The 143,253-nt window shown below is 48.0% G+C and overlaps 3 protein-coding genes across 4 annotated transcripts; 2 read left to right on the forward strand and 1 right to left on the reverse strand.

Moving 5' to 3' along the window:
- The first annotated feature begins 2,467 nt into the window (after positions 1-2,467).
- mbtd1 (mbt domain containing 1) lies at positions 2,468-43,566 on the forward strand. 2 transcript variants are annotated; one of them, XM_039739331.1, is made up of 15 exons: positions 2,468-2,675; positions 2,903-3,036; positions 3,956-4,070; positions 4,960-5,042; positions 6,733-6,850; positions 14,104-14,238; positions 14,353-14,441; positions 15,831-16,065; positions 16,167-16,222; positions 18,865-18,969; positions 20,544-20,691; positions 21,810-21,892; positions 23,351-23,585; positions 27,305-27,376; positions 41,152-43,566. In XM_039739331.1, the coding sequence occupies exons 1-15, from the start codon at positions 2,522-2,524 to the stop codon at positions 41,268-41,270; spliced, it is 1,881 nt and encodes a 626-aa protein (XP_039595265.1). In that variant the 5' UTR covers positions 2,468-2,521; the 3' UTR covers positions 41,271-43,566. The 2 variants fall into 2 exon arrangements, with proteins under 2 accessions (XP_039595265.1, XP_039595264.1); XM_039739330.1 differs by lacking the exon at positions 41,152-43,566 and adding an exon at positions 39,254-39,686.
- Positions 43,567-48,665: 5,099 nt separating this feature from the next.
- Positions 48,666-53,928, reverse strand: LOC120517171 (nucleoside diphosphate kinase A 2). The gene is made up of 5 exons (XM_039739333.1): positions 53,797-53,928; positions 52,524-52,656; positions 50,830-50,931; positions 50,617-50,729; positions 48,666-48,906 (listed from the first exon to the last, which is right to left on the reverse strand). The coding sequence occupies exons 2-5, from the start codon at positions 52,650-52,652 to the stop codon at positions 48,789-48,791; spliced, it is 462 nt and encodes a 153-aa protein (XP_039595267.1). The 5' UTR covers positions 52,653-52,656; positions 53,797-53,928; the 3' UTR covers positions 48,666-48,788.
- Positions 53,929-56,333: 2,405 nt separating this feature from the next.
- On the forward strand, positions 56,334-86,962 carry utp18 (UTP18 small subunit processome component). Its single transcript, XM_039739332.1, has 14 exons — positions 56,334-56,727; positions 61,013-61,146; positions 61,578-61,673; positions 62,353-62,435; positions 62,607-62,695; positions 65,973-66,098; positions 67,754-67,928; positions 72,583-72,683; positions 74,588-74,678; positions 75,296-75,419; positions 81,797-81,971; positions 83,307-83,449; positions 84,371-84,407; positions 86,743-86,962. Exons 1-13 carry the CDS (start codon positions 56,527-56,529, stop codon positions 84,393-84,395), a joined length of 1,563 nt encoding a protein of 520 aa, XP_039595266.1. The 5' UTR covers positions 56,334-56,526; the 3' UTR covers positions 84,396-84,407; positions 86,743-86,962.
- The last annotated feature ends 56,291 nt before the right edge of the window (positions 86,963-143,253 follow it).

The following is a 143,253-nucleotide window of genomic DNA, read 5'->3' on the forward strand; positions in this document are numbered from 1 at the left end:
GCAGGTGGCGGGGATGTCATTTTGCTGCACACCAATACCCAGTTTAAGCAGAATTTGGAAGTTTGTAGTTAATTCTTAATAAACTGAAGATTCAGTACACCGTGGATCACGGAGCTTTTCTTGTACTTCTCTTTTTAAAGTCACCTTCCTGGGGAAAAGCAATGAAAGCCCCTTGAGGCAGGTCAGACAAGCTGGCATTAGTGGTGGTGGTTGAGGCCTGAAACTCGGCCACACACTGTTGTCAAGAATGCCATGAAATACTCTGCTGCCCTTTAAGCCATCCTGGGATGGGGACAGTGCCTGAAGAAAGCGCCAGTGGGAAAATAATTTATCTAAAAAAAAACAACGCAACAAGTTTGTCTGTGAGTGGGCCGCGCTGCCCCGTTGTTCAGGATTGTGACGTGTTAGCTTCTGCTTCTAGGGCCGAGTGGTGGCTCTGAGGCTGGGGATCTGCACTGGCAATCGGAAGGTTGTCGGTTCGAATCCCGTAAATGCCAAAAGGGACTCTGCTCTGTTGGGCGGCCCTTAACCTGCAATTGCTCAACGCTCGGAGTAGTGAGAAAGGCGCTATCGAAATGCAAAGAATTATTATTACTATTATTATTATTGCTTCCGGAGTCTGACACATTCATTTATGATGAGGACCCCCCAAAAATGTGTTTATTTTTTTGAAATGCAGACGTATTTGAACTACGCCTATGTGCTGAAAATTTTGCAGACGCACTTAAGGGGCATACGCTGTACCTTTTAAAGTATGTATTTAAAAATGACTAGCGTTACGTGGTACTGTCGTGTGTGAGAGAATAATCTGTTCATCTAAGGACTCCCGTAGTTATTTAGGGGAAGTTTCTTTCTTTATTTCACGGTATGTTCCAATGTGTTTCTAACACAGAAGTTATGGAAAAGCCCCCAACTCCGCTTGTACTTTTGCCAGTGCACACAAGGCAGGTGTTTCTACGTCTAATAGGCGCTCTTTGATAATCCTACAAATGGCGTACTGCTGCTCGGGACTTGTTTAGGCCAGTAAGCTTAATGGGCATCACAGGAAAATTAATGGAAGGAATTATTAAGGCCCTGTGGTGGGCTGGCGCCCTGCCCAGGGTTTGTTTCCTGCCTTGTGCCCTGTGTTGGCTGGGATTGGCTCCAGCAGACCCCCGTGACCCTGTAGTTAGGATATAGCTGGTTGGACAATGGATGGATGGAATTATTAAGGATAAAATTGAGCAACACGAGGCAAAGACAGGAGTTATTAGGAACAGTCAGCTTGGGGTCAGAAGAGGGAGGTCGTGTTTAATTAACAGGCTGGAATTCCATGAGGAGCAACAAAAGGAGACGACCAGAGTGGAGCAGATGAGATGATTGAGGTGGACTTTCAGAAAGCATTTGATGAGGTGCCACACGAGAGGGTGGGCATCAAACTAAAAGAAGTGGCAGTTCAGGGTGATGTGTTTAGATGGGTGCAGAATTGGCTCAGACTCAGGAAGCAGAGGGTGAAGGTGCGAGGAACTTCATCAGAACTGGCCGATGTTAAGAGTGGTGACCAGCAGGGGGCAGTGCTGGGGCCGCTGCTTTTTTGGATATCTATAAATGATTTAGGTAGGAATATAAGGAACAAGCTGGTGAAGTTGGCAGATGATACCAAGATAGGTGGATTGGCAGATAATCTGGAATCCGTTAAATCATCACAGAAGGACTTGGACAGCAGACAGGCTTCAGCAGATTTGTGGACGATGAAATTTAATGTCAGTAAATGTAAAGAATGACACACAGGAAGTCAAAATGCGAGGTTTGAACACATGACAGGTGGTCAGAAAATCGAGAGTCCACCTTATGAGACGGATTTAGGAGTCATAGTGGACTTCCAGTCAGTGTTCAGAGGCCATTAAGAAGGCTAACAGAGTGTCAGGTTATATAGCGCCTTGACGTGTGGAGTACAAGTCACAGAAGGTTCTGCTCAGGCTTTATAACAAACTGGTGAGGCCTCATCTGGAGTCCTGGGTGCAGTTTGGGTCTCCATAAAGACATAGCAGCACAAGAGGTGGTCCAGAGAAGAGCGACCAGGCTGATTGAGGGCTACAGGAGAGGAGTTATGAAGGAAAGATGAAAAGAGCTGAGCCTTTACAGTTTAAACAAAAGAAGGTGAAGAGGTGACCTGACTGGAGTGTTTAAAATAATGAAGGGAATGAGTGCAGTGGATCGAGACGGTGACTTTAAAATGAGGTCATCAAGAACACGGGGACACAGCCTGAAACGTGTGAAGGGTGAATTTCTCACAAACATCAGGAGGTTTCTCTTTACACAAAGAACGACAGACACTTGGAATAAGCGAGCAGGTAGGGTGGTGGACAGGAGGACGTTAGGGACTTTCAAAACTCGACTTGATGTTAATAAGTGGGCAGGACTGGCGAGCTTTGGTGGGCTGAGTGGCCTGCTCTTGTCTAAAGTGTTCTAATGTTCATCTCTTTCTGTGCAGACTGAACACACACCTCGGTCAGAAAGGAAAAGAAGAGACTCCTTCGGGATGTTTGATGGCTACGACAGTTGCAGCGAGGACTCTAGCAGCAGTTCCAGCTCGGACGAGAGTGAAGAAGAAGTCACGTCTCTGCCAGCAAGCTTGCCTATCATCAAGAATAATGGACAAGTTTACACGTACCCTGATGGCAAGGCAGGGATGGGTCAGTGCACTAAAGTGTTGAACGAAGGCAGACCTCCAGACTCCCTGCAGTAGTCCTAGTTTTATTTTATCTTAATGGTTAAACCCTTCAGCTAAATATGGGGGGTGAACCTTATTTTAAATTACGGCCTATTTTAAGTGCTGCCCTTGCTTGTAGTGTAGTTTATAATTACTTTGTTGTCCTCCCATTTCCCTTATAATTTACATTTGTTTGCTCTTTATTAACAGCTACCTGTGAAATGTGTGGGATGGTTGGTGTAAGAGATGCGTTTTACTCGAAAACAAAGCGTTTCTGCAGTGTTTCGTGTTCAAGAAGTTATTCATCTAATTCGAAGAAAGCCAGCATTCTGGCCAGACTCCAGGTAAACACTGAATTCAGAGCTGTGGCCGATGTGAACCCTGAATACCATTAGGGGGCTGGGTGGTCTCGTGGCCCCCTGCAGATTTTATTTTTTATTTCTTTTCTCCAGCCGTCTGGAGTGTTTTTTGTTTGTTTTTTCTGTCCTCCCTGGCCATCGGCCCTTACTTTTATTCTATGTTAATTAGCGTTCCCTAATTCTGTTTTCTTATTTATTTTGTCTTTTTTCTCTTTCTTCTTCACCCTGTAAAGCACTTTGAGCTCATCATCTGTATGAAAATGTGCTCTAGAAATAAATGGTGGTGGTGTTGTCGCCACGTGGTGTCTGCACGCGTCACTAAAAACGTCCTGGCTGAGTATGTGCTTTAAGGACACCCCATTCTCTTAGTCTTGTTGTGTAAAGTGCACAGTTTATAATGTGTAAAAATGAGCTTTCAATTTCATAACACAAAGTACAGCAAGTCAAGAAATGCAGGGCAGCCATAGCAGTATTTGTGCTCAACATCTGTTTTCTGTTCCTCCTTTAAATCTCATGTGTGTGTAGTTTTTCCTGACCCTCTTGGTGGTAATAAACCAAAAACAGAAGAATATGTTTTGAAGTTATTCTGCCATTAAAGCCTTTGTTTGCTTTCATCTTTTGTTTGGATTTTTGTAGGCATCACTTGAGATCGTAAAACTAACTCGCCAGTAATTTCTTGATATTCAGTGAGGGTAGTCCAGTCTGGTTGAACAAGATTCTGAAAGTGGCAGAAAGTTGGGTATAATTATTAAGAGCGGGCCTGAATCTCGCAGTAACGCCCCACAGCACCTCTGCCTTTACAGATTTGTTAAGGGGTCCAATAGGCCTCCCCTCATTCTGATGTTTCAGTCAAGGGGATGCACTTCCTGTTCTGCTTTCTAAAGATGCGGCTTTACATTTGCAGGGCAAACCTCCAACAAAAAAAGCAAAAGTTTTACAGAAGCAACCTCTCGTAGCAAAACTGGCAGCATATGCTCAGTATCAAGCGAGTCAGCAGAATCAAGCAAAGGCAAAAACAGGTAACTTGTGTGTGTGTGTGTGTGTGTGTGCGTGTGTGTGTACGTCTGTCTGGGTGTGTCTGTCTGTCTGCGTGTGCGTCTCTCTGTCTGCCTGTCTGTGTGTGCGTCTCTCTGTCTGCCTGTGTGTGTACGTCTGTCTGGGTGTGTGCGTCTGTGTGTGTGTGCGCGTCTGTCTGTCTGTGTGTGCGTCTGTCTGTGTGTGTGTGCGTCTGTCTGGGTGTGTGCGTCTGTCCGTCTGTCTGTGTGCATCTCTCTGTCTGTGTGTACGTCTGTCTGTCTGTGTGTGTGTGCGTCTCTCTCTCTGTCTGTGTGTGTGTGCGTCTGTGTGTGTGCGCGTCTGTCTGTCTGTGTGTGTGTACGTCTGTCTTTGTGTGCGTCTGTCTGCCTGTCTGTGTGTGTGTGTGTGTGTGTGCGTGCGCGTCTGTGCGTCTGCCTGTGTGTGTACGTCTGTCTGGGTGTGTGCGTCTGTCTGCCTGTGTGTGTGTGTGCGCATCTGTCTGTGTGTGCGTCTGTGTGTTTATTTCTTAATTTATCTGTCTGTCTGTCTGTCTGTCATTGTCTCAAGGGTCACGTTAGCAAAATCAGTAAAGTCAGTGATGGCTTTATTCTGGACCCGTCTGAAACGTGTTTTATATCTCATGGACTAGTTCATTTCATCTTTATTATGGAAAGGTAATGCTGCATTTTGTACGTCTGTAGTAACAACTCCTTTGGCTTGAGTTGTATTCCAGGCGTTTGTAGGCCTACAGGTTTACCATCCTTTGATTCTTCAAAACGCACAATCCAATGACTTTATCACTAACTTGCATTTCATGTTGTACTGTGAATCAGGAAAGAAGAGAGAGTCGGTGTCACAATACAAATGGTGTCTGCCTCTTTTTGCTTACAGTTGTACCTGTTGAAGGCTTTGACTGGGGGCGTTATATTAATAGCAATAACTTTGTTGGAGCACCAGTTACCTGCTTTAAACATGTAAGTGCTTGTTTATTTTTATAAGTATTGTTTCTATAGCAAACGTTAGAATGTTGCTTCCAGAAATGAAAAAGACAAGTACAACAAGTACTGTAGGTCATTGTTCCAGATCCATGATCATCCACTTTGAACATTCAATTTGTGTTTTTGGTTCCAGACGTTGACAGTTGGCAGATACCTGCTGATGGCATTGTGTTTCAGGAACGTTCCACAGTCCCCTCTTGATACACATTTATGAAGGAATCAGGCAGCCAGATTTGTGCTGTCTGTCCTCGGGCCCCCAAATGCCAGCCTCCTAGTCGGGACAGTTCTGAACTCTGAGGACCATTAGTGGACAGCAAACCTGAAACAGAAACGCAGAACGCCAGATGACATTTTTTTATTATCATAGGAACAGAAAGATCATAAACGCATCAAGGTGTCCAGTAATGAGCAGGGCCTCTTTATTTTTCGTTCATACATTGGCACCTCTATACTGCCATGACCAGAATCTTCCATCGGCTTATTAAAGCGCCCGCTGGGTGGGACAGTACTACTCCGGTAGCAAAGCGTTCTTCTTTGGGCTGGTCTGTAGGCTTCTTTTCTTTAATTTTTGTTTTGTTTTTTAAACTGAAATGAATTGCCCAGTAATGCATTTTAGCTTTGGCTTAGTCCACTGACTATCGAAATGTGCCCTGTGATGGATTGGCGTCCAGTTCAGGGTTTGTTCCTGCCTTTTCGCCCTGTGCTACCTGGGATAGGCTCTCTGGCTCCTGACCCTGACCCTGGTCTGGATTAAGTGGGTTAGAAAATGACACAACATGACGTCGCTGTAGACATACAAGTCACAGTGCTCAGTATCACCTACCTGGAATTTAGTTTGGACATATCAGACGATAATAGTTTTGAGAATAGGAAATGGAAACGCTAAATGCATCAAGTCCGATACGCTTTGCATGGACCTCCATTACCTGTTTTATGTGTGGAAGTTTCAATCTATTCTTTCTACTTTTCTAATTTTACATCCTCTAAAAAGTTTATAAATGAAACAGAGGCGACATCTTTGTGTTCTCTGTCCTTTATGTTCTGAATATCCATCCATCATCCAACCCGCTATATCCTAACTACAGGGTCACGGGGGGTCTGCTGGAGCCATTCCCATCCAACACGGGGCACAAGGCAGAAAACAAAACCCGGGCAGGGCGCCAGCCCACCGCAAGGCACACACTAGGGACAATTTAGAATCGCCAATGCAACTAACCTGCTGTCTTTGGACTGTGAGAGGAAACCCACGCAGACACGGGGAGAACATGCACACTCCACACAGGGAGGACCCGGGAAGCAAATCCAGACGGGTCTCCTAACTGTGAGGCAGCAGCGCTACCACTGCACCACCATACCGCCTCCCTGTCCTTTATGTTCTGAATATTTGCTTTTTAAATGACTTCATTATTCTTTCTGGGACTGCCGTTTGATCCAATTTTCCTTACATCCCGAGTGTTTCGTGAATGAATCTGTGGCTCCTATGATACTTGTGTTGGCTGGTCCTTTGTAAGTAACAAACTGCTCACTTCCACCCACCCACCCATCTGTTAAGTAACTTCCTTGTCCAGTTCTGTGTTGTGAGGGGTATATAAGCATATCTCTAGAACTGTGTGTTTCTGATTTATGTGGACGTTGGTCACGGTGTAAATGTTGTATTTTTCAACAGGTACCTATATCAAAATGCTGGGGAGACATCGCAGAGGGTGTAAGAGTAGAAGTCCTAAATACAGACAATAATCTGCCCACCAAGGTGTACTGGATAGCTGGGATTGTCAAATTGTCAGGTAAACGACCCCACTGGCTTTGCACGAATACATTGGGCTGGAGTACCTGCTGGTGTCCTTTGAGGCAGAGACCCCCTGAACCGCTGCTTTGCCTGGTGCCAGTTCACCACCTTGGGAAGACTGAGTAGCCCCTCACATTATTTTATTAATAGTCTCATATTTGAGAGCCCAAAAACGGACAGAAATAGAATAATCGGTTAAATGAGTGCTACCCAACCTTTTGTTGGCCGTGCCCCACCTACTGTAGGCCTGTCTAAAATCACGATGACCCCCACTGTAACACATACCTGATTCTTATTAATACCCGTTCAAAACGTGAACTCCTACTCGCGTGGAGGAAGCCCAGAATGTCATTCATTTGGTCTAAACAAGCTAACAAAGAACATGGAAACAAAAGAAACCACTAAGAAATTATATGAAAATACAGCAAATACAGTTTTGAAAACATATAATAAGAGACGTGATATTCATATATATAAAATCACTTTAATGATAGCTTGTTCTGTAATAGTTTGATCATTTTATATTTTTGTTACATTGCAAAATTGTATAATCATTGTTACAATTTATATTATTTTAATGGTAAAAACAATTTCTAAGTAGAAAAACCCCAGCTGGTTGTAAAATCATAAATGAAAGGCTTCTTTACCGTCCCTTCTATGTTTATATAAACGTCCCTGTAAAAAATAAAAATGATTTGTTTATTTTTTTCTATCATTTTTCATTTTATAAACTAGGGGGCTTCGCTCGGCCACCCCCGGGTTTGGTTAACCGGATGTACAATTTAAAGAGATTGTTACATATGCATTATTTTCACTTTAAAACATTTGTAAAAACGATACTGAACTTGTCCTTTATTTCCGGCCTCGGGGCGTAGTTAAATCTCTTTCTCGCAGGACTTATAACGCTGCTCACGTTGTTTAGCGGCTGAACACACGCTAAGGAGATGCCATCAGATCATCTGCTGGCTCGTTGCTGCGTATTCTGCTTGTCGTGCTGCGCGTCGATCATTTCAAAGCCTGTACAGCAGCTGTCCTATTGCCACTCCGCGTCGGCGTTGTGAAGGGGCTGAACACACGCTAAGAAGAAGCGGTCGGCTCATCTGCTGGCTTGCTGCTGGCGAGCTGCGTGTTCTGCTTGTCGTTGTTTTAAGAGCTGGGAGCACATGAAGTGTGTCTGCCAAACGCATTCCAACAACTGCTGGGTTCGATGTCCGTGAACTTGTTTTAAATGTTGTTTTACTGCCTTGTCTTGCGTGACGTTAAAGTGTCTCTCGCGGGACGTCAAATTGTTTTCCGAGAAGATCACGTCTTAGCTCCCTTCCAAGATTTTTTTTTTATAATAGAGAGAGTTTTTAACGTACCTAAATTCTTGAATGTGCCACACGTTGGGAATCACCGGGTTAAATATTTTTACAGCGTCAGGTCTTTGGCCTTGGCAGTTGTTTTAAGTTTTGCACACGGTAAAGCTGTCACGGATTTTTGTGCCTCTTGTGTTCGTCTTTGCACAATTCTGCATATTCTCCATTAAAATCGCTACATGTTAGTAGCTGTTATGTAATTATTGCAATGCTGGTATTTTCATAATCCAAGTGCTATTTGTACAGCATATATGGTGTACTGCATGCTGTAATGCCAATAGTTGCAATTCTTTTTTTCATTGCATTTGTATAATTGCCCTGCCCGTAATTGTGCCACTTGTCACTGCAGCAGATAGCTGACATGGTAACACACTCTCACCACACAAGCAGACTAATTGAAATGTATCTCAATGTTCACAGTCTCCTCTTGGAAAGAGCAAAGGTAGATTGGGGACCAAACACACAATATGGTGAGAAAAAGAAAATGCACCCCTTTAGGCCTCCTTTTGTTTCACCGTAGAGGAACAACAAACACCTCCTTTTAAGCTGGCCTGGTCCATAATACCCCCTGGACTGTTAAATCTACGTGTAGAAGTATCCGCTAATTCACAGGAATGAACCCTCCATTAATTGTAGCACGACTGCTTTCAGCTGAAGGAAGGCTGTGGCCACCAGAAAACGGACATCGGCTTGTGTTATATACAGTAGAATAGTAGAAAACCTATGGTGTCAAGTACATGACTTTCAACAACAGCAGCAATGTTTACTTCTAGAGCTCAAAGTGCTTTACAAAATGAAGAAAGAAAAATGAAAAAATTAGGCAATACTAATTAACAAAGAATTAAATAAGGTCTGATGGCCAGGAGGACAGAAAAAAACAAAAAAAAAATTCTGCTGGAAACCACCCAGCCAGCCCCCTTCAGTGGCCTCAGTCAGTCCTCACGGTTTTCAGGCTTCACGTGGAAGAATTAGACGACGATGCTGGTCATACATAAAGCTGTGATTTCAGCAGTAAATTATTGTAGGCCGATATTTTGTTATGCGTACTCAAATGAAAGAACGTGTTAGGCCAGTTTCCACATGTGTGCTCATGTCTGTAGAACAAACTGGTCTGAGGCAGTGTTGGTCACGTGTAATAAGCACCTAGCCTTTGTCAAAGATAGTAATAGCGCGACGGAGTGAAGGTCTGCTTGTGCACAGTCTGTGTGTGGGACCTTCTTTATGTAAAAGTTCAAGCACCAAACGTTTGTGTGAAGCGTTTCCCATGTGTGGTTACAGTAACCCCACTCCCCAAAGTCAACCTAACAGAGACACCCCACTTGATTTCTGCTTAGGTTATGCCACAATAGCTCTGTGGGGTTGAGGTTGGGCCTTTCACTCTCTCGGGGTTTGCCTCGTTGTCGTTTTGCGTGAGCCGTTTTCAGTTCTGATGCCGCTGTTGGACAGATCTGGGTCCTGGCATAGGGAAGTGGCATCCGATCATCTGTTCAGAGCGTAATTCTCGACGAGTCTTGTGAGACACTGCATCTTTGCTTCACAAACTTAACCTGTCAGGCGTTGTTATTTTTGAAGAACTGAGGTTGACTTGAGCTTCTTTGAAAGAAACCGATTTTAAAGATCCTCTAGTCTAGATGTTGGGCTCATTGGTTTTGGCAACTACCGTAGCAGACATGATGACAGCAGATGCCTGTGATTTAACTTTTTTTTTTTTAATAACCAGAGGTGCTAACCGTAGCTTAGTCCATATTTCATTTCGTTATTTACAAAAGCCAGCAGAATGTTGATACAAATCTGCTGTACATGTGACAAAGTTTAAGATAAACCCTCACTGATTATTGTCGCCACATTTTCAGAAGTCTTTGTTCTGCCAGTAAATGCTTTTGTCATTCGTTAGAAATAAAACTAATGGCCAAAAGTGAGCGCGTATACTCTATGAACATTTCTTCTGTCAGTGACGTGTTTGCTTACTTGGCCCATTTCGTGCTGTCCTGTGTCTCGACTCACAACCTACATAGGTGCTCTCATACTACTGTAGAACATGAACTGAGGTTCTCATGAAGGAGTCTGGAGCAAAATACCAGCAAACCCATTCTGTAGATCACGGGTGTCAAACTCCGGTCCTCGAGGGCCCCAGTGGCTGCATGTTTTCATTCCAACCATCTTCTTCATTAGTGAGCCATTTTTAATGCCTTCATTTTCATTAACTTCACTCAGGCCCCTTAGTTGTCTCTTTTTCCTTAATTAGCAGCCAAACAATATTAAGACATCAAACAAGCAGCCACATGACCAGCTCACCTGTGCCCATCACACAATATCTGAAAATAGAGAAAGGTGAAGGTCTCAGTAAGGCTGATCTCTCAGCTCGCCAAAACATTTTGATGGTGTTCTTAGAAAAAACAGAAAAATTAACAGATTTGGAAATGTCTGCTGTGGCAGAATGAGAGCAGCAATGAGCCATTGAATTGAATAACGGGCTTAATTAACTGCAGGAATCGGCTTCTCATTAAGACACTGGTTGGAGTTTGAACTCCCAGTTTAGCTGGTTATCTGTTGGCTCGTTTCACATCATCATTTCTGTTTGGCTGTCATTTAATGAAGAAATAAATCAATTCAGAGGACTGAATCCTTAAAAACAGGGCTATTGAAATGAAGTGAAAAGAAGTTGATTAGCAGTGAAAACTACTCGCTGATTAGGAAAAGGGTGAGAATGAAAACTTGTAGCCACTGCGGCCCACCAGGCCCGGAGTTCGACACCCCTGCTGTAGATTGACAACCATCAAGAGTGGTCCTCATTTCTAGTGATCTGCCTTAATAGCAGACCTGCGCTCACACTCGTTTTGTTTGGTGGACCCTGCGAGACAAGGGTCTCCCCAACCCCACTAATATCATGGAGATCTGTTGATCTAGAAATGACGTGTCGCTTGTTGCTCTCATTTTCGTATACATATGGAATCGCTTCTGTATAATCGTCAGGTTACCGTTCTGTGCTGTGAGGCTTTTGATCCTCATTGCCCTCTTAAGTCTGATGGCAGATCTATTCAGGTTTTCATGTCCAAAGTGAAACTTTTCTTTGTGAGGGCTTAGACCTTTGGGCAGGCAGTGGGGTGTAGCGGTTAAGGCTTTAAAGTTCACAATCCCACTGCTGACACCACTGTGTGACCCTGAGCAAGTCACTTGGTAACGGCCGGCCACTACACTACCAAGACTATTCCTTGGGCCACCTGAGCCTTTTGATCTAAAAACAATCCGTACTCCTTACAAGTTGTACTTTATGTTGGACAGGAATGTCAAATCAAACACTGGTGAATTGTAAATGAAAAAGACAAACAAAAATTCAATGATGTAAATATGTGCGCACAAAAGAGCACTATCCCAGTGACACCGGTGACTAAATATTATATAAAACACGAATATACAAATATTTACAAAGAACCCTCCCTTGCCCTTAAACACTAAATTGAAACCCAAAACACAATTTAGTTAAACACGGCAGTTGAAATGTGGTGATAAATGAGTCCAAAATAAAGTCTGCCGGTATTAATACTGTCTGTAGTGTTATTGTGCTCCTTCCCGAAATCAAAACCACCTCATCATGAAAGTCCTGCCAGTGGCTGGGATGAATCCGAACCCTGGGGTTTCTTGGCACTGGCTGCCGTGATGATGAATCCGATGTTGAAAAAGCAAGTAGTGGCATGATGCAGTGAACGGCAGTGATGAGTTGGTAATTGAACGGCTCTCCTTTCTCCTCTCAATTTCTCTCTTCCCTCTTCTCTCTCTTGCCTTTCGCTCCTCTTTTTTAAGTACCGAATGTCCTGGGTGTATCTGGTGAGTTTAACCGGCACGTTCCGTCTCAGAGCTGCAGTCTCTCTCCATCATCCTTCCCCTTTTCACTTACGGGGACATTTCCTGACGCACGTACATACGGGACGGTAAACGGGACGATGAAAACAAAACGCAACTCAACACAAACCTAAAACAAATATTTATTATGTAGCCCCGCTAGAACTTGACCTGCCTGCGCTCAGATTGGATACCCAAAAGAAATGAAACCAATTGTATCATAAATGTCGTAAGTCGCTTTGGAGAAACATGTCTGCCAAATCAGTACATTTTTTATTTTTTGTATTTTTCTGCAGTGGCTTGTCGATTGCGGGAAGTCATTTTTAGTGCCTCCTAGTTTGAGGAGGTCTTATGACCTTTACTTGTACTTGCTACGGAGAACTGAACAAGGTCAGATACTTTGGTCTTTCTTGGGCCTTCTTTAAGTTGTCTTTCAGATTGACGGCACTTGAGTCGTCTGCTATAAATTACACATTACAGCAGTTTGTCTTCTTCATATTCTAGATTATCGGCTTTAGGCAAACACAAGTTATTTTATTTAGCACAAGTCAACGGTACAAAATTTGTGTCTAAATGTCTTCATTCAGCGCTCCGATGGTCTAAGTGACGCCCAGGGTCATGTGGCCAGGCCCGACCAGTTTGTGGGTTACAGTCGGCCTGCTGGAGGGAGATATTCGTCAATTTTGATTTTGCTGTAATTATCTGGAGCAGCAATGCAAGTCTTTGTTGTGAATCTTTTTCTTCATCTCTCATTTGAGAAGTGCGACTCCATTGACCGTACCTGCTCACTAAATGAGGTTCAAATATATCTTAGTATTGTGAAACGTTTTTGTTTTCCTCCAATGTCCCTAAAGGGTGCAAGTTCATTGACATTTCCAAGTTCCCCGCTGCCATAGAGTGACTGTGGAGGTGAGTGAGCTTTATAGTAGACCGGTGCCCCCGTTCAGGATGGCGCTTCTGCACAGCTGCCACTACTGGATTGGATTAGCAGCTTTAAGGGCATTATATCGTGTAGTAAGTGGTTATGTCGGTGTACTCGTTCACCTCACTGATGAATTTTAACAGCTTAGCTTGCTATTGAAAATATCCAAGTGTCTGTGCCGCCGTCTCCAGTTTCACGTCTTCCTTGCCTTCTTATCAGGGTTCAAAAAGCCGCACGTAAGTCGTGTCATTCACGTGCTCTCCTTTCCTATTTTAGACCCACACGCTGAGGTCATTACACTTCTGCCTTCTGATTCTAAGATTTTCTTGGGACTTCTTCTTATGGCGCCCTAAGGACAAGGACCTCCTTCCCACCTAGCAAACCCACTTAATTGCCAGGCCAAAATAATAATAATAATAATTCCTTGCATTTACAGTATATAGCGCTTTTCTCACTACTCAAAGTACTCAGCAATTGCAGGTTAAGGGCCCAACAGAGCAGAGTCCCTTTTGGCATTTACGGGATTCGAACTGGCAACCTTCCGATTTGCCAGTGCAGATCCCTCGCCTCAGAGCCACCACTCCGCCTTTCATAAGAAAATCCTGCAGTGCTGTCTGTTGAGCGTTAACAGGACCACAGGTCCACTTACCCTGTCTGGGTGCCCACGACGTGCCTAATGGAGTGCAGGAATGGGCAGTGTGACCAAGAGGAGTGCAGGGTCCCTCTCTACTGTTCATGGAGGTCAGTCACCTTCAAAGTCAAGAGGCCTCTGTGAACCGCTTCCCAAACGCTCTTGGTCTCCTTCAGTGATCTCTGCATCTTCTCCACTGCACTCGCGCTGTACTTGCTGGACATGGCCTGCAGCTTTGTGTAGGTTCTTCACCATATTTTCTGCCTCCTTTACTCTGCCCCAAGGCCATTGGACACAGCAGCCCACTCTCTTTGTCTGATTTAACCCATTTTTAAAAATTGGTGTACCGTGTTTTCAAATATTTACTTTAGAACAGCATTGTTGGGAAAGATGAAGGGTCCTAGAGGAAGTAAAGTTCTTCAGGAATGTTTGCATTTTCTTGGCCACACATGGGTTGATGTTGTCTCTCTTTTTGTTTTGTGTGTGTGTGTGTGTTGAAGGTTTTAAGGCATTACTTCGATATGAAGGCTTTGACAATGACGGCAGCCATGACTTCTGGTGCAACCTCTGTGACTCTGACGTTCATCCGGTTGGATGGTGCGCAACCAGCGGGAAGCCACTTGTTCCTCCAAGATGTAAGAACAAAAAACAACGTAAATGTAACTTATTTTAATATGTGCACAGTGAAATGTATTTGTGTGATTTAATGGTTTTGGTGGTTGTTGTTGTTTTTTTTTTTTTTTAAACAGCTATTCAACATAAGTACTCAAACTGGAAAGCATTTCTTGTGAAGAGATTAACTGGTGCCAAAACTCTTCCCCCAGATTTTGCTTCAAAGGTTTGTTGATTCCAGGAAGCCATGTTTTTTAGAATGTGCTGGTTAGAGGAAGTCGTGTGTGTTTTTAAAGTTTTCATTTACTGGTACACAAACCACAATAAGGTAGAATATTTGAGACTTGCCTCGTGTATCCTTTAGATATCATTTGAGAGTACGCAAGTGAATTACACGTTAGGGCGTATTGTAGAGTACTGGCTTTAGATAAACATCCGTGCTATGGTTGTGCCTGTGGTGCCAATTCAGCCGGGCACACGTTTAATTGGGACACGGCACACATAAGATTCAGGGCGAGTGCCCAAGAGCTGCCTGAATGGTGGCTGTCAAACGCCATTAACAGACACTTGGACATGAACCTGGCATATCCAGGCTTAAGCAGAAGAACCTCCACTTAATAAAAAAGGCTTTAAGACCTACACCCTCTAAACCCCAGCCTCCATATTGCCTTTGATTCCAGTGTGTCTAATCATTTTGCTAGGATGATGACACCTGGTAGGTGTTGAAAGCTCATGAATTGAAGACTTATTTAAAGATTTGTGATTCATTTTCTCCCTTTGTGGACTTCTTGCTCTAAATGAAATATTTTATATAGCATCGGGCCAAGATACTAAATTGTGTCTACATTTGGAGCTCTGATACTCTTTAAAAGTGACTCACACAGAGTCAAGCAGGTTCCTGGAAGGAGCTACTGGGCATTGGGGGACTCTTTCAGAAAAGAAATTCAGTCTCCCCTCAGGGGTGTGATGTGTGACAAGGGATCTCTGTGTGACATTTGACTTGTTACAGAAGCTCCTTAAATAAATACTATACATGTACCGCATGTACACAAACACACTATGATCTGAACACACAGCAGAAAAGACTTCTGGCTTGGCAGTGCCAGTCTCAGTGTGGCGCTATACAGTCGTATTGCCATTGGTATAAAGTCGCATTTCCTGGCACACTTGAACTGAATGACTCAGTGGCTGAAAGTTCTCCGTATCAGTGAGTCACAGAGAGGATGTGCAGCATTCTTCATAATGGTGCTCAGTTTTGACCCCAAACATCAAAGCCTTAATATTAAACAAAAACCTTAAGATTATAAATTATGACAAAAATTCAGGTGCTACATATGTGAGTTTGGGGTCTTCAGCCCTTTTCTATATTCTAAAGTCCTGCCGTTTTCTTGATTTATGGCACGTTTTGAGTAAGCTGATGTCTCACCATGGGTCTGCTTCCTAAAGTTTCATCCCCACATCCTTTAATCACAAAGCAGATGCACGCCTGTAACGCATTATACAGAGTCCATACAATCATGAGCTTTCATATGTCCCTGTCTGTCAGAAGTGTATATGCCACTATATCCGGAGTGAGTTGTCATTGTCATCGTTAGTGCTTTGGGTTTATTCACAGGTACAAGAATGCATGCAGTACCCTTTTAAACCATTGATGAGAGTGGAAGTGGTCGATAAAATGCACCTCTGTCGAACGCGGGTCGCCATTGTGGACAGCGTGATTGGAGGTCGTCTCCGCCTGATCTATGAAGAGAGCGAAGACGGCTCTGATGACTTCTGGTGTCACATGTACAGTCCGCTCATCCACCCAGTCGGGTGGTCACGAAGCATCGGGCACAGATTTAAACGTTCGGGTATGTTTGTTATTTGTGCAGGGCCCTTGCTTATTCTGTACAGATTGTCACTTCGCATCGGGAGCCTGCAGCACTAAATACCTGACATTTCTAAATTGCAGATGTTTCGAAGAAGCAGGAAGGAGTGTATGATGCACCTGCTGATTTATTTTTGAAGGTGAGTAAGTGATTGGATTGAAGTGTGCTGCGCCGACGTCCTTTTAGCTTTCTTTTGTGGTTTGTGTAAGTGTGCTGAATCACTGGAGAGCAAGCTCAGCCAAAATAAAAATAAAGCATTAAGATGTTGAATCCGTAATTTATTTTGAGAAATGACAACGTTTGACAGTAAAGTATTTGTGTCAGCATTCTGAGAGGTGGCTAGATGTATTCCACTAAACAGCAGCACTTCTCCGAATACCTTTTATGTGGAAGGCCTTTGTTTCCAAAGGATTGTCAGAAATATTGTTTGACTGTTTAAGGTCTAATGAGTAAAGGCTCGTTTATACTTCACGCTCAGAACTCGTACGCGCACGCATCATGGCTGCCACGCGTTCCCAGCGTTCATTTGACACGTCGTCGCAAATGAACGCGATGCGTGCGCGAGTCTCAGTACAGTGGGACCTCGGGTGACGACCGTCTCGGAACACGTACAAATCGGGTTGCGACCAAATAGTTTGCCAGACTTTTGGATCTGTTCACGACCACACACTCGGGTGACGAACAAGCCAATTTACCTTCTGGTTTGTACGCACCGATGATCTCCACACGTGTTCAGTCTCTCCCTGTACATTGTTCTCAGTCAGACGTGTGTGCTTGCAAGGTTAGTTTTCTTGGTTGTTGTTGGTTAGTTTTTCTATAATTAAGGAGTTTTCACATTTTCATTTTTTTCCCTGTGCTTAAAACTCATTAAAAAAAAAAAAGTGTTTCCAGCGAATGGTTCATAAGGCTGTAGCGTGAACTCCTGCAATGTTACTTTTCTCTGTTCATGTTTTCTTAGTGTTGTTCAATGTTTTTACATTTAGTTTACTATGAAACTGTGCATTCTATGGTGTAATTAACTATATTTGTGCATAAAAATATATTTACATACAGTTCGTACGGTCTGGAATGGATTAATTGTATTTACATACAATCCTATGGGGGGGAAATTAGTTCAGGTCGCGACCAGAGTTTTGGAACGAGTTACGGATGTGACCCGAAGTTCCACTGTACCAGCAAGTAGTCAGGGTGGCGCAGTGTGATCAAAGTCAGAGCGTGACGTCAGAGTCTCTGTTTACTATCCACATGTGACAGAACGCCACTTTGAGGAGCCTACGAGATCGGCGTGTGCGCTGCGATGTTTGATGAATGGCTCGATGTGGTGAAGCAAAATGGCGACATACAAATGCATTCGTGGTGCTTTTATTTTCAAGATGGTCTCGCACTCCATCTTCTTGTGCAGCTTCACAACAGCAACAGAATTCATGGCGGCGTATTTGAGCCACAGAGAAAAAAAAATGAAGAACACGGTGGAAATTTCGGCTTTAACCTCGAGATGTCCACTTTAACCTCGTAGTTTATCATTAAAGCTGACCGTCGTAAACATCATCCCAGTCGTTAATCGCTACGAGCTTCTGGGCCTTCCTCCTGACCCGACAGCAGCGGCAAACAGCAATAGATCACCACACAGAGCACATCACGTGTATGATATTCCAACGCTCTGCACATTTAGAATCCTTAGATTTATACTTGATATCACTTTCATGATGAAATGCATTAAAGTATGGATATTACATTTTACAGATGAGTCGTTAACTTCGCTTAAATAATGAATACTGTTAATAATTACACACATGGGGCGGCACGGTAGCACTGCTGTCTCGCAGGGAGTCACGTCGCTGGTACTCTCCACCTGGGGTTTGCGTGTTTTCCCCGCGGTGTTTCCACAGTGGGCTCCGGTTTCCTTCCAAAGATGTGCAGATTTGGTGACACTAACATGACGCCAGTGTATGCGTCTGCTTGTGTTCACCTTGTGATGAGCTAGGGATTGTTTCTGCCTCATGCCCAATGCTTGCTGGAATGGACACATCCCTGGATTGATGAACGTAATCATTAAACATCCTTTTCAGAGATATTGCGGTAAGGTGTCATGAGAATTTAATGGGATGTTCAAGGCAATTCACAGCGCAGCGAAGCTGAACCTGTTCACACCATGATGATATCTCACACTGCCACCTGGTGGGATCTTCCAGATTTACGTAATTAAGTATGCTTGTGAGTATAAACAGTACAACGCTTGCGTAGCAGGAGCGTCCGCTGGAGCAGGCGGCGCGTCGTGTGAAGTATAAACCCGGCCTAACACTCCCAGTGCAGGGCAGAGCGTTGTCCAGTTGTAGTACTTCATGGCCTGTCAGAATATATGAGGAAGGTTAGCAGTAAATGTGGACAGGAATTACAAATAAGACTTGAAAACAGACTTCAGTTGGGAGTTTTGAGGGCCAAATCTTCAAATGTCATCGGCGGCAATAAATAATAAAAGGCAGCACAAAAACAGCGGCCTGGCATCAGTTACGTTATGTGCCCTCAGGACCCCTAAATGGCCTCTTCTGATTGTCATTGCATCTCCAATGGGGATTCCTCTACTTTATCCAAATGAATGGCAGTCTTAAACAGTGAAGAAGCGCCGATTACGTTTCATTCGTCTCTGTAAGCAGCTGTAGCTTCTGAAGGAGGTTTTTTGGTAAATGGAGCTGTCGGCGTTTATTTCACTGATGTTTAAAGCTAATGGTTCTTAATCTTTAATAATGATAATGATGTTCTGTTGATTGTGCGTATGTTTAGGTGAAAGACGTTGACCAAACTGGGGAATGGTTCAAAGATGGAATGAAGCTCGAAGCAATCGATCCTCTGAATCTCTCCACGATATGTGTAGCTACTGTAAGAAAGGTGAGGGGCCTGATGTGCTTGGCTGATTGACGGGGTCGGTCTGTCTTAGAGTACAATATGGATTCATACAGATCATTACATGTAAATGTGCCTGCACTGAACATTCGCCTGTATTTTCAAACCCACTTGGCCCACTTAAGCATGGCAACTGGCTTAAACCGTTCATATTTGCTGTTATAGAGATACCTTTTACAAAAAATACAGAACTTTAATATTACATGTTAGAATTTGAACATTCCAAAGCACTTCTTACAAATTCTAAAAGGAGGAGGACTAAGTCAAGTCAAGTTGGAGAGCAGGCACTGGAACGGCGCTTTACCGTACCTACTACATGATGAAACAGCTCGGGATCCCGCTTGGCAACCCCCAGGCAGACACGTGGTCCAGTCCCACCCTTCAGAAATGACCCTGTATCTGCCGCAGCCAGGTGTTACGTGGGCGACCCCTTGGCCTGGTCCAACCACCAACAATGAGGGTCCTGTGAGCCAGATCACCCTCGGGTAATCGCACCACACGGCCGTAGTGCCGTAACTGACGCTCCCTCACAATGCAGGTCATGTGCCTCATTCGGGACTCCATCAAGTCAAATCAGCGGCCCCCCAGGGATTCTCCAAAGAGACACACATGAAGGAGTCCAGTCTTCATCTCAGGTCACTGGATAGCGTCCATGTCTCACAAACGGGAGGCACCAGGACTCTGAAGACTTGGACGTTTGTCCTTTTGCACCACACACCCCTTTCCAGCGACCCCCATGCTCTTCCAATCTGTCTACTGACTTCATAGGAAGAGTCACAAGAGACATGAATGTCACGGCCATGGTAGGAGGACTAGCAAGGCAAGCATATCAAAAAAAAGACTAAAAGGAGGTCTTGCTTGTAGATCTTGCGGATCTTTTCAGAGAAATACGTAAGAAACTGCTGAAGGGGATTTATATTGGGGGGGGTGTGGTTAGCTGGTTTGGACTGCTGCTGCTCAGCTGTGACGTTCTGTCCTTTTTATTCCTTTCCTCTCGGCTCGTAGTCTTGTTCATTGAGCCCCATACAGACCACAGCTTATTTTTTGTCTGATTTACTGTAAGACGACACCATACCCACAAAACTCGCGTCATTATCTTGTGCAGACGGCCTGTCTAAATTATTTTTAACGAACACATTTCACTCGGGTTAAAACAAAAACAAAAGACTAGCTCAAATGAGGATGTGATGGTGTTTGACTTTCTGCGGTCCTTTTTAATAATAATAATAATAATTCTTTACATTTGCGTGGTGCTTTTCTACATTTTGATAGGCTCGTAGCTGTTTATTCCACCCCTCCACTTTGTTTCCCAGTATAAATTTGTGGGACGATGCCAGAACCTTTCCCAGCAGGGGTCACCCTAAGGCTGGGTGCCCCTCCATCACATGGTGCCCACAGACACTTACTAAGAGTGGGGCAAATCGGAGCCACTAACTGACCAGCTGTGGTTTGTGGTCTGTGAGCTCCCATTAAAGACACTGGTGGCAATTTCATGTGCCTTGGAGTATCTTTACCTCATTATTTCTGTGTTGTGTTTGTTTGTTTATTTGTATTTTTAGGTACTCGCAGATGGATACTTAATGATCGGCATTGATGGCTCTGAAGCAGCCGATGGTTCTGACTGGTTTTGCTATCATGCCACCTCCCCGTCAATATTCCCCGTTGGCTTCTGTGAAATCAACATGATAGAGCTGACCCCACCCCGAGGTGCGTATCATTAGAGTCGTATTAAAGCGCCAGCCCTCCAGACAGACAGACGTGACCCTGGGGGTACTCCACTCTGATCCTGGAGGTCCACGGTGGGCTCAGGTTTTCATTCCAGCCAGTTTTGTAATTGGATGCCAGGCCTAGCAGATGACGAAACCCGCTGATTAATTCTATGGCTTTTATTCGGCCAAGACAAGTCTTTTATCACGTTGTAAATGTGTTGTTTGCTGTAAACCTCCTCCAAATGCTTTGTGGTCCCAAACAGATTGGCACCTCTTGGCCCTTCCCTTCTCTCTCATTTATTTGTGAGCCCTGCGTTAACACGGATACTTCACGATTCATGTGCACAGGTTTAAATGGAAGCACATTAGCTGGATTGCCGCTGGCCCCTTTGTCATTTGCACCTCATAATAAACTGATGGTAACAATTAAAACCAAAATGCAGCAGTTTAAAACTACAAGTGGTAATTAAAAGTTCTGAGTTAACTACAACTAAGGCCAAAAAAATAAAGCAGAAAATAAACAAACGGGTTCTGATTAAAAGTCTGGAAAAGCAAAAACGTGCAGCCAATGCGGACCTCACCTCCAGGATCAGAGGTGAGTACCCCGATGTCGCCTCAGGTTGGTCTGCTGCTGTTATTTCAAAATGATACTTTTATCTCTATCGAACATTTAAACCAGCGCAAGGTACTTTACAAGATGGCAAAAAAATAAAAGAATGAAGAAATGAAATGCCAAGCAAATTGATTAAGATTACATCGATATACACTAAAAAAATACAAGTAATAGATGACATATGTATGTAAGTAGTGATAAGTCCGATGCTAAAGTCAAATGGCCAGGAAAGACTGAAAAAAATAAAAAAGCCATTCTTGTTTGGTGCCTGACAATCTGCATATTGTGCCATAGCGTGCCAGTTTATAGCTGGCACGTGGCATACCTCTTGTACAGTTTGTTTTTAATCATTTCTTTGAAAAGACCTGAGATCTGTTCATATAAAGTCGTGTCCACTGCAGACCCCTTAGGCCGTCCTTCCCTTGTTAGAGTAGCCAGTGAGCAGGACTTTGTGGTTCTGCATGAACTGCTGACATCAACTCTGCTGTCCTCTACTTGCACAGGCTACACAAAGCTCCCATTTAAATGGTTTGACTACCTCAGGGAAACTGGATCAACAGCAGCACCCGTCAAACTGTTCAATAAGGTAAGAAGAGTCCGCCGTGAGAGCCGATTAATAAAGAAGTCACTCGTATTGTGTTGTCTCCTCATTGTCAATGGTGTATTTTAAATAGAAACCTGTGGTACTGGGGTGTCGTACCGTGTTAGCCATTGTGAATGCAACGAGAAGTCAAGCAAAGTGTCGCCTTTTATTGGCTAACTAAACAGATTACAGTATGCCAGCTCAGTGCCCCCCACCTGAAGAAGGGGCCTGAGCTGCCATTGAAATAGAGACCTGTAGTGTTGCTCTTCAGTTTAAGACACGTACGGTACACTCATGTTGAGGCAAATCCTAGGCCATGTTGAAACAGTCGGGGATCTTTATCACCTGGGATGTTTTCAGGTCGACGTCCTTGCCACGTATCACAAAGCATTGGACTTTGAGGTCAGAATATTTTCAATAGAACTGGGTGAGAGCGTTGGGCACAACGTGGAATCTGCTTTTTCTGTGCGTTTGGCTGGATATTTCTATTCATGTAGTTTATTCCAAGTGACTTGCAGATCTCCATGATATTTTTTTTTTTTAATAGTTGTGGTCCAAGTGTCATAAAGGGAGTTAGTGGGTGAGTTTGAAGGATCACCCACTGGTGCCACCAGGCCTGGCTCTCTGCTGTAGCTTTCACATTAATGGCGTCTCTGTTTTCAAACACAAGTTCTTTCTTTGGTTGCCGGGGTTGGCTGCAGCTCCCCTGTGACTCGGCTCACAATAAGCGGGCTTTAAAGAAGATCTTTACTTTGTATTTGCCGTTGTCTCGATTACCCCTGTGTGGTACAATTTGACTTTATGGTACTGCATCCTTGAATCTTTATTGGGGAAAATATACATGATGAAAGAATCGCACATCTGTACCCCCCCTTTAATTTACGCTTGTTGAAAGTTTTTATATTCTTTATGTAGGGTCACTCGGCTGATACTGACCTGTCCAGTCTGTTGTTCACTACAGCTGCTGACCGTTGTTTTTCGACTGTAACTTCATCTGCATTGTCATGTCCTGATAGTTTGCTTTTTATGTTGTCTTCTTCTGTGTGATCCTCGAGGGTCTCGGTGGGGCGGCGGTGGTGGCAGCTGCTTCTTGATGCAGCCAGTTGCTTTATTGTCTTTATACTCTTTGATTGTTTGCAGGCGAATGTCTTTGAAAACGCACGACTGAGTGTGCGCAGCTCGCAGTACCCAGTGTTAGGTTTTAATTAGAGGATTGCGCTTCTGCTTTTTTGTATTTGCTTATTTAAAGGGTGGGTGGCACCTGTAAGGTGAATCTTAAAAGACATCAGCAGGGTTTTTCCTCACTTCTAGGACTGTAGAGTTTCATTTTTTTCAGTCATTGTGGGATGAAGGTTGTAACCTTGCATGTCCCTGTGGTTCTGTTGTTGCTGCACAGCAGAGATGTTCACTTCCCTTTGTGTTGGTGGGCTTTGCTCATTTTTTTTTTTTTTTTTTTTTTAGGAGGTCCCAAACCACGGCTTTCAAAGTGGTATGAAGCTGGAGGCTGTGGATCTCATGGAGCCTCGACTGGTGTGTGTCGCCACAGTCACGCGGATTGTCCACCGTCTGCTGAGAATTCACTTTGACGGCTGGGAGGATGAGTATGATCAGTGGGTGGATTGCGAGTCTCCTGATCTTTACCCTGCAGGCTGGTGTGAGTTGACTAGCTATCAGCTACAGCCTCCAGCAGCACAGAGTAAGCTTCAGATTCCTACTTGGATTTGTGTTGTCACCTTCCTCGTTATGATCCAAGAGTGCAGCAAATTTATGATTATTATTATTAGTATTATTTCCTCAGCCGGAAAAGGGTGGAGTGCCCTCTCGAGATCCTGCCCCAAGTGGAGGAGTTCAAGTATCTCGGGGTCTTCTTCACGAGTGAGGGAAGAATGGAGCGTGAGATTGACAGGCGGATCGGTGTGGCGTCCACAGTGATGTGGGCTCTGCATTGGTCTGTCGTGGTGAAAAAAGAGCTGAGCTGTAAGGCAAAGCTCTCCATTTACCAGTTGATCTCCGTTTCTACCCTCACCTGTGGTCATGAGCTATGGGTGGTGACCAAAAGAACGAGATCGCGAATACAAGCAGCTGAAATGAGTTTCCTCGGCAGGGTGTCTGGGCTTTCCCTTAAAGATAGGGTGAGGAGCTCAGAGTAGAGCTGCTGCTCCTCCGCATCGAGACGAGTCAGATGAGGTGGCTCGGGCATCTGATCAGGATGCCTCCTGGACGCCTCCCTGGTGAGGTGATCCGGGCATGTCCAACCGGGAGGAGGCCCCGGGGAAGACCCAGGACACGCTGGAGGGACTATGTCTTCCAGCTGGCCTGGGAACACCTTGGGATTCTCCCGGAAGAGCTGGAAGAAGTGGCCGGGAGAGGGAAGTCTGGGCCCCTCTATATATATAAATCAGTTAGTTTTTGTTGCATTTCTCTGATGATACAGTTCACTTAACTTAAGAACTTAAGTTAACTTCAAATTATTTTTATCTAGTGCTTGCAATATTATAGCTCTCATTTTTTCATATACAATTTACAGTAGCAACAACAACTCCATGTGTTTCTAGAGCACGTTTTTATACAAATGCCGTAGCTTAAAGTGCTTTACATCCATCCATCCATTTTCTAACCCGCTGAATCCAAATACAGGGTCACGGGGGTCTGCCGGAGCCAATCCCAGCCAACACAGGGCACAAGGCAGGAACTAATCCTGGGCAGGGTGCCAACCCACCGCAGGACACACACAAACACACCCACACACCAAGCACACACTAGGGCCAATTTAGAATCGCCAATCCACCTAACCTGCATGTCTTTGGATTGTGGGAGGAAACCGGAGCGCCCGGAGGAAACCCACGCAGACACGGGGAGAACATGCAAACTCCACGCAGGGAGGACCCGGGAAGCGAATCATTAGGATCTCCTAACTGCGAGGCAGCAGCGCTACCACTGTGCCACCGTGCCGCCCCAAGTGCTTTACAAGATGAAGAAAAATAAAATTAGGCAATACTGATTAGCAAAGAATAAAGTAATTCTAATGGCCAGGGAGCACAGAAAAAAAACCAAAAAAAACACTCCAGAGGGCGGGAGAAAAAAACAAAACAAAATCTGCAGGGGTTCCAAGGCCACAAGACCACCTGGCCAGCCCCTCACTGTGCATTCTGCCTAACATCAATGATCTCCATCAGTCCTCATGGGTTTTCAGGCTTCACATGGAACAATTGGATGATGATGCTGGTCATGTGGACCATGTAGGGATGGCATGGTGCCCTGATCAGGTGCTGGTGGTGGGGATGCAGAAAATGAACAGCAGAGAAAGTAGGGGTTAGTACGGATTGTGGAGCCATGGAGAGAAAAAAAATAATTCAATGCATGTCTTATATAGAAATGTCTAAGTGTGGAAGTGTGTCTGTCTGTCCAGCCTGGAAGTGAGAGGTGGATTTGAGGTAAGGGCTCCACCTCCGAGGAAACAGAAACTTGCTTAGCTACTAATACACAGGCGAGGTGAGCACATCGGCAAAACAAAATCTCCTAGGAGAGAGACGCCCAGAGTCATTCCTTTCAATTACCAGACATCTCTACATTTCATTTTTTTTTTCCTCATGATTTCAATAGTTTCTAGGACCAGAGCTAGTACAGAATATCAGGGTTACACTAGAATGAAGCCATGAGAAGGCCGTGTTATAATAACGGGTTTTTAGCAGTTCTTTAGAGTGCTCCACCATATTAGCCTGGCGACTTTTCTATCGGTAATCTCGTATTCCTGATTTGAGGTGCATAACAGCAGAAGGCCGCCTCACCACTTCTTTTAAGTTTGGCTCTTGGAATTCTAAACTGAATTATAGCCCACCTTGTCGTTGATACCAAGGACACTGTATAATAATTTTACAAATAAGCTGCAGTCACATTAAGCGCCGACATTGTAAGCGTAGTGTGCAGTGGTGAGCCGTACTGCGTCTGGTACCCATGAGTACTTTGGTTTGGCTCTTGCAGTCCCTCAAGAAACGTGAAGTTTTTCAGGGCCGATTCCCGCCTTGGTGCTGAATAAGCTGCAGCTCCCTGTGACCCTGAATTGGTTTAAGCAGATAATGATAATGTAATAACAGTTTTAACAGCACAGACTTGTGCTCCTAAACTGCTTAAACTGTCCGGCCTAGTGTCCCATTTCTTAATTTGCGTGCCCACCTGTCCACCCAGTCCGTTTATGAAGTCCATCGGTGAGTCTGCACACTGATCTGTTAGAAGGGCCATGCACACTTGACCGTATCTGTTGAGGTTTTTACAATCGGCTGTGGGAGAAGATGAGGTCCGTGGAAGTCGTAGGAACGGGTGAGAAAAGGGCAGCACTGCATACAGCGGACACGCAGCCTGCCATCACACTGAGGTCTCGAGCACTGTGAGGCCCTGCGCTGTTGTAAAACAAAGTGCTCAGAGTGTTCAAGCATGAAGCATCTTCGCAGGGTTTTCTGTACTCTCCAAAAGTATTCATGGAGTGGTGGCTTCGAGGCTAGGGATCTGCACTGGCAATCTGAAGGTTGCCAGTTTGAATCCCGTAAATGCCAAAAAGGGACTCTGCTCTGATGGGCCCTTAACCTGCAACTGCTGAGCGTTTTGAGTGGTGAGAAAAGCGCTATATAAATGCAAAGAATTATTATTATTATTATTATTGTCATCCCTGAGTGACGTTTATATAAATGATGTGTGTTTGTGTGTCGTTTGTGATTGTCTTCAAGTTTGTACTCGCGTGTTCTGAGTTTGTGTCCTCTCCCTGCCATAAACTGAGAGCGTTTAGAGTGAATCTTCTGGATTTGGAGATGTTTGCTCCCAACAGTCAATACTTTAAAACAAATTGGTCTGAGCTGAATTTTTTTCCAGCTTTCATTCCATATGACCACGATTCGCAGTGACACTAAGCGACCTGCAATGACAATGCAATGTGACGTCACAGCTGTGACGACGAGACATGCAAAGAAATGTGAGTGAGGACCTCAGATTATCCACACTGGATTATTGTAACATTTTCCCAGCACACCGCCTTTCATGCTGTCTCTTGCTAATCCGCCTCACTTTAGTTCATGGTCTCCAGTGATGTTTGTCGGTGTGCCATCTTGACACCACGTCTTCTAGATTCGTGAGCTTGGGGCTGCAGAGATGAATCCTTCAGCCAGATGCTTTGTCAATCGGAGGAGTAGAATGTGCTGAAGGGTGAAGCAGCAGTAGAAAGGAGTTAAAGGGCAGGGGTTTCCATGAATTAGATAAGATCTGGCGACGGGTGCAGAAAATCCTTAACACAGAGAGTTGGAACACGATTTTCTGCAGATTATTTCTTAACAGCTTAGTCTACCTAACATTTTGACATCTTCTAATCACCAGAAAACAGCATTTTCATTCTTGTATTGTTTCTTTTCTTTCTCTTTCTCATTGTAGCTCCAAGAGACAATCAAATGAGTGTAACAAAGCCGAAGAAAAAGTCACAGCAGTACAAAGGACACAAGAAAAGTGGGTCTTTCATCATTTATTTAATATGTGTGTAAACTGTGTTTAAATACAATAGACTGTATGGATTTGATGTAACACTCACACTCACTCACACACACACGGTGCCCTCAAGTGTTGGTCCAGTAAATTCAATACAGCTAATGGTACTGTCTGTGTAGGCAGATCTCGTAAGACATCAAAACTGAACACGAGACAAGAGGCATGAGTGTTGTCGTCTTTAATGGCAGAGTATTTCTGCTCATTCATGTGTTTCACACTTTAATAATAATTCCTGTTTTTTCACCTTCCTCTGCTTTTTGAGCCCCCTGGCCGCCCGCTGCCTGACTGAGCTCTGTACGTGAGCTGTTGGTTTTCGTCTTTGCTCTTCCCTGTAGATTCAGTGAGCCTAAGCCAGCATGAAGACTGCAGCGAGAGAGAGAGATGTGTTTGGGGGGGGCGGGAAACGGACATAAATTAATTTGAGTCAAGCATATAAACTTATTACATAATCAATTATCAACCTGTTTTCATTGATTTTTATGAATCATTGCACATTAAAAAGAGATCACATTACATAGTAAATAATGCAAGGATACGTTCACCAAAAAGTGTTTTATTTATCCATGAGTAGCCGTCCCGTGTAGTAGTGAAACAGGACAAAATCAATCAACAAACGGGTATCGCTAGCTAAGCGGAGACGAGGTACGCACCAACGCAGGGCGAGAGGTAGAGCGACTTGAACAGAGGCTGGCGCGTGAGTGAGGAGGGCCTCGGCCCACTCTCGGATTCGCACAAGTGAATCGTTCCTGCAGGCGAACTCTGATACTCACCGTGATGAGAGAAGTCACAAAATCAACCGGAATGTTCAAGCAAATTGTTAAAAATAAAAACCCGGTAAAAGCAGACAGACAGACAGACAGACATTTTATAAATACAGAGGTAAGTGAAAGGTTTAGCCGTCTGAGAACTTTTTGTGAATTTTATTACGTTACTGTAGAGCACGTCCTGCATTTTTGCTTTGGAATGGGAGCGTATCGACGTGGTCAGAAGTCGGTCGCTCCACAGCCTACTAATTCAATTCAGTTTAGGTTACATTTGCTGCATGTAGCGCATTTCACGACTTGCAGACTTGAGTGCTCTGACAAGTTCACAAGTAAAATGCAATTAAAGACTTGAAATATCAGCCCTTATACAACGCATACATATAAAGATATTGATTGGCTTAAAGACACATTAATGGAACCTCACAATATCTGTCCTTTAGTATTATCGTTGAAATATGGCAGCACTGCTAGAGAAGTAAAGGTCTATTAAATACACTTCAGTTATAATAAACCTGCTTATGGTCGGAATTGCAGTTGACTACACTGATGTTCTTGAGGAGCTCCTTGCTTGTTAAATCTGCCCACGACTGCCACTTACAGTGTACAAGTGAAATGTGCGAGCAGGGTGCTGGTTCAGGACGAGGGTTAGGGCCGCACTGTCTTGTCTGCTGGTGTTGTTAACACCTGCCACCACTTTGTCTTCAAGTCCCAGTTTCTTCTGTGCAGGCCTGTCAGCTGAAACGCTGTCCGTTGTTAGCACAGTTCAAAAGTCAGATGTGCTCTCTTGGGTCTTCTCTATTAAAATTTGAATTCCTTTAAGGCTTGGCAGTGCCCCAGGGTGGGATGGGATACTCTGGTTGGCCACTGAGACCCTTTGATTGGTAACGTGTAGTCGTGTTTTTGTCGTTTTGTTTTGCTGGAGCTGCAGTCCCACCTTATGAGCGACGTGCTTGTGTGGTTTGTGGTACTCCATCGTAGATGTGCTGCTTTGGTATTTGAATACATTTTAACACCATTTGACGCCTCTTTGTTCTGAATGCTCCAAGCGACGTTTAGCCCACTTCATTCCCACTGAAGGCATTTACTCTGCTTCTCCGTATCAAATCAGCTCGTTTGTGTCAGGCATTGTAGTGCAGCCAGGCAGTTACATTTCCCATCACACATTTAAATGAATCGTAAAATCGGTAGACTTGTTTGATACAAACTCTTCACATAAGTTAGTCAAGCAATGGTTAATTATTGAATAATGAACAAAAAGAAGAACTCACTTAGAAGTACAGCACAGAAACAGATAACTTGGACTGTGCTCAAAATTAAGAAGACCAATGGAGTAGTTTACAAATGGCAGTAACAGCCACTTCAGACTGCGTCGTCAACAAGTGAAGGATAAAAGGGGAAAAGAAATAGAAATGGGCCGCAGTGCGTACAGTGAAGGGGAGAAGGCATCGCAAAACGTTGTTCAGAATTGTAAGAGAATGTCCGACTACATGCAAAATAATCTTTTATATATAAACGTCTGCGCATTGAAGTGTGTGTGTGTGTGTCTGAAGTGCGAAGCTACAAGCTACAAGCTCAAAGAAAGCGACTCTGTCGCCGAGAAAAGAGAGACTCTCTCTTACACAAGCGAGGCCAGCGCATCAGCAAAACTAACCCTCCGAGGAGAGAGACGCCCAGAGTCGTTCCTTTCAATTATCTGACATCTCTACATTTCAGGGTTTTTTTTTTCCTAATGATTTCAATAGTTTCTAGGACCCCCGGGCTTTTTACAGCACACGCTTACACAGCTAGTGGCATTATAATCCTTTGGGTGGCATTGGTTAATCCCGCTGCCTCCCAATTCCAGGTACCAGGATGACAATCTCAGACCGTATAGACCGCAGACCCCAGTGGATTTGCTTCTGCATCCCCAAAAGTGCCGTTTTGATGCATTGATGTCTCATTTCCCTGTTTGGCTGACACCTTTATCCAAGGCGACTTTTATGATACAACTGGTTACATTTGTTTTTGGTTTTTCCAATTGGATCACAGGCAGGTCAGGTGACTTGCTCAGGGTCACACAGTGGTGTCAGCAGTGGGATTTGAGCCCACAACCTCAGGGTTTAAAGTCCAAAGTCTGAACCACTGCACCACACTACCTGCTAGTTAGCGAGGCGCCCCAGGTACACTGCATTCATTTTTAATAATATCAATATTATTTTAATAATAATAAAAACGAATCTAGTAGTCAGAGCACAGAGTCAGCCATTATACAGCACCCTGGAGCAGTTTTTGGGTTAAGGATCTGGCTCAAAAGCCCAACAGATTAGGATCCCTTCTCGCAGTAACAGGATCAGAACGAGCAACCCTTCCGGTTACCAGGGCAGAACCTTCGCCTCAGCGCCACCTCTCCGGCTCATTGTGCGGTGGTAGCGACTGTACCCTGCAGTGCGGACTCTTCTTTGTACATCAAGCTGCCACTTAGCTTCCCGTGATCCAGTGTTGTGTTTTGAAAATGAATAACTGAACTCCCACAAAGGACAGAGGTGAGCCCGTGCAGTTCTGCCACAAAGTGCAGTAGGCAGATGAACCAACGATAAATCCTGCTGGAACAACAACACCATTTATTTATATAGCACATTTTCATACAACTACTGTAATGTAGCTCAAAGTGCTTGGCGCGGCCTGCTTTGTTAGCCATACAGGCTCAGTACTGAGACAAGGCTTGATGGTGCGTGTGGTTACCTGCCTCTGAACAGATATGTGCAACTAGTGGCCGTGAACAAGTTACAGGTACGCCTTCTCGTTCTGTTCACAAGAAGCTGCCTCCATGTTCATTATTGAATACCTCAGTGTGCCGAAACTGCATTTCCAAAAGCTGTAAGAGTCGGCCTCCAGGTTCCAGCATAACAAACGTGGAACAAAGAGATGCTAAGAATGACCCGATTTGTATTTCCTGTCCTGTATTTGACCACACGCTTGTTTAACTTACCGACATAGAAGTTCAGCACTCTCTGCACACGCGACAATACAGATGTATGTTAATCAGGATTCCGTCTCAAAAGAAGGAACAAATCGAGAGTTTGGGGGTATCGGCAGTGGGGCTGGCTTGATTTACTTATTCCTTTAAAATTTTTATCCCAATGTCAATCACTTCTGCTTACATGACGTTAAAACTGTTGAAAACCAATGTGTTTTTGGAAGGCGACTGCTTCACTTTTGTCTCATATTCAGCTTTTCATGCCAAATCCAGATTAGGATGTATAAATCAGAAATAGGAATGGGGACTTTACTGTTTATATAATCCTCTTAAGATTGGAATTCTATAAAGTTAGCATGGAATTTGATTGTGCATGAGCTTTTGGGGCAGTTGGTGAAGACGCCATAAAAACAGAGTGTGCTGGGTCCTCCATTTAAGACAGTGAGCTCACCAGCAATGTGAGGCCTACAAAACTGTGGAAAAAGTGTGGCATGGAGCAGTGCGGTGCGCTAAAGATGGGACTTGAGCTGCTGTGTGCATTAAACAGACAGACAGACAGACAGACAAATCACAAGGTGTGCTGTCTCCTATTAAAAAGAATCTAGTGCCAGAGACTTCACTCCCACGCCTCCTTAATCCAATTCCAGGTCGCGGGGCACTGGCATCTATCCTGGCAGCACCGGGTCATGGAAGAATTGAATTTAGAGACAATGGGTTTAAATGATGTAGACGAGGGCAAGACTGAAGATCACACGTTAAAGACTGCAGAGATTGTTAAATATTCCTGCAGTTCACAATCGGGGAAATCCGCACCCGATTCCTCTGACGCTTCTTTTCAGTATCTTGAAGATTCACTCCAGCGGCCACTTTATTAGGTCCACCTCTGTTGCTCCAAATTGAAGCCCAGTTTGTCTCCAGAACTGAATTCTTTGAGGAGTAAATTCATTGATGTGCTGCAGGTCCTTAATCGGGATTGTGGTCTATGCTGGCACAGTTTTAAGCTGCAAATCTTCTACGCCACCTCCTCCCAGTGCCCTCTGGTGGGCTGTGATCCTGGGGCCATGCAGGGCATTACACTGAAGTAGCCGTCGTGTTTGTGTAACCATCTTGAGATGATGCATGCTCTGTGACAGAAACGGATGCACTGTGGCATTCCGATTATACGCAGTTGGCATTAAGAGGCCTAGTGGGTGCCAAGACACATACCCCACACCATTTCATGACACTTATTAGCCTGTATTGTTGATACTGGGCAGGATGGATCCATGGGTTGAGCTGAATACTTTTTAGACCAAATTTGCTGATCATGTACCCAGTGGTGCCCATTTGCCCCAAGGCCCAACATGTTGTGTATTTGTAGATGAATCTGTTATAACGTTTTTATGTGTATTTATGTGTTTGCGTCCTTTCTGTTAGTTCGGACAAGTCTGGCTTGTTCCCCTCTGACTTTTCTCATGAAGAAAGCTTTTTTTTTTTTACCCACAATTCCACTGCTCAGTGCTGTTTTTTGTTTATTGCACTATTTCCCAGTAAGCGTTATACAGACTTGAGAACGGGGAAATCCCAGGAGGGCAGCTACAATCATTACGTCTGGCACTAACAATCCATGGTCTGGCACCGTGGCTTAAGCCAGTTAGGTTATGCGTAATGTTTGCTCAAACTAGACCCCCTGCCCATGTCTGCACGCCATAGAGTTTGAGTTGCAGCCCTATTGTGTGCACCTAATAAAGTGGCAGCCGAGTGTATTATTTTTATTATTATTATTATTATTATATATTCTCGGGGTAGTGCATTGAAGCCCACAAATCCGATCAAAATGCTGTTTGTAGTCGTACCATTAAATGTGGTGGGAGGGCAGAGGAGTCCATTCGGAAAGCACATCAGGGTCTCTTAATTGTCTGCGGTCGCAGCTTTTAAGGTAAGTGCGGAATTCATTGTACAGGGGGTAGTAACTGTTTGTTTGTTTCTGAGAGCAGCATGAGCAATGTATTTGTTACTTGAAATGAGGAAAAAGCAGCGCTCTGACAGACATGCATACTTTGTTGCACTTAATCCCTCAAAAATGTGGGTGAAAAAATTGTACAGATGGGTAGCTAACTGATTATTACCGTGGACTTGAAGGGCTATAATCAAACGCAGCTCCACGTATGAGACAAGTGCCTCGTGCAACGCTTAAAAGTTCTGGGGTAATGTATGAGGGTTGATCAGCAGGTTCTGCCCCGACATAAAGTAATGGCCAAAGGCCCCCCAATTGCTATCAGTCTCTGACATGAATGCACTTTTCCGGTTGCTGCTCCCAAGATTCAGTTGACACATTAAAGAGATCGACTGACTTCTCCTGCCACCTGCCTCCACCGCATCCGTAACCTGAGAATCGCTGGTGGGGCTTCTCCGCCGTGGGTGTCTCTTTAGACTTGTGAATGAATGCTGGTCACTGGTGGACCAGGTCAGGAGAATAGAGTGGGCCGCCAACCTTTGATTTCAGGATGCTGACGTCTGCCGACTATTTGAGCATTGTCGTGGTGAAAGAGGATCCTATGGGTCGGCTTTCTTGTCCCTCTTTAGTATTGATGGCACTCCATACAAAACCAAAAAAACATTGAGACCATCAGAGGGCCTGACAATGCTAGCGTTTGGTTCACAGAGTTGTTCAATTCTTGATAAATTGTAGGTGCATTTGCTTATAATGTGAAAAGCACCTACTGTTGTTGTCATGTCTGTGTGGCGCTCCATTTGTCATCAAGAAACGGCTCGACTTCCCACGGACCGATTCTGTTCATGTCTGACGCAGTTGTACTGCAAGGACATTGGTCAGGAAAGTCCAATTTTCAGGTGAGATACCTTGGGTGGAGTGCACTGTTGGCGCCACTTCAGACTCTTCAGTATTAAAACTGAAAAACATTTAGTGAGACTTGGAATGAAGGGTTCATTTACTGTGTCAGGTTGTACACTTTGTACATTTTAGTCTCTTACTTGTCCGGCAGACAATTTCTGATGACAAAGCAGGGCAATGCCAGCAGATTGGTGGGCACTCTAGTGTCTTCCACTTGCACAGACCTCTCTGCCTCAGCAGCTCACTTCAAATAGCAGCATGTACAGTGGGTATAAGAAAGAATCCCCCCTTTGAAATATTCCTTTTTTTTGCTTTACAACAACAACAACAACAACATTTATTTCTATAGCACATTTTCATACAAACAGTAGCTCAAAGTGCTTTACATAATGAAGAATAGAAAAATGAAAGACACAATTATAAAACAAAATAAATCAACATTAATTAACATCGAATAAGAGTAAGGTTCAATGGCCAGGGGGGACAGAAAAAACAAAAAAACTCCAGACGGCTGGAGAAAAAATAAAATCTGTAGGGATTCCAGACCATGAGACCACCTGACCAGTCCCCTCTGGGCATTCTACCTAACATAAATGAAACAGTCCTCTTTGGATTTAGGGTTCTCACGGAAGGGCTTGATGATGATGATGATGGTCACGTAGACTTCTGCCTTTTAATCCATCCATCATTGTTGGAGCATCATGAAGCTTTGAGTAGGTGGAGGTGGCGCAGGCCACCACCACAAAGAAACCGGAAAAAGAAACAGAAAAGAGAGTTGGGGTCAGTACGGATTTTAGAGCCACCATGAGTAGTTATTATGAAGAATTGAACATACAGAGTATCAGGATTAAGTTAAATTACGATTAAAATGAAGTTATAAAAAGGCCATGTTACAGTAATGTGTTTTCAGCCGTGTTTTAAAGTGCTCTACTGTATCAGCCTGGTGAATTCCTATTGGCAGGCTATTCCAGATTTTAGGTGCATAGCAGCAGAAGGCCGCCTGCCCGCCTCACCACTTCTTTTAAGTTTTGTTCTTGGAATTCTAAGGAGACACTCATTTGAAGATCTGAGGTTACGATTTGGAATATAAGGTGTCAGACATTCCGATATATAAGATGAGGCGAGATTATTTAAGGCTTTATAAACCATAAGCAGAATTTTAAAGTCAATTCTGAATGACACAGGTAACCAGTGTAGTGACGCTAAGACTGGTGTGATGTGTTCTGATTTTCTTTTCCTAGTTAGGATTCTAGCAGCTCCATTCTGCACTCGTTGCAAACGATTTGTATCTTTTTTAGGTAGTCCAGAGAGGAGTGCGTTACAGTAATCTAGTCGACTGAAAACAAACGCGTGAACTAATTTCTCAGCATCTTTCAGTGATATAAGAGGTCTAACTTTACTTATGTTTCTTAAGTGAAAAAATGCTGTCCTAATGATCTGATTAATATGTGATTTAAAATTCAGATTACAGTCAACAATCACCCCTAAGCTTTTTACCTCCGTCTTGACTTTTAATCCTAATGTATCCAGTTTATTTCTAATAGCCTCATTGTATCCATTATTGCTTAATTTACAGCCGTAAATGAAAAGACACAAACCAATATTTCTACCCAGCTTTACTTACTCAATGCCATCCCTAACATCCAAGTGAAAGACATCACAGCTACACTTCAGAAGAATATTAAAAAACAAGATGTACTGAGATTAATAAAGGGTCACCCTCCCATGTCATTTTGGTGACCCCCCTTTGCTTTAATGCCAGCCTTGAGTCTGTTGATTCTTCTCCATCAGCTTTGCACACCTGGACTGAGCCCCCCACTCTTCTTTACAGTTTAACTGTTCAAGTTCGGTCACATTGGTGGTCTGCGATCTTCTGATCTCTCCACAGATTTTCACTATGATTTACAGTAGGTCTGGGCTCTGACTGGCCACACCAAGACGTTCAGCCACTGGCTGGTCAGTTTTGCTGTGTGCTTTGGGTCGTCATCGTGTTAAAAGGTGAACATTCTGCCCATCTTCAGGGTAGCAGGTTTTCCTCATGAATTGGATTTTGCCCCCTCCATGTTTCCTTCTAACCTTCCGAGAGCCCCAGGCCCCCCACCACAGGATGCTGCCCGCTCCATGCTTTACTGTCGGTATGGTGTGTTGTGGATGGTGAGCTGCATTGCTGGACCGTTTGATTTTGGTCTCGTCTGACCAGAAGACCTTTTCTACTTGGCACCAGAATCTTCAAGGTGCATTCTGGGAAAACTCAAACGAGCCTTCATGTGGCCTTTCTTGGGAAGTGCGACCCTCCTGAACAAGCCACAATGGTGGAGCGCTTGTGAAATCGTTGTCCTATGCACACCACTAAATGACCAGTCTGTGCCATCAAATCCTGGAACTCCTTCAAAGTGGCCATTGGCCTCTTGGTGGTCTCTCTTCCCAGTGTCCTCCTTGCTCCTCCATCCAGTTTGGAAGGTCCTAGTAGTGCCAAACACTTCCTTATGATGGACTTTACTGAGCTCCTTGGGATTGAGAAAGCCTCTGAGATCTCCTGCCTTACGTCTGCCCTCCACTCTATCCTGAGATCTTCTGAAAGTGGCCTGCTACCCACAGTCAGGTGTTTGCTGTCAGTTGCTCAACCAAGCAAGGGAATGAATGGACCAGGAACAGCTTCACTAATCCCACTCAGTACAAGTGAGCACAGCCAGTAACCGCAATGGGAATGGTGGGCACCGACACCTGAGTGAGTTTGGGGGGTCCTTTATTCATCTCAGTACGTCTTGTTTTTGATTTTTTTATCATTCTTCTGAACTGTAGCTGTGATGTCTTTCACTTGGATGTTAGAGATGGCATTGAGTAAGTAAAGCTGGAAAAAATATTAGTGTCTGTGTGTGTGTTGAGGGTATAAAGCAAAGAAAAGGGAATATTTCAAAGGGGGGGTCTTTTCTATACCCCCTGTAGGTGACGCGGTGTTTATGATTGTAAAAGTCACAAAATACAATCAGCTTAACGTAGGTAGACGTGAATGGAAGAGGACGCACGCTCCCTAGCTATGGCTTGCTAACACGTCATGCATACTGTGACATTAAAAATCAGGTGACGGTGACACTGACTCGTCATGTACAGATCTCGATGATTCGCATGTCTCCAACACACTCTGCTCTCTGTGAAAGCTGCCAGCCTGCCTGTTGTAGTGTAAGACTGGCTCCCCCGCCATGTTCGGCTCTCATGCCTTTTGACCAGTCCTGTTTCGGCACAGCTTAGTGTTGGTCACACTTGGGTCCCCTAGTTCTTAGTTTATTCTGGATCTGACGTGGTATTCCATGCAAATAACAGATTACAAGAAATGTTATTCTTCTGGCCGGTACATGCTTGACGGTTACAAAGCTACGCGTCTTGATATTCTGTGCAAAACAAGTAAGCACATCACACCAACAATTCCTTTTAAAGTCCATCCTCATGTCCGCCTGTTACAGGAGCAGTCACTCAACATGGTGTTCAGTAGGCAGGAACATCGGAGTCCTGGATTTTGCTGACGGCTGCCTTGACTGATGTCTTGGCCTTCCCAAATTTGGTGACAAAGGAGCTCATAAACTTGGGTAGCAAGTGAGCTGTGGGCTCTGAATTTAACTTCTCCACAGTGGAGACAAGAGTCTGTGAGATGACGGCCGTTTCGAGGTCAGGTAGTCCTGCTGGCCAGTCGTGGTGTTGCACTTTGATTCATTTCACTGGACCTACGAGAGGGGGACCCAGAAACGTTATTATATGACTTTCAGGGGTTGTCTCTCTTAGTCTCCCATCAAAATTCTACTCTTGAGATGCAATCCCAGTGCTGCTTTTATTCCTGTACTCCACTTTTGTTACAGGGTCTCAAGCCACAGTAGCGCCTCCCCTTCAGTCTCAGTTTTTCTTTTGGGAACAGAATGAGTTGACAGGTGAAATTTGGGGGTGCAAAGCAACTACCAAATTGTTTTTGGTCAAAAGCGTGACCGTGAGCAAGTCCGCTGTCCTGGTGTGATGTCCACATTTCCCCGCCAATGCCTCGGCAGTTCAGTGTAATGTTGCTGATTAACAGTCTTTCCAGAGAAAACTCTGTTTTATTAAGAAGTCCATCAACGTTCAAAAAACGGGATCGTCCTCGCTTTGGAGTTTGACTTGACCTGACACGCTTGCTTTGACTTGAAGAAATGGTAAAAATGGTAAATGGCCTGTATTTGATATAGCGCCTAACTAGAGTTCAAGAACCCCCCTAGGCGCTTTACAACACAACAGTCATTCACCCATTCACACACACATTCATACGCTGGTGATGATAAGCTACTATGTAGCCACAGCTGCCCTGGGGCACACTGACAGAAGTGAGGCTGCCGAACACTGGCGCCACCAATCCTTCCGACCACCACCAGCAGGCAAGGTAGGTTAAGTGTCTTGCCCAAGGACACAACAGCTGCATTCTCATGCACGCTCACAATTACGTTACGCTCTCGGTCAAAAGTGGCTTGCTCAAATAGACTGTGGGCATGCGGTACCCAGAGACACAGCTGGTGACGACCCGATAGTAGAGTTCAGACACTAGAGGACGATGCCACCGTTTCCAGATATTTCAGGTAAGGACGACTACTCACTTAATTGTGGCAGCAGAAAGTGGAGGTGTGTTGCATGTTGATTAGGACATCCTCACTGGATTCTGTGGACGTGACCGGGACGCATGTCGGGGCAGAGCCTGCTGATCAACCCTCGTATGTCTTTGTCGTCGCGGAGAGTCCCGTGTTTTCTAAATTAACCGAAGGTACCTCAGAATGGCCGTCCACCCCACCACCAAGTGAACGAGCGCATGGCAGGGTATGCTTGTCTTTGATGGCGATGCTTCTGGCTGCTCCCACACTGGTTCGTATTTTTTATTTTTTTTTTTAATTCCTAAGCAGAGCTGACCCATCAGCTGTTCTCGGAGTTGAACGAGAGGTGCCTTTTGTTATTTTTCTTCTTCTTCTTCTTCTTCTATACAAAGACACAGAAAGAAGTCTATGTTGGTCTCTACTGAGCCACATAGGTGTTTGCTTCCCCTGAGGTGCAGCAGAGAACTATACAGATATTGGTATGTGATTCCTTTCTGATCAGATTTCCTGGATGGAGACCTCCATGCTTAAAGCGAGGGTCTTTTTTGAATACAGACTCAGCAGTGCCGCTCAAACCTCTATGTGTCTCTCTCTATACTTTTGATGATTTGAATGAGTTAAAAGAGAAAGAGCACTCGGGAGCACTCGACCCAATAGCTCACTGTAGTTTGACTTGGTGTTTAGAAAGGAAGATGCCAGTTGGGAAGAAGCCTGTCAGTTTGTCGAGCCTGCCCATAACCGGCATGGTGCGGAGGAGTTTCTCTGGTGACGAAGAGCTGACTCCCCCTCCATACCGAACCCTTCCTGCACAGACAGCCCCAGAGGCCCTCCAGCCTCCCAGCACTAGCCAAGAATTCAGTCCCAGCCTCAAAACAGGTAATCATCCGCCAACCTCCAAGTCACTCTTTTCATGTGGGCATTCACAGCAAAGGGGACCGAGAGCCACGCCAGGAACCAAAGCGCCTTTCTAGCCCAGCATTGATTTATTTCTTCATTTACTTCTCTTTTTTTTTTCCCTTTTTTCTGTGTACTGTCCATTCATTAATATAAAAGAACGCAATCTAGACGGCCATTTCTTCATCCCAGAATGCCAGTCAAATCAGATTTTTCTTTTTTAAATGGGTCACTTTTGTCTCTTTTAACGATTGTTTATTTGAATCATTGAATGCACATAAACACGAGGCTGAAGTGGTGTCTGAATGAAGATGGCTGCTCCTCCAGCTAAAAGACGCTGCGGTTTTGGGTGTGAGCGTTCACATTTCTTCACATCGGTGGTGCCAGATTACCTGGGTGCTCCTCGTCCATTTGATTCGCATGCTGCACGTCTGTGAATGCTTTTGTTTGACCAGAGGAGCTGCTGACGTTGTGTTTGGATTGGAGCCGCGTTCGCTTTTCATTGAATCTCTTAAAACGCAGAACGAGTCGCCGCTGTTAGTCGTGGATGGCTTAGTGAGCAGGCTGCAAACCCCCGGTCACGTTCTGCTGCTTGTGTGATGGGAGCCATTGAGCACAGGGCTTGTGGTTAATGTCCAAATCCAAACCCCAAGATTTTAGGAGGAGGAGTTTGCTTGCGGCTTAAACAAGAGGAGAGGCACAGCTTTCCATTCTGATGTGGGCACGAGACGAGGATTCGCAGGCAGTTAGCGACGCTGCAGCAGGCGGTTATTACGGAGTCACTTGTAGAAACGGGTGCTGGCGCTGACTCGCTAGGCTGCACCGTGCCTGCCTGGCACACAGTTCTCCAGAAGATCTTTCAGGACATGTCGCTAAATGTGGCGCGGCCATTGTTCTGGAACGTGTCCGGGAGCAGGGTGACCGTGCGGCGTTGTGCTTGTGAGTGTTCAGGTTATAAAAGCGACCTCGAGAGTCATAAAAAGCTTTGGGGCGGCCACCTGTATAACATTCCCTGGCTGCAAAGGGGTAAATTGTTGGCACTGATGTGCTCTGAACGGAGTCCAATACAGAACTGATCAGGTCAGTCAAATATGGCGGCTTTAAAGGTCCTCTTCCATAGGCTCAGACCTGGACGTGACATCATCCAAGGGTCCGGGACCGGAAGTGACGTCATCGGGGCCAGGAGGAATTTCCCGTGAACGGTCGGCAGGAAAGTGAGAACAAAGGTCCGCGCACTCCGCCACCCTCTGGTCTGGCGTGGAATTACTCTCGTTTAGACCCTTTAGCTGCCTTTCATGCACACGTGTGTGACGGCGGGTACGTGAATTACTCGAAGACGAGATCTGAATGCTAGGGAGTGCCTCGGCTAAGGTCGGAGTGTTTGGGGTGTATCTTAGCTGTGTGGGTCACAGACGAGCCCTGAACGTTAGGGGGTATCTTGGCCCACCAGATATGAATGCGCGGGGCTATCTCAGATGAGATGGGACTTGGCGCCGTCGTTTCACATTAGGGAGGTGAGCGGGGAGGCCGTTGGGCTCAGAGTCTTTGGTCAATCTGGTACCATTGGGGTTGGTTGACCCTGAAAACATGTCATAGCACCAGAGATGTTTCTCCTAATGTTGGGGTGAATGTGAAGGGTGCTGAAGCCTTGAGACCCTTTTTGACTGTTGTTCCATTTTATTTTGTAGCAACTACACAGCAGCTAAAGGAAGAGCTACTGGAAGGCGACGACTTTACCTTCTTGCAAGGCGTCTCTGATCAGGAGAGCAATGGTTCAGGCAGCTACTACATTAAACAAGAACCATAAGACAGCTAAAGGACTTTTGACAAAGCAAAAGCCTTAATTTCACCTGTGGTGGTGAGCACTTTGTTTGTTTGTTTGTTTGTTTTGTTCTTCATTTTTGAACTGTCTTCAGTTAGACACACCTGTTGATTGCAAAAAGAGATTTGAATTATTGTGAGAAACAAACGAAACGTTCTGCTTGATCTGAAATTGAATATTTTGCAGGAAATGTTTTGTCGACAATTTGCCAGATGGACTTGTTCATTGTACTTGAAAAATGTCAGTCTAAGTCGTTAAGAGAGCCGTCTCCATTGACCATCAGCGTACATGAACCGATGACGGAGGTGACCTCGTAGGTGGAACTGTTTGCAAATGACACTATGCTGCACACTGGCTTTGGATCAATGGCACAAACACACACACACACACACACACACACTCACTCGCACACTCACTCTCGGTGTCTCTCCTGATGCTCACGTATGCCGGCGAACTCTCCACCTCTTCAGAGACTCGCCTTTCTTTACCAGATGTAGATCTGCTAGGTCTTTTTGTGAAGAAGGACAATTTAATGTGAATTTTTTTACATAAATTATAAATGAACATTGTAGCTAAGATAAGAAATTATAAATGCAAAGTGTAGATAACCGATCTTTACTGAAATATATTACACTTATCCAAAAAAGAATTATTTGTATGGTTTCGCGCAATACTGAATCCACAAAGATTTATCGTATTCAAAGTCTTTATACCACATTTCTCGATGTTTTTTCTTGTTTTTTGTTTTTTTCTTTTCAGTAAATCTTAACCTATGAAATTCTCAGGAAGTCATTTTTATTTTTGTTGAAGATATACAGATACAGATATAGAATTTGAGCCTGCATCCTACTGCTTTGCGAGGTGTGCCAGTATTCACGGTTATGCATAGCACATCCGAAGTCAAGAAAATATCAAAAGTTATTTAAGAGTGTTGACTACAAAAGTATTATAAAGAGAAGCGTTTTATATTTTCAGAATAAGTGTGATTTATTACAGTGCAGGAGGAGGTGCCGGCGTGAAGGACTGTTAGAACAAAGCGACAGAGTACGGTGACGCGACACGGGAATCGATTTAAAACCAGCAATTCTGTTTTGGGGCATCCGAGCCTTTGGGGGGTCTCTGTGGGGTCGTAGCTCGTTTGTTTGCTTGTTTGTTTGTTTGTTATTTTGCGTTTTAAAGGACAGAAGATGGAGGCCTGGCAGTCGAGGCTCCTTCTGCGTGTCCGGCACCACACTATTGGGGAGAGGAGGCTCGCAAACCCGCGGCGTACGGAACAGGAAGAGTTTTTCTATTTCAACGTGTATGCTTTTGCATTTTTCTTTTATTTTTAGAAGGAAGAGCAATAAATACATATAAATATATACATATATAGATATATATAGATATACTTTTTTAAAGAGAAGAGCTGTTGAGTGGACAGACCAGTTTTTGCTCCGATGATCTTACACATTCAGCCGTTGTCTTGCTGTTTCGATGTTCCTTTAATGTTGAATACGACTTTTTCTATTTGATGTTTCCTTAACTGAAAGCGATGGTGTCATTTTCTTTTCTTTTCTTTTCATTTTTTTTGGTGTTTGTTTGGCTTTTGTTGTGTTTTTTTTTTTTTGTTCTCTTGCCCATTTCTACCTGACGGTGGACGGCTGAAGGGCGCAGCTTCTGTTTTCCTGTCCGTGTCCGTTTTTCTGCTTTCCTTTCTCGTTCCTCTCCCTCCCCGCGCGACACTTCTTTGACATTTGTTTGGTTTGAGAAGAAGATCCAATTAAACGTTAACACTATTTTGCTGAACCAAATGTTGTAAATAAAGAAAAAGGAAAACAGAAGAGAAGAGAGACCAAGCAGCTTGAACGAGCCCACTGTCCAGGAGGCCGATTTCGCTTGTTTTTTGGATACTAACACGGGTTCTTGCTTATTTTTCTTATGTGGAATCCCCTCTGCCCTCAGTCTTTGTATTATGGTGCTATATATTTGATATACTGATGATCCTTTATAACTGGGGAATTACTTTGAGAAACTGTGATATGGGGAAATGGACGTTTTCTTCCATACTCTTGTATTTTGAATACAAACCTTCTAGCGGTCCTTTGTTTAAAAAAGAAAAAGAAAAAAAAAAAAACAAAAACACACACATACAGAAGTTAAAAATGTAAAAAAAATTTGGGGTGGGGGGTGCGTGCCGAGGCGCTTGTACTTTTTTTTGTCACCATGGTACTGTGTACAGGGGGAAGTACGATGTATAGGGTTTCTACATTCTTTTCTGTAACCATTTTGATATTCGCACAGACGGTGCACAGACACACCCTGTCTCCGCTCCTTTTTAACTGGCATTGTAGTTTGTGCAGTGAATGATGGGAATCCTTCCTCGAGTGTACAGAAACAAGTGAAAAAGCTTTTGGTTTTTTGGTTTTTTAAATTGCAAAAAAATAATTTCAGCATGGGCGTGGAAAAGCATTAAACTGTTAACTGTGTACATGAGAAATTCTGTTTTTTTGGTTTTTCTTTTGTTTTTGTTTTTTTTTTACGGTGAATAAGTCAATTAAACAAATGAAGTCTTGACTACACTCGTCTGCTCTCTTCATTTCTTCCAGGACTTGACCCGTCGGAGTGCAGTGTCTGCTCACGTGGCGTACTTGACTTACCGCCCGGTTATCACCGACACGCGTATCACGTGAAGAGACCACAATCCACTTTCTTTATGTAGAACCCAAAATCACACAAGGAGACCCTGCCTTTTGATAGCCCCCCAGCCTTGACTCTCTACGATGACAAGGAAAAAAAAAACTTTGGGAAAGTCCGTTCAAAGAGAGACCCCTCACCAGGTAGGCCGTATAAACCCGCGTTTAGGTCGGGACTTGATTTTAACGTATAATTTCCGGTATTTTAAAATGTCGAATGCGGATGACGATATGCTAAGGACGCCAGATGACGATATGCTAAGGACGCCAGCCTTCTAAGGAAGCATAGTCGGCTCTGTCCTCTTCATGCAATAGAAATATTACAAGTACAGCAGGAAATGACATCCCATAATACGATTTGGAGCCATCAAGCTGCCTCCCCCCTATTGGCCAATCACTTCTCACGCGTGTCACTGCGATTGTCAGACACACTTCCTGCAATCTCGGCTCCAAGTGGGGTCGGAAGTAAAAGACAAAGAGTAGAAGACAATGTAGAACGTCATAAAGAATTCAAACACGTCGGCGCGGTAAACACATGAGAGCAGGTTAGAGATGATGGGAGTACGAAAATTCAAAAGTCTCCAAAAACATGAGAGCAAAGATCGCAAACAAGCGGAAATTATTACTCGGTGAAATAACGGAACAGCGAAAATGATTGAATATATTGTTCGGATTTCAACTTCGTGTTGCCATCAGGTAATGAAAAGTCGTGTTTCTTCCCAATAAGGAGGCGTAACCGTGAGAGTTAAAAGATTGGTGGTTTGGTGAAAGTGAAATCCCGCGAGACGAGACTTTATGCAAAGAAAAGCCCCGCCCACATCAAAAACATGTACCACCACGCCCACGGCTCAATGATCTCTCATTGGTGTGAATGCTATTGTCAGACACAAGAAAGAAACGATATTCACTCACGGGCAGATAAACGTTGCGGTGTCACGATGGAATTCCAAACGTGGAATGAAAATTCAGTGCGATAGACGAGAAGGTGAAAACGAAAAGAGATCGACTACGTGGACATCGGTGATATGACAGAGGTGTGTCGATATTGTTTGGCTTTAAACTGTAAGTCGGAGACTCGTAGATCGTCTGATTCGTGTGGCCATCGGGGTAAAGTCGTGTTTCTTCCTCATGAAGAGGCGTATCCGTGAGCAGCGGGCAAGGCCCCCCAAGTTACTTCTGTCCACCCAGTTAATCAGCAGCTCTAGTCAGGGTGTGCTAAACTGAAGTGGTGAGTCGTCAGGACTCCTCAATGCCACTCCTGATTGGTGCTTAGCGGGGCGCAGCCCTTCACCCAAATGAATGAATGAATGAAGATGTCACGTTTACAGCACTGGAGTCGAAGGGCCTTTGACGTTTGTGCCGTTTATGTGCGCCGAAAATGAGACAAACGCGAGGAGCCCCGTCTGGTCGCCGGTAGGCGTATTCTGAGGCCGTGCTGCAGCCTTCTGTCGAGATCTCTAAGGAGCACTCCGGCCGGGCGCCACGGCCTCCGAGTACAACACGGCACACAAACACTCGACCAATTTGGAGAAAGCAAAGCTGAACTTTCGTCTCCGTCGGTTGTACCAAATAAAAAGATCTCACCTGGTCGAGCAAAAGTCCCGCCGTTGGGAGCAAAACAAAGCGCTAAGTGGCGACTACGCTTGCTGTGCTCTCATTGTCGTCACACACACGCCACTCAGAGTCACACTGGCGAGGGACGCCGATTTATTGATTGATTTTTTTAGTGGGGATTCCAGGGATGCCCCCAGCTTTGGTCCACTCGCAGAGACACAAAGCCAACGAGCAATGAGAACCACAATCCCACCGCAGCGCCCCTCACGGCGATTATACAGAAAACACAACAAAGCACCCAGTAAAGCAGAGGTGACGTGAAGATAATCCTGAAATGGGCACAACGGGTCGATGGTCCAGCAGCGCCCCTTTACCTCACTGGATGGCCATAAATCCTCCGACAGACGACCGAGGACAGAAACGAGAAGGCACAGGAACACCAACCACAAACCACTCTTACTGGCACCCGGGTTAGAAAAAAAAGTGCCAGTTTGCTGAAGACGTGTCACGTGGCACTGAAAAAATGAGAAACGTCTGAAAAGCAAAAGGCCTCATCGAGAAATCCTAAATGTTTATCGCTTGTGCCACGATTGTCAGAAGTGAACGTGAACCAGTGGAACTGCAGTGGGTTTCCCATTTAAATCAGACCTCGTTAAGATGAGCGCAGCGTAGAGGACGTTTCCAGCTGAAATCAACGACTTGCCAACTAACTGGCATACAGAGGCAGATCTCCTTAGCCAGCCGTCATCATGGCACACACAAACGAGCGAGAAGTGTGCTGCCCTTCATAACTCGGGGAATGGCTACAAATAAACAGCCACTCGCCTGGAGATGCCCACTTCTACAATTAGGGTGCGATAATAAAGTGGACATCAACGGAAACTGGAAGGAGGACCCCCACGTGTGGTGAGCAGGAGCGTAAGAGGAACTGCAAGGAAAAGTCACCTCCAGGCTCATCAAGTCTCCAGAACCCCATCAGACATGGGCATCTCCATGGCAACAGATTACCTGGAAGGTGTGCCAGAAAGAAGCCTTTTCTGCCAGTTCTTCACAAACGCAGGTGCCTGGAGTTGGTAAAACGGGACGACGACTTTGACTGGAATTCTGTTCTAAGGTCTGATGAAACAAAACCTGAGCTTTTTTTGGCCACACAAACGCAAAGTAGGTCTGACGTAAAAAGGACGGCGGCTGTGATGGAAAGCTGCGAGATACGGTGGAGGCTCTGTGATGCCCAGAAACATTGTGAGGGTACGTGGCAGCATGGATTCCATGAGTTACCAGGAGATTTGAAATCAAAACCTGGCAGCCTCCGCTCCGCCAGGAAACTAAAACTGGGGTGGCATGGGACCTTCCAGCAGGATAATAAACCGAAACCCAGCGATGGGCAACTGGCACACAAAATCAAGTTCTGCCAGGGCCATCTCAGTCTACGGACCTGAACCCCACTGAAAACCAGTGGAGCGGGCAGAGGACCCCTGGGATGATCTGGAGAGGTTAGGGAAAGAAGAAGAATGGGGGGCTCAGATGCCAGCCTCCGTGTCCTCCAACCTTATAAAAGGTTACAAGAGAAGACTCTGTGCTGTCATATTGGCAATGGATTCAATGCCAGGGTGCTAACATTTGTGGCACTAGTGTTGTTGTTACAAATATTCATTTCTTTTTTTTCTTTGAATTTGTTTCAATTGAATGTCCGATGTTTTTCATTTTTTCAGTGCCACATGATGAGTCTTCAGCAAACTGGCACTTTTTTTTTCCCCCCTAACCCTTCTAATTTTTACCAGGGGTGCCCATAATAGTAGAGGGCACTTTAGTTATTCTTTGGTCTCACCACCTCCTTTTGAATGCCACGCTGGCCACCTTGAACCTGGCAGAAGACCAATCAGAACCACTGCAGGGAGTTGTAGTTTCAAGCCCCCGTAGCACTGCCACACACACACGGGCACACAGGTCGTTGGTCTTAAAATATCAAGAATGACAGATGGGCGACTTTCTGAATCCACTGGACATTTAGGGGGTAGAGACAGGGGTCTCACCACCCCACCATACCCGTCTTCTATCAAGAACTATGGATGACAAGATGGCAGCAGCAAAGAGCATCGTCGTCATCATCAACCACCTGGAGATCTCCAAATCTACCAAGAACAGAAGCAAAGCAACACAAATGGGGCAAACCCACCCAGGATGAGTGGCAGCTCACCATGCTAGGAGTCAAGACCCTCCAATATGAGGAATATCCAGGTGGGTGGTCTCAGGATACAAATGTCACTGAAAAGTTGGCCAAAGGCTACAAAAGAAAAGGCCCGTTTGGCATTCAGCAGATGGTGTGGCACTACACGGTCGCCATTTCTGTCCTGTGCAGGGTGACATCCTTAAAGGCCACCACTTTAGATGGCATTGAGGGGCACCGTCTTTACAGGACTGTGCTGGGTTTGTTATCAAGAATCAGCAGTAATGGCAGCCCCTACTGGGCGACAATGGGGCATCCCCACCCAAGTAAAACTGGCACTGTCTGAAGGTTTTAAAAATCGGTGGAGATGTGCAGTTTCATTTACCAGCCAGTACCAGCGGGCACAGCTCCTTCACATGCCCATTTACTTTCACTTGGATGATCTTTGAAGTTTGACTTTCCAAACAGATTATAAAGTGGGTCACGTTCACCCCAGCCGGCCCTGTGTTTCCTGATCCACACGAGACGCCATCTTTGAGGTTCTGTTGTAAAGCGTGTTGAATGTTTCACTGCCATGCGGGTCACTTTGTACTGGAAGGCTCGCCATGTAACGGTGCGGGTTGTGCCAATGCTATCTATAGCAAAGTCCACAAGAAATAGCCGCTCAAGCTTCTTACCAGTAATCTCTCCACCTTCACTGTCCTGCCAAAGATCACAGAGTCCTCGTGTGAACCTCTAAGTGTGCCCGCCCGCCCGCTTCTATCCCAATTACGCGGAGCGCAGCCTAAAGTGCCAAGGAGGGGCGTATGGCAGGACCTGATGATGCGTCTCTCCCGACTCCGTTAGTCATTCCTTACCTGCAACTACAAACTTTAGTCAGACACCCCGCTGCCACATCCTGCTTAGTTTGGTCTGCCACCACCCAGATGGCACTGCTTCACCTTTGAACAGCCCCCCTCAAAAGCTGCACACACCGGGTACCCAGAAGAATAATAATACTTCAGCTTTATTGCAAAGTGCTTCATTGATTGATCCATCCATTGATTAACCATTAAAAACCAGACGCTCTTCTGTTCCCCGGGTTGACATCTTTTGGAATGATGGCGGGCGTCACTCGTAGATCCAGGCTGTGGCACAGCTCTTGTACTCCACCAGTTCTTCAGGTTTAAACCACAAGCCGATCTCCTTCTTGGCACTTTCCACAGAGTCGCTGCCGTGGATGATGTTCCTGCGGGACACAGCAATGGAATCGTTAAAAACGCCACAGGGCTCGGACAGGACAGCCGTGAAGTCAAAGGTCAGGGTTCTGAATGAAAACCCAATCAGGCCGGGGGGGCGCAGGTTGGTAAATTTCACTTAAGGTCGCCCACCCTCAACGTCCCCGACTTCAGAAAACCAAAGAACGGCGAGTTCTGCAATGGGATTGGCGCTCAGACGGCAGGACTAAGGCAAGCGTGGCTAAAATATTTCAACTTGTGTTTTACTTCCTCGTACACAAAGGATTAGGAAAAATTCAAATCATCGGCCAGAGACTCGCCGTCGAGATTTTGATAAATCTTCACAGTTTAGACCTCAGACTCCAAACATGACTAGAATCCTGTACGTCCGCCTGTCTGTCTGTCTGTGCTCTGCCAAATTCTACGAGGGTGTCGTGCCACGCTAGCCGTTATGAACATAGTGACAAGTCAAGCGAAGCGGCGCCTCCCACTGGCTCACTAAAGAGATTCCAAGATGGCAGCTTGGGAGGCGACTCGGCCCTTCAGGCGAGATGGAAGGTCGGGTACAAAGCGCACGTTTCCACCACCGTTTGGCTTCTTTCTGCTAACCTGAAGAGCTGCGTCACCTTCTATTCAAGCCGCTGCACAGTGCGACTTCAGCTTTACTTTTATGATAATCGTTCTTTATTATACACAACATATAAAAGCAGTCATCGTCCTCTGGTTTGCTGCTCGAATATCCAACGCCACACCCGAGTATTCGAGAGTCACAGGGACAGTCCTGCCCGAAAAGGCCCGCACTCCTGGTACTTCAGTCAGTGACGTCGCTGGTCTATCGGTGGCTAAGCGAGTTTCTCGAGTGACCGAGTCGCTTTCTTGGAGCTTCATGCTGCCCCTCGCACTGCCAGCCAGCCAGACGTTTTCTTTTCGTTTCTTCAGCGCACGACTGCTCTGCACTTATAGGCCGGATTTCCTGAAAGGCCAAGCCAATTTCTAGATGGCGCTGCCACATTTCAGCCACCTGGGGAGTGGAGTCGCAGCAGCGGGCCATTCAACCCAATGGAAGGACAAACGACAGACCCTCATCATCATCCTCCTCAATCGCAGACCTGGAGGGCCGCAGGTTTTAGTAACACTGCTGCTTCACTTTAGTGGTCTCGCTCGTTAAGATTTCGGGCCTAAACAGCCGTATTCTTGGTTTTTAATGACCGTGCAGAGGACTAAAGAGAGCAGCCATTCCTCCACTTCCACTGCTGTGTGTTCATCAGGCACGACTGGGCTCAATGAAATACTTGGAAGGAAAGCGAAGGCCCCAGAATTCCTCCTCCACTTTAGCCTTCAAATCATTTGGATGAGAAAAGGGAAGAAAATCGAAGATACGAGAGAGCGGACATGGCAGAGTTAAAGCCATGAAATTAAATGACCTGCAGCCACTGCAGCCCTCCAGACAGGATGGCATGAGAGCGGGGGGGTCCGCGTACACCTGTATGCATTCAGCATGTCGTATCGGGCTTACTAATCTGCTTCAGGGCACAAATGCCAACAGAACAGGAACGCCTCAAGTGACCCAGCATGGCAAAGTGAGCTTAAAACCAGAAAAGGTTCAGTTACTGCCAAGGATTGGCTTCTAATTAAGAAACATGGCTGGTCCAAACTCAGCCCACCAGGACCCCAAATTCAGCTTTGCAGATTTAAAAATATTCCCATAAATCCTCACTGACCTGCCAACTTGGATGCAGAAATCCCCACGGATGGTACCAGGCTTTGAGTCTGCTGGATTGGTCTCGCCCAACATGACTCTGCCAGTCTTGACTACATTCAGGCCTTCCCATACCTATGAAGTGAAGAAAGCACAAAGTATGAAGCTTGTGCCCACGTGCAGGCAACCTAACTGGCATTTAAAATGAATGAATCAATCAAGCCATTGAAATGACCATTGCCAGAACGGGCCCGGAGTGCATGTACTTGACCAGGCCGCTGTAGAAGGGTCGCTCTCGCAGGTCGATGTAGTGCTCCTTCAGCAGGTCTTCAGAGGCCTGGGGGTTACAAGAGAACAGCAGTTTGTGGGCAGGCAGGATGAGAAGTCCTTTAACACGCACTGAACTGGTCACCATCAGGCAGACGGGCGGGCGGGCTGGTCAAGGCTTTGGACTTCAAGCCCCGAGGTTGCGGGTTCACAGCAGGTCACGTCACCCTGCCTTTACTCCGATTGGGAAGACAAACAAAATGGAACCGACGGCACCTCAAATGGCACGAGTCACCTCGGACGAGGAGGAGGTCGGCTTCACTGCAGCCTCCGTGCCAGCTAGCTGGAGTACAGACAGAACCTCCGCCAGTCCCGACAATGCAGGCCATTCAAGATGGCCGGCGGCGCGTCCCGAGCCCCCATCACGCTGCACAACTTCCAAACGTCACTTCTGTAATCCTAAGCAAGTCGGGGCCAGCGGATATCGTAACACACCCCAGTGTGCGACCCACGACACTCTAAAGACTCGATGTAAGGGGGCCTCGTGTGTGTGTGTGTGTGTGAAATGAGACCCCCAAAAGCACACTCAGCCAGAGGTACAAGGAGCCCCAAGAAGCCAAAGACCGAACATCAGTCAGTGTATCGGACCACAAAAACCACAAGACTCGCCGGCTGGAGCCGCCATACCTGCAAATTCTCTCAAGACCCAGCTGTGCCGGTTGGCAACTGGCGGTCAAAATGTGGTAACCTGAAACCCTGCCAGGAAGTCACGTAACCCATCATCCTCCGAGATTCCTATTTGTGGAAACCCGACAGCCTTACTTGGAGCGGCTACAGCTGTCCGATCACAGGGATCATCAACTTCAGGCAAGTCTTCGAGTCACACTTGCAGAAAACTGAAAGGTTAACAATCCAAGAAAGTGAACCATGCCCAAGTTTTCCTGGGCACCTGCGCTCTCCCTGCTCTACGCTGAACATCTCTATCCGGACTCAAAGGGCACCTTCTCCAAGACTTGTCCAGAACTGAAAACCAGGAAGCGGCTGAACTTCCCATTTCAGCACTGGAGGCCCTTGAAATGAGGCAGACGCCCAAAATGCCACCCAGCCAGGCAGGCAGGCAGCAATATGCTTTTATGTGCCATGGCAAGTTGCCCCATGACGTTTGAGGCCTCGCGCCTAGAAAGGCTGGATACGCGGTGCCCGTGTAACGTATACACAAAGCAGACTCCACTGTGGTCCTGAGCCCACTAATGGTGCCAAAAGGGAAGCCTCCAGCAGTCAGATGGCCACCTGATGGCCACCCTGTCACCAGAGACTGGAGTTCAGCAGAAGCAGGACAACCGAGAGGGCCAAATCACTGCAACTGCCCCTTCAACCAAACCCGTCTTTCAGTGTCGAGCCCCCAAACTATGGGATTCTTTACTAAAACACATCTCGTCTTCCCCAGTCCGCTGTGTTCTCGTCTCCAGACTGGAAGTCCAAGCCCGACTAGTCCTGCATTTTTAATCCCGTCTTTGGTGACTCGCCGTCTGATTATTTCTGTGAACACACCCAGCGTTTGGGAAAGGCGCTGCCCAGTAAATGTGCACCACACACACCACACACACACACACACATCCCAGCCCATGCCAGCCGCAGTGCCCGCCGCGCGCCCACACCTACGTGCATGAACTTCATGGCCACCAGGCGGAAGCCCTTCTGCTCGAAGCGCTTGATGATCTCGCCCATCAGTCCCCTCTGGACCCCGTCTGGCTTGACCGCGATGAAAGTGCGCTCCTCGGTTCCGGGCATGGCTCTAGAAAAAACAAAAAAATAATAAAAAACCAAAGAAAGGGTGAGTGGAGATGAGAAAGAGAAGGCGCGGAGCCCACGGAACGTTAGAGGGCGGCAGGGCTTCCCCAACGGAGCGTCGCTGCGCAGGACTCGAACTTGAAACGGCGACACCGTCCCCATGTAGGCCGCCCGGCTTTCGGTCCACTGCTCCGCTACATAACGCCGGGGAAAGCGAAGCACCCGGCAGCACCTGTAATTAAGCTAATCGGCGCCTCATTCAATGACAAAGGGGGCTGCGCCATTGGGGCGGGGAATCCCGGCGCTCGAACTGCCGCCGGCCACTCGTCACATTCCGACACGCGAGCGGGAGGGACGCCGGGCTTTTGTTTAAGGCTTTGCGGGTTCTGCACCGTCTTTTCCGGCAGATCGTCTTACATCTCATTAAGGCACGTCGAGGACATTTAAACACGGAAGAACTCGGCAACGTGACGTTAAAAGTACAGCACCACAACTGGCGCCGTGTCAAAAATGGCTTCCCCGGGTACGAACTAACGAGCTCCAGTAGGAGACAATGCATACAACAGTGCTTGGCACACACAAAACACGCACCCACGTCCAGAACGAACTAAATGCGAAGACAAAGAGTTCGTAACGATCAAAAACGAAATGCTTAGGAAACTCTGCGAGGCCCTGCCCGGGGGCCTAACGCCGCGCGCTCGCAATGCCACTTAAAGCCAACGTGAAGTGTCCGAGGGCCCGCCGAGATCTGCCGCCACTCCGCCCCAAAAAACGAATCGAGACGAACGTCTGGTTTTAGTTTGCGGCCGGCCACCAGAGCAGCTCTACAGCCGCATGCACCCGCCATGCCGCGCGCCCCCTTTTAGGGAAGCCTCTATTTTAACGAGGTCCGGCCCTACAGGTTAGCAGCTTGTGTCACATAAACTAAATGGTGAACTTGAAGGAGAGTCACGCTGGACCTCAAGCCACCGGCTTCACTTCGATGGGCTTTCTTGTGCTCCGTGGCACCGCTCAAGTTGAACAATGTGCACCCTATTCGGCTCTTCCTTCAGCGGCATTCCTGCTGACTCAACGGGCACGTCGCCGCTGGAAGCAGTGAGGTAGGATTGTTAAAAGTACACCCCACCGACATGGTGGAATTTACCTGATATTAAAGGAAGCCTTGCAAGACTGGCCAGTGAATCAAAAACTGCCGAACACTTCGGTGTCTGTCAGGCAACAGGAAAGACGGAGCGGGCCGGGGAGGGTTAAATAGACGTGATGGGCGGGCTCGTGACGTCTCACCCGCCATTTGGGCTCCCACGCAGACCGCCTTGAAGAGCCAACATGGCGGCTCAAGACCTCCTCGCATAGCTGCTCAGACTATAGGAAAGCGTGTTTCGGAATTGTGCATTTCAAAGTGATGTAGTATATACGGGAGCGCGTCATTAAAAAATGATTAACAACGAGACGCTTACAGAGAAGCACGACATGACCGCAGCGTTAGCTCACAGCCGCCTAAATACAATTCAGCAGCATCGGGGGGCAAAGCGTAGATGGGGCGCCACTCCATCACAGGCAAGAAAATGAAAGTTGTATTCCAGTTACCCCTAGATGAACGTGTTCACGGTCACGTCTCACGTTACACTTTGTTCTGTCACAGCGCTAGTAGTTGCACTTGCTTTCTTTTAATATTTGTGGGGTGATCATTTCTGTTTGTTCCAGGAACGGGAGAATTTGATGAACGTTTCAATGTCAACTTTTATTTGCTAGAATTGAAAATTAGCAGAAAACAATAAAGTGCCACCAAGAGGAATTCTGTGCTGTGGTTTAGTTATCTGTGTATTGAAATACAAAAATCCAACAGAAGAGGTCGTCGGTGTCGACTTGTTGTCACCTGCATTGCTATAAAGTGTCCAGGTGACACATCTGGCCAGTCAGGTCACACCTGGCATATCACCGGGTGCTCTTCATAGAGTTTGATACGAGACCCCGAGGCGCTGCCCCCAGCTGTGTGGCAGGTGTGAGGCCGAGGGGGCTGGCGGTGTGGACCTGGCCTGGCCCCGCCCCCTTCCTGCTCAGCCACCCCAATGCCAGCGCCTGCCATCTACAGGCCTTCTGAGACGACTCCGCCATTGGAGCACAGGAGGCTTGTGGAGCGCCAGGCCTGCAGTGTGCCAAGGAGCCCGTGTGACCGGGCACCATCCAGGGCAGAACACAGAAGTGGCGCACATCTACAGGTACCAGCAAACTGGACTGGTCAGAAGGGCCAGAGCAGGCTGGACTTGCCGAAGTCGATGTGGGTGAGCGATGAGATTCTGTGCCAGTCTCAGGACTTGTCTGTGTGATGCCCGGAGCAGAACCGCGTCTCACCCACGTGAATATGACTCGTAGCCTACGGCTTACATACTGTCACCTGGATTTAGTTGGTAAATAAAAATGGAGAGAAGCGTCTGGTGTGCCTGAATGGGGGAGCCGTTGGCCCTTTGGTGAATTTTGTATAAAGTTTCATTCTCCTCTCAACCACAAACAACACGATAAGCGTATGAGGAGCACGGCGGCCCGCTGAATTGTGACGATTCCACACACGGCAGCTAATTGAGACGCCTTCACTAACTGAGGACTGAGATTTGAGCACATAAAGTCATTTGTCATCCCTGCCTTTCATCCTGAGTCAGCCTGTTAGTAAGAAGCTGCAGGTCCATTAAGAAGGATTTAGTGAGGATCTGAATATCCAGCGGAACGACTCGGTGGACATCGGAACAAACTACGGACCTGCGGCTCTTTATCTCGTGCCGTTATAGGAATACCGTGTGAATGATTCCCTCATCCCTCTCTCCCATTTTACTGGAAATGACGCTGCAGGGTCCTGGTGGTCCAGTTTGTGAGACCTGAGATGGACCCCTGCATTGTGAGGGGGGCTTCAGTTACGGCCACGTGGCGTGATTACCCGAGGGACCCTCAGTGTGGCCGGACCGGACCAAGGGGAGGCTCATTTCCACAGGGTGGGACTGGGGGGTCCCGAGCTCTTTCATCATGTGGTGGGTGTGTGTGTGCCAGTGCAGGCTCCAGTGCAGACTCCCCAACCTCACCTGACCTGACGTAATCTTTGGGATTCTACAAGAAACGTTAGCCTTTGTTGAATGTCCTCCTTATTTTAGAGAAATTCTTTATTCACAAGTGTAAATAATCTCCAACTAAACCTTCACTGGTGTTTTATTTATCAAAGATTTAAATTAAACTCTAAGTCATTAAAATATATGGAAAGGAAATCAGGGGAAAAAATGGCTAAATGTTATTAATCATTTTAAATTATATGAAGAGACCTCTTAATTCTTTCTTTTCTTATTTCTCTTTTTTATGTGCTCGGTTTTAATTACAAAATTGTTTAAATTGGAGAATTATTTTTTGCTGCATTCTTGTGTATATGTTTTGTTGCATTATGTATTTAATATATGTATTGTACTTTTGAAATGCATAAAAAAAAGTTAACCAAAACGGAAACAACTCTGACGCGTGATGTTTGCTCCGGAAGTAAATGCCGTTTCGTCGCGAGCCTTTTCTTTTTTTTTTGCTCGTTTTTTTTTAATAATCCGCGTCATCACATCGATTACATCGCCAGCCCACGGTGCCTGTTACCACCTAAGCCGTTTCGTGGGCGTTACTGACAATCCCCTCAACGTAAACGTCAAAGGTGAAAGGTCGGAGGTGAATGGTGGACCCACGTGCTTCCACACGAATCCGCGCCCGTTCAGTTTCACGGTGTGTTTTACTCGCGAGTTCGTGCGGCTCTGATGTTTGCTGTAGCCGACATTAACAGAAAGACGACGAGCATTGTGAACATTCGTGGAAAATCTCAGTTAAAGCGCGTTTAGAACAGAATCTCGCCGGCGCAATGGAGGGCTTGCAGTCAGCGGCGAAGTCGAAGAGAGGAGTAGCCCAGAAAAGAGGCGAGCAGGCCGCGGATCGGGAAGCCAAGGTGCGCCGCCGACACATCAAGGCGCTCGGGGAGAAGGACGAGAGCGAGCGGTACCTGGAAGGGCTGGTGTTCGGGGCCGAAGACGAACTCATCGGAAGACTGTGCGGAGCCGACAAGGTGAGTGAGCCTCGCCGCCTCCGTCCCCTGCTGTCCGGCGGTCCGTGAAACTCGACTAGCGAGCAGAGCAGAGCAGAGCGCAGCGGCAGCCGTCAACACAACTGGACGTTTAACTCGTTAGCGCAGTCTGAAGAAAGCGGCGGTAAAGGCTTTGGACCCCGAAGTTGTTCGTATTACTGCCACTGTGTGCCAATCAGCAAGTCGCTTCACCTGCCTGGGACCTGTTGGCCCTCTCAGATATTGTAAGTCGCTTTGGACACGTAAATGTAAGTAAGGCCAGCGAGTGACGTTTACGATAAGCGGCCGAGAGAGTTTGTGTAGAGGTGGGCGGAAAATCCGGCGGACCTGCCAAGAAAAGACTCGCAGTAGTTGTGTCTTTGGCTGTAAAGGTTGCTTTGCTTTTCACGTCAGGTTATCTGCCATGAAGTGTGTGGTGCCGCGTCTCCTCAGAACAGTCGATAACGGCAGTAGTAATCTGTCTGTGTCTGTGTGGGGGGCGTAAAGATGAAGTCTGACGGCACTGGCATTATATTCAAGGGGGCACCACAGAGGTCCGGGTCCCTGGCAAGGCTTCACATCGGGCCGACCGGCGCAGTAACACTGAAGAGGCGCCGATGATGATGATGATGCTGATGAGTTTCAGTTCCGGGCCGTCCATCTGCTCCTGAATGCTCGACACCTTTTAGCGGTGCTTGTAGAAGTCATTTGATTTGTTCCAAAGGGAAATGTAGCTTTTATGGAAAGGCTGAGACAAGAGAGGAACTGAGATCTATATACGCTATATGATTAGTAATTTATATGAATTAGTTTTAGATTATACGCTGTGTTGTTAGAAGTTAGAATAGTTATTATTATTCGATTACACACCATATCGCCAAAAGTATCGGGACGCCAGCCTTTACACCCACATGAGCTTTAATGACATCCCATTCTTAATACGGAGGCTGTACTATGGAGGTGGCCCACCCTTTGCAGCTCTAACAGCTCCAGTTCTTCTGGGAAGGCTTTCCACAAGGTGTAGGAGTGTGTTGATGGGAATTTGGGATCAGGAGATCTCTTGGTAGGTCAGGCATTCATGTCGGCTTGCAGTCTCCACTCCAATTCATCCCAAAGGTGTCCGTTCTGTCAGGTTGAGACCAGGGCTCTGTGCAGCCACACCAGACTCGCTCCTCTGTTTCTTTGCAGACCTTGCTTTGTGCCCAGACTGGTGTGTGCCCAGTCATGTTGGAACGGGAAGGGGCCATCCCACAAAGCTCGGAGCATGAAGCTGTCCAAAATGGCTTTGTATGCTGAAGCAGTGAGAGTTCCTTTGACTGGACCGAAGGGGCCGATGCCAACCCCACACCATACTTTACACTTGGCACAGTGCAGTCAGGCGAGTCCCGTTGTCCAGGCCAGAATGGTCCGTTGGATTCGTCACTCCAGAGGACACGTCTGCACGGCTCTCGAGTCCGGCGGTGGGCTTTACACCACTGTGATGTCAGGCTTGGCTGCAGCTGCTCCCCATGGAGACCCCGTTCACTCCATGAAGTTCTCGGTCTGTAGCTACGGCCTCTGCACAAAGTTGGCGACTTCTGCCCACCTCCGCATGCGCCGTCCCCGCTCTGTGATTTCACGTGGCCTACCACATTGCGGCTGAGTTGCTGTTGTTCCCAGTCACTTCCGCTTTGCTCCGATACCACAAACAGTGGAATATTTAGTAGTGAGGACACTTCACAGGTGGACTTCTGGCACAGGTGGCATCCTATCACGGTGCCACGCTTGAATTCACTGAGCTCCTGAAAGCGACCCATTCCAGTCGTAGGTGCTCGCTGTTATAAACCTGTGGCCGTGGAAGGGATTGGAACACCTGAAGTCAATGATTTGGGGGGTCCCAGTAAGTTGGGCAGTATGGTGTATATTGGGTGCGTTCATTTTGACATCGAGGACTTGACCGTGGCAGTCTGCTCTTCAAACATCTACTGACGACATGGCAGATTCAGCCATTGACTTTGCTTTACGTGAAATAGAAATACGGTGGGGTGATGTGGGGAGCAAAACGCAATTCAGTCCCCAGCCAGAAGAGCGAGAAAAAGAAGAAAACGTAAAACCATCGGGGACATCAGCCAGTCGGTCACAGGCCTTACTCTAGAGTTCTTGTGCGATCGAAGAGACACTTTGGTTTGTCTAATTTGAGAGAATCTCGCGTGCCCATTGAGTTGCAGCGGATGAATGTCATTTAGAAGTGTGTTTGCCCACTGGCACTGCCCTGTTTGCCCACTGGCACTGCCCTGTTACCGTCGGCCACGGGCTGGCTTGCTTGCTTCATTCTGGTTGTCAGAATATTTCTTGGGATTCTGTCAAAAGCGACTGTTCCACCTTGGGATGAGTGAACTGTCTGTGATATAGCGCCTTTCACATCTCTTTATTAATTCACAGACTCCTGTAGCAGCAGCACACTGATAAAGAACAATATTCAATTAAAGAGAGATAACAATGCAGTAGAACAGACAGATAATAACTTTGTATAATGTTAACGTTTACCCCCCGAGTCGCGTAGTGTGGGGTCTCCTCAGTCTGTCGCTGAAGCTGCTCCTCTGTCTGGAGATGATCCTGTTCAGTGGATTCTCCATGATTGGCACTCGCCTGCTCAGCGCCCGTCGCTCTGCCACGGATGTCAAACTGTCCAGCTCCATGCCTACAGTAGAGCCTGCCCTCCTCACCAGTTTGTCCCTCTTCTTTATGCTGCCTCCCCAGCACACCACCCGTGTAGAAGAGGCGCCGCCAACCGTCTGGTAGAACATCTACAGCATCTTATTGCAGATGTTGAAGGACGCCAGTCTTCTAAGTCAGTATAGTCGGCTCTGTCCTCTCTGGCACAGATCATCAGTGTTGGCAGTCCAGTCCAGTTTATCATCCAGCTGCACTCCCAGTATTTAAAGGTCTGTACCCTCTGCACAGTCACCTCTGATGATCACGGGGTCCATGAGGGGCCTGGTCCTCCTAAAGTCCACCACCAGCTCCTTGGTCTTACTGGTGTTCAGGTGCAGGTGGTTTGAGTCGCACCATTTAACAAAGTCCTTGATTAGCTTCCTGTACTCGTCCTCCTGCCCACCATAGCAGTGGCGTCACGTGGCAGGACTCCGAGTTGTACTGGAAGTCTGATGTATGTTGGCTGAACAGGACCAGTGAAAGTCCAGTCCTCTGTGGCGCTCCTGTGCTGCTGACCTGCAGTGCCCGAGACGCACATACTGAGGTCTGTCTGTGAGAGAGTCCACGATGCACCGATGCCACCAGGTGTGAATCTACGGCCATCTCTGCCCGCTTGTCCCTGAGGAGCAGACGTTGGATGACGTTGAAGGTGTTTATCTGTGTAGGACTTGGAGCCTGACGTCTGCACCAAACCTTTATGAAGACACAGCTGTGGAGTTGCTCTGCCAGCGCTTTATTATAATAATAACTGGGGGCTTCGCTCGCCCACCCTGGTTTGGTTTACCAGATATACGGTTTAAAGAGCCTGTTACTTTCATGGCAGTTGTTACATCTGCGTTCTTTCCACTTTTACTTTTGTAAAAACAATCCTCATCCTTTATTTCCGTCACTTTCTGGCAGCTCGCGTTGTGAAGGCTGGGTGGCAGCTGAACGCCCGCTGAGGAGATGCCGTCGGATCGTCTGCTGTCTTTCTTCTGCTTGTCGCGCTGCCCGTCGGTCATTTCAAAGCCTGGACAGCGGCTGTCGTTTTGCCACTTCGTGTCTCTGCCGCTCGCATTGTAAAGCTGTGGGGTGGCGCAGGTGGTTCGGGTGGCTGAACGCACGCCAAGGCGAAGCGGTCGATCATCTGCCTGCTTTCTGCTGCTGGCGAGCTGCGTGTTTTGCTTGTCGCTGTTTTAAGAGCTTTGAGCAAGTGAAAGCGTCTCTCGCGGGACCCCAGATTGTCTTCTGAGAAGCGGACGTCTCGTCTCCGTCGCTAATCGCGAGGTAATAATAATAATACTAATACTACTGTGTTTGTCACAATGCCCCCGTGACCCCGCGTTAGGGTATAGCAGGCTGGATGATGGGTGCCAGAAAGCCTTTGATCACTCGGCCATTAAGAGTTGTCCCAGTTGCTGCTCTTCTTCGGTGTGGCCTGGAAATCGTAATGCTGGGAAAATTCAGGAAAAGCGGCCAGAAATGTCCAAAGAAGTGGAAGGTAAGACGATTGTCGCAGCGGGGAGGCAGAGGAGAAGCCGAGAGAGGATCTTCATCGTGCTCGCACTGCTGTCCCGTACGCTGTGTCACATGTCTGGCTCATTTGTGTTTGCAGGCACATGACACCACGACCGGTGATCTGCTGGCCGAGGACTCGAGTGACGCCGAGGTGGAAGATGAGTCGCGCCTTCAAGTTCCTTCTGCTAAGAGGGCCGCCTGGGTGGATGAGGATGACGAGGCAGATGAGATGTGAGTGCAGTGGAATTACTGAGAACGATAAGCTGGGCTGGGCTCATCGTTTCTGGTTGGGTGGGGATGCCCCATCTAAACAGCTTGCTGTGGGTGGCACTGCATGGCAGCAAAGTGTTAAAGGGTTAAAACTCCGCATCTGCCCGTTCATTTGAGTCTGTGATGCGCTGGGAACTTGTGACTGATGTCCTCACTCGGTTGGTGCTTTTCTAGTGTAGTGTGACACAACTGACGGACGTTTGTCACATGACATGGAAATCTGTGGCACCCTTTTTTTTTTTTCCTAAGGAAGTCCTGCAGTTCCTCCGTCAAGGCGCTGGGTTGAGGTGAATGTCGCCTAAAAATATTCAAAAGCAGGCTGCAAGTCTGTGGAGTGCCTGTGCCCTGATGCCCGTCTTAATGCTTCATTTCTGTTTCTTTCATTTTGACAGCATCGATATGACCCATCGATATCGGAAGGACCTGCTGAAGAGCGATGCGGAGAAGTTACTTCCAAAGCAGAAGTTTAAGCTGAGACTGAAGGAACAGTACGTGAGACGCTCTTGTCTGCTCTTTTTGTTCTTTCTTTGGGCAGCTTCGCTCCTGGAGCCCACCAGCGTGGTGTGTCATTTTGAGGCTCAAATTCTTAATCCACCCCTGCCCTCCACGTTGGCACTGTTTCTCATGGCAGAAAGCGCTGCTATATAGCCGTTTGTGGCATGGTGGATTTGGGGTTTGACTCTTTTGTAGCTGTTTGCACGTTCTCTCCGTGTACAGTGTGGGTCACGTCATGGCACTCTTGTCCTCTGTCCATTGGGCTGACGTATGGCATGTCCCAGGGTGGTACTCCTGTCGAGGCCTTGCGCCGTGAATAGTTTTTAGACTTTAGACACACCCAGTCCAGCAGATCCTCAAAATGGCAGAAGGTGCTTCAAATTACTGCCAGACTTCGGTGGCTCACTTGGCTGACCGCTCACAAAGTCGTTCTGATCTAATAATGGAGGGTTCTGGGACACAAGTCAGGCCGTGTCGGGTATTGCAGTAGTAGCTGTCATGTGTGAGTTTATGGCTCCTATTGGCTAGCATTGGGGGTCTTCACTGTCGGGTGGTCCTGTGTCTTGAGGTGTAGTGGCGCCCGCATTACCTTCACCTTCACCTTCAGCCCGTCCTCTCAGTTTCGTGTGGCTTCAGAGTCTCAGCTTTTCAGTTTGCCGTTTCATTTTCAAGGTTTCAGAAAGCAATGGGAGGAACGCCAGCCTGGGCAGAGAGCAACCTGAAGAAGAAAACGAAGAAGACGACGAAGGGCGAGGGTGAGAAAGCGAAGGCACTTTGACGGATTTTTGAAACTGTTTGGTGGCGCTGGGGTGCCTGTAGAATTTTGCGTTTATCTTTTTGTTCAACCAATCAAGCCTTTTTTTTTTTATTTTTAAGTCTCCTATGATGTTTGCCAAATGTTACAGACTCGTTTTAAATTATTCCAGAGGACAGTGATGAAGATGAAGATAATTTACTACAAAGGACAGGAAACTATGTGGCAGCTTCGGATTCCCTTCCCAGAGGCATCATTGAGGTGACTTGTTTGTTTCCTTCATGTCTTCTCAGATTTTATAATCCGCCGTTGTGAAGAGCCAGCTGCCCACGACTGTCGCCGCACTCACAGGGCGTGTTGAGGGCGGGCGCTGAGCGTAAGTAAAGCTGTGGCTCTCCGTCTCGGCCGTGGGGACGCCGTGTGGCCGCAGGTTTTTGTTCCAAACTACTTCTCTTTTATTTGGACTCCGAGCCTAATTAAGAAAACTTATTTCTCAGTTTCTGTTTTGGAGTCGATGAAGTACGAGGGTGTTGTACCGTGTGAGCCGTTCTGAGTGTCGTGAAAGTCAAGCGAAATGAACCCCCCTTTTATTGGCTAACTGAAAAGATTACAATATGTAAGGTTTCGAGGAAACTAGGGGGTTCATGCAAGATGTAGAAATTCCTAAATGAGAGTTTGATTCTACCGAGCATGTATGTGTTAGCGTCGTGTTTTTTACTCGGCTTTTTAAGGAGCTGCTTCTTGTTCTTCTTTCGGCTGCTCCCGTTAGGGGTTGCCACAGCAGATCATCTTCTTCCATCTCCTCCTGTCCTCGTCATCTTCCTATGTCACACCCGTCGCCTGCATGTCCCCTCTCACCACATCCATAAACCTCCTCTTAGGCCTTCCTCTTCCCTGCCAGCTCTATCCTTAGCATCCTTTTCCCAGTATACCTCTCGTCTCTCCTCAGCACATCTCCAAACCAACGCCATCTCGCCTCTCTGACTTTGTCTCCTACCCGTCCAACCTGAGCTGACCCTCTGATGTCCTCATTTCTAATCCTGTCCATCCTCGTCACCCCCAATGCAAATCTTAGCATCTTTAACTCTGCCACCTCCAGCTCTGTCTCCTGTGGCACCGTCTCCTGCCCATATACCACAACTGGTCTCACTACCATCCTGTAGACCTTCCCTTTCACTCTTGCTGATACCCGTTGGTCACAAATCACTCCTGTCATCAACAAACATCACAGTCCATGGGGACTCCTGTCTAATCTCGTCTGTCAGCCTGTCATCACCATTATAAATAAGAAAGGGCTCAGAGCCGATCCCTCCGCACGGTCACACTTCATATCCTGTGCCACTCTTACGTACTTCTCTGCCACTCCCGACTTCCTCATACAATACCACAGCTCCTCTCAGTCACCCTGTCAGATCCTTTCTCCAGGTCCACAAAGACACAATGTAACTCCTCCTGTTCTTCTCTAATCTTCTCCATCAACATCCTCGGAGCAAACATCTCATCCGTGGTGCTCATTCTTGGCATGACCGCACACTGCTGCTCACTAATCATCACCTCCCTTCTTAACTACTCTTTCCCATAACTTCACTCTGTGGCTCATCAGTTGTATCCCCCTGTAGTTACTGCAGTCCTGCACATCCCCCTTGTTCTTAAATATCGGCCCACCAGTCCACTTCTTCTCCACTCCTCATCATCCTCTCTCTTTCCAAGATTCCATTAAACACTCTGGTTAAAAACTCCACTGCCATCTTTCCTGAACACCTCCATGCTTCCACAGGTATGTCATCTGGACCAGCGGCCTTTCCATTCTTCATCCTCTTCATCGCTGTCCTCACTTCCTCCTTGCTAATCCATTGCACTTCCTTATTCACTATCTCCACATCATCCTATCTCTCATTCTCTCATTCTCTTCATTCATCAGCCTCTCAAAGTCCTCTTTCCATCTGCTCATCACACTCTTCCTCACATGTTTCCATCTTTATCACCCTAACCTGCTGCTCATCTTTCCCTGCTCGGACCCTCTCTGTAGCCCACCGGTCCTTCTCTCCCTCCTTAGTGTCCATACAACTCATCATTCGCCTTGTCTTTAGCCTTCTCCACCTCTCTCTTCACCTTACGTCTTATCTCCTTGTACTCTTGTCGACTTTCTGTATCTCTCTGACTGCCCCACTTCTTCTTTGCCATCCTCTTCCTCTGTATACTCTCCTGTATTTCCTCATTCCTCTGTCCTGATGTCACGCCAAGCACCCCCTTATTACATCTGCTGTAGTTTCCCAGCTGTCTGGTGACTCTTCACTGCCACCCAGTGCCAGTCTCGCCTCCTCCCTAAACTCAACCTTGCAGTCTTCCTTTTTCAAATTCCACCATTTGGTCCTTGGCTCTGCCCTCACTCTCCTCCTCTTCATCCTACAGACCACCATCCTGTGCTGTTTAACTGCACTTTCCCCTGCCACCAGTTTGCAGTCTCCTTCAGATCGACTCTTCTTCATGGTGTGCTCATCCTGATTCACATTTTTCTTTTTCCAGGTGTTTTGGCTATTTAACTCCTTATTGACTAGCTAATAATAATAATATTAATAATAATGATAATACGTTTTATTTATACAAGGCGCATTTCTCAGCACTCAAGGACACTGACCATACAATAAATAAAAAAGCAAAACCTCAGACAATGCAGAAAATATAACATTAAAACCAAACCGAGCCAATGTAATCCTAAACACGCCAGTGGGCCTGACATTGAAGTGACTCCCACCTTCAGTGTCCTTTGCCCTCTTGTCTGCTGTGCCAGTTGTTAGTTGAAGGATATCATTAAGGGGCAAACCTTAGGAGGGTCGAGCTGGCACTCTTGCAACTGCCGTGCTGTTCTGAATGCAAAATAAGTGAAGAGAGGAAAACCAGCACCGTGCTGAGCTAATCGGATCAGTTAGAGGCAAAGGGGCTGTGAAAACCTGAAACCCCAAAGGTCACCAGGACTGAGTCTGAGAGCCGTTGGCGTGAAGTGGGCTGGGAGTCTCTTTAATGAAGGATGTAATTGTCTGCTGACTGGAGATCAGCTTCTTTACTATCGAAGTTCTAGTTGGTTTCCTCTTTCACCCTAAAAAACTCTGAGATGGTGGAGAACAAAGACGAATGGGCACAGACTATTCACCCCGAATGCTGGCTCCATGAAGCAGGGGCAGGTGCCACTCTGCTTTTGCTAGATGGATGGCATTTGAACGACTGTCAGTAGGATGTTGAATTATTTGTGTTTGGTCTGTAAGGTGCATTGTGGGCCGTAGACGGTGTTCCTACTACACCCTTACACCTGTTTAACAGAAACTACGTTGTGTAAAATAAAAACTGAAGAATTAGTTGGCACAAAGTACTGAACGAGTCGCGCACTCGCGCAATCTCAGAAATGGAGCATGTTGGCGTTCACGTTTAATGCAGAATAAAGGGGCAGGTGACCAGCACTGTGTGCATTCTTTTTTTTTTCTGCCACAAACAATGCCTACCGATTACTTCCAAATAAACTTCCCATTTAATATCTCCCTAGATGAAAAAATGCCTCAATGCCAACAATGAACGCCCGTCGGATGCCAAGCTGACCACAGTGAAGTTTCATCCTGCCGCACAAGTCATAATGACGGCTGGTTTTGACCAGTCTATTTCACTCTTTCAGGTAGGTGTCTGTGCAGTAATGCCCGGTGTGTTAGCTGGTGCCCTTGCTGTCTTGCTGGATTAACAGGTGTGTGTGGCACGTGTGTGGCACGTGTGTGTGTGTATTTCACACTCCTAAGGTTTGTGCTATGCAAGGCTTTGTTACTTGTCAAAGAAAGGTGACATGTAAAGGGAGCACACGCGGAGTGTGACAGGAAACACCCAGGCAGTGACGGCATTGACAAATGCTGGACATTACGTTAGTGCTGGTGGACCAGGGCCGTCAGATTAGCCCAAAATGAAGGTCTGAATGTTCATATTGAAAGTATTTGTTAACACAGGCTCGCAGTTGTAGGGGCTGTGTTGTCGACTCTATGTACCGTACGTGTATTTATATTTACAGGTGGGCTGCCAGGGTAGGCGAGTGCTGACGGGCGATTGGAGGATAATGGGCTGTGCAGGGCTCGACGTTCCTTCTTGGGCGGAGATGTCCCGTTTGTAGAAGCTGCCCAGGGTTTGTGGTGTTTAAGCCGAATTCGGTCTGTCTGACAGTTCCATATTTGGGGTCCACGTCCCCTGCCTTGGGTAATTCCTTGGAGTTTGCTGTCGACGCTGCAGTATTGTGTCAGGAATTTGGCAGGCTTAATGCCAACTGGGGGGTTCAAGTAGTTTATAAGTCACAAGAAACAACCAGGAGATGGTAGACGGGGTGTGCGAAACCTGACTTGATACTTGGAGCGGCAGTTGAGTTCTTCAGGTGGTCAAGAAATAAAACGTCCAACTGCACTAAACTCGACTTCTCCTTGATTCTCTTCTAGTTGCTGCAGAAATGGAATCTGGTTGATTTTTTTTATTTTTATTATATAACTCGGTCAGTGCGTTTTACATTAAAACACAGACCTTAAGTGAAACTTCGTGTTGGCCGAGGTAGCTAAACTGATCACTCGAGACCCCGACAAGGCTACTTAAAATGGTGACCGTTAAAGCTGTCCTAGCGCCAGGCAGCAGAAAGCCCGAGATCGTGGGTCGAAGAATGAGCCAAAATGGGATCAGGAGCAGAACCGTGCATTTTGGGTGCTATGGAGAAGAATCGACCAAGTGGTGGAGATCTAAGAGCAGGGAGCGTCTAGCGTTTTGAAGGGGTGCGCCATCCGACGATGATACGAGCTAAGCGTTCTAAAACCCGAATAGAGTCCTCCTGAAAGTGGTGCGTAAAAGCAGTTCAGTAGAATCCTGCAGTACTGCAGAGCGAAGCGTGAAGAACACCACGTCAGAGTCATTTTGATGTGAAACGGATACCTCTGTGTTTACATTCCAGTGTCAGTTGTTCCCTTCAAATACGACTTTTTAAAAATCCACCTAAATTGGCTTCCAAGGGTGACATCTGATCTGACAGCCCCACTGCAGACGTCATGTTTCTTTGCTTGAAGTAAACGCACATCATAAGCCTACTTCTGACACTCTGCTTCCCCTCGGGAGTTTTTTCTTATCTGCTGAAATCATTTAAACATTATTTCCTTCATCTTGCTGTGTGGTAAAGTGAATGCTCAGTCATTACCTGGGACTCGGGGACACCACGAATTTCTTTGGGTTTGAAATGATGTCTGTTTTGCTTTCCTTTAGGAAACTGCAAAGAGTGAAGGCCGACATTATTAAGAGTTGTTCTTTGTTTCACAGGTAGATGGCAAAACAAATCCAAAAATTCAGAGTATCCACTTGGAGAAGTTTCCTGTCTTCAAGGCTCGTTTCAGTGCTGACGGCGAGCAGGTTATTGCAACCAGCATGCGTAATAAAATGTTTTACGTGTACGACATGATGGGAGGGAAGATAATCCCAGTCTACGGCATCCGAGGTGAGTGCTTTAAAGACTGCTGAGGACTCTGACAATCTTACTGTCCTCGGGTTAAAGCTACAGAAGCACCCATGGATTCGTCGGCAGCTGGTCTAATTGCTTCTCTGCGGTGTATTCTGTTTAGTGTTTGTCACCGAGTGCATACACAGGTTATGACAGGAAGCAGTGACACAAGTGAATATGGAAAGCAGGGGACCAACATACAGTTCTGTGTCTGCAGGTTAGCCGAGCAGTTCAGGCTCACAGATAATCGGGCCAGCTGACGGGAGAGGACTGGAAAATAAAACGTCCAGTTCACAGCAAACCTCTAGCAGCGTCACCTACAGTGGGTGTAGAAAAGACCCCCTTTGAAATATTCCCTTTTCTTTGCTTTATACCCTCAACACACACACAGACACTAATATTTTTTCCAGCTTTACTTACTCAATGCCATCTCTAACATCCAAGTGAAAGACATCACAGCTACAGTTCAGAAGAATGATAAAAAAATCAAAAACAAGACGTACTGAGATGAATAAAGGACCCCCCAAACTCACTCAGGTGTCGGTGCCCACCATTCCCATTGCGGTTACTGGCTGTGCTCACTTGTACTGAGTGGGATTAGTGAAGCTGTTCCTGGTCCATTCATTCCCTTGCTTGGTTGAGCAACTGACAGCAAACACCTGACTGTGGGTAGCAGGCCACTTTCAGAAGATCTCAGGATAGAGTGGAGGGCAGACGTAAGGCAGGAGATCTCAGAGGCTTTCTCAATCCCAAGGAGCTCAGTAAAGTCCATCATAAGGAAGTGTTTGGCACTACTAGGACCTTCCAAACTGGATGGAGGAGCAAGGAGGACACTGGGAAGAGAGACCACCAAGAGGCCAATGGCCACTTTGAAGGAGTTCCAGGATTTGATGGCACAGACTGGTCATTAGTGGTGTGCATAGGGACGCGATTTCACAAGCGCTCCACCATTGTGGCTTGTTCAGGAGGGTCGCACTTCCCAAGAAAGGCCACATGAAGGCTCGTTTGAGTTTTCCCAGAATGCACCTTGAAGATTCTGGTGCCAAGTAGAAAAGGTCTTCTGGTCAGACGAGACCAAAATCAAACGGTCCAGCAATGCAGCTCACCATCCACAACACACCATACCGACAGTAAAGCACGGAGCGGGCAGCATCCTCTGGTGGGGGGCCTGGGGCTCTCGGTAGGTTAGAAGGAAACATGGAGGGGGCAAAATCCAATTCATGAGGAAAACCTGCTACCCTGAAGATGGGCAGAATGTTCACCTTTAACACGATGACGACCCAAAGCACACAGCAAAACTGACCAGCCAGTGGCTGAACGTCTTGGTGTGGCCAGTCAGAGCCCAGACCTACTGTAAATGATAGTGAAAATCTGTGGAGAGATCAGAAGATCACAGACCACCAATGTGACCGAACTTGAACAGTTAAACTGTAAAGAAGAGTGGGGGGCTCAGTCCAGGTGTGCAAAGCTGATCGACAAGAATCAACAGACTCAAGGCTGGCATTAAAGCAAAAGGGGGGTCACCAAAATGACACTGACATGGGGGGGGTGATCCTTTAGTCATCTCACAACTGCAGCTGTGATGTCTTTCACTGGGATGTTAGAGGTGGCATCGAGGAGGTAAAGTGTGTGTGTTCTCATTTAAGGCTGTAAAGCAAAACAAATGGGAATATTTCAAAAGGGGGATTCTCTTCTATACTCGCTGTACATCCAGGTCAGAGTCATGGAGGGCCAAGGCCTATCCCAGCAGCCTCAGTTTTACAAAAAAAAGGAATCGGCGCTGGGCAGGTCACCATTTGCTCACACACTCACTTTGGGGCTGCCTTAGAGTTACCAAATAATCTGACTGTCGTATCTTTATGTATGTTGGAGGAAAGCTGGAAGATACTCAAAAATAGCTAAGCTGAATGCTGTGACAATGTGGCATACTGGTTAAGGCTTTGGATTTCAAACTCTCATATCCTGCTATTGATGCTGTGTGACCGTGAGCAAGTCGCTTGACCTGCCTGCGCTCCAATTTGAAAGCCAAAAGAAACCTAATCAGTTGCATCATACGGTAAATGTTGTAAGTCGCCTTGGATGAAAGCATCAGCCAAATAAATAAAGTAAACTCCTGGGCATGAGATTGAAACCCAGTCCTCTGTGCCACCTTACAGTAATGGCATCATGTTAAAAAGTGAAAAGAAGCCAAGTAAGCCTCCTGAAATCGGAATGCCGGTGAGTGGCGACTTGGAATGCTGTATGCTTTGGTGTAAAGCACAACTGACAGCACCAAAGTGCAAACCTTTTGGGAGCCCAGATCATCTTTACCTTCATGTTATACCACCTTAAACGTCCGACTCCATGAAGGTCACCTCTTTTCTCAGCAGTCTACACTGCTGGCCATATAGTTAGCTGGACTGAACAAAATAAACAACAAATTCATTGGTCACTCCAAGCAGTTTCTCAGCAGAGAACAGAACATCATCTCTAAAGATGCCTACAGCACCACCTGTTGTCAGGAAGTAGAATTGCACAGAAGTTGTTGTGATTGCACTGATTAACGCAGGGGCGTCCAAACCCAGTCCTGGTGGGCCGCTGTGGCTGCAGGTCTTTATTCCAACCATCTTCTTAATTAGTGATATGGTTTTGCTGCTAATTAACTTTTTATTAACGGGCTTCTTTTAACTTCTCCTGTTTGTTGTCTGGTACAAATCTTGTAATCGATATTTAACCCTACTGTCCAAATGACTTGAAATTGTGCACACTCGCTCACTTCCATTGACAACACATGAATCAGTTTCACTAAATGATCCGTTAATCCATGTTAATTAAGAAGTGAAATTTTCACATGAAGAATAGTTAAAGATTTCACCAGTAGATGCCGCTAGTAACGAATAGAAATATTAAAGGAAGTGTTAAAATATTGATTACAAAATGATACTAAAAAAATAACCAAGACTAAAAAGTTGAAAATAATATAAATACTTTTTAAAAACCACACTTAAATTAAAAAGTGTACTTAAAAGTAAAAAGTCTTTCATACATCACTCGTAAAATAAAAGCGTGGGGGCTTTTCATCAATCAATCACGCTTTTATTTTACAAGTGATGTATGAGAGACTTATTTTTTATATTTTAGTACACTTTTTAACTTAAGAGTGGTTTTTAAGAAGTATTTTTTATATCTATATTATTTTACCTCAGTTTTAATTAACGTGACTCAGACCTCTTAGTTGTTCCTTTTTCCTTAATTAGCAGCCAAACAATAATGTCGCACAACGAGCCGCCACATGACCAGCTAACCACAGATCTGAAATAAAGTAAGGTGAAGGCGTCCGTAAGTTAAATCTGCTCAGGTCACTGAAACGTTCTTAGAAAAAACAGAAAATCAACAGTTTTGGAAAAGTCTGCTGTGGCAGAAAGAGAGCAGCGACGAGCCGTGGAATTCAAGAACGCGTTTAACTAACAGTAAGCAGTAATTGGCTTCTCATTAAGAAAGTGATTGGAGTGAAGTTGGCTGGAGTTTGAAGCCCTGATTTTCGCTGTTTGGCTGCCATTTAATGAAGAGATGAATCGATTCAGAGGACTGGATCTTTAAAAACAGGGGGCTAATAAACTGAAGGGAAAAGAAGTTCATTAGCAGTGAAAACTGATTAGGAAAAGGGTCTGAATGAAAACCTGCGGCCCACCAGGACCGGAGTTGGACACCCCGGGGTTAACGCAAGTTTTGGCCTGAAACGGGGAACTTGTGCTGAGTGTGTGGTGTTTGACTTTGAACTTGAACTCCACAGCTTATGTGGCCTCGACGTGTTTCATCATCTTTTGCAGACCCCACCTTCCATCTACATAGATTCACCCACTTGCATTTATAGTGTGGTGGGCTGCACGGACCTCTAAGACATGTTTAAAGAGGCCCACACCTTTTGTAATGTCTGATTTCATGTGGAGCAACACCTTTTATTATACAGGGCTTGTGGATTTTCTTAGTAAAACTCTGAAAGGTCCAACTGCCCACACACATCAGTCCCCCTGACATTTATTTTTATCATCGGTGATCACACAACATGAGAGAGATGCCCATTAAGGTGTTTTTTGTGATCTCAGATGGCACCATAGATCTTAAGAAGACGTCCACTTTCACTGATTCAGGTTCTTCCATCTCTGTCTCCGTTTTTCATTTTGTCTTTTCAATGAGTGTAACTTGGTGAATCGTGAGGCGCTATGGGGCTGTTTCTTGACTGCGGTCCTCGCGAGCATCATTGATGTTCCTGATGTGCTGTTTACCAGCAGGTGGGCGCTCTTTATCTGGCATGAAGACATTTTCTTAATGGACTGCCCTCCCAGGGACACTTAAAAGAGAGAGCTGAAGAAAACGCTTGGTCCGTCTTTTTATTTATTCCACGTCAAACCTAAGAGGTTGTGCTCCCCACATTAGTATACGGTATCGTATCAGTCAGTCAGTCAGTCTACGTCCAGCCTGCTATATCCTAACACCGGGTCACGGGGGGTCTGCTTGAGCCAATCCCAGCCAGCACAGGGCGCCAGCCCACCGCAGTTATGTACTGTATGTCCTAAATAAAGGGTCCCACATTTGTCTGGGGGTGTGTTTCTGATTTTTAACATGGAGTAAATCTAAAAGGAACACTCTGTCACCTTTCTGTTTTTAACAGGATTAGAAATAAACCGAGTAAAGCAGTTTGACGTTTCCCCTGACGGCTCGTTTCTCCTCCTCACTGGAAGGTCTGGATATCTCCACCTGCTGACCATGAAGGTGCCGTTTCTGAGTTTTGTTTGCCTTCCCTTGTTCTTCAGAGTGGAGCCGTTGTGTGGGTTGACATTTCTGTCCTGTGTGTGTATTTCATGACGTTAACTAGACTGTCCACTGTAGAGTGGGCTTCTTAGCGTATGTGTGTGTGTGTATGTGTGTGTATCTACAGTGGGAAGCAAAAGTTTGGGCGACCTTGTTAATAGTCCTTATTTTCCTGTAGAAATCGTTGGTTGTTACGATAAAAAATGTCCGTTAAATCAATCATATAGGAGACACACACAGTGATATTGGAGAAGTGAAATGAAGTTTATTGGATTTACAGAAAGTGTGCAATAATTGTTCAAACAAAATCGGGCAGGTGCATAAATGTGGGCACCACAAAAAAGAAATGAAATCAATATTTAGTAGATCCGCCTTTTGCAGAAATTCCAGCCTCTAAACGCTTCCTGTAGGTTCCAATGAGAGTCTGGATTGTGGTTGAAGGTATTTTGGACCATTCGTCTTTACAAAACATCTCGAGTTCATTCAGGTTTGATGGCTTCTAAGCATGGACAGCTCTCTTTAACTCACACCACAGATTTTCAATTCTATTCAGGTCTGGGGACTGAGATGGCCATTCCAGAACGTTGTACTTGTTCCTCTGCATGAATGCCTTAGTGGATTTTGAGCAGTGTTTCGGGTCGTTGTCTTGTTGAAAGATCCAGCCCGGCAGCTTCAGCTTTGTCACTGATTCCTGGACATTGGTCTCCAGAATCTGCTGATACTGAGTGGAATCCATGCGTCCCTCAACTTTGACAAGATTCCCAGTCCCTGCACTGGCCACACAGCCCCACAGCATGATGGAACCACCACCATATTTGACTGTAGGTAGCAGGTGTTTTCTTGGAATGCTGTGTTCTTTTTCCTCCATGCATAACGCCCTTGTTATGCCCAAATAACTCCATTTTAGTTTCATCAGTCCACAGCACCTTATTCCAAAATGAAGCTGGCTTGTCCAAATGTGCTTGAGCAGACCTCAAGCGGCTCTGTTTGTGCTTCCTCTTCATCACTCTCACATACAGCATCTCCTTGTGTAAAGTGCGCTGAATGGTTGAACGATGCCCAGTGACTCCATCTGCTGCAAGATGATGTTGTAGGTCTTTGGTGCTGGTCTGTGGGTTGACTCTGACTGTTCTCACCATTCGTCGCTTTCTTGGTTTGCCACTTCGAGCCTTAACTTGAACTGAGCCTGTGGTCTTCCATCTCCTCAATATGTTCCTAACTGTGGAAACAGACAGCTTCAATCTCTGGGACAGCTTTCTGTATCCTTCCCCTAAACCATGATGGTGAACAATCTTTGTCTTCAGGTCATTTGAGAGTTGTTTTGTGACCCCCATGTTGCTACTCTTCAGAGAAACTTACAATGGACCCCCTTAAATACTCGGATTCACCTGTGTATGTAGGTCAGGGGTCACTGAGCTTACCAAGCCAATTGGAGTTCCAATAATTAGTTTGGGAATCAATAAAATGACAACGGCGCCCAAATGTATGCACCTGCCTGATTTTGTTTGAACAATTACTGCACACTTTCTGTAAGTCCAATAAACTTCATTTCACTTCTCAGATATCACTCTGTGTGTCTCCTATATGATAGATTTAACTGACATTTTTTATCGCAACAACCAACGATTTATACAGGAAAATAATGACTATTAACAAGGTGCCCAAACTTTTGCATCCCACTGTGTGTGTGTGTGTGTGTATTTCATTTGGTGCTTTTAGATTATTTGGAGTGATTTGAATAAAATATTTGCATAGTTACTGCATTCTTTTTTTAATAATGTGAAAGTGAGAAGATTTCCTTGCCTGTATTTAGATTTATTTGTAAGTTTTCATTTGACAGACTTGATGTAAAATTCATTTTTCAGACAAAGGAACTTGTTGCCAACATGAAGATAAATGGAAATGTTGGAGCCACAGCTTTTTCTCCAGATGGCAGCATGATGTACGCTCATTCTGGTAGGCACTCACAATTGTCTCTGCTTTTGAGCGACTTTTAATTTTGCACATTTTAAAGTCATTTGCATTACGACTTGCAGTTATCTCTGCTCTGCCTGTTACTGCTTAGTCCTCACAAACACCGGATTAGAAGGAGACCCCTCAGGTGGTGGCCATTTTGAAGTTCTTCTCTTGCCGTGTTTGATAGCAAAGGGCCTTTATATCATCTGAACTCCCCGTAATACCCTGTGGATTTGCGGGAGATACGGGGACCGTGTGGAGACGCAGCGCCCGCTTGTTTTTGTCTGTTGAGCTTGAGCCGTGGGTGTTTATTGGCCGTCACGAAGAGATTTTCCAGTTGTGTGTAATCGGGAAATTAGCACCAAATAAAATCCATGAAAACTTCTCACAAAGTTTGTATTTTTTCTTAGCGGTGATAATTGATCTCCCAGCTTCCATTAATTTTTAAAATCTCATTTCCAAAACATTATTTTAATATATTAATAAAATATGAATTTCTTTACTTTTAGCCATATAAATATGACAGGTTTGGATGTAAAATGATGAGCTGGTGTGAGTTATTTTAGAATATTCTCACAGAAATCCTTAATGAATGCCTCTTGTGTCTTTCCCTGCAGATGAGGGTGAAGTATTTATCTGGGACGTAAAAAGCAGAAAATGCATCAATAAGTTTACAGACGATGGTTGCTTGAGGGGAACCAGTATTGCTGCCTCTCGGAATGGGCAGTATGTGGCATGTGGGTAAGTACAGCAGCAGAAACAGGAGTCTGTACGTGTGCAGATGATACACAAACCCAACAGGAATCCTCCTCCTCATGCTGCTTGGTCAAGTAATTCAAGCAGGGCATCCTGCATGAGCCAAAGGTGTAGACACGGCTTACAGAACACTCCTGCATTTACTTTGCTGCCTGTCTTATTTCCGCTAGATGGCTGCATGAGTCTCACCCACCTGAACCCACCTGAGCCTATCCTGACAGTCATTCAGACATTTCAGCAGACCACAAGCCTCTTGGGTTACTCGCGCTAATCAAAGCTGTTGCCGTGCTTCCCATTTGCTAAATTATGAGCAACCAGACCAAGCAGGTAGTTTTATCTTTTCTGGGTAAATAATTACAGCCCCCTCTCTTTGTAGTGATTTGAGGTTTGATGGGTTTGTCTAATGCTGGCGCCGTTTTACATGACTTCTAGTCGGGGGATCGCCAAGCTTGAAATAGCAAATGGGGGTGATAACGTACACCATTCTGTGACGACAGATACACATTTCCAAAGTAGTATAAGCTCACACTTTAGTTCGGTGCTGCCTTACAGAACTGGTGCTACGTGTATGCTTTCCAATTCAGATGCGACCTTAGCCTTTTCTTTATCCCATTCTCTTGTGGTATGTAAAATGTGAGTTTCCAGACAGACAAGCCTCTCGTTGGGTGTTTTGGACCAGTTTGCGAAGTCCAGAACTCTCGCTTGCCTTATTCCTCTTCGCTACTTTGTACGTCATGTACTTCTGTCTGAGTGCTCATTGGTTGTCGTCCCTTGCATACACCGAGCCCCACCATACAACTTGAGACAAAGTCAGACCTGTCACTAGGAATGTCAGACTGCATGAGTAGCTGTCATGTGAGCGGCACGAACGGCCCAGACCCACTAAGACTAAGAAAACGATGTCCGTGTCTGAAAATCCCTGGACTATGACTGAGCCTTAAGGCACAGGGTAGATAAGACGTAGCAAACACAATGTGGCGTCACTTACACCTACTGCTGCATTCCTCTCTTTTATTTGACAAATCATTTGACCTGACCCTGAATACTCATCACTTATATAAAGTATATGGAGACTAGCTGTACCTCGTGGCTGTGCCCACATACTAATGAAAGAGGACAAACTTTAAAAATCAATAGACGTTGGCACTGTATCTGATGGTGTTCAGCTACCATGTGGCCGTGATATCTCTGCCAGTCAGCAGCTACCCTCTTAAACACATGGAGCTCTGATCTCTCAAAAACGTCAAATATCTGTAGCTGAGGCGAGGTGCGCTCCAACACGTGGCGAGATGTAGACCAACTCGAACAGAGGCTGGCGAGTGAATGAGGCCCCCTGATCTTGGCCCACAGCCAAATCAAATAATCCAAAGCCTATTGTGTGATGTCATCCACTGTTAAGTTCTGCTCTGTACTTGTAAAATGTTTATTTTTATACTGTATTGAGGATTTGTTCTGTTCTGTGTATTGTATTATATTGTGTTGTATTGACCCCCTTTTTCTTTTTGACACCCACTGCACGCCCAGCCTACCTGGAAAGGGGTCTCTCTTTGAACTGCCTTGCCCGAGGTTTCTTCCATTTTTCCCTACTGTGGTTTTTTTGGGAATTGTTCCTTGTCTTCTTAGAGAGTCAAGGCTGGGGGGCTGTCGAGAGGCAGGGCCTGTTAAAGCCCATTGCGGCACTCCTTGTGTGATTTTGGGCTACACAAAAATAAATTGTATTGTATCGGTACTGCAGGCGAATTCTGGTGCTTAGCGTGATGAGACAAGTCGCAAAACCAACTGGAAAGTTCAAGTAAATTATTGAAAACAATGCGATCTAAATCAGTCAGTCATTCCCCTACCCGCTATATCCTAACACAGGGTCATGGGGGGTCTGCTGGAGCCAACACAGACCAGATCTAAATCCGTGAAGTAATTCTCTTGTGTAAAGCGGACAGACATACAGACAAGAATGCGCTTGGACCTCGAAATTTTTTTATACCGTTTCTTAGCGAGCACGTATGGGTCAGGGGTAACCTGCATTTCTCATGGGTCGGGAGATTTTGCGATGAGTGAATCGGTGGTATTTGGCTTTTATAGATCTAGATTTATGAGGTGGGCCATTTATATGGATACACCTTAATAAAATGGGAATGGTTGGTGATATTAACTTCCTGTTTGTGGCACATTAGTATATGTGAGGGGGAACAATATTCAAGATGGGTGGTGACCATGGTGGCCATTTTGAAGTCGGCCATTTTGGATCCAACTTTTGTTTTTTCAATAGGAAGAGGGTCATGTGACACATCAAACTTATTGGGAATTTCACAAGAAAAACAATGGTGTGCTTGGTTTTAACGTAGCTTTATTCTTTCATGAGTTATTTATAAGTTTCTGACCACTTATAAAATGTGTTCAGCGTGCTGCCCATTGTGTTGGATTGTCAATGCAACCCTCTTCTCCCACTCTTCACACACTGATAGCAACACCGCAGGAGAAATGCTAGCACAGGCTTCCAGTATCCGTAGGTTCAGGTGCTGCACATCTCGTATCTTCACAGCATAGACAATTGCCTTCAGATGACCCCAAAGATAAAAGTCTAAGGGGGTCAGATCGGGAGACCTTGGGGCCATTCAGCTGGCCCACGACGACCAATCCACTTTCCAGGAAACTGTTCATCTAGGAATGCTTGGACCTGACACCCATAATGTGGTGGTGCACCATCTTGCTGGTAAAACTCGGGGAACGTGCCAGCTTCAGTGCATAAAGAGGGAAACACATCATCATGTAGCAATTTGGCATATCCAGTGGCCTTGAGGTTTCCATTGATGAAGAATGGCCCCACTGTCTTTGTACCCCATATACCACACCATACCATCAATTTTTTTGTTCCAACAGTCTTGGAGGGATCTATCCAATGTGGGTTAGTGTCAGACCAATAGCGGTGGTTTTGTTTGTTAACTTCACCATTCACATAAAAGTTTGCCTCATCACTGAACAAAATCTAATGCGTAAACTGAGGGTCCTGTTCCAATTTTTGTTTTGCCCATTCTGCAAATTCAGTGCGCCGATCTGGGACATCCTCGTTGAGATGCTGCAGTAGCTGGAGTTTGTAAGAGTGCCATTTGTGAGTACTCGACTAATTCGACTAATGCCACTCTCCAGTGACATGCGGCGAGTGCTACGCTGTGGGCTCTTGCTGAATGAAGCTAGGACAGCCACTGATGTTTCTTCATTAGTCACAGTTTTCATGCGTCCACATTTTGGCAAATCCAACACTGAACCAGTTTCACGAAACTTAGCAAGCAGTTTGCGAACTGTAGCATGGGAGATGGGTGGTCTCGTAGGGTGTCTTGCATTGCATTTTCTTGTGAAATTCCCAATAAGTTTGATGTGTCACATGACCCTCTTCCTATTGAAAAAACAAAAGTTGGATCCAAAATGGCCACCATGGTCACCACCCATCTTGAACAGTTTCCCCCCTCACATATACTAATGTGCCACAAACAGGAAGTTAATATCACCAACCATTCCCATTTTATTAAGGTGTATCCATATAAATGGCCCACTCTGTATATATACATATAAAGTTTAACGTTTTTGTTTGCTGTTAAAGTAAGGCAGATCTGCAAGATACTCTGAGAAGACGCATAGCAGCTTAAACAAATTTGAATATTTCACCATTTGCACTCCTGCATTTTCTTTTCAAGTTCCTGCCTGATCTACAGCAACTGCACAGCTGTGGGCTTCTGTTCACCTGACCACACTTCACTCAAGAAATATTCAATCAGCACAACACTTTTTAAAATGTTCTTCTCGGTGAAACAATAGTCTTACGTTCTAATTGTCTTTACTTTATATTCTGCCGGATTTCCCATTAAACACTTGGGAGTGCGGCCGATTCAAAAAATGTCTGAAGTTAGCAAAGTTTTCTGTGGGTTGATTGAAGGCTGAATCTTGGTTTACTCTTCGAGAACAGAGGGGTCTACAGTGTATGGGCAAGGCATGCTGGGATAGCACTTGTGGGCCAAGGAAAGGTTTTATCAGCATGATCCAAGCAGGCACGCACGCACTTGGTGCATCCTATCTGTCAACATATTTTCAGTAAAATGGTTGTGCAGACTCTCTTATTGATGGGTTAAAGTTGTTTGCAGGTTGTTGGAAATGAAACCACAAAATGGCCACATTTTCAATAATCCTCTGACGGCTCTAATTAACTGTGTGGAGTTTAAACGCTTAGCACAAAAAGATTGGAGTTGCGGTAAATCAAGTTAAAAATAAAAAGAAGGAAGCAACTCGACAAAGCTAATGAGGTGTTCAGATTTGCTCTCTGTGGCCTCCTAAATACTGTAGGAGTGCAGCACAGTTGTTAAGCATTTCCGACGGCAGTCGCTGTGATCCCATTGCTTTTCATTCCCGCAGTCTGGCTCAAGTTGATTATATCATTTTTATGGCTTGCACTGACATGGTGCACGACGTGACGCGAGTTAAGAAGCCTTCTGAAAGGCAGTAAGCGTAAAACCTGCAGGACTGACGGGCTCCTGGCCGTTGACGTGGTTCCTAAATCAAGTCTGCTTGGTGTACGAGAGTGTCAGAAGCTTGCAGACTTTTAAGAGTCCCACACACGGACATTGGCAGGCTTTGTTCTCGGCCCCGGGAGTATCGGAAAGCCGATGTTTTACAGCTCTGGTTTACGGGCCTTTAGAAGGAGGATCAGCCGGACTAGAAGTGCCGTGCGTCAGTAATGCTGTCGGCTTCGTGATTCAGTTGCTGGGAGTTAATGTGGGTTTCCTCCTTTTTGTAATCGTCATTTGCCAAATGTGGTGACTATTTGGGTCCTTTTCTGCTCTGTCACTTTTAATATTTCTATTAAGGATTGACCCTTCTTTTTGACACCCACTGCACGCCCAGCCTACCTGGTAAGGGGGTCTCTCTTTGAACCGCCTTTCCGGAGGTTTCTTCCATTTTTTCCCTACAAGGTTTTTTTTTGGAAGTTTTTTCTATTTCTCTTAAAGAGTCGAGGCTGCTGTCAAAAGGCAGGGCCTGTTAAAGTTCATCGCGGCTACACAGAAATAAATTGCGTTGTGTTGTAATTGTATCTATTGTGTTGTCAGTCTCAGAATCGACACTAACATTAAGGTCTGTCTGAGGTTCAACTTTAATTACACAGGACTCTGTGAACAACAACCATTGGAGTCGAGGAGTCGGCACCACGAAATCTCAGACAAGTGGAAAGTGCATGCAGTTTGACAATCAAAAAGCACTAAAGGGAGAGGCAAGACCTTAAAATGAGCTGTGACCAGTGGAGGACGTCATTAGACGTATTAGTGGGTTTGTCGTGGCATCTTACTGTTGATAAAAGCAGAAAACGTGGCAGTTTTCTCCTCCTTAGCCTTGGGTTCTTGGCAGTTTGTGATTCATTTTATATGCTAAGTAGAACAAAAAGTAGGTTTTAGTTAGCAGCCAATTGCATACACTGATTTACTGATCTTCACAGTGGCGTGAAGGCTGGCATGTTCACAAGGAGACTCCAGTATCCGGGCATCTGTGAAAGAAAAGCCAAGCTGTAGTACACGGCACTTTAAGCTATGCTGGCGGTGTGAACCTGGCCAACTGGACAGAAGAGGTGCCATATATTGAAATTCAAATCAGCCCTGACCCCAAATGGCAAACTGGCCAAAAACCACTAAAACCATCGCAGTCAGGAGCCGTGGACTTGGCAGAGACGCACACAGTGCACGAGTGAAAAGGCTTAAACGAACCTCCTTTATTTCGCAGGCCCCTCCCATCGCCTGCTTAGCATTGCACAGCAACACACCTCAGTGGGAGGAGCCAAAGGCAAACCCCGTGACTCCGAGTGGAGCCTCCATCCTGACCGAACAGTCGCTCAAAGCTGAAATCGCAGCTGGTGACGTCTGTGAAAGTTAGAAGCTGCTCTGATGCTGTGATTCTCAATTCAGAGCGGTAGTCATGGGGGCTTCTATGAGACAGGGGCCGTCATTTCAAGTGAACTCAGGAGGGCTGGATCAGCTTTTTACCCCGTCGTCTTCCTCAGTGGGTTCCACGTGACGTCCAGGGATTTCAGAAGGCGACTGGCTGTTCCTTTTAGTTTCACTGACCAGATACGTCCTCCTCTTCAGGGCTTATAAGAAAAAAAAAAAGAAAAAAAAATGACAGCTTTTAAAAATGGAGACTTTTTTTTTTTTATATACTAGCATGACTGTCCTGTTCTTGTTACAAGGATGCATTAAGTTGTGTGCCCTCCTGCAGTTCTTTTATTTGTCTTATTTCTACTTGGATTGTCCATCCATATTTCTCATTACCAGGCAGACATCTCAGGAGCGCCGCCAGTGTAACGTTCATTTCTTTTAATGTCCATGTAGGTCCAGTTCAGGAGTGGTGAATGTCTACACTCATGATGCTTGTCTGAGTAAAAGCAACCCCAAGCCCCTGAAGGCCATAATGAACTTGGTGACATCGGCGACATCTTTGGTTTTTAACCCGCAGACTGAAATTCTGGCCATCGCGTCCGATCTGGCAGATGATGCAGTCAAACTGGTGAGTGCCCGGTGGGATCATTGTGTGGATTCTGTTTCACTTTTAATTACTCACGGGGTTTAATCTGGAAATGGCTTTTGGTGCCAACTCACACATTCTTCACTATCTGGAGGAATGCCCACCAACGGTCGGTTCACTGAGATATTTCTCACTTGTTTTATAGAAACCAAATTTATGTTTAGGTGCTGTTCCTGCATAAAGAGAGCGGTGAGATCAGTTCAGGTGTAAGCGAGGCACAGACAAGCCACAAAATACCAGAACGATTTGAGAGGCTGTGCCACCCAGTGCCCTTTTTATTGATTGTGAATAGTTGCCCCCCTTCCCCATTGGTAAAGGTGTTTGCACCCGTGTCTGTGCTGCTTGTTGCTAGTCCTCAGCATTTGAAGATAATTGAGGAAGCAAACTCTACGTAAAAGGTAAAAGAAAACTGCCAAAGAAATGTTAGCGTTTAAAGCAGCGGCAAAGACTTTACGACTTTCTTAGAAATAAAACGGAGGGGGTGAGCTGAGCGGAATACCAACCTGCAGACCTGGGGGGTCTCCCAGTCCAGCCAAAGGAGAAAACCACTGGGCAGGCAGAATGGTGCGATTTCCAGGTGACGTGACTTTGAGGAACAAGCCTCAAGTTTTAGTTTTACCTTTTAAGCTCCTCTAAAAATAAAGAAGGTTGACGTGCAATCGGAATTCCCCTAAAGTGAATGAAATGGAAGTTGGAGTACAGGGCGAGTCAACATGACGTTAACATTTCAATGGGGGAGACCATTTATTCATAAAACGTACTCCATATGTGCAAGATGACTTACAGGAATGTCTCGGCCTGTTCGCCATCACGTTCGACACATCAAATCCACAACGGGTGTATGCAAGTCGGTACGTAGCAGTACCATTCGTGTTCACGTCGGTTTGACTCGCCCGGTGTTTCCATATCCCAGTTGTGGTGCTGTGCTGGAATTGGCTTTGAGGCACAGTGTGGTAAATAATTGAGCCTCGACACAAACGGCCTCCCGTATACTTGAACAAAGAAATGGTCTTTAATGACAAGAGTCCAAACCAGAACGGAGGTTCGGTACAGACAGGGTGGGTTTTCAAGATGGAGGGAGGAAGTGACGTCTTCAGGGGCTGAGCCCGGGTGGAATTCCACTCTGCCACCCCCTGGTGTGACTGGGAATTACCTTCTTTAGAGCCCCTGAGCTGTGCACGTGTGTGACAACAGTCAGCTACAAGATACGTGCGGAGGATGTTGACACCAAGCCAGTGCGTTGCTTGAAAGAGTTTTTTAAGGCAGTAATTCTGCTGACGTTCATTGCTTTTGTCTTTTTTTGTTTTGCCCTTTTAGGTACACATTCCCAGTTTCACGGTGTTCTCTAATTTCCCCTTATTTCGGAAGAAGTCAATTCACCTGGCGCAGTGCATGGACTTTTCTCCACGGAGTGGATTTTTCTCTGTTGCATCGAACAAGGGCAAAGCTTTACTCTACAGGTAGGTGAAAAGAAACTCGACGTGCCTTCTACACTCTGGGCTTCTGTCCGCCGCCTTTATCTACGTCCCTCAGAACGAGTCTTGTGCACTTCACAAATGGTGTGGTGGGCCCATTGTGGAGCGAGTGCTAGCGAGTTGATTGAAGCGGAGGGTCAGTCAGTGTGTCCTGTCGGTGGCTCTGTGTGGCCCAGGACACAGATATATAAATGGAGATCTCCTGGGGGTCCTCGGGTTACGACACAGTCCTGTTCCTACAACAGTGACGTAAGCCGAAACACACCCTCAATCCTAACACATCTGCAAAATCATAATCTACTGTAGAAGATAAAAACTCAACTGAGCCACATAAGAAGGAAAAGAACATGAAGATACTGTGCTGAGGAACAGAAAAAATCCTTACAGAAATTGAGACGTGAGAAGGAATAAAGGTAAGTGAGTGAGCATCGTAAACTTGAAACGTTGTATCCCGAGGGACCCCCTGTATAGATAGATAGATAGATAGATAGATATGGAGAGAGAGAGAGAGATAGAGAGAGATTTTTATTTTCAGTTCAGGTAGTCAGCAATATGTGAACTCCACTTGTGATCTGCGTCATGTCAGAATGGACCCGACTGCTCCAACTGACCTTAAGGGGCTTGAAAAAAATGGCTTCACACACACGCACAGTAGGCAAAAAGATGGCGCTCCTTCAATCTCTAATCTTAACACTAGAAAAATAAAATGAAACGCCTGCCTGTTAATAAGCAGCCCCCTCAGTCTGCTGCCGTCTCTGCATCGGAGGAGCCCAGCGTGGCGCTGTGTGCGGCTGTAAAATAGCAAGTGGCGAGTTGGCCATTCCAGGATTTCTCGGCGTACAGCCAGCGAGCGTGTGAATGTTTATAGTGCCTTACTTCTATCTAATCCTTATTTCTTTTTCACAGGTTAAAACATTACACCAATTTCTAGCCGTGTGTCCATGTAAGTATCTTCTCTTTTTGTGTGCACTCCAAAGCAGTGATTGCTTGCTTGCTCAGATTAGTTTCTGCCCTCATGTGACCAGGACAATAAAAAGAGGCTTCAGAAGAACTCGCTGACACAACGGCCGGCCGCAGGTCTTCATTCTGGCCTGTGTGTTCATTAGGCCGGACTTGTTTTTAATGTCCGTTACCTTAAGAAGCAGCAGCAGGACTGATCAGATTTAAAGCGAGCCCGTGGCCCTGTTTGCACCTCGGTGTCTTTCTCGCCAAACCTGCTTCATTCAGTACAATATTTAAAAAGGAAAAAAAAACCCAAAATGCAGGCCTGAGAAATCCTCATCGGTGGTCTGGAGTCCATCTGGCAGGTTGGGCGTCTTCAGGTCTGTGGGATTGAGCTTGTGACAGACAGACGTCTGGACAGTATGGGAAATGGCAATAAAGACGGTATGAAGACCAAGTATATGCCAGGTTTACCCAAGCGGCTGAACTGATTTTTGACGATTCTGCATACAGTATACTAATGATGAAGCCGTGCAGGCAGGCAGTCGTGTTGTAGCAAGCAAGGAGCCTTCAAGAGCCGGGATGGGTCAAAGCTCGCCGATTTGCCAATAGCTGTGTCGGCAGATTGATCTAGAAATTTGAGAACCGTGTTCGCCAAAGACAAAGCGGTTAAGATTGGGGGCATTTCACCCTCTACAGTGCACAATATAATTAAAAGATTACTGTAAGGAAGACGCTCCGATCACCAAGTCTGAAAACCACCAGTGAGCGCACGTGAGCCTCGATCCTCCAGACTGTCGCGCGTCTCTAATGGAGGTCGTGACGCGGGCCCAGGAGCTCTTCAGTACACTTCTTGTATTCTGACTTTACTGTGCAAAGCAGACGCCACACAGCACCACTGGCCTGCCTCTCTGGGCTCAGCGTTCTCCGAGATGGAAAGTGGAGTCGTATTTCACAAACTGTCAGTTCAGAAAAGGAAGGACCGTCCAAGTTCCTATCAGCATCAGGTTCAAAGACCCTTTGATATGGGGATGTGTTTAAGGGCACTCTGTTTGTGCAGTAAGACGCATGTACCAATTGTGGAGCAACACTTGCTGCCTTCCAGATGGCGTCATTTCCGTGGAAAGCAAATGTTGATGTTACAGAGTGGGAAGCACTCGGCTGTCTCGGCTCTATTGGAGCTTATTGAAGTTGACGTGAGTGTAAATTAAACAAGAATTTACAGGGCAAAGCATTACGTCGTGTGTTCCACAAGGTGAAGAGAATGGACAGATAGCCTTTTTGGTTTTTATTGCCATTTTCCATACCCAACAGTTTTGAATTTGGGGGAATAAGATGGTCTGCACTTTTCATTCCAACAGGTGACGCACCAAAAATAATAGCAATTGGCATAGAATCCAGACTTCACAATAGGCAAACGGAAGAACAATCTGATTGGAGTCCATCAATCACTCTATAGACGTGCAAAAGAGAGCAGGAGTAACTCATATAATTAAAAAATAATTAGGGACCCCGCACGGAGCCACCACTCGATATCCGGAGGACTCGACTGGGATTGGCGTTTCCCTTTCTCAGTTTTTTCTTTTTATTTAAAGTTTCCTTTATAAGGTCATCATGTCAATTTTATGCTCCATTTTGAAAAGAAAGATGGCACTGCACTTTACTAGCAAATGGGCATGTTGAGAGTGGCAGACCCTAGTGAGCGCGTGCTGAGTGACGTGTCACGGATGGTAGATTTGAGCTCTAGACCAGTGGTCACCCGTTTATTGTGGATTGGCCTGCCAGTTAGGAAATAAAGGCTTAAGTAACAAAGAACACCATTAAGAAAGAAAAAAAAGAATGAATTCTTATCCATCTACTAGGCTTTAGTTGTTGCTCAAGTAAAAATTTACCATAACCAGTTTCTGAAGTGAAAGAAAACCACGCAGAATGTGAAATGCCATCTTGCTTAATGAAGATAAGAGTCGAGGTTAAAGAAGAGCTTAGCGAAGATGAAGACCTGCGGGCAGGATGAGCTGTGTGAGGGCATGGAGGGTCCTCGGCCATGTGCTGATTCCTGGTCAGATAGGATTTGCTTTTTGGAATGCTTTGTGTGGCACATTGGCATGTCTCATACCCCTCTAATGGTGATGCCATTTGGACTTGCTTTTTGAGCCAGTTTGTGGTATCATTTGGCAACTCCAAAGCCATAAAGTGAAGGGATTTACAATACGCCTTTAAAAACAAGAAAGCAGAAGAGCTTTGTTAAGTGGCACAGAGACGGGCGGGCGGGCATGCAGGACATTCCGATTGTCTTTCATTCTTCTGACGGCTCTTTCTTTGCTTGTTCACTGTAGGCGCTCAGTTGTGCGTGTCTGCCACCGGGTGGCAGTATAACCTCAGCAGAGAGGAGAGCCGCTCGCGCCTTCCGATGGCCTCGTCTCGGCAGCCTCTGGGACTGAAAACGCGTTGCCCTGCACTCGGTGTTCATCTTGGGAAGATGCGGACGCCTTTTTTGATTTTGTACAGAAACCAGTCAGTAATGTCCACGTTAATAAAAGTGAGAGAAACTTCTGACACGGCGGCTTTTTTTCTTTACCTTCTCAGTTTCCTGGGGTGTGTGCCTTGAAAGCGCAGGCATTGTGCCCCCTAGTGGCTAAAGTGTAAAGCACAGGTAGCTGACCTTTTATATCCAGCTTTTCCAGCAGGTATTGCGTGAAGGGCATGAACCAACACCAGGGTGTGGTGCCAGTCACCCAGCTCATTCAGACTGCCCACTTAGAGGTGCCAGGTCGCCTGGCCTCTGCATCTTTTGGATGTGGGTGGAAAATACCGACATTGGAGGGGAGCCAGCGCAGATGCCAGGAGAACATGGCAGGGTTGCCCAGTGGCAGTTGAATTCTGTCGTTTCTTCTTATCAAGTACACTTTGCAGCCTGGTGTGGCATGCGGTAATTCCAGACTAATGTGACCACGTAAAGAAACGTCGTGCAGGGCTTCATGGATTTAAGGTCCAAGTCAAAGTGTCGTAGGTCAGCTGCGTTTGTGCTTGGGGCTCGTTACTCTAAAGGAGACGTCTTGGAAGGCTTGTGTGAAAAGTCCGACGCGACTCCCAACGGTGATACCTCGCCGTCGTGACAGATTGGGGACCGAGACTTGCTGTGCTCTGTGGCTCTCGAGCTTACTTGGTAAGCAGTTCTGCGCTCTTCGGAAGCGGGTTTCCCAAGTGGGCACCGACTTCCTGTGCCCCCACAGTGGTAGGGGTGGGACCTTCGGGCACAACCAGAGGTGTCGTCGTGGTTCATTTCGAGACGTGTCCTCCGGTCTGCAGAGAAACGAGACGAGCGTAGTTAGTGGCCGTGACTCGTCGTGTGCTGCGGGGACGGGTGGTCTACCTCACCAGAGCCCCATAAATGGCACGGCCTGTAATAAATCACCGTTTATATGCAAATGAGGAAAACCTGCCAGAGCCCCCAAGCAATACAGAAAGAGCTGTCATCCCCGTCACCTAAAGTGTCCTCCGTCTACGTGCCGTTTGTACCCTCTGAGGCCTTCGTGGAAGGCGCTGACAGGGAATAGGCGGCCATTTGGACGTGCGTGTCGTGTCGTAAGGGGGCTACACGTCGAGGACCAGGAGGTGGCCTTGGCTAAAAGTCATTGAATGCAAAATACGAGAGTCCGAGTCGTTCAGCCAGAATCTCGGTGAAGAATTTCAGCAGCTGTCACTCTGCCTGCCCACGCAGGTCTCACTAGGGCACCGTGTCCTGCGATGGCCGGGCGTCCACTAGACCACCCACCGGCCACTGCACACGCGTCGTGTGTCCCTTACATTGCTCTTCGTGTTTATCGACATTCTGTTTTGCTTTTCATTGTCGCCCCCCGTTTCCCAGAAGTCCCACCACATGACGTCACTCGTGCAGTTGTCCGGGAGTCAGCAGCAGGATCCTCCATTTTGGTTTGTCAGATTTCTCTTTGTGGTTCCCCGACTTTGTCGCTCGTGTTCTTTGACGACCGTTTGTTTCGTCTGCTGGTCCCCCGGCCTTCCATGTTACTTGACGATATTTTGGCCAACGTGCCTGACGTTTTTGATGCTGTGAGCCTGTGACTGGCATCTGGATTTCTTTTCTGAGGACGTTTTGATGTCGTTTGTCATTGTTGTCCCCATTCAGGCCCGGTGTCTGCAATTTTGTCATCTCTGTGAAACGGCCAAGTCATCACGATCAACAACATTAAAGTAAGCAGCGTGTTTGGGTGGCCCTTTCTTCTAATGTCCCCTCCAGCTGGTGGCAGTTGGTCACCTTGTGCCCCCCACCACCTGTGTGGCAGTGGACCCTCCTGCGTTGTCCCACATTCATTAGCAAGACACAGACAGAAGGACCTCACGTGTCACCAACTGTGCCCTTTGCTGTGGTCCCGCCACACGGCAGACTGGCATTGAGTTGCAGCTTCAGACGCGCCCTCTGCCAATCGTTCTCCTTCCAAAGCACTACAGGTGGCATTAAGGTTGGCTTCACACGTGTGACGGGTGGATGCCATGCTAAGGACTCGAGTAAGTGACTGTGGTGTGGCTTCATCTTCATCTTCATCTCCTCTCCCAAACTTGTTGAGGCACAGCTGATGAGGAGGCCTTTCTCTCAAAGCGGCCAAAAAAATTGCTGGCAGCTCCGTTTTTATCCTGGCACATTTCTTGAACAGCAAGCAGAAAATAAATTCCTGTCAGGATTTTATTAATTTGTTTTTTAACCCCCAACCTGATGCATGGCACACGTGATGAATTTATTTATAGATGGTGCCATGAAGAAGTAGGTTGCCCCCTCGCTGACTTCCTCAGCAAAATTTTGACACTGAATGTTTTCAACAGAAATTTAATAAGAGAAAAATGGAAACGAGCAAAGAAAGGAGGCCTTTGTGGTTTTCTTTTTATCTTTTAACTTATTCTGCTTAAATAATGAGGAAAGGTACCCGCTGCCAACTGGCACTTTGTGCAAAAGTAACTGCACACCCCCCCCCATGCTAAATCAACCCAGCTTTAGGTTTGCAGGGTCCAAAGGCGACAGTGCTGGGGGTCCGTCGCCCTCTGGTGTCTGAACTCTATACTGGCGACCTTACTGTCCTGTGGGCAGAGCCCGGTGACGTCCTCACTGCTGCTGGTGTGTGTCCTCCTGGTTCCACTGCAAGTCCTCACTTATTTCAAGCTTGAGCAGCAGGACCTCTCCATGTGTCCGGTTTGAACCCCACAGATACTGCAGGGCATCGAGAAGAGGAACAAAAACTACCAGTCAGAGTGGCCGGCTCCATACTGTCCCATGGGCAGAGTACACTGAACAGTCCTCCCCAGTGCCTCCATAAATTACAGCTAAGTTATCAGGAGGAGGAAATCTTGAGTGGTGCCCAGTAGGGCAGATGTCAAGGTGGGGCTTGATGCCCGAGACACTCTTGCAGGCTCCGCCCCTTCTAATAATGTCTCCCTTACTGTATCGGGCCCTGCCCCTTCTGCCAGTGTCATCCTTTATCTCACAGGCTCCTCCCCTTCTGATAGCATCTCCCGTTCTCTGTCAGGCTCCGCCCCTTCTGATAGCATCTCCCGTTCTCTGTCAGGCTCCGCCCCTTCTGCCAGTGTCGTCCTTTATCTTCAAGTCTCCGCCCCCTGCTCTGTTTGTATGCATTGCTCTTCTGGCGTCACTCAAGAATAGCAGAACACATTTTGAAGATCATTCAGCTCAGATAATTCTGTGAATTTAAAAACTCTCAGGTTTCTGTTGCCTGGCAATAAGCCCCTCCTTTCTCAGTTCAGAGGTTAATTTTAAAGCTGATTGGTTGAAGAGTGAGTCAGGGACCCCTTTCTATTTTAAAGACCCCTGTGGGTGCAGGTTTGAGTTGATTTCCATTTTCACGTGGCATCTAGACGAGTGTAAAGTCAGTGACGCCTTGAAATAAAACGCGACTGTTGCCCGACATCACAGCTGAGATCAAGCCTGGTGATGCCACAGCAGTTCATTAACAGCACATGCCCACCTGCCATCCAATGTGGGGGTGCCACGGCCTCTGCTTGCAGCACTGGGCTCTGTTTTGCCCATGGTCAGCCTAACCGACATGTCTGCTGAAAATCCAAACAAGTACAGGGAGAACGTGCCAACTACACGTGGGGCAATGCCATGGAGGACAAACGCAAATGATAGCAGCACAAAGCGCTGCCCCAGCATGCCAATACACCACAGGAAGGTCAGTTTTGATTAAAGTCCACCATCCAGAGACAGCAGGGGGTCAAAGTGCCTGTGAGGCATCCAAAAAAAAAACTAAAAGAGACCCCTGAAGGAAACGCAACAATCGGGGCAACTGCTAAAGTCATGTGACTGCTGCCTGATGGGAGGGGTCAAATGCAAATAACACATCAAAGGAGGCGGAGCTGGCAGACCCCGTGGGCAGTGGGCGGCGGCGTCTGTGAAGTTTACTGAACTCTCCACTCTTAAGACTGGCGTTAATTGAACGCTGCCATGGCGACGGCAGATTTAATTAAAACCTCTAAATTGTTGTATAGAAAATGCGAGAAGATTAATTGGGCTGCGTTTTCCACTTTAGACTCATTTGTCTGAATTATCCTCATTTGGTGTTTTGTGCGCATCACAAGCTTATTGTAAAGTTTTAAGGGCTGAAAGCGCTTATCTCATCCTGGTATTCCTGGCATGTGCCAGCCGTCGTCTTGTTTTTTTGTATTGTACAGGAACACACAGGCTGATAAAATGTCAAAAATCATAATGAAGAAACACTTGGATAATAAAGTCGTATTTGTGAAGCTCTCAATAGAACACCAAACACAGGCATACATGCCCGGACCACCTTAATCCAGTTCAGGGGGGCTCGGAGCCTGTCCTGGCAGCACCAAGCACTGGGACGAGGTGCCAGGCTGTCACAGGGCTGTCGTCTGGGCTGTGAAGAAGAGCTTCGACCCTTCAGACCAAATGGCCAATTAGCGAGACGAGGGAACACGAGGCACAGCTTTGAAGTCGGGACCCCCTTTATTGGCCGCCGCGGTAACTCGAAGTGAGGGCTTTGTCGAATCAGACGCCTGTCTTTCATGATGCCCACTCTTCCTTGCAGAACGCCTTTCCTTCGCTGCCCACTTCAGCGTCTCTATTGGGTCCAAGGCAGCACTTTGAGGCTCCGCCCCAGGACTTGCGGCCAATCAGTCGTCTGCATTTGTATTTGTGGCTCGTCGTCCTGTCGACTAACCCAATGACGCTTCAGCTATAGGACGGGGACAGACGAGGGATTCTGGTTGGCATGACATGCACTTCGGGGACACCTCCATGGTTCCAGCTGGGGTCTAGAGGGGCGCCATCACCAACTGTCTCTCCCCGTTGCCAGTGGGCAAGCAAATCCAAGAAGATGCCTGACCTCACTTCCCCTCCAGACCCGAAGGTCCAGCCCCTTCTGGATGAATCCCACCAGTAGAACCAGAGAGGTCCCACTCACTCTGAACCATACCTGGGACCACCATCCTCATTTTTGATTTAGTTCTATCTGGGGCTTCATTCTGTGCCAAGGAGGTACCCCGATACTCCACATGTCCAGGTCCTTCAGGGATGGCAGACCCTCTGAAGCATCCCACGCCGTCGCACCTCTTTGATTGATCAGCTGCTCTCCCGTGAGACGCTGACTTCCGTTGAGGGGCCCACAGTTCTTCTTCTGGGACCCCTGAATGAGCAGCGGCCGAGCCCATTGGGTCATTTTTGGCAGGCAGGCCGGCCTTCTTCACGGCTTCAGGTGTTCTTCATCGCTCGCCATTTCCTGTCTTGACGTTTTTCTTGGTCTCTTCCATGATTTCCGTTGCTCGAGAGGCCGAGTGTCCCTCCAGTGATGGCTTAGGTCTCACGGCACTGGTCAGGGTGTGGTGCCCGTCTCCGTTGGTGGTCTTTCTGCACTCCCCTCCCTATCCCTATTGGAGTTTTCATCCCAGAATGCCACTGGCTCAGACACTTTGCTTTGGAGGAACATTCTGGACTTGTGGAGGTCAAACTGAAATCTTTGAAGGCGTGCGACGGGGGCCTCGCTAATGCAGCCCGTCGATGAGCTTGTGCCAGTCGCCAGCCCACTGCTCTTTGTGCACACGACGTGACCCAACACTGGGTGCCAGGGTCAGTGCCACCAATACCAGAGACAGACTGATGTTGGCTCTGCGACGACCACGCTGCTTGGAGTAGAAACTGTGAAGAGCGGGCACCCTGTTGCCCACCAACTTTAATTAGCGGCTTTTCCATGGTGATGACCCAGGAGCCAAACTTTATATTAAAGCCATCTGTTTTCTAATGAAACGGCGCCTGAAGTTCCTGCGCGTTGATAATAAAAACTCAAAAACAATCGGCGCTCGTTCCCGAGTCCTGCGGGCCGTTCTAGGGGAGGGCGGCGGGCGAAGTTGCGCCGAATTCATGGCATTGACTTCCACTCACGACATAATGAGGTTAAATCCCTTATCAGCTAATTATAGATTACGGCAAATCTCATCCATCTTTAAATACAAGGAGGCTCCGGGTTAATGCGCTGGACGTCTAATAACCATTACAGCGCCTATGAAAATAATGAAGCTTTGCGCGGGTGATCAATCTTGTCCGCTGATGATGCCATCCTTGTCAGCGGTGCGGGTGCCGCTCTGCTGCTCTTGTTTACGGCTTCGATTCACGAGACACACGTGGTTGGCCTCCTCGGCCGACGGGTTGGGCACTGAGCTTCACGACGTCCACTCTGGGGTGCCATCTTAGCTCCTGGGCTCCATTTTGTGCGCCATTCACCACATTCCTGTGTGCTCGGTGGCCTCTGCCACTTCAAATCTCCATTGGATGGCACAGATTATGATGCCCAGCCAGTCGTGTTGGCCATTCTCATCCTGGAAAAAGACCTGCGAATAAACCGAAAGTCTCATTACTGTGAACGTCAGCATGGTGCCCGGCTTCAGAACGGTCAAGCCAGCGGGCACAAACCCAGGCACACTCATTTACTTTTAACGTCTGACTCTGTGCATCTTTTGGCCAAGGTGAGGTCACTTAGAGGGGCTGTGGTTCGCTACACCTGCCTGTCACGTGCCAGCATTTGTCATCTGAAGGTTACTGGAGTACCCGCTGTAGGGCACGTGGGCACCAGGAGTTTCTGAGTCAACTACAAATGCTGAGAAGGGTCTTGGTGGGGTTTCCAATTTACTATGGAGTGGGTGAGAACTTGCTGGCATCACTGCCAGTCTGGACGTCTCTGGCTCCGCCTCTTCCACTTCCTGCCTCACGTGGGCAGCGCCCCATACAGGACGTTGGCGAGAGGGGAGGACCTCGTCTCCTATCTGTTGTCGCTTTCTTTTTTAATTGTTCTGTCTCATTCCGCCTGTTCCTATTTCTGTCGAGCCCTGGGGGGGCAGGACCTCCTCATGAGCCCCCATTTAAGGCTCTGCGGTGGTCCATAAGCGCTGCTGCTGATTCTGCGCAGTTTGACGATGGCGCCGTCTCGTTGTGGCGGTCGGTCGGCTTCGAGTGGCGTTTTGTTTTCGGGGTCCACCCGCTTGGCCTTTCCTTCTGAACGTTTAGTTGAAAGCTGCCCTCGAGGCCTCCTCCGTTCTTCATGCTATCTTCATTATTGTCGTTTTCTTTACTCCGATACTCGACGAGTCCTCTTTTTGCATTCCCCGAGTTTTTGAGCCGACTGATTTGATTGGTTTTCAGGGTTCACGCCCCTTTTTTTTTCCTTTGTCTTGAGCACAATTCACCACAAGTCCCACCTGGAATTGCCACGGGAAGAGATGAGAAGACGCAGGGCAGACGGACATCGGCATGGAGACAAGTGGAGTCGCCATTAAAGGCCGAGCGTCGTGACTCAAGCGTGACGGGCGAATGCAATGCAGGGACGAGAGAGCAGGGAAGGTGAGGACCTCGAGCCAGTGGAGCGATGGACCCTTCATCCCGCCAGCCAGCCATCCCACCCACCCGGCACAGGTATGGCATACGTGTTAAAGCCAAGCACCCGGGCGAGCACAAGGCCTGTCCGCGCAGTATTCTGTGCTCAGGTGTGACTGTGATGCGCCACCCGTTGGAATGTGGAGTATGATTTTTACTGGGTGATCATTTGAACCGTTAAAGCTTTTTGATCTGTGACCCCCGTCTGAGTCAGGATGTGCTGCTGCTGCCTGTGTGCCCGAGGTTAAGAATCAGTAAACGTAGGACTAGGAGACCTTCTGGGTCCTCCAGAGACCCCCAGGTCAGGACATGAGACGTGCCCACTAATCACGGCGTAATCATAGAGTGCAGCCATTTCCTTTGGTGGCCTGCAGGGGGCTCCACACGTGACACTAAAGCCTGCCATCCATGCTGAAGTTGGCTTTGTGACTTTACCCTACAATGCACTGCACTTTGCATTCCAACAGATGGCGCATCTCCGGCAGGCATTAGCACTGCTGTGCAGAATCCGATAGGAAAGGAGACGACGGAGCAGCAGAAGTCAATAAAGGAAAAATTCAACAGGAAAACATCGAGAAAATACAAAAGAGGGACGACTGACCTTAAACATCCTGGTGATCACGAAGCGAGAGGAGGAGGAGTACAGGGTGCGAAAAATCAGAATTGGCGCACGACACCCTCGTTACTTCATAAACCAGACGGGAGGTATCAAGAAGATAAAACTTGCAGAACTCGCACCACGCGATATCTGAAATATTCACGCGTAAATATATTTAAAAAGGGTCGCTTGTCTGTGATGGGGGTCCATGGAGGGCAACCATCAAAAATCCTGTCCTGTTTGTCACCACCGACCTTGATACGTCACCTGCTTATGTGTGTCAGTTTGATGACCCGGACCACCGGTAAAGAAGAGAATGTCCAAAATACGATCAGGACCCTCGTAGAAACCCAACACGACGCTTCGCACGCCCGTATTGCCGGCCCCCAATTATTCAAAGTAACGATGACCCCTCGTGTGCCATTAGGGGGTCACAGCTTCAAGTCCTTTGGATCGTTTGTGTTGGTGACGCCGACTGATTTACACTTTACTGTTATAATTGTAGAGTCCTGCACAAAATATGGACCTAAAATGAGGGGGTTTCAGCCAAAAACAGGAGGGGGGGACCCCCAGAAAGCTCAACGTCTTGAAGACATCACGACGCATCAAGTGGCACGTCATTACGAAGTGACTTCAAGGCCTTCAGACATAATCCAGAACACACCTGCAGCCGCTTTAAAGGGGACGCTCAAGGGGCTCCAGTGGCACCACTGCTTGCTCTGCCCGTCTTTTTATATTTCCCATTAGTTATCTTACAGTTGATTGTGTTGGCTGTATGCGCCAACTGTTGGAATGAAAACTGCAATTCATTGTATTTGTGCGCAGGATTGGAAAGGGCCGGTCGAGAACGGCGCCATCGGGTGAGCCTGCTTGAACAACCTCAGTGGGGTCAAAGGGCAAACGTATCTGATGATCTGTCTGTAAAGGAGGATGAGGAGGATGAGGATGAGGATGAGGATGATGCTTGAACAACTCGTGTCCTTTCTGTTTTACTTTGTTTGCGTCACTCCGTCCAGGTGAAGCCACCGTCGTTTCTGAAGGCGTGTGACCGAAGTCGTTGCTGTCCTTGCTTCCTTTGATCTCCCCCACAGGTCCTTATTTTTCTAGCGCAGTCTTTAATTCCGGGACCCCCGTGACGTCCCCCAGACTGAGCCACTGACACTTCTGTTCGGCGGGGGGACACAATGAGCAGCTGCCGGTGCGACGCGCTGGAATGTCCGCTGACCACGCAGCCCCACCAGGATAAGCCAATCAGCAGCGGCTTTGGTGTGCCTTTTTGGAGCCCCCCGGCCTTGCTCTGTCCAGCGGCTGAGACCCCGGCATTGACACGATGGCACAAAACTAGGTGCCAGTGCAGATGCGGAGAGGGTCGGCTCGTTTGAGTGTCGGTAATCGCTTTGCATTATCAGCCGTTTCGACGTAATCGTGTTGTTTTAATGATCATAATGAGCCTTTTGTGCTTTCCAATTATCTTCAATGATTTCCAATTATCTGCGCCGGCTTCAGGGGTCTCCAGACTTGAGGGTTCTTTTCATTGTCAGCCAGGATTCCCTCCCCGGTGTTTGTCTGCCCTAATTTGTTCGCCGATGTTGGTGGTCTTTTTTTTTTTTTGGTTTATTAGGTGAGGTTTGCAGCTCAGCAGGTCAGCCCACCTGCAGAATTCCCAAGGCCTCTCCAGCGTGAGGGGCATCCCCATGACATGCGAGGACCCCACTCTGAGGTTCTGTCACTTGTACCCCTCATCTCATTGCCCCCACCTCCCCAGGACGTGTCCAGCACCGGGTCGAGGAGGTCGGGTCCTCAAAGTGTTCCTTTCACTGCCGACTCCACCTTGAGCTTCACGGCCTCTCCTGTGCATCAATGGGCCACAACGACCTCGAGGCCATCCGGTGGTCTTCCTCCGTGGCCTTGTTTGGTGGTGGGCACAGGCGGGACTTTTATCAGTAAATTCTTCTCTTTTTTGTTGGGGTCTTTTATATGTCAGAGCCAAGGTGGTTTGGGTGGGGGTCCGTGATGCCGCACTTGTGAGACCCCCTCGTCCCCTCCATTCTTATATAAGGCCTTTGTTTTGAGGTGCCAGCTTGCGAAACTGCCAAGCTAGGCCCCAGTGTGCAGAATCCGGCCTGATACGTCAGGGGAGACCCCCGGAGTAAGAGCCCCAAGTCTGCCCACTCGTCAGTAGCCTGATAATCGGGAGGTGACAAATCAACTTTGAGGGAGGGAAGCGTCACAATGCTATCAGGCGACTCATCACAGGCCGGAGAGCGCGGGTCAGGAAGATTCTAGAAAGGGGGCGGAGACTTGCATAGGCAATGAAGCAGAGCGGGGCGGGCTTTATGTCCGCCAGGCTGTGCCCTCCGACTCCTGTTTTGGTTTATGTCTTCTAGTTGAGTGGCGCGTCTTACGTCCCTCGTCCCCTTCTGCTTGTCGGGTATTTTTTACTTGCACGGGTGGCGCTTTGTCAGCCGCTGTGGCCTGAGAGCCGGAGTGGCGCCAGCAGCAGTAAAGCGCCCTGCCAGTGGCCGCAGCGTCAGATAATCACAAAGGCGGGCCGCCAGGAGCTCCCACAATTCAGATGGGCTGTTTTCGGGGGTCTTCTCGGAGTCGTTTTCTAAGCTGTTACATTTCAGGTAAGCTCGGCACCCTCGCCGTGGCATTAGCAGGAATCCGGCAGGCGCTCACAAACAAATATTTCCTGCCGATGTGATTACCTCTCATGAAATCTAATTCCCTCTGCCTGCTCTGTATTCCCGCAGCCCGCTCTCGGTGGCATAAATTTCTTTTTAACACGCTTTGGTCCATTGAGGATGATTTATAGAAAATAAAGATAGAAAAATAAACGTCAAAATGTCCTTTCAGGAAATCAGCGGCGCCTTCTCAGGCACTTTGGCCGGCACCGTCATTTGTAAAGAGGCTGACCCTGGGCTGAACCTGAGCCCACCTGCTCGGACGAGGACCCCCATCACCTGAAGCCCCCCGGTGCGCTGCGGAGAATGAAAGCTCCATGAAGACTGGGAGAGCATCGGGGTCATGAGGTCACTGCAAAGGGTCCTGGTGCTCCCTGTTTGTGACACATAGACCCCTTCAGAGGGTCCTTGGGGGCCGCTCGTTTGACTTTGTGTTGCTCCCGGAGCCCCGAATGAGGCACGTGACCTGCACTGTGAGGGGGGCTTCACTTAGAGCACTTGCGGCCACGTGGCACCGTTACCCGAGGGTGAGTCGGCTCACACGAGCGGCTGGACCAGGCCGGGGGGACGCCACTTGGCTGTGGCAGATAGATGGGTGGGACTGGATGGCGTGTCCCCTTGGGGGGATCCCGAGCTGTTTCGTGGTGTGGTGGGTGTGGCGACGTGCTGTACCGGTGCCCGCTCCCCAACCCGACCTGACCTGACCTTCATTTTTTTTGCCAACTCTTACGTTTGTCTCCATGTGTTTCTGTTTTTAGGGTTTTCTTCACTTTTGTGTTGGCAGATTACGAACCAGGGGTTGGCACTGCCCTCTAACTCTTCTTTCCTCTCTCCCGGCAGAACCACCCAATAACGTCACCTGACTGACTGGGTGGTCTCCGACGTCGTTTCGTTATCCCCCCCCGTGTTTCTCACCTCCTGGCGTCATCGTGTTGTTAGCAGCCCACCCGGCGATGCCCGCCGCTGATTAGCGCCTGTCCATTTAGTCGTGTGTCACTTAATCCCGTCTCTGGCCTCCTGCCTCTCGTGGCCCTCCAGGTTGCGGACGGAGTTTATTAGAATTCCTCCAACAATATTTCAGCGTGTCCAGGGATTTCAGTGTTCCTATGGAAAAACAAACAGCCATACGTGAGGTGATTGCTTTGGAATGAAAGGTAATCATCTAAGACTGATCTTCAATCGCGCCGCGCGGCTCCCACAAATTGCTTTGAGAATTGCACTCCGCGCTGAGCAATCACAGCGGACCTTCTCCTCCACTCCGCTCGGACCCCCCGGCCCCCCAGACCCCCGGCCGGCTCCACCGTCACCTCGGAGCTTCTGTTCTTATCACACGGCCATCGGGAAACACTTTGGTAATCTCAGTGGGACACGGCGAGGGACGCAAACGGCGAGGGACACAAACGGCGAGGGACACAAACGGTGAGGCGCTTCCAGGTGGGCTCCCTTCCTTCCTTTCTTTTCTTTTCTTTTCTTTTTTTGTTTTTTACGCCCAAACTCCTCCCAAAGCTGACGACTCGTTTAAAAATGAAAGGTCACATTGGTGGAGGCGCCCGCTTGTGCTCGTCCTTTGCTGTGTGGACGCCGAGTCTGACAAAAATGGGCAACAAGTAATGAAATCGACTGGTGAAGGTGCCCGCTGCCAGCCTCTGCCCTCAACTGGAATCGGAGACGAGGAGGTGAATGCACAGCCAGCGTCGTCACGAGGAAATCAACGAAACTTAACTCACAGTCAAAAGAACACAAGAGGGACCCTCCAAAAGCGAAGAAGCAGACCAGTGGCGCGGGGTCGGGTGGCACGCACAGGCTCCTCCCAGCAGCGCCACCTTCTCGCTGCACTTGCTAAGGGACGCGGCCCCCGCGAGTTATGTGGCCCGCCCGCCAACTCCACGTTGGCAGATACAGTTGAAATTCCACCGGAGGTCCTGTAAGTGAATTTATAAAACGGTTTACCGCGAACGCTGCTATTCCGTTAACCTCAAGCGTTTTGTACGAGTGAGCGCTCAGAGTGTGACACCATGAATGGGACTCGCCAACCCCTTGGCCACTGCCAGTGTGTCGCCAGCGTTGACCATCTGGGCACACCCGGCTGATTCGCTCGCTTACGATGATGAGGACCGCACGAGATTTCTCATACCGAAAATGACGCAGACGCGGTGGCGCCTCGTACCCAAAGTCAGTGCGGTGACATCAGAGACCCGCCCCCCCACCATGTGACACCCAAAGCCCTGCCCCTCCCCCTTAATATACATCGCCACGCTTAACGACGCACCACACGCAGGCGGGCATCAAGTGAGACATGACTGGACAGCAAAAGCAGAAACCAAAACCCCAGGGCAGACCCCCGTGAGGCCGTGACAGTGACATTATGCCATGATGGATACAATGAGAAGTGACCCCTTTCGTTGGCCTGCCTGAATAGGGGGTCTGTAATTGGGTCGTCTGGCTTCCCCTCTCATTGCGTTTGTCTCGGAGGAAGGGGGGCCGGCGGGAGAACTGCTGGCTCGGCACATCCCGGGCGCCACAGCTGGTGCCCCTTTAAGGAGAGAACAGGAGAATGAGAAGAGCTGAGCTGAGTGGAGCTGAGTGCTGCCCGCCTGCCCGCCCGCCCGCCTGCCTGCCTGCCTGCCTGCTGAGGAACGCACTTCACAATGTGACCCGCCCGCCAGTTGATTGGACTTTCTGGGAATCGACACAATCAGCAAGAGCTTCACTTGCAGGCTTTAGCGGGGCTCTGATGAGGCCCCCTAGGAATTGGGCCGTCACCGGGGGACGGCATTTTTTATTCCTTCTATTTTTCTCTTCCTTCAGATTTTTTTCTGCGCATCAGCAGAGCGGCGCACAACAAAGCCGAGGCCTGCGCTTTTTTTTCTTTTCTTTCCCAACAAAATGCCCAGAAGAAGTAAATGAAATATTCATGTGCTCCCAGGTCGGCATCAGCAGGTGTGCGCCAGTCCCGCGTGACGTCTTCGGTTTCTGTGGGAGTCGTTTTGACCTTCAAATGGGCCCACGCCAGAGACCCCCAGTTCAGTAGCCCAGTAATCGAGAGCGAGCGAGTGAGCCTCGAAGTCACCCACGCGACGCCAGGACAGCCGGATGTTGGGCCCCTTCCATCTGCGTGGGTGGACTGGCTCCATAGTGGCACTCGTTAGCTTTGTAGGCCTCTCCTGGATTATTTTTCCACATTCTTGGGTATTAAGATTCCTTCCGCTTGCCAGAGGTTTACGGCTCTCCCTCTTGTCTCGCACATTTAGGGTTTTGTTTTGGGACTTTTTGAACTTTAGGCCCATTGTAGGCCGAAGCCAGCTGATAGAGTGGGAGGTCCGCCTGCTTTCAGCTCCCACCTTATGTGCTGCCGGAATCGTAAGGAAAACAATTAAAAAATATAAAATAAAAAGCCCCCAAAGTCCAATACTTACAGAACGGCACAATGCCCTCCTGCTCCTGAGCCTTCTCAACAGACTCAATTAGGCAGAGGGAGGGGCTCAGGAGTGGTGATGTCAGCGTGGCCCCGCCTCCTGGGGGCTCCACCCACAGGGAACAGAAGCAAACAGAAAGGGACAGCGCAGAAGTAGCCAATAATAAAATCGACAGATAGGACACGGAAAACAGCAATGCAAAGCGATAAAATACGCCATGGTTTGACTGGGAAGCACTTCCCAAAGTGGCCACTAGAGGGGGAAATCCCAGTAAAACCCTGGCTAGGCAGAAACAGGGCCCCGTGACAGCTTTTTAAACAGATTTCTATTGTCACCAAAAGGCTCAGGAAGTACACGAGCCAACCCGAAGTGAACAAAAACGGAGCAGAAACAGTCAAGGGTGCAACAGAAATGAAAAGAGCAAAGGTGACACTCGTCACCTCCCTGGCCCTCTGGATTTCCTGCTGGTGCTCTTGGGGGACCACCCACAAAACACATGGAATACGACAAAGACACGGAAAGCAAAGCGGACAACAAACAACAAATTAAGCCAAACAGAGAGAGACCGGCAACCCACCTGAGATATTCAGACGTAAAGGCGCATTAACATCTGGTGGCATCTGGAATAAAGTAAAAGCACCGGGGGGTCAGCGGTCAGCTGTGACAGACCAAGTCAGACACCTCGGGGACCCGCGGCCTGCCCCCTAAAGTAGCATCTTGAGCTGGGCCACCGAACGAGCCTCCCAGTATGCCATGTGGGCTTCGATCTCAAGCCACACGCGGAGGCCATCAGCAGCTCCGTCGTGACGCCGTCTAAGTGGACCCAGTGGGACGTTCAGGCTGCCCCCTCTTCAGGGTGATGGTCTCGAGAGCCCATGTGGCGGCAAAACGGCTGAATGGCATCAAAGACAGACGGGCAGAGCCAGGCTGACGTCACTCCGCGGCTCCACGAATCGGCCAACTGAAGAGGACTGCCGATCAGTGGAGTTTAAAGCGTTAACAGTCAGGCCGTTTCTATCCACTTCCCTCAAAAAAAAAAAAACGTGCTTGGGGCTTGTTCTGGAATCTCGAAAACTTCAAAGTCCGCGGCAGCGCTGTGGCATACATGATGAAGCCCTCAGGGTATCTGGCATAAATTTTACATCATAGGAAGAAGCGCATCTCAAGAACACCCAGCAGCCATATCATCATTAACTTTGTAGCGTGTGGACAGTGCGTTACGCCGGCTGACGGGGGCGCCGGCCCAGATGAAGCCCACCGCTCAGCATTCACAGCACGCCCGGCGCCGCTCCATTGTTGCTCGGTAATAGAATTATCTGTTTGATCCGCTAACATAGAAGATGTCATCTACCGAAAAGGCGGCAGCTCAAAGGCTGACAAGATACCAACTCGTTCGTGAGGAGCACAAAATCGGCAAACGCCGCTCACTACGCACAATCGCGCAGGCCGCAAGAAAAGGCGGAGAAGCGAAATCCGCGGGAGCCGCCTGCGCCGAGGTGCGCTCGGGTTCGATTTGGGATTGCTGCGTCCGCGGCAAACGTCGACAAATCCTTGGCTAAAACTGAGAGCTCAAGATGAACGTTCAACCTGCCGCTCTATCTCTCTATATAGAAAGAAAGAAAGAAATATTAAAAACCTGCAATATGTCAACTGTGACAGCACAAAGTGACGATACGTGTCTCTGTTGTCACAAAATCATCACTTGTATGTGCTAATCAGCCTTCAGCACACGTGTATGAGCGATAGATATTGTGAAAGGCACTATATAAAGGAGAGAGAGAATTTGGTGTAGTAGGCAGGATTAGAGAGATATATGCAGCTGTCATAGCTATATAATGGGATAGACATGAAAGGGACAGGAAGAAAGGCACTATATAATGACAGACAGACAGACAGATAGATAGATAGATGTGATCGTTGGACGCTAGGTGGCGCTATTGCTCACCTTTTCCCCAACAGACAAACACACTGGACCCCAGTTAAAAGTACTAAGAATATTTTTTTTTTACTTTTTTCTCAATCGTGCTCTAAAGCACCTCCACCACAACCATCAGGCAATAACTATAATAATAATAATAATAATAATACAATCATTATAACAATCCTCTCCTCCCAGCAGCTCCGTCACACTCCCTCCCAACTCCGGCTTTCTTTGCTGGGTCTCCACCAGTCCTTTATATAGTCCTTGACTCGGAAGTGCTTCTGTCCCTTCGTCCATGTGATTCACCAGCACTTCCAGGTCAGATAGAGACTTGTGTTTTCTTCAGCCCGGAAGTACTTCTGTCCTTACGTCCCCGTGACTTGAGAGCACTTCCGGGCTCTATGGGAAACAGAAGTCCCCGTGTCTCCCTGCAGCGTCCCCTGGCGGCTCCCACGGTACCCAGCAGGGCTGTGAAGCCAAACTCCATCTCCCATAATGCCCTGCGGGAATCAGGGGCACCACTAAGCTGCAGAGAAGTCGCCATCTAGTGTCCTGGGGCTTTCATCCAGGTTGAGCTGCCGGCCGGCCATCACAATAGATAGATAGATAGATAGAAAGAATTTGGTATAGTAGGCAGGATTAGATAGATAGATAGATAGATAGATAAAAAGAATTTGGTATAGTAGGCAGGATTAGATAGATAGATGTAAGACGTGTAGACACAGACTGTAATAGATGCATTAATGGATACTTTCTGTGAAAGGCACTATATAATGGATACAAGGTGTTGTAATTCCTGTCACTATGAGTCTGGGCTCACTGGAGAGGCCTCACCCCACTCAGTCTCGCCCCAAACTCAAACGGCAGGCATCAACCCTTCACAGGCCTAATATTAGGGCTCACGAAAGTTCAAAATGTCCAGAAATGAGGAGATGGAAAACATTAAAAAGAAAAGAAGAAAGTCTGGTCCAGACGGCCACCAGCAAAGTTCTTTTTTATTTACCAGTCTGTTAAAAATGGCCATAAAGGGGGAGGACAAAAGGCAAAGCCTAAAGCACACAATCCGTAAAAAGAGATTCTGGGCCTCAGGCTGGACCTCAGGGTGACAGAGCCAAGCAAAGCCAGGAGTGGCTTTAGGGACAACTCTGGGAAAAGCCGCCCACCTCACCCCACCTGAGAGAGTTGGTGAGGACCTGCAGGGGAGAAGAAGGGCAGAAACCCTCCAAATCGTGGTGTGCCAAGCTTGTCCAGGCTGGAATGGCGGCCAAAGTGCACAGCACGGGGTCTGCATGGTGGTCTCAATGTGATATCTCAGGCTTTTCATTTTTTTTTATGACATTTGTAAATTTGCCTTTTCTGTCGCTGAGTGTCGCTCGTCAGAAGTGAATTAAAATGATTTGAGCAGAAGGCTGCGACTTCACAAAATGTTTAAGCAAACGAAGGCTTTCTAAAGGGGCTATAAAAGTGTCCCACTCACAGGACCCCCCCCGCCGGCCCCATTCCCTAAATGAAGACAGAGGACCCCTGTGGGACATTCCAGTGTCAACACACCGATATCTGAACGGCTGAGCGTCGCGTCGCTGGTGCCCGCCAGCAGAGGGCGATGCCCGTCGTTTAGCGTGTCTCTGTGGGGGTTTCTCCTCGTGTCGGGGGCTTCCCTGTCGTCCCACCTTGATCTACAGAGTTCTGCAGGTAGAATCCGTTCAGCTGCACTTTAGGGTTAGGGTTAGCGGCGTCATTAAGTTTAAAAGCTGCCATCGCTCGAGCGTCAAGGGACTGATTTTCGGGACGGTAACCCGTGCAAGTGGATGTTGTCCTATTAATTAAACTATGCGAGCGGCGCAGCAAATGATCCGGCGGTCGGCTGCTCTCCGCCTTATTTCATGCGCCAGCGTGAGGCGCCTTTGATTCCTCAAGCAGACAATCCAATTATTTTTTCCTCCCAAATCCTTTGCAGGAGGTGTGAATACAATCAGTAATGGTGGGCAAAGGGCGCGCTGCTGTGTTTGAACGCAGGGGCCCGACAATCGACCTCCGGTGGCAGACCCCTCAGAGCTGTTATGTTAGGCCCTAAGAGATCGTTGTCGTTTGTGGTGATGGGCAGGACACTTGGTGACACCCCAAATGTTGTGAACCATCACTACAGACGACGTGGCGCTTTATTGGCACGGCTCGTCAGTTTAAGGTTTAATGTTTTTGAGCCGCCGTTTTGTTTTCACGTACACATTGCTGCGTCCCGTTGCTATGGCGGTTCTCCCACAATGCTCTGGGAGAGCGCGACTGCTGATGTCGTCACTTTATGGGTGATCTCCGTCTTATGTTCCCCTGTCTGTGTTTCTGTCCTTATTGGCGCTTCGTGTTTTTCGACGTGGTTTGGAGTCACGAAAGTTCGTCCAGACGTTTTGGTATCCGCCGCGTCTTTTATCTTCCGGCCCTTCCTGTCTCACGGCGGCTGAACAGACGAAAAGCTCCAAACCAGGAGGTCCAAACCGTGTTGAGCAAACGAGGAGCCGGGGTGAGGCCAAGCCATTTATTATTTAAGGAATCGCCGTCCTGCCAACGCGCCGGTGCTAAGGCACATCCTGCTGCAGATATGCCAGCCGTGCCGCTTTTAAGAAGCCCACCTTAATCCTACCGTTGCCAAATGCAGTTTACGCAGCAGCGTGTCATACAAACACTTTGACAAAAGACGAACAAATGACTGCGCTGTGCGGGAGGGGACTTGTGCGTCAGGCGTGTTGTGAATACCCACGGGGCAGCCCCCGGGTACAATCAGCGAATGGAAGAGCGCTTTGTTCGAGCATCGAGGGGCTTCCTCTGGAGCGATTAAACACACGCGGGGGCTTCAGGCAGACAAGCTGGCTCCTCCGGGGACCCCCTGGGTACCGCGCCAGTGGCAGTACATCCACACGAGGCTGCGCCTTACGGATGAGAAACCAACTGCAGAACAATGAGGGCACTTCCTGTACCCACAAAGCCACACCCCTTCCAGTGTGTAACAGGAAGTCGCCTTGAAAGGGGAACGGAGCTCCATGCCCTCTGAACCCTCGAGTGCCAACAGGCCACACCTGACCAAGTTAAACGGGGCACCACCCGGGTAACCAACCCTCCTTTTCTTGTTTCTGCTTGTCTTCCATGGTGTGGGCAGTGCTGAAGACTCACCCGCTGTACCTCCCTGTTGTGCTGCCTGGCAAGTTATCTTCTGAGCAACGACCAATGAGATGCGTGTAAAAAACAAAACAAACAAACAAACAAACAAATAAATAAATGAAAGGTATAAAGTGAAACAAAGCGGGAGAGACAATAATCGAGGTCGAGAGAACAAGTGCTCAGATAACGATGGGCACTCACAGCCGAGTACCTCAGAGGCCACGCCCCTAGCAACGCTGGGCACACACCTAACGGTCAACTTAAACACGGTGCCATCACGAGAAGTGACAAAGTGGGACAGCGGCCTCTCGACGTCCTCACACCGCTGCGGCCCACTGTAACTCTTTGCGTCGAATTGTCTTTTTCAAGCCACAGTTTTCACGCTTTGTCCCTCATGAGAGGCGTTTGTGACATTTTGGGGACTTTAAAGAGCGTTTTCAACTCTAGAAGCCAGTTGTTCGGTTTTGGGCCTGGGGTGGGCCGGTCAGAGTAACATCTTCTGGGCTGCAGAGTGAGGGTCCCGGCCCTGGTTTGAAGGTATTGTTGGTGGCCTCGCGTCCATTCGCTACGTTTGGGACTCGAATTCCTAACACAAAGTCCATTTATTTTTGCCCCCCGTAGTGGGGGTGCTGGCAGCTCCATTTGCTCACCACTCTCTACACTGGTCTGTTTTGTCTCTCTTCTGGTAATTCAATGTCCCAGAGCCACCTGTAGAGTCCATTGAAGCCACCAGTGATGTCCACGAGAGTCTCCTCGTAATGGCCTGGCACTTGTGTGCAGGGGGCTGGCCGCTCTTTGGCCTTGGACCCCCACAGAGTTATCATTGCTGTCTGACCAATGCATGTGTGTGTGACACGTGAAGGCCCAAAATGAAGAGACGGAGGGGAAAGGGTCCGGCGTGACATTACAGACAACACCCAGAAGAACAAAGGGGAAAAAATCAAGAGACACAACCTCAGCCCTGCCTACTGGGACCCCCTCAATCGGGGGTCAAAAAATATCAAAATGAAACGACAAGACAGAATAGCGTGCATCAAAATGGCACCCGCGGCGAGCCTTCCTAGCACTCCGGAGCGTCACAGCGGCGTCACCACGGCGGCCACCTTCATCAGGTCATCAGGCTGCTGTCTCGTCTCAAGAGAGGGCATCGCCTCAGGTGGTCTGCTGTGGCGCACCCCGAGGTGCCTGATGAGGCTCATCATTTGGACTTCATTCTCGTCTCTCTGTCTGTGGCGTTGCTGATGTGGCAGTTGGGGGGCTTTTCCAAGTTGCCCCCTACGCGTGCGGACGTCCCTAACATTCACGTGAACGTCCCCTCACTAATCACGTCTGCCCCCTTTTTATTTCTAATGACCAGCAAGGGAAGCTGCTGCTGCTGGTCTGCCACGTCGGGCCTTCGTGATGCCCTCTGGCATTGCCCTCATCTCATAGAGACTTTGAAAGGCGAGGGCTGCAGCTCGGGGACATCTGCTGGATGCAAACTTCTGGCTAAACCCTGAAGTTTAGAGGCGAAGAGGGACGAGCTGCCATGACACTCAGGTGACACGCATGGCGCGACTCGAATACCGGGTGCCATCCGCCGAGTGCTCAGCCCGAGTCTTCTGGGCTTTGTTGAAACAGCAGACTGCTGGACGGCCCACGTGGGCTTCTTCCTCCGATTGAGCAGGTCCCCTCAGCGGTGGCGTCACCCTGTGTGTTCTGATCATCACATATCCGCTGTGTTTTGTAGTTTTTACTCTTTCTGATTGTTGCCATCTCTGCCAGCGCGTCACCTGAGTGCCAGCCCATGTACAGGAGGCTCACGCTGCGGCCAAATTAACCAAATGTGTTCATTCTGCATGTTTGTGAAAATGAACTCGGGCCTCCCACCTGTCATCGAAGAGTAAACTCGTGTAATTGTTTGGGGGCCCGCCGAAGTCTCCAAGCAATTAGCGAGACGCCAGAGTGATGTAATGAATAAGCTAAATCAATTAAGCCGCAGCGGAGTGGGCGCGCGTGTCATCCTCTACTAATAAATGAAGTGTCTCCGCGGCTGGAGCCGCCTGCCCATTCCTTGACAAATCGGTCCGATGATAATTTGTGATCAATTGGGAGAATCTGGTGAAGAAAGAAAATGAGGCAGTGATTAATCAATCGGCACTCTGAAAATGTGTGCCGTGTCACTCCGCGTCCAGCTGTGTCCAGGAAATGTCCCCTCGGACCGCCAAAGCTGCGCAGCGGCTCACCGAACCCGCTTTCCTCCGTAACCATTCCTGAGACCCTCCTGAAGTCACCTCGGCGTGAGTGGAATCTTCTCCTGAATGTCCTCCCAGTGGGCCGCAAGGCTCAGGCTGGCAATCGGGGGGCCAGCAGGGCAAAAGGGGAAATGGAGTTGGGGGTCAAAGCCAGACACACGAAATGAGACCAGAAATCAGGGCCTTGATAAACCAGTGAGACCACTGCTAGGAAATACGCAGCTCATGAGACCCCAAAGCGAGGCCACAAGGCTTCAGGGCCCGCACAGGCAAGGGCATCTCTGGGGCTGGAGGTGGGCAGCGCGGTGCCAGGTTTGAGGCCTTTATTGTTGGACCACTCGTGTGTCTCGAAAGAAGGGGCAGTAGAGGTCTGACACGAGGCAAAAAGCCTGAGAGTGGCAGGATTTGGATGGCAAGAGCCCAGCCTGGGGGGTACAATCACATGGGCAGTTAGAACCGGGCAGCATTTTACATCACCGGGCGGAGTGGGGCGCAGTGAAGAAGAGCAAAAAGGAAAACGGACCCCCAAAATACGGGGATCTTCATCAGTGTCTGTGTGCCAACTGTCACTGCCTTGGCATCTCCACTCTAATTACATGGGCAGCCATGCCAGGACTGACAGAGGGAATGTAGGGACTATATAGCGCCTTTCACGTGATCTAGCTATGATTATATGTATGTTGTTGTATAGCGCCTTTCACTTCTGTCTATCTACCTATCTAATCCTGCCAACTACGCTATCTATCTATCTATCTAATCCTGCCAACTACGCTATCTATCTATCTATAGTGCCTGTCTCTATTATATCTTCCCTTTCATGTCTATGCCTTTATATAGCGCCTTTCACCTTCTCTCTCTGCCTTTCTCATGACCTCATCATCATATAGTGCCTTTCCCACCACCTGTCTGCTCCTCCATGATGTCCATCCTTCATTTTCTCGACTTTCTCTCGTGTACCCTGAACGTGGACGTCACTGCAGGGGCTTCCTTTGATGGCCCCGCTGCTCGTCTTTTTCTTTTTTCTCTTTCCCTCGCCCTGCGCGTTCCTTCCACGTACTTTTGAAATGGACGACGACTCATTTCCTCTGCACGTAGCGCTGCTGCCCTGGCATGTGCCCTTATTTGTAAGCCCATATTTCATCAGCTGGCGCTGTAATGAGATTTCCAGACAGGGTCTCACCAGACTGAGCCTGATTTTCAGGATTTGTCCTTCAACTTTCAGTCTCAATCAAGACGTCTCCCACCATTTAGCGGCAGGTTGGGGGGCCGTTGGTTTCCTCGCTGATTGAGACGTTGCCCGTTTCTGACAGAATGCGGTCCTGCGCCTCGTGCCTGACCGGCTGGGCTGCTGAGCGACTTGAACTGTGTGATGCCACGCGGGTCTCATTGGCTGCTGGTCCCGTTCAGTTTGCTGTGAAGACCTGAGATTCCAATGCGCCTTCACTCTGTGCACAGAGATTCTGATTTGCTCTTCAGAGAGCTGCTGTGCCTCTTAAATGACATGGAGTTGAACTTCTGGGAGGACTGAAGAGAAATCCTAACAAGAGTCACAGAGAAACAGAAAGAAAGAGAGAAAAAAGAGAAAGAAAGAGAAAAAAGAAAGAAAGAGAAAAAGAAAGAAAGAAAGAGAAAAAGAAAAAAGAGAAAGAAAGAAAGAGAAAAAGAAAGAAAGAAAAAGAGAAAGAAAGAGAAGAAAGAAAGAAAGGTCCGCTGACACAAGAAACTTCTTCCTCAGGTTCCGGCTGCCCACAGAGTCGGGTCCAACCCTGACTGCCAGTACTTGCTGACGGTGGCACCGCGTCTGCTCGGCCTTCACTACCCAAACCTCCAGGTGTCGGCCTGAGGCCTACCAACCAAAATCAGCCTTGACCCAAAATCTACAGGCAGGCTTTTTGGCCTGCTCAGGCCCAACAGCAAAGGTAGAGGCTTTAAAAGTGAACAACTCACAAGAGGCAGAGGGGAACTACAAGACCCCTGGTCCACCATGACAACAGCAGAGTTCCTTTGTATTTCAAAATGTATTTGACAAATAGGCAAAGGCGGCCATCAAAAACCGAATCAAAGATATAAAGCTATTCCACATGTTAATCTGAAAACAGCAAAGTGCAAAACCAAACTGTGAACAACTCACAAGAGGGACCGTTTACAAGATGTGAAGGGCGAGGAGGAGGAGCTGAAATGGAGACGTTTACAGCGGACGCCGGCGGCCATCTTCAGGTGCTGTAATGTTGGTGCCCCCCCACCGTTCTCCACACCATGTGAAAGGCACGAGTGGCTGAGTGTCCATGTCAACGTCATTCCAACAGATGGTGCATGACAAAGATGTGCAGGTGGGCATTGAAGTGCTAGAAATGTTTGTGCTGCGCCATTTGTTGGCATAACGACTGCAATGCCCGTTGTTACTCTAAGCACTTGTGATGCACCATCTGTTGGAGTGACGACTGCAGTGTGGATGTCTTAATGTTAACACCGAGGTCTCCGTTGATTATTTAGCGTTAGTCAGGCAGCACAGCCAGTGAGAATATAAAAGAATAATTCAGGGAGGCAGCACATGAAGATGGCTCTCCTCTCCTTCTGGGCCAGTGACGCCTGCTGTTTGAGTTTGGGGCTCGGCTCATTTGGTTCCTTTCTGAGTTTTGTGGGCTCCACAATTCCACCCAACAGTCTAGTCTGTCGTACCGCGCAGGCCGTCCATTTGAAAATCTGCGTTCGCCGGCGGCGTGGAAACTCCCAAGGCCGTCACACGAGGCCCGTCTCTCTCTCTCTCTCTCTCTCTCTTGCGGACCCTCGCAGCTCCGTCGGTCCTCGCGGCGCCTGAAGAAGGAGAACGGAGGGAGCGGACGGGCCGCTGGACGCTCTGATGCGTCTCTTTAGACGACTCTTTCCACGCGCCATCTTTTCCCTTTCTTAACCGTGCAAGTCATCCACGACTAATATTATTTTATCAAGACAATGCTTTTGTCTCCTGCTGCCGTTTCTTTGTTTGGTTGATTTTTTTTCCTGCAGGTTCTTGTTAAGGGAAGTATAAGTTATACTCGGGCGATACAAAAAGGCAATAAGCCTCTTCATCACTGTCAGCGTCCGCGACGAGCAAAGAAAGCGGAGCGCACGTCGGCTCGGCACGCAGGCAGCCCTGTAATCAATTGTGACGACACGCCGAGCTAAGCGCTAACAACCCATTTGCAAAACAAGCCATCTCGACGGAGATGATAGCGCGGGGAAGGCGGCCTCCAAATTGGAAACGCTGCCGGCGAGTGGAGCGCTGAGCCTTGAAGGAGTCCAAGGCCGATCGCAGGAGCGAATGCTAATAGGGGGAGCGCGTCCTCGAGGCAGGCTGACGACGAAGGTGTAGGGGGGCTTACAGCTCGCAATGGGCTGCCCTGTCTTGGACCTCCGAACAGGCACCTGGCGATGTGCTCGCCCGGCCACAAGATGGCAGCACCCGCAGAGCTGCCTAGGGATTGGTGTTTGGGTGGCAGAATTAAAGGTGTCGAAACTGGCATTTCGGGGGCGGCGAGAGCTTCGGATTTCAACTCGGCTGCCAGTTTGTATCCACTTTTGCAGAAAACAAACTCAAAAACGTTTCCTTGCCATTTCTTTGTCATTTTTTGGTATCAAACGTTTGGCTCTCCTCACTTTGAGTTTCTGCGGCTCATTTCACGATTCTTCTCTCTCTCTAGGATGCAATGGAGGAGGAGGATTTGGGGTTTTACTTCTCTTGTTGCTGTCCTGGTGCTTTACACGCTGGGCCCCCCAGTGCCTCATGGACCCCCTTTCTTGGGAGCTCTCTTTTTGATGGTGCTATATGATAGATGGATAGATAAGAAAAAGGCGCTATACAATAAGTGGACCGATGATCTGAAGGGCACAGTATGAAAAACAGATCAATACAGAAATACATTGTGTGACAGGCAGAATAAAATACACAGATAACAGAAAGATGGAATGAATGGCGAATATGAAAGGCAATATGTCGTAGACGGATAGTCACTGAGAAAGGCGCAATATAAGAGATTAGTCAATCAAACGAAGAGCACAGGAAACCAGGAGACCATCCAGTGAGGAGAGCAAAAGAGCAACAGGAGAAGAACCCAGCAAGGTGGCCATCGGCCAGAAGACATCAGCATCCCTCCTGATAGTTAGACAGATGAAAGGCAAAGACGGAGAGATGGACGGATAGATAGATAGATAGACAGACAGAGTGAAAGGTGCTATATGATAGATAAATAGATAGAATGAAAGGCACTATATGATAGATAGATAGATAGATAGACAGAGTGAAAGGCGCTATATGATAGATAAATAGATAGATAGATAGACAGAGTGAAAGGCGCTATATGATAGATAGATAGATAGATAGATAGACAGAGTGAAAGGTGCTATATGATAGATAAATAGATAGATAGATAGACAGAGTGAAAGGTGCTATATGATAGATAAATAGATAGATAGATAGACAGAGTGAAAGGTGCTATATGATAGATAGATAGACAGAGTGAAAGGCGCTATATGATAGATAGACAGAGTAATAGGCGCTATATGATAGATAGATAGACAGAGTGAAAGGCGCTATATGATAGATAGATAGATAGATAGATAGACAGAGTGAAAGGTGCTATATGATAGATAGACAGATAGATAGACAGAGTGAAAGGTGCTATATGATAGATAGATAGACAGAGTGAAAGGTGCTATATGATAGATAGATAGATAGATAGATAGATAGATAGATAGACAGAGTGAAAGGCGCTATATGATAGATAGATAGATAGATAGACAGAGTGAAAGGCGCTATATGATAGATAAATAGATAGATAGATAGACAGAGTGAAAGGTGCTATATGATAGATAGATAGACAGAGTGAAAGGTGCTATATGATAGATAGATAGATAGATAGACAGAGTGAAAGGCGCTATATGATAGATAGATAGATAGACAGAGTGAAAGGCGCTATATGATAGATAGATAGATAGATAGATAGATAGAAAGACAGAGTGAAAGGCGCTATATGATAGATAGATAGATAGATAGAATAGTTGGCAGAATTAGATAGATTAATAGATATGAAAGGCACTATATAATAGATAAATAGATAGAATTTGGTATAGTAGGCAGGATTACATAGATAGTGTGGGATATGGCTGGCCTTTCATCCCGGCCAGTACCCCCAGGCCACCAGGTGGAGCCCTGCATGCAACATAAAGGTGCCCGAGTTCCAGCAGGGCATCATGGACAGTGGAGTTTTTCATCACAGCCCTGCTGGATACCATGGGGACCTCCAGGGGATGCTGCAGGAAAACACAGAGACTGTGGATTCGCCTGTAACCCGGAAGTACGTCTTAGTCAAGGCGACTTCCGGGATGAAGAAGAGAACTTTTTATCTGACCCAGAAGTGATAGGAGGTCACATGGACTGAAGGATCGAAACTCTTCCGGGTCAGGGAATATAAAGGACTGTGAGAAATCCCAAGACGGTGAGCTGAGCTGGGTGGAAGGGTGGCAACGCGTCTGGGAGTGGAGGATTGTGATTATTGATTATTGTATTGTTTATTGAATGAGTTTTGTGGAGACGAGGGTGCTTTGTGCACTGTTTATTAATAAAAAGTCAACTTATTGGACTTTTACCTGGTGTCTGACGTATTGTCTGAGGGTTCAAGAGGACGATAGCGCCCTCTATCTGTCACAATAGATAGACTGGCAGATAGATAGAATTTGGTATAGTAGGCAGGAATAGATAGCTACATAGACAGAGATAGACAGAGTGAAAGGCGCTATATGATAGATAGATAGATAGACAGAGTGAAAGGCGCTATATGATCGATAAATAGATAGATAGATAGACAGACAGATGGCACTTCATACTACACATCTGATAGAAAGGCACTATATAATAATAAATAGGTAGATATGAAAGGCACTATATAATATGTCGATAGCAGATAGTGTGAAGGGCACTATATTATAAATTGGCACTTTATGATGGGTACACTCCTAGCGAGTATGATAGACCCCATCTAGGTGAAGATGTCCAGTTTTGATGGCCCATTTGGATGCCCAGGCCTCTCCTTTCTCGTGATCAGAGGGCAGGCCTCACTACATATGCCAGTCTTCGGGGGAGCAGACAATGGCGGCGTTGTCTGTTGTCTCGTTGCCTTCACACGCCTCTCGCTCTGACCGCACAACTGCCGCGTGGACCCCGAGTGCTGATGAGCCCCCTCGACTGATGGCCGTGCCCCTCGTAAGCACACGGTGCTGCTGGAGCCGACGACGACGGCTGCGCACTTCAGCGTCTCCATCCTGGTAATGTAATTGAAGCCCCCTGAATATTTCATTCTTGCCGCACATCAGACGTGGAGGTGGCAGCCCACTGTGTTTTTGCACAGACCCGTTTGGATCGATGGCTGAACGATTCCCCTCAGAGAGGAGCTGGTCACGTGTCTCCGTTTACATCGCAGATGAGGACCTGCACACAGTCGGCTTTCTGCTCCTCCTCGACTCGCCTCATTCATTTCCCTCTTAATCGTTTCACACGCTGACATGGAGGAGGAAGGCAGCCATTGAGCACTTGTGTGCTAACGACAGAGGCGTCCTCTTGGCATCTTTACACGGGCAGAGCTCAGAACACAGCAAAGATGGGCCTTTTAATGATGAATCAAGTGACTGTCACAAACACAAAGCCCTGCTGTCTGCCTGTCCCTCCTGAGCCCCTGGACGCCTACAAGGCCATTCCTTCCCAGGTCTCGCCGCTCCCTGTGCCCTGCTCCAGGTTCCCCTGCTATTCCCAGTGTGCTGCTTCATGTGCCCCCTTGAATGCCCTCCCTCTCTCCCTCACCCAGCGTCATTGTGGTCATTGTCTGGCACCCACAAAGACACCGCTCTGGTCACCCTAGAGGTCCCCACTGCCTGACAGACAACTTCTCCTCCTGCCTCACTTTGGAGGATTCATCTGAGGATTCGGCTCCTGCCTCCTTCCACCTCCATGTTGCCTCTGTAAAGGTTTACGTGGTCCTTACTGACCGGTGAAGAAGTCCTTACTTGAAAGTGCCAAACGACCTGGCGCACGTCACCACCCTCAGGCACCATCACTGCTGAGTACAAATCTCATAATGTGTTTGTGAGAAATGCAGACAACATAAATTACAGGTAAAGTGTGAGGAGGAGGAGGGAGGAGGAGGAGGACGACAGGAAGAAGAAGAAGAAGAAGAGGAAGAGGGGCTCTAAGTAATGCAGCTTTATACACCTCACTAGCAGCTGACTGGGTGGGTGTGGTGTTTGAGTGGCATTCAAATGGGCGGGGCTTGATGCCTGAGCTGAAGCAGGCTGGGTGGGGATGAAATGCTTGAGTGGCAGCGGAATGGGTGGGGCTTGATGCCTGAGTGGCATTCAAATGGGTGGGGCTTGATGCCTGAGCCGAAGCAAGCTGGGTGGGGATGAGATGCTTGAGTGGCAGTCGAATGGGTGGGGCTTGATACCTGATTGGCAGTCGAATGGGCGGGGCTTTTTGCTGGAGTGGAAACAGGATGGGTGGGGATGAGATTCTTGAGTGGCAGTCGAATGGGCGGGGCTTGATGCCTGAGTGGGATCTGGCATGGCAGGCTGACTTGTTTGAGTGGCAGGTGGCTGGGAGGAGCTTGAAATGTTTTATATTGCAAAATGATTTAGCTTTCTTTTTTATATAGCGCCTTTCATAACAGCCCATACTACAAACCTATTTAGTTTATTCCTTCTGTTGTATTGTGCCCTTCATAATAGTCAATGCAACAAGGCTGGCGTTTGTGTTTCTTTCTTTCTTTCTTTCTTTCTTTCTTCCCCCAGTTATCAGATGGCTGTCTCCTCTCCTGTCCTCTTCCCTGTTCTTTTGCTTTTTTATTTTTTTTTCCGCTGCTTCCTTTAATAATTTGTCTGATTTGTGCCCCTAAATGCCACCCCCTTTAAAGATTCTGAAAAGAAGAAGAAGAAGAAGAAGAAGAAGATGAAGGAGAAGAAGAAGCAGCAAGAAAGGTTGGCAAGTACTTTAAAATCCATTAAATGTGAAGTTCTTTGTGATTCATCGGCGAGGCGCCGCGTTTTAATAGCTTTTGCTGTATCGACAGCACACAAGGCCGGCTTCGTGTAAATTGTCTGTCAGTCGCGTAACAAGCCGTTTCAAAACAAGGATGTGGGAGGAATACCAGCAGGTCAATTATGACTGACAAAATTAATCTATTCATTATATCCGAGCATGAAAAGGAAGGTGTGTGAAAACAGACCTAACAGATAATGACATGTCATTTTCTTTTCTTTAACAAGGCAAAGCAATATTTTAAATAATGAAATGTTACAGAAGATTTATTTCAAAATATAATTTGCATTAACGCTTACATTCAATATGAAAACCTTCAAAATTTCTGGAAAGATATTGGGAGGGAAACAATGTGTGGAGTGGCTCCTGCTAATTAGATTCGACTCATCCGCTTATCTTGCTCAACAAGCCTCGTCCTTCCTTCCCGACTTTGCCCAAATGTCCTACGAGTTTTCGGCTCTGAGCACCCCAGAGGACCAGGGACGGGTGCGGGGGACACAGGCCCGGCCAAACGACTCCCAGAAGTCCCTCCGAGCAGCCCAGGACCTTTGGAGAACCTCGCCCGAGGCAGCCGGCCCCCCAAACTCCACAGGCAGGCCCAGAGCTGGCCATAAAAGGTCAAAAGTGACCCAAACGGGCCACCAATAAACACAAAGAGAGAGGAGACGTCAAACCTCCGGCCTGATAAGAAAAGTCCAAATTCAGAGTTTGAAACGTGAAACTGGGGGTAAAAGAACGGCCCAACGGGTTTGCCTGAAACGCCATCAGGGTGGACAAATATTAACACAAAAATCCATCCCTCCATCTTGTAAACACACTTGTGCAGATCAGGGGCGTGGGCAAGCATCGGGCACAGGGTGCCAGTTGATCACACAACAGGGAGACACCCAGGTGTACGCACCCCCTTTATTGGCCTGGAGCCTGCATGCCATCTTCGAGGGGCCCCACAGTTCTGTCATTTAACGGGGAGAGATGGACCACCAGCATCAATCCAGCCATCACCATCCTGGCCACCACGATCCCCTGCAAGTCTTCTCATTCCTTGGGCACACCTCCTCTCGGTTGCCCCCTCACAAGATCCAGCTTTGCTTCTTATCGCCCCTTTGTGGTGTGAGGTGGCAGGATTTACCCTCCTTCTTGGTGAGTCTGCCAGTACAGCGCCTGTTTTTTCCCACCATGAAAGCGAGCCGATGATAAAGGGAATGGATGAATGGAGCAAGAGAAAGCCACACGGTGGGTCACCTGGCCATGTGTGATGGCACAGTAAGCTGGCATTGCAGTGCTTCTGTGTACGCGATAAGGAGGAGCAAGAGGAGAATACGATGAAGGACACATCCTGGCGAGTGAGTGTGCCCTTAACCGGCCAGGACGCCAGACCAATGTGATGTTAGCCAGGAGGGCACTGTAAAGAAGCGGGTAGTGGAGAGGGGAGAGTTGGTAACATGACTGGCATTGTGAAGAAGTGTCCGTTATGGCACTACGGCCAAGTGGCATGATGCCCACGTAACACCTGGCTGTGGCAGATAGGGGATGGGGATGGACCACTGTGCCTGCCAACCAGGATCCCAAGCCATTTTTGTCGTGTGGTGGGTGCAGCAGTGTGTTGTGCCCGTGCCTGCTGCCCAGCCTGACCTGACCTGATTGTGGAGTCCTTCTTTATTTGTGTCATTGCCTTTATTCTTTTATTTGAATTTCAGTAACGTTTAAGGCCGTCCATCGACCAGGAGAGACTGAGGGTGGCCGAGATGATTGGAATGGCGGCTCAGTTCACACCTAGACGGGGAGCCGCCGCTGCCCCCTGACATCCCACTGGTACATCAAGGAAGCTGCAGGACTGGCATCAATTAGGCGAAAGAGAGAGGGGCGGCCATGCTGTCTCTCTCAGCTGCTCCGTTCATGTTGATGGCCATTCCATCCGAAGGGTCCCGTTGGACCAGAGGGACCAATCAACACGCCGAGTCAGAGAGCCACCGGGTGGTCTATTATCAGGCTGTTTTCTTTTGCCGACTGATCCATACTGGATACGCGGGTACCTTCCTCTCCTGCCCATTCTGCCCTCTGTCTACCTGGGCATACAGACATAAGAGCAGAAGGGGAGATGACGTATTGAACTGCAGCGGCAGTCAGCAGCCTGGCAGAGCAAAGAGTCTGAGGGGGACAAGAGTGTCACCACACACCTGTAGTCAAAGCCCAGAGTGCCAGTGGGCAGCACCACTGAATGTAAGGGGGGCTTCTACTGGAGTCCTAATGGCTTCTCTAAATCGCCACAACCCCAAAGTGCTTGTTGGGGGGTGAGACCGTCCTTATAAGGGTCTCCACCCCTTGACTCAGACGAGCCTGGAGGAGGAAGAGGAGGGGTGGCACGGACTGGCATGGTGAGTAGGAAGGCTGGCAGCTGAGGAGGGGGTCTTTAGCCTGATAGCTGCTGTTTGTCATTATAACCTCCCTGGACCCCCTCCGCACCCCTCTTCATCTTTCCATGTCCCCAGCCCACTAGTCTGGGAGCTCCGCGCTTTGATATCCGATCGGGCCGCTCATGTTAGACAGAATCACACGGCCGAGTCGCCCCACAGCCTCAGCGTTGGCTCGGCCTCGTCGACGGCTTTCATTTCATTCTCGTCCGCTAATGAAAGCCTCGGGCAGGAAGCGGGACGCGTCCTAAAAAGCGCCGACTGCATTTGCCGTTAATCTTCAATCATATTTGAGTTTGCTCTGCGCATACCGGAGCAGTCCTTAGCCTCCATTATCACACCAGGAGCACAAGCCGGCCGAGCCAGGAAGAATCGAGGCTCAGCTAATTAGCCGAGTGAATTAAAATTTACTCAAATGATGTCCTCCAGTTATGGAAATGATTACACATAAGAGATCGCGTCAACGGCGCCAACAAGCTGAAATAAATCTGCCGTCTGCTTTACTAACGTTGGGGTGGCGCCGCCTCTCCGAGCCCGCCGCGGGAGGTTCAGCTTTCTGTCACACGCCTGGCCACAACGTGACGCTTCCGGGTGTGACAGGCGGAGGGTGGAACGTCTCCGGGCCCCGCCGACCTTCTTGCATGAGTCCTCTTGCCAATAAAGCCAGAGACGCGAGTCACAGGGTGAGTGGCGTGTGGCACACAGGAAGGACTCGGACCTGAAAGATGGTTGATGAAAGGCCTCGGCGGGTTTCCACGCCTACTTGACTTTGTTGTGCCCGTCATCTGAATGGCATGTTGGGTAGCATGGTGCCCACCGGTGAAGCTTGTCATGTGCCCTGTCACTTTAGGAAGAGGACGCTCGCTGGTGTTGTACTTCAGCCCAGGAGCTCAAATCCTTGTTGGACGGCCATTTTGTTTGTTTCTGATTCTTTAATTTACGTTACGGTTACTTTTCTCTCTTACAGTCATATGAAGAAGTTTGGGAAGCCCTCTTAGTTCTTTGGAATCTTGATTCTCATTGGCTGAGCTTTCAAAGTAGCAACTTCCTAAAAATATCTGACATGCCTTATGGACACAGGAGGATGTCAGCAGTGACATGAAGTTTATTGGCTTAACAGAAGATATCATCCTCCCGTGACATCAATACTTAGCTGAGCCTCCAGATGATGTCCTCCTGCAGCCTGTGATGAGGGTCTGGACTCTGGATTCTGGATGGTGGTATTTCTGACCATTCTTCATACCAGATCTCTCCAGTTCAGTTCAATCTGACGGACAGCCTGCTTCAAATCGTCCCATAGATTGTCGATGACATTCAAGTCTGGGGACTGTGACGGCCATTCCAGGACACTGGACTTCTCCCTCTGCGTGAATGCCTTTGTGTTTTGGGTCTTTGTCTTGTTGGAATATCCAAGTCCTGAATGTGCTTCTGGTCCATCATCTGCACTGCATGCTGGGTAGTGTGGTGTCCTTCGGCTGGACTGCAGCGACTCTCTGACAAACAATTCTTAGTTTGTTCGTTTTTTTGCCGTTTATTCAAAAAGAACTCAAAACGCACAGACGATCAGAAACGTAGCTGAGAAGAATCAACGAAAGGCGAGCAAAGTCCAAAGTAAAAGGCAGTGACAGAAATGAGTCGTGAGAGTCGAGACCCTGAAAAGCAGAAAAACTCAAACCAGCAAAGTGAAAGCACAGCGGAATCTAAAACTGGGGGCCGTGAAGCACAGGCTGGCAGCCAAACTGGTGTCTGATGGGCACCTCCTTAGGTCCCCCCTGCAGGCCCTTCAAAGCGGGGAAAGGGGACAACGATGACAAGAGGCATAAAAACCAGGGAACGGCGGGCAAACGACAAACGTAAGAGGAAGTGAAGAACGTAACAAAGCAAACGTTTGAGCCCCCTGAGCGCAGTGACGCGACACACGTGACAGCATTGCGCCCTGACGTGGCGGCGTTGTGACGTTCACTCTTATCTGTTCCATTGAAGAAGCTCGACTTACTCTGATGAGTAAAAGTTTTTTTCCCGGTTCGAGGGCAGTTTTGATGTTTTGCTCGAGTTTTGTGACAGAATGACGTCTTTGATTTGTGACTTTGTGCCCGGCGCTCGCTCTTGCTGTGCCACGAGTGCATCAGCTGCTTCTCAGTCAAAGTGCCATTGGCTGAATGTTCTCAGAACTGTTCGTCTGCCTCTGCCTCGCTGCTTCTGCACTCGGAACGTCTCAGAGGGTCTTTGTTTTTACAGGTAAAGGGGGCTCTGAAGCTGGCGTTGGAAAGCCACCTGCTGCCCTCGGGTGTGACATCAAACTCGTCAGCCTCCCCACTTATTGGTCACATGACTGCGGCCTTTTTCACAGGCTGGCACTGACGCTGCTCGTTTGAATAAGGAATGCCAGCTCATTCTGCTGCCCAGGTACCCTTCAGGAGGTCATCTGTCCCAGCATGCACCACGGCGGCCCGCTCGTCTCTTCAGGTGGCACCAGCACCGCAGTGGGGTGTTGCGTAGTGAAGAGCGAGCCTCGACTTTGGCGACAAACACGGAAATGCTGGTGAGTTTTGTCGAACTCGGCCTAACGCCTTGAAGCTCGAGATGATAATACTGCAGTGGTCTACTGAGCCCCCCAGAATATAAGGTTGTGGCCAAAAATGGCACCTGAGCCAGTCCTCAACGACCGACGCAGAGCACAGGACAAGCGCCCGCTGCTGTGCCAACAGGGATGGCTGGCATGGCTGCTGCCAAAGGTGAGGCCCGTTGAGTTGGGGCTCAGGCTGCCCGGGGCGAGGCTGGTAAGTGAGGTGCTGCTCAGAGTTTCATGTTTTAGAAGGTCTCTTCTGCCCTTCCCATCATCACAAGAGGACTATGATGGAGGGTGGCAGGCCACCCATGACCTGCAGTTGAGCCACGTCAGGACCTGAAGACCCCCCAATTGAAGTGATCCCAGCCCGGAGGGTCCGTGCAGCCACTTGAGTCAGGCCTGCGGCGCGTAATGGAGGGCAGCGCCTGAGCGTATTTGTATTGATTCATTTTCATAACACTTAATAGATTTACCAACTTTTAAAAGTTGCTGCCATTTAATGAAGCCCAGCGGAATTGCTTTCCACCTCCCGCTTGACATTTGATAAGTGCTCGGTGGGAGACGGCCGCCAGAAATGCATGGAATATTTTAAAGCGCCGCGGCGCTCCCGCACACGGTGCAGATCTGATTCTCCGCTGCCAGGGCCGAGGTCTTCAATTCTGAGCGCACCTCCGGAAAGTCTCGATAAAATATCATCTCATTTATTTGAATTCCGAGGCCGCCGTTTTATGGAGAATTCGCGCATTTCCATCATCTTCTTCAGGTTTAGGAATTACGGATGCAAAGCCTGGAGTCGCCTCCATTACGACGAGTTTATTTTTATCAATCCAGCATACGTGCGTCCTCGAGCCTGCTTAATGCAGTTGGGGGCTGCGGGGGGCAGCCTCGAGGGTCTGTGACCGTTAACACCTTTTATTTGATTCAGCGGGTTGGTGGTCACAGGGGTCGGTGGGTCAATCGCCTGAACCCTCGTGTCTGCCCTGTAGGTGGGTGGCAGGCCGTGCCCTCATTTGGGGGGGTTGTAGTTCTAGTTTCACTTTGGACTGCTGACCATTTTTTCTTGTTGCATTTTTGGTTTTCATCGATGGCTCCACCATTTGGCGTATTTGTGACGATGACACCCGGTCCTGCCACGGCATGGCCAGAGGGTGTGACGCGTGACGTCATCGAGATGGAGCTGTGACATCGTTCGCCTCCGAGGGTCTCCGTTCTATAACAAGCCACCAGGGGGCGCAGTAGTGACTTCAGATAAAGGAGGTTCAATCAGAGACCAGCACTCTCCACGATCACATGACTTCCTCCTCTGGCCCACGCGTGGCTCCCTTTGAAGGCGGAGCCAGGAGGTCCTTCCCTGATTGGCATTGCTGGACTCCATCTCCCAAGCACCCCTGTGGTCGTCCCGGACCACTGGCCCCCTGCTGTACGGGGGTGGTCCTAACCCAAAGTAATTTCCTGCCCCATCGGCCACTTTCTGGTGCCCCGGCCGCCGACTTTTGCGTTCTCCTCTTGCGCCGTTGTGTGTCTGACTCTTGCGTTTGATTTTTCGGGTTTTCATTAACTTTGACTTTTTTGTGACTTTTTTTGAGGTTTATTCTTTATTGGACGTAGTTAAGTTCATTTCATCGTCTTGTGTTATTCTGGGTGGTCACGTGACCCCAGTCATGGCGGCTATGATGCCCCTGACCGTGGCGTATAAATATGGAGGCGATCGGCAGGTCCTTGGGATATTAAAGGCACCCTTTAGCGTCGATCTGCGTTTCCGACTTTGAATATAAGTTCCGTTGCAGGGCGGCTTCAGTGCGGACCCTCCATCCGCCTTTGACTTTTTTTTTTGATTCTTCTTCTTCTCTCTCGCCTCTTCCTCTTCCTCACCCCGTCACTCGATGGCTCCAGGCCTGTGAACGCCGCGGCTTTGCGTGTCTCCGAGATTCTCCCTCATCTCCTGGTCCATTCCCTACTTTCAGTAGGGTGCAGGACCTGAGGGGCTAAGAAGACCCCCAGTTGGCTCCACTCACCTCTCTGACCAGCATGATGGTTCATTTCTGCTGTCATTTGTCATTTTTTGTGACATTTTCTTTTCGACCTGCTGCCATTTTGTTGCTGGCTGTAGCTCGCTGCTGCGCCCTCGTGTATGTCAGCTGGCCCGGTCTTAGGTGTTATGGGGCCCTAGGCGAAAGGGGGGTCCAGGAGCCCCCCTGGAAGCTCTGTGAAATGCGTGAAAATGACACTCTCTCTGTGGGGGCCTCGGCCTGGGCCTTCATTGCTCTCCATACTGCGACTACCGCTGTTGTGTTACCGGCGCCAACTCTCACAAAATTGAGCAAAGCTCCTCTCTGAGACGCAATGAAAGCATCAGTATCGACTTTTTTCTTTCGCTTAGCTGCTCCAGATTCGTATTTACGCTTCGAGGACATACTGACAGACAGGGGTTTCCTTCGTTCTCCCAACTCAGATTGCGGTTCTGCCTTCCCGCTCCCGTGCCACCTGCTGCCACTGACGAGGTGGAAGGATTTATGAGATCTCGACTTCTTCGCCGAATGACGATGAGGGCTGATTCACTGATGTGAACGTTCGACCCACAGACATCTTGACTCAAAGTGCTCTGCTTTTCTAGACAGCCGCCCACGTGATTTAAACATGCGAGGGGAGGGGCGGGCCGGGCCTGGCCGCCGTCAATCAGGGGTCCCCCGGACGCCAGGGCTCTAGGCGGTCACCTACTTCGCCTATGCCTAAGGCCGGGCCTGATGCCAGGTTGGAATTTTAATGTCCGTTTGGTGAAACGTGCCTGTTGGGCTCATCGCTCTCAAAGACAAGTCGCTCACAGCGTGGTCCGGGACCCTCCACACACCCTTTGGGCTGCTTGGTCCTGAGGGCCTTCTTGACACGGAACGAGGCCCGTGACGGTAGGCGGAGCTTCATTTGATCGAACGGAGGACACGGACCCCCTTGCCCGACGTACTCCCCTTCCCACATACAGGTCGGGATGCCACACGATGTCCCTTTTCTGTCTCTTGGCACAAATTCTTAGAGTTGGGGTCCTGTCAGATCAGAGGGGCGCCGTCAGCCCTGACGTTTAATTGGCATGTGATGCGTCACTCGGTGCGGTGGGCTCAGACTGTTATGTGCCCCCTGTGTCTCATTGCTGCCCACTTTATTATGCTGCGTCGCCTGCTTTTTGTTTCCGCTATTTTGCCTTGCAGAGAATTTCTTGGGCTCTGCCAGAAAAATGCCATGCAGAGGAAGCCCTTTGTTTGCAGAGACGCTCCTCGGACGACGCCAAGTGGTGCCCAAATAATTTTCCGTCACTGCAAGACCGAGGTGCTCTGCGCTTCCTTTTCTTAAAGGGGGTGTGGCCGAGCTCCTAGGGAGTTGCTGATTGGCTCATCACACTAAAGCCAGATGTACGTGCAGCCGTTAGCGCCATTGTGCCAGGCAGGCCAGCGGGGAGCAAAGCCGGGAAGTGTGAGGGTGGCATGTGCTCTGCTCATTCAGGCCTTCCACTGGAGGGTAACACGAGTGACGATCACGGCCTCGTCACCTTCCTCCCAGCAGCCCCTGAGTGTACCGCCCAGTGGCGCTGCCCGCCCGGTGCTGCTGGGAATTGAAGCACTGCTGCACTTGTAAGCCATCACTGAGGTGACATCACGTGCTGCGTGTCACCTGCCAGTACGGGGCCAGCCACACCATATAAGGTGGCCCCCATAAAACCCAGCATGGCATTGAGGAAAGATTCCAATACTCTTTAACTACATAACATCAGATCAAAAAATCCTAAATAAATTATAATAATGGGAAAAAAACTGCAAATGGAGGCAAGTGACCCTCAGGTGGTGCAAATCCCAGCGGTGACCCCCAGAGCTGGCACCCCCTGCTGGACACACACACACACAGGCGCGGTTTGCATGTGAACTGACGGGCAGACGGACAGAAGGGTCACCCGCCTGCTTATTGGGAGCTGGAAGTGGCCGGAGAGCCTCTCGAGTGCCACGTTGTCCTCATCACTCCATTCCTCTCCTCCTCTTTGTGCCCACTGCCTGACTGAAATTGCTCTGCCAATTAGCATTTCACAAGGATGCGCCGAGCACTCAGGGATTAGCGGCTTTGAACGTCGTCTTTTTAACCTTTCAAACCCTCGCCAATTATGCGAAAAGACGACGGCTTTCATATGTGAAGCATCCATGTTTGACGCGTCCTTTCACACATTTTTCAGTACAATATGCGTTCGTATCGTTAGCCTTTCTCCACCACCACCTTGCAAAAGTACCGACTGGCACAGATGAAAGAAAAGAGCTGCGGGGAGCGTCGGGTGGCCAGCGTGGGCATCAGTGTGCACTGATGTAATATTTGTGTGTCAAACATACCCCACCCCACACATCCACCCACGTCCTGATCATTCTGCAGGACCACCCCACACATCCAGCCCCGTCCTAAACACACCTCTAAACATCCAATGTCCTGCCGCCCCTCCCCAATCCTCCAGCAGCAGCTCACATGTCCAGCTCCGCCCCAAACATCCAGCCAAAATCAAAGCTGACATCGGCCGACTCATCTCTTCTGTTAAAGGACGTGGCAGGGGGAGTGCAGCCCAAGACCCCTCCCTTTTTTGGACCCCCCTCACTAACCCACTCAGATGAGACTCGTAGACGGCGACCACATTGACAAACAAAACCCCGTCCCATTAGAGGGGGCCGAGCGCCGTTCTCCTCTGCAGTCTCTCGCTTGAGCTGCTGCCACCGTCACATTGATATTTATGACATGCGCCCGCCTGAGTGTCACGCACCTCTCTGTGTGCCCCGCGCTGCGCAAACACAAGGAACTCTGCGCTCCTTTGGTTTGTGTTTACACACGGCCGTGACAGGACAATCGGTCAACAGGAAGGTGCCGCACACTTGAACGAGCCACCGTCACCGCCGCCACCGCTGCCACCGCCGCCACCGCCACTTTCATTTCACACTTCACAGGAATCGACGTCTGCCGGCCTCCCGGGTCGCATGCACTGAATCTCTAAAACGGAAAAACAAAGAAAGCAAAGCAGCGGGCACTCGGGGGGCCGAATCCTGGCATCTGTGTTTGTAAAGACCCCCGCATTAGGACCAGCCAACCCCGGACGGGACGCCAAAACATTCACGTGACAACTTGGGGGTGTCAGTCACATTGCGAGCAGACCTCTAAGGGGGTTTGTTAAAGAGGCACACGAGACCCCCTTATGTCTTGAGCCCCAACGTGTAACTGTCTTCACACATTTGCCCCGCCCACTTTCTCTTGGTGATGAGTGACAGTGCAGAGGGTACAGCCCAGTGGTCGGGGTGGTGGTCCGGAGGCCATTTTACATTTGGCGCCACATTGCCTCTTGTGTCTCACACACACACAAAATCGAGAAAGAGAAGAAGAAGAAGACCTGAACCGCCCTCCTCATAAATGACACCATTAGCATCTCCGTCTCGATTCGAGTGACAATGACACTAGCGGGTTTGTGACTTTTTATCGAGTTTAAAATTTAGTCCAATATTTTCCGGTCATTCCCGTTGCTGGTGACAGAGCGTCAAGTTAATTATCTCGACGACAAGCCTGAGGAAATTCTATGACATGGCATCGACGTGACCACCCACAATGCACTGCGTGGCCGCCCCACTTACTCATCAGGCGTTTAATTGACAAACACACAAATTGCTTCTTGTCACAATTACGCTTTGGCCTCATTCTAATAAACACCTCGCTGTCGGGATGCGTCATTATGGCAGCTTCTGTTCGTCTCGGAGCGCCGCTGTGGGAGTCGGACTTCGTCGTATGAGGAGCTCGAGAGCAAATCCAATATGTTCTTCAGCGAAAATGCTAATTGGGGGCGGCCACCGGGTCAGAGCGTCGTGTCACGTGCCAGCGTGGTGCCACACTTGCCGGCTGGCGCATCCCGAAGGCGTTGCAGAGACACAGAAAGAGACGGCGTCTTCTCCAGGGTCTCCAGCTCATCCAATCACAAGCCATGCCGACTGGCTCCTTGAACCCGTGTCCACTGAACTCTGATCTCTCATCTTTGATTTTCCTCAGGTGTAGCAGCCCTCAAGCGGCTCATCGTCACTGGCATCGGATCTTCAGTGGGGTCAACAGTCAAACCGTGAAGGACAAGTGAGGCCATCTCAGGTGTCCCACAAACCAGCTAGAGCCGGACGCGCGCTTCTCCCTGTTTTATAATGCGTGGCAACATCACGAGCGCCGAGAATCCTGGGCCATGCTGAATAAGCTCTTCAACCAGTTTCACCAGTCCAGGACTGGGACTTCAGGGCAGGCCACACTTCTCAAGTCACACAGTATGGCCCTGCTGGTCACATGCACAGAGTCCAGTGGGCTTCTTACCTGCGTATCTCACTGGTGCCATCATCCCCTCGCCAGGAAGGTCCTGGCAGCCTCACCTGAAATAACAACCCGACCTTCAAATGATGTCGTGCCTCACCACATCGCCCCCTGGTGTCTCATCTCTGTTATTGATGTCACCTCAGTCTCCGTCGCCCCCTAGAGCCCAAACATTGAGGGTGATGTTAACTTTGACTGAGTGTCTGCATTGACGGCATCTGTCACTACATCGCCCTCTAGTGTCTGCACTCTGTCACCGATGGCATCTCTGACCACATCGCCCCCTGGTGTCTCAGCTCTCTTACTGATGTCACCTCAGTCTCCGTCGCCCCCTAGAGCCTCAACACTGTTATTAATAGGATGCCTGACTCAATCGTCCTCACTTCTAGGTTTATTGAGTCCTTATTGTCACATTTACATGGGGCAGCAGGCTACTGGCACAGCTGGCATGGCCTCAAGTGTTTTGTCTTCCCTGGCATCCCCTCCTATTCAGACTCTGACATTATCTTTTGAGACCACTGCTGCTGACCCCCTGTAGATATCCCTTGATCCATCCGGTGGCACAGGGGTTCGCTCTGCTGAGTATCCTGTCTTCAAATCCCATATTGGGTTGTGGTCTGCATGTCCTTCTCTGTTTTCCTCCCACATTTCCCAAGACATGTAGAATTGGCTGACTGGTGGCTCAAAGACAGGTCAGACAGTCGATGCCACCATAGATGCCAGTCCTAGTGTGGCATTAGATGACCAGGCTTATAGACAGTGGCCAGGCCAGGATTTGAACCCAGGCCACTGAAGCTGTGCATCAGCGGTGCTAACCACTGTGCCACCATTAATCGCTGCGCCCCTATGACTTGCCTTTGTGTTTAAATGGATTGTGACCCCCAAAGACATGGAGGTCCGCCTGTGGCCCCCAGAACTCAAGCATGAGGGTCACCCACTGCGCCCACTGGGTACTCACCAGTCGAGCCAAGCTGCTGCACAAACCCCCCCATGGCTGGGCTGCCAGTGGGCGCGCGTTGGTATTTCATCGGATTTTCACTTGTAATGCGCCGTGCACTTGGAGGAATTATTTTAAATATTTATCAGTTCAGCATTTTTATTGTGGCAACAAAAGCCGCGCTGAAGGAGATTTCCCCTGGGCAAGCCGGCTGGGATGAGATGCATGAGTGGTCTGAAGCCCACAGAACCACTGAATCAAACTCGGTAATTATCAACGCCACCTTACTGTCACCCGCAGACCACTCTCACCTCCGAGTGACCACTGGGACAAGGCCAATTATGCTTTTTATATATAGCGCCTTTTGTTGTGGGCACATCCTACAAGAGCGAGTGTCTCAAACAAGCACAGGTTTCACATCCGTGAGGTGCAAAATAATAATTACAAATAATCTGCCCCCCCCAACCCATTACTCATAAAGACCACCAGGACTATCGGCAGCAACAGGACAATGAGGGTCTCCCTTTATGTAATCTTAGTGATAACATCAAGACTGCTCAAAACCACCTCTGCCACTTGGGGGCACTGTCATGAGCCAAATGAGGGGCTTCAGGAGTTTAACAAACCCCACAGCGTCAGCAGGTGGCGCTAGTGTTTCTAGGTTATGTACACCAGGGGGCGCCATCTCAGATGAAAGTCTTCAGGAGCCCAAAGAGACGCCACATCCTGGTCACCTGATGCCCTGTGAACCTTCTGCCTGGTAGAGGCGCTGTGATACGTGTCACTGGAAGGTGACAATAATATTTCTGGGTTTTCTACAACATGGGGACGCTGTCTCAGAGAAGAGTCTTCAGGGACTGAAAGAAGTTCCTCAGTCAGAGTAGCCCACCTGGTGCCTGGTGCAGTGATGTCTCTCGACAGTAGGTGGCACTAGATTATGGGTTGAGTATGCCAGGGGGTTCTGTTTCCATGGAGAAGGTACTCAAGGTTTTCAGAACTTAAAGAAATCCCTCACTCAGGTCGTCTTATGCCCTGTGAACATTCAGCCTGGCAGAAATGCCATAGTGCCTCTCAACAACCTATGTGTGTCTGGATCATGTACACCAGAGGGCGCTGTTTCAACGGAGAGGCTTCAAGGATGTAAAGAAACTCCACACCCTTCTGTCATTTAATACCTGGCATCAGTAGGTGGCACTAGTGGTTCTGGTTTGTGTACACATCTTAGATGAGAGGCTTCATGAACTTAAAGAAACCCCACAATCCTAGACGTCTCCTACCCTATGGGCATTTGCCTGGCAGAGCTGCTGTGATGCCTGACATCAGTATGTGGCACAAGTGTTTCTGGTTTGCCTACACCAGGGGGCACTTTTCACATGAAATGTTTCCTGGATTTAAAGGAATCCCTGAGTCAAGTTGAAATGTACCCTCTGGGTATTCTGCCTGGCACAGGCACTGTGATGCTGCTTGACAATAGGTGGCACTAGTGCTTGTAGGTCATGTACACCAGCAGGCACTGTCTCAAGTGAGAGGCTTCATGAACTTAACGAAACCTCTCCCCATGGTGGTCTTATACACTTTGGGCATTTTGCCTGGCAGAGGTGTTTTGCTACCTGTCATCAATAGGTGGCACTAGTGTTTCTGGATTATGTACACCAGGGGTTGCTATTTCAAGAGAAAGGCTTCAGGCACTTAATGAGGCCCCACACTCAGTCATTGTGCCCACCGGAGATGCTGTGATGCCGCTTGTCAGTAGGTGGCACTGGCGTTTCTGGACTGTGCACACCTAATCAGGCTATGAAGATATCAAGCTGACATGGTGACCATCTCTACCGGGACACTTCTGCTTGCAGACATTTCCCCACTCAACGTACGCCATTCAATCTGCTGGCATGACAGCTGCCAAGAAAGCCCAGCTAGAGGGCTGGGTGGAGCCATCTGCTCCTTAAAATTCCATATGGAAGGAATTCCTAATGGATGCCATCTTGGCGACGTAGTGCCACCACCAGAAAAACTGAAATATGGAAAGCAGCTGCTCATCAAGGCAAACGTCTGCTCTGGAAGGCATCAGTAATGTTTATGAATCATGCGTCTGTTTCTTTTTCAGACTTTGATTAACATGTGTGTGTGTTTTATTTTTAAAGAGAGATTCTGAGTTAAGTCACTTCGCCCTTAGCTGTCCCTCAATGGCTCTGCCTTTGCCCGTTTGGCACCTCGGCAACCACCAGAGGGCTCGTGCCTGTCCCAGACGTGATGCAGAAGCAGTCTCCTCTGAAACAGTGGACCCCCGACAGGTAAAAGGAAATCCGGCCGTCAGGGGCAGCTGGTCACCTCACTTGGGTGCAGCTGGTAGTTGGCTTTGGAGTCCCAATGGGTTCTTCTTTATCCATGAGGTTTGATGCCAGGTGAGCTGATTGGTGTCTTCTAGTCAGTGAAGTTCCTCGTGGCGCCCTCCGGTGGCAGAGTGTTGCATGTCAGCTCAACACCCAGGCAGCCTAAACCTTCAAAGAAGAAGACCTGCTGGTTCTGCAGGGAGTTGGGGATTTCGTGAGACTTTGACTTTGGTGAACAGATGTGTGTCTGGATCATGTACACCAGAGGGCGCTGTTTCGATGGCAAGGCCTCAAGGATGTAAAGTAACTCCACACCCTGGTCGTCTTCTATCCTTTAATACCAGTAGGTGGCACTAGTGCTCCTGGCTTGTGTACACCTCTTAGATCAGAGGCTTTAGGAATTTAAAGAAACCCCACACCCTGGATGTCTCATACCCTATGGGCATTTTGCCTGGCAGAGGTGCTGTGATGCCTGGCATCAGTATGTGGCACTTTATGTTTTCTCGAGACTTTGACTTTGATGAGCGTAGTGGCCTTTGGCACTCTGTGGTTGTTTTCTTGAATGGCTGACACCATTTGGGGAATTTTTGGTCAGGCTGCGTACCCGCGACTCGACGCTCGTGATATCATAAGACAAGGAGAAGCGGGCATCCGGCTCTAAAGCTCCGTTGAAACTCCAGTAAAGGTCACCCACTCAAGATGGCCGCCAGTGGGAGTGTGGGGTCCACTTTTTGAGTGGAATGATAAAACAAAAGGCGCGCGCCGTTGACGATGAGGCCAGTCTGCCGTTTCCTGTGCTCATCGCCTTCCAGCTCTGAACTTTTTCTTCACAATCTGAAGTTTTTTCCTGAGTGGCGTGTTTTAGGTTTTGTCCCAATGCCACGCCGCACCCTCAGCAGCAATCACGTGATGACATCACGTGTCACGACGCAGGGGATCGCGGCATAGCAAGTGGCGCCATGGCTGTGCACAACATGGTGTGTAAAAACGAGGGCAACCATCCAAAATGGCGGCGAGGTGACTCTCCGGCGTAACGATAAAATGTTCACACTAACAAGCGAGAACAGAAAACCGTAAGAATGGCGACTGGCGGCGATGCCCCCCGTCTGCTCTCCGTTGGTTACTTTACTTGACGATTAGGAGGTTTTGGTCTCGTAAATCAAGGTGTTCTCCTCGTCTACTTTCATTTTGCCACTTTGTGATCGTTGCTGCCGGTCGTTAGGGGCGTGTCCTTGGACCCTTGAACAATGACATCATCGTGTCCTCTTCCCGTCTACTTGAACGTTCCATTTCGCTTTTGCTCGCGTTATTTTCGACTTTGTATTTTGTCTCCCGTCATTTCCTCGCCGCTCGTATTCTTTGATCTCTCGAGGTGTCCGCCTCCTGGTTGGCGATCATTGTAGCAGTTTGTCGAAGGAAGTTCTGGTCCGCTTCTCATTTTAGATTCATCTCAGACAGCCTGTTTCTTAACAGTAGGACCCCAAATCAGTCTGAGGGACAAAACGGCGGGCACCGCTGGGCACCTGACTGCCACCCTGAGGGCTCTGGTTAGCCCACCGCAGGTCGTCATCGTCCTTAAGTGGCCTGTGTCTGCGATGTCTGTGCTGGGCGATATAAAGAGCCACCTCAATGGCGATGGGTGCCAGAGGGTCTTTAAAGGCAGACGCCCTCTCCTAATTAATAACAAATCAAACACCGGGTGGGCCAGAGGGGGCTGTGAATGTGAGGACTGCCATGCCACCCAGGGAATGGAGAGGGTGATGCCCCCCCCCTCGTCTCAATTCTTTAAACCCAAAGGCTCCGTTGAAGTTTATTGAGGGGGGTCAGAGGCCCCCTTTCACTTTCATTTGCATACAAGTTCAGCGTGCCCACGAGTAACCATGGCAACGTCTGATTTCTCGTTTCACTTTCTGAACACAGAACTCCGTCGACATAAATAAGTGATTGTTCAGCGGCGTCTTTTATATCTTTACACTTTTGAAAAGCTACTAAAATATTTGCTTTCACCAAACGTAGGCGGAATCCCACGAGGTTCAAAGTCATCCGAAGCGCTCTTTCCCTTTTAAGATGGCACCTTGAGATTAAAGGAGTCAGGAATTGGCTGTGGACCCGCCCTGAATCCCCTCTTTACCCTGGCCCCTCCCATCTGAGGCTCCACCTCTAGCCTGTCATTTTGCCTGCTATTTGCCCCAGCTAGAGCTGTCTGTGTCTGAGGCTCCACCCACAGCCCCCTCTTTTGCATACTAATAACCCTTGGCCTTTTCTATCTATGCTAGAAGCTCCACCCCTGCTTTTTACATTTGCCTGCTATTTACCCCGGTTACTCCTGCCTTTGTGTGAGGCTCCACCCCTAGTTATTGCATTTGTATGGAATTTGTTCCAGTCACCTTCCATGTGTACCTGAGGCTCCACCCCCAGATCATTTTATTATTAATCCCTGGCCCCTCCCATCTATGTCTAAGGCTCCAGCTCCAGATAATGTACCCACCTGCTATTTGCTTCAGTTTCCTCCCCTCTGTGTCTGAGGCTCCACCTACTAGACTCTTCTATTCTCTGATATTATGTTCTGGCTCCTCCCCTGTGTGTCTGAGGCTCCACCCACTAGACTGTTCTATTGTCTTATATTATGTTCTGGCTCCTCCCCTCTGTGTCTGAGGCTCCACCCACTAGACTGTTCTATTGTCTGATATTATGTTCTGGCTCCTCCCCTCTGTGTCAGAAGCTCCACCTACTAGACTGTTCTATTGTCTGATATTATGTTCTGGCTCCTCCCCTCTGTGTATGAGGCTCCACCTACTAGACTGTTCTATTGTCTTATATTATGTTCTGGCTCCTCCCCTCTGTGTCTGAGGCTCCACCCTGGCTTCTTTTTTCGACTGCTCTTTGCCTTGGCTCCTCCTCTGTATTGGCTACTATGTAATGCTAATTGTGTGACAGACAGACACTGAAGGGACTGTCATTCGTGTCACCACCTGCCATGTTGCTGTTTTTCTGGCTTGGGAAACTCAGAATGAGAATTTTGGGGCTCCAGATGAGGCCAAGAAATAAAATCAGCCTGGCCCTAAACTCCAAAGGCAGACTTCACAGTCCAAAAGGAGGAAAACCGGAGCTGGAAACGATTGTCCCCCCAGCCCGACTGACAGAAGTGAAGCCAAGCTAAGGTAAAGGAATCGACGAGCGCAGAATAAAAAAACAAAGAAACAAAAAGGCAAACAAAGCCCAGTCTGAAGACTAAAAGCAGAGCCCAGAAATTGAAACGCTTACAAAAACGAGCCGAATAAACCCGAGCCAAAGTGAACGCCTGATAGGCTGACGCAGGCCTTGGGGAGGAGCTTCAGCTGCAGGGTCAGGCGCAATTCAGAAAAATGAAGGAACATAAAACACAGGAATAACAAAGACGTAATTAGCATAAGAAATTAATCTAATTAAGGAAAGAAGACACAAGCGGAATGTCGTGACATCCAAAGAGCGGCCATTTTACGAGCTCTGGGCTCTCCTATGATACGCCGCCTTTGATTCCCTTTTTCATCTCCACCGCTAACGACGTCAGACTTTATTTCAGTCACTTAATAAAGGGTGACGGTTTTCCAAATGATCCAGTAATTGGCTTATTATAATTGTGCAAAGGAACGGCTTTGAAGTACAACAATATGGTTTTTATGGCGTCATTACCAAACGTTATTGTTCCATACATTATGATAATGTGGCAGTAGGAACAGTCGTATGCTGGATGGCGGCAATTTGTTTTAACACCTCATTAAGACGACCAAAGGATTTCGACCGTTATGTTAATGCGCAGTAATATTATTAGAGGGGCTCATTGACGGTGAGGGGGGTCCGACTGCCCCTAGCAGCACACCATCCCTGATGATACGGGACACGTTCAGGTGGGCAGGGGTCGTCCATTTGCCCCTTCCTGAGGTCTGCTTTCTGCTGCAGGCCCCTCTGGCAGCACATCTAGGAAAGTTCTGGAAGTCGGCTTCTCAGCCTGTAGTGCTGCAACTGAAATGTTTGGAAGGATCCGGGCAGTGGCCAGTAAGGTCAGCCACATGAGCTTCGCTGTCACCGTCTGGGCTCCTGTGAGGGCCATCCTGGGGTTGCTAACTTCCTCTTCTTTTCCTTCCACAGTGCTGAGGGGCAAAGTCAAGACGCTGTGTGACCTCATCTCCATCTCCGCCATGTCCCAGTAGCTCACAGGGAGGGCCGTTCAGACGTCAGCCAATGTCAGGCATCGCTAGAAACGTGGCTCACATCTGACATCATCATCGCTATCTCTCACTAGCTCCACCCCCCACGTCATCACCTCTCTCTCGCTCTCTCACTGGCTCCACCTCCTCTGACATCATCACCTTGCTGTCTCTCTCTCTCTCTCAAATTCTGGCTCCACCCCTCTGAAATCATCATCTCTCTCTCACTAGCTCTACCCCCCTCTGACATTATAATCTTTCTTTCTCAATTTCTGGCTCTGCCTCTCTAACATTATGACCTCTCGTTCTGGCTCCACCCCCTCTGACATCATCATCTTTCTCTCTCTCTCTCTCTCTCTCACTCTCTCTCTTTCTCACTGGCTCCACCTCCTCTGACATCATCACCTTGCCGTCTGTCTCTCTCTCTCTCTCTCAATTTCTGTCTCCACCCCTCTGACATCATCACCTCTCTCTCACTAGCTCTACCCCCCTCTGACATTATAATCTTTCTCTCTCAATTTCTGGCTCTGCCTCTCTAACATTATGACCTCTCGCTCTGGCTCCACCCCCTCTGACATCATCATCATCTTTCTCTCTCTATCTCTTTCCTTTTCTCCTCTCTCTCTCTCTCTCTCTCTCTCATTGGCTCCACCCTCTCTGACATCATAACCCCTCTCTCTCTCTCTCTCACTGGCTCCACCTCTTCTTACATCATCACCTCTCTCTCTCTCATTGGCTCCACCCTCTCTGACATCATAACCCCTCTCTCTCTCTCTCTCACTCACTGGCTCCGCCCCCTTTGTGCTCATCATCTCTCTCTGTCTCTCAGTCTCTTGAAGCCCCCTCAGAATTTCTTGCCCCTAAACTCCACTGTGGCTGATTCCCCCCAATCAAATAAGCGTCATTTGGGTATCTTAAGCTGGCATTAGTGATGAGGGTTTGTGTCTGCCAGCGTATCAAATGCTCACTTCATGTAAGAACAATAGTGAGGTTTGAAATTTGAATATAAAATGAGAAATCCCGAAATCTACAAGGATGACCCAATTAGAGACGACTCCAGATCATTAACTGCCAGGCTGAGCCTTCTTGATGGCACCAAGGGTCTTCATGTCATGTCGTGCCTGTCAGGCTCCAGTGGGCACTGCCCAGAGTGTCACTGGACATGGACATGACATGGTGACCTTATTCTGGATCTCATTTGGTTCTGCCTTGAATCCAAGTCCGTCGTATCAGGAGGCCCAGTAAGTGCCACGTTGATGGCCTGCCCCCCCCCCCAGGTCAAACTTTAGGTTGCCCCCGTGAGTGCTAGATACCCAGTCTAATGCCATTGGAAGGCCCGGCCCTTCGCTTCGCCTCATGTTTTTTTTCACTTTACGGGGTCCAGGCTGTTAAAAGCTGCAAACGGGTCCTAAAAATGAAAGCGCCGTTTACTTTGATCCATTTGCACCTCGGCGGGGTGTTGATATTCTAATGAAACACCTTTGCAAAAATCCAAAAGGCCGAGCTTATCTGCGTGGCGAGCGTAATGAGGCGACTCTCTTCACCAGGGTCAGGGATTCTGTCGAGGATTCTTCAACATTTCCACGCAGCTCTCGGTCAGGTGGGCCACTCGGTGGTCTTCCACCAAAGGGCTGACAAGACCGCCGCTGCAACCTTCTTATGCCTCATTTTTGTGGTGCAATAAAAATGTGCCAAAATAAACTCCCGGGAAATGAAGGCGTGGTAGCTGACGGGCGCCATCATGTAAAGGCACATCAGGACGCTACCCGGCGCCACGAAACTGAGCTGTCAGCGGCCATCACGCCACTGGGTACCACTGGGTACGGTGTTTTGTGTTTTTCTCCACGTTGCTACTGTATATTTGCAAAATTGATTTTGCTGGGCACTCCAGTGGTGGAGGGGGTGGCACTGGTGGGTCCAGGGTCTGGCACAGAGTTGGTGCTTTCTCCCCCTGTCCCCGTGGTTCCCTCCAGGTCTCCTCCTACATCCCAAACTGGACCCATGTGTGGACTGGCATCCTGTTCATACAAGTGTGCCAGACCAGCCGGGGTTACATAATAATAATTATGTTGGCACTCACTGGGCACACGAGCGGCAGTGCGCTCGATAAGAATGAAAGTAACTGAACTGAGAAGAAATGAGCAGGAAATCATGGAGCAGAATGGTGCCACACCTTTGTGTAACTCACGCTGGCACAGAGGTGGTTAAATTTCGCACCACCACTCGTGGCCAGTAGGTGTCCTCAGTGTGCCAATAAAGACTTCTGCTGGCACACGTGCCTGGGAGGCCAAAGCAGAGCAGACTGTGCAGCCCTCCGAATATTTAGCACCCGCTCAGCGACAGCCACAGCTGCCAACTCGACCCAAATTTCCAGTGGAGCGGGTGGCGAGAATTTCGGAGGGCACGGAGGCGAGCCTGTCATTAGTAATGGCTGATCGTATTCATTAACTCTGCTAGGACAAGCAAGGGGGCAGCACAAGATGTGCTAATGAAGACTGATAACTGTGTGGTGCCGTTCTGGTCTATAGGGGGCGCCTGGCACCCTCACACTCACGCAGGGCATGATGGGAGCCCCTGTCGCACTCGCCAGCTGATCTACACCCGGCCAGCCACCAACTGAGCAACCTCTTTGCAAAAAATAGCACAACATCTGAATGATGGATTCAGCGCAGACACCCGGAGCAGAGCTGGCAGCGCGGTGGTCCGACGTTTGTAATTAAGTGAGAAAAAACGCTTTGCAATTCAGCTGGGGAGACCTCTTTGAAATGAGAGCGAAGTCGCGCATATCGCGTTAAGAACTCCAACGTGTGGCTCTTCGGGCAACAAACTCAACTCCGGTTGGGTGCCACGGTGCCCCCCTTCGCGGGCACTTATTGAGTATTTTGAGACTGTAGCGCCCCCTAGGCAGCGGAGCACGTGCGGGCAAAAAGTGTCAACGGAATGGAGTTTGAGGAGGGCTGCGGCGTCAGACTGGTGAGGGGCTATAAAGTCGAGGATGGGTGGGAACAGAAACTTCCAAGAGCTACCCGGGCCGGCCAGCCAATCGGCCAGCCAGCCAACCGGCCAGCCAGCCAACCGGCCAGCCAGCCAGGCCTCCATTTCCCAAATCCTTCTCGCCACTCCATGCAGGTGCTGAATCCTTACACCCCGTTTATCCCTCCATTCATGCGCTCCACACGTCACTTCACTCGTCTTTCCAGCAGACGCATTCAGGAATTCATTTTCCAGAAACTCCCCAAAGCCATCCATCCATCCATCTTACCAGCCCCTCATCCATCTGTCCATTGACCCCATCTATTGAGTGACCCCCTACTCCCCCATACGTGTATCACACACATCCCTTTCTCCATTTACTGAACCCTTCTGTCCATTCATTGGACCATCCATCCACCTCACACCTCATTTCATCGATCAGCTTGACAAACCCAGTCATGCGTTTACCAAAGCCACCCATCCATCCATCCTTTTATTGAACTCATCCAGCCAGCCTTCAATGTCCTGAACCTGCTCATCCCTCGTTCATTATCAGTTTATGGAAGTCATCCATCCATCCATCCATCCATCCCAAGGGGACATCCAGTTGTGATGCAGGGCACAAGTTAACCTTTCAATGGGCTGGCAGCCCACCACAGGGCACCCTCACCCTCACACACCCGCTGGCATTGTCCATTAAAGCACGAGGTGGGCCACGCCAGCCAGCCCTTCTGGACCCTTCTGTCCATGAGGCTTTGTGGCACAAGGGGCCTTTTCCATCTGAATGCCTGTTTTGTGACTGAGCCGCTTTTAGAAATCTTGTGCCATGCCATCTAATATCAAAGAGGCAGACCCCCCCAGGGTTGAGTAAAGAATACAAAATAACAAAAGACGTGAGCCTCGGGGGGCCCACCGAACACAACAGACGTGAGGAGGTTGGCTCGGGCACTCTCACCATTTCCTCCATGTCCCTTCTGTACAACGGGTGAGCCCCTGGCGGACCACCACCCTCAAAACTGCCCACCTACTGAAGTCTCCTCTGAAATAAACACCCTGGGGTCATCTGCCCACAGTGCCCTCACTGCCAGCCTACTGGCCCACTTGTACCACCAGTTACCAGGACAGGGAATGTGTCAAAGGTTATTTGTTATTATGGAATAAACGTCTGAGGGGCTCTCTTGATTCTGTCCCCTTCTGGCACCAATGCTGGGGCAGGTTAAGAAAGGCCCCCCCATGACATTGGCTGGCAGGCCCTGACCACCATTACCATTATAAGATGTGGGGGGAGACTACAGACAATCAATCAATCAATCAATCAATCAATCAATCAATCAATCAATCAATCAATCGATCAATCAATCAATCCATTTGAAAAGCCTTTTTCTGGCATGACAGTGCCCCCTAATGGCCAATACCTAAAACCAAACTAGAATCCAATGTGGGCCCAGCCATTGTAGTGTCCCAGGCCGAGGGGACAATGGAGTGCCAGGAGCCACCGAAGGGGACAGCACGGAGCACGGCAGGTGCTTTAGATGTAGTTGGGTGTAATTCTACTCGTGATCGTGGCGTCATTATAGCGCCTTTCATATTCGCTCTGTGGTGGCCTACAATCCAATCCCTCCCGTGACGTCTTTCTTCGTTCTCCATTTTCTCCTGGCAGCCGAAGTCTTGATGTCTCCTCGACACCTCGGGCTAATGAGCGATGTCTGTGTTAGGTTAGTGACACCAACACAAAACACGACTTCTTTAAAACCGGAGAAAAATGCAAAAGCAGCTCCATAATGTAAAGCTCCTCATTTTTAATTATAGATCGGGTGACACTTTGATAAATGGATGTGCCTAACGAGCTGCCTTTTCTATTTTCTCACTCCTCTCCCCGAGTGTCTGCGCTGAATGCTGAACGTTCCGAATAAACTCCCAAATGAATTGAAATTTGAAACAATAGATTTCCATGATTAAAAGTCAAGGGGCATAAAAAGGACATCATTAGCTGTAATGGAAATTCAATCACATCCTGATCATACGCCGAACGTTAACGAGGTCATCGCAGGTGACATCATCAGAGGCCCACGTCTCTCAGTCGGCAAGCCTGCTGCTGGACCCCAAAGGTGACGCTCGGGGACCGTGGAGATCAGGGTGGGACCGCGATGTCACAATAACAGCTTGAGGTGGGGGTCCCATCGTCACTGCAATCGAAACCTCCTCGGCTGGCTGGCCTCCACGCTGTTTTGTTGATTCATTCATTTTGAATTATTCTTGCTATTGTTATTATTTATTTATTTATTTAAACTGCTCGTCTAATTCCAGCTTTTCTGTCACGTTTACTTAATAATTCCATTTTTTGACATTCCTGGTATTTTAGGTATGGATCCCTAAGAGATGTGTCCACCTGTCTGTCACCATTTAGGCACCGCCCCTAAGTCCCCTAAAGGCTGCTGGGAATTGAAGTCCACATTCAAGTGCACCTCACATTGCGCTGATTCTGTCAGAGTTTCGTTTTCTTTGGTTTTGAGTTTGGTTTTTTTTTTTTTACTTATTTTGCTCTGCGATTTACGATTCTTGTCAGCAACTCACTTCGCAGTCTTATTTGTTCTTCTTTATATTCTTGTGAATTAACGCTGAACTTGTCAAGACTCTTTGAGGGACTTGTTTTTGCCAGCTGGAGTTTTGCGGTTCTCCGTCTTGTGAAGCAGATTAGATTTGATCATTTTGTGATTTTCAAGAACATTTAGAAATGTCCATGCCAAAGCCCCATTTGGCCTGATAAAGGCTGCCCTTTTTGCCTTTTCAGCTCAATTTTAGAGGCCTCACACCTTTGCCATGTATGTGCTGCTGCTATTATATTATATATATTATATATTATATATTATTACTGCTTTCTGTTCTAATTGAATCAAATCTTATATCATATAACATAACATAATCCACTTTAACTCAAAGGCAAGTGTCCAAATGTTCATCTGTATGTCCTACAGGGTGCTGTGTCTATGTCATTCCAACAGATGGCGCATCACAAACATTAACTCTGCTTTTATTAATCCCATACCAAGCAGCATATAACAGAGACATCCGCAGGAAACATGAACACTGAGCTCTGCGTCAGTTACTTATCTCAGATGGCTGACATAGCAAATGTTCATCCATTATCCAACCTGCTATATCCTAACTACAGGGTCACGGGGATCTGCCCGGGCAGGGCGCCAGCCCACCACAGGGCGCACACACCAGGGACAATTTAGAATCGCCAATGCACCTCACCTGCATGTCTTTGGACTGTGGGAGGAAACAAACGCAGACACGGGGAGAACATGCAGACTCCACACAGGCAGGACCCGAGAAGAGAACCCAGACGGGTCTCCTAACTGTGAGGCAGCAGCGCTACCCACTGCGCCACCGTGCTGCCCCCATAGCTAATATGATATAATATAATATAAAGGATGACACAGTGGTTAGCTCCAGCACCTGAAATATCCTCAACTTAAGTAATTGGCTGAGCTTGATATTCATATTTAAGACCACCGAGTACCACCATGTCATACGTTCATATTTCTCAGAAGAGAGTCCAAAACTGCAGTGGTGTCCTGTACACGTCTTTAACAGACCACAGAAGTGACAGGCACTACAGACAGGGAGGGGAATGTCACAAGTGCTGTACCCACCTGCTGGTTTATGTGCGCACTACAGTTATGTGAAATTAGACGCTACGTTCCACAAGTCCTGCCATTTGCGGCTTTTTTTAACACAATCCATATGCCTGTACAGTTGTGTTTTGCACTTGCTACTCTTATTTACTGTATAATTTATATGTCATCTTATTGTTCCTACAACTCTTTCACTGTGCTGTCTGAGTGCATGTGACAATAAAAACCTTTAATCTCTGATCTGAACAACAGACACATCTGAAAGGACTAAATCACTGATAGATAAGAAAGGCACTATATAATGATAGATAGATAGATAGATAGATTTGTGAAAGGCGCTATATGATAGATAGATAGATAGATAGATAGATAGATTGATTTGTGAAAGGCGCTATATGATAGATAGATAGATAGATAGATAGATAGATAGATAGATAGATAGATAGATAGATAGATAGATAGATAGATTTGTGAAAGGCGCTATATAATAGATAGATAGATAGATAGATAGATAGAGAGTTTGGTATAGTAGGCAGGATTACAGAGATAGACAGATCGATCATGTGAAAGGCGCTATATCACAGAGAGTGTGAGGCAGACGTGCCGTCCCGTTACCTCTCAGTTCTCCTCGCTCACGGTGCACTTTTGAGGTCCTCCATGACAGCCCAGATGTTTTTCCGATGCACGTTTTTAACTGTGAGGTTCATTTCATTTCATTCCGTTCAATCCTTGCGAGTCCGTCCCGAGCCGAGACGTGGCCAGCGCCCCTAAGGTGGCTTAACGCTGACCTCAGCGAGATTTCATGGCGGCCCTGGCAGTGATTTCTGAGCCGATTCTCCTTCCCTGTTCTCCAGATGATTCCTTTGTCCGGAATGTTAAAGCAGCAGACCGCAAGTCCGTGTTGTGCAGGAGCTCTGAGTGCTCTGTGTGCCTGTCTGTACGCCTGAGGTGGCCCCGTGGGCACGGTGGGCAGCGCTGGCACTTCAGTCCTGGCGTGTCTTTTTTCCGCCTGCTCCAGGAGACGCTGCCGACTCGGCCGGCTCTCTTGTTGCTGTTGTTTTGCTTTCAGTAAACTTTGCAGTGAAGTGGCAGCCACATTAATACGGACGGCGCTCTGCTGATGGCCGCCTCACTGCGTATGCCCGCATTATCGAGCCGCCAGGCTTTGTCTCCCTGACAGGATGCAATCGCTTACCGTAGAGTTCACCGTGTGGCCAACAGCGGCCATCGAGAATGGAGTGGCGTCTCTTGGACGGGTTATTGAAGTCATCGCTCATCTAACGAGACTGTCTGACCCCTGGACTCGGCGGTGGGCTTCGCACCAGGAGGATTTCTCAGCCCCCCGCCCCCCAGTCTAATTTAATGTGCGGCTTCAAGCCCAAGCAGGTTATGGCTCTGCAGGGACCTTCCTCAGGCTCTCCTACAAGGCTCTTTTCTGCAGGGTCTTGAAATATTCATGGCGTAACAGGCGGA

This window comes from Polypterus senegalus, chromosome 17 (assembly GCF_016835505.1).
Source record: "Polypterus senegalus isolate Bchr_013 chromosome 17, ASM1683550v1, whole genome shotgun sequence".
Lineage (NCBI taxonomy): Eukaryota > Metazoa > Chordata > Cladistia > Polypteriformes > Polypteridae > Polypterus > Polypterus senegalus.

Coding starts and splice junctions, on each gene's coding strand:
- utp18 (XM_039739332.1), top strand. CDS start 56,527: ATGGAGGGCTTGCAGTCAGCGGCGAAGTCGAAGAGAGGAGTAGCCCAG. Junction 56,728..61,012: donor GACTGTGCGGAGCCGACAAG/GTGAGTGAGCCT, acceptor TTGTGTTTGCAG/GCACATGACACCACGACCGG. Junction 67,929..72,582: donor CCCAGTCTACGGCATCCGAG/GTGAGTGCTTTA, acceptor TGTTTTTAACAG/GATTAGAAATAAACCGAGTA.
- LOC120517171 (XM_039739333.1), bottom strand. CDS start 52,652: ATGCCCGGAACCGAGGAGCGCACTTTCATCGCGGTCAAGCCAGACGGG. Junction 50,932..52,523: donor TGGCCATGAAGTTCATGCAC/GTAGGTGTGGGC, acceptor TGTAACCCCCAG/GCCTCTGAAGACCTGCTGAA. Junction 50,730..50,829: donor CCGGGCCCGTTCTGGCAATG/GTCATTTCAATG, acceptor TTCACTTCATAG/GTATGGGAAGGCCTGAATGT.
- mbtd1 (XM_039739330.1), top strand. CDS start 2,522: ATGTTTGATGGCTACGACAGTTGCAGCGAGGACTCTAGCAGCAGTTCC. Junction 3,037..3,955: donor GCATTCTGGCCAGACTCCAG/GTAAACACTGAA, acceptor TTACATTTGCAG/GGCAAACCTCCAACAAAAAA. Junction 4,071..4,959: donor TCAAGCAAAGGCAAAAACAG/GTAACTTGTGTG, acceptor TTTTGCTTACAG/TTGTACCTGTTGAAGGCTTT.